The 144,179-nt window shown below is 39.0% G+C and overlaps 5 protein-coding genes across 5 annotated transcripts; 4 read left to right on the top strand and 1 right to left on the bottom strand.

The window, feature by feature from the left end:
• Positions 1–18,687: 18,687 nt before the first annotated feature.
• On the top strand, positions 18,688–23,924 carry TEX30 (testis expressed 30; the record flags this gene model as incomplete). The annotated part of the gene is made up of 5 exons (XM_079538909.1): positions 18,688–18,705; positions 19,459–19,689; positions 21,237–21,288; positions 22,802–23,010; positions 23,751–23,924. 5 exons carry the CDS (start codon positions 18,688–18,690, stop codon positions 23,922–23,924), a joined length of 684 nt encoding a protein of 227 aa, XP_079395035.1.
• Positions 23,925–25,884: 1,960 nt separating this feature from the next.
• On the bottom strand, positions 25,885–34,531 carry POGLUT2 (protein O-glucosyltransferase 2; the record flags this gene model as incomplete). Its single annotated transcript, XM_079549418.1, has 10 exons — positions 25,885–25,902; positions 26,115–26,219; positions 26,759–26,848; positions 27,301–27,510; positions 28,092–28,329; positions 29,199–29,371; positions 30,915–30,992; positions 31,733–31,938; positions 32,385–32,590; positions 34,353–34,531. 10 exons carry the CDS (start codon positions 34,529–34,531, stop codon positions 25,885–25,887), a joined length of 1,503 nt encoding a protein of 500 aa, XP_079405544.1.
• A 5,802-nt stretch (positions 34,532–40,333) lies between these two features.
• BIVM (basic, immunoglobulin-like variable motif containing) lies at positions 40,334–53,547 on the top strand (the record flags this gene model as incomplete). The annotated part of the gene is made up of 9 exons (XM_079539814.1): positions 40,334–40,823; positions 42,251–42,377; positions 43,233–43,328; positions 43,435–43,539; positions 45,334–45,428; positions 46,136–46,268; positions 50,177–50,260; positions 52,084–52,180; positions 53,257–53,547. 9 exons carry the CDS (start codon positions 40,334–40,336, stop codon positions 53,545–53,547), a joined length of 1,518 nt encoding a protein of 505 aa, XP_079395940.1.
• A 2,213-nt stretch (positions 53,548–55,760) lies between these two features.
• LOC306949779 (DNA excision repair protein ERCC-5-like) lies at positions 55,761–68,957 on the top strand (the record flags this gene model as incomplete). The annotated part of the gene is made up of 15 exons (XM_079539796.1): positions 55,761–55,848; positions 56,858–57,033; positions 57,537–57,652; positions 57,740–57,832; positions 58,980–59,040; positions 59,922–60,065; positions 60,970–61,177; positions 61,438–62,379; positions 62,827–63,059; positions 63,398–63,517; positions 63,794–64,007; positions 64,833–64,977; positions 66,027–66,229; positions 67,013–67,107; positions 68,424–68,957. The coding sequence occupies 15 exons, from the start codon at positions 55,761–55,763 to the stop codon at positions 68,955–68,957; spliced, it is 3,372 nt and encodes a 1,123-aa protein (XP_079395922.1).
• Positions 68,958–72,757: 3,800 nt separating this feature from the next.
• LOC306952547 (protein-lysine methyltransferase METTL21E-like) lies at positions 72,758–88,418 on the top strand (the record flags this gene model as incomplete). The annotated part of the gene is made up of 4 exons (XM_079543262.1): positions 72,758–72,827; positions 83,042–83,199; positions 86,963–87,080; positions 87,994–88,418. The coding sequence occupies 4 exons, from the start codon at positions 72,758–72,760 to the stop codon at positions 88,416–88,418; spliced, it is 771 nt and encodes a 256-aa protein (XP_079399388.1).
• Between the last annotated feature and the right edge of the window lie 55,761 nt (positions 88,419–144,179).

Below are 144,179 nucleotides of genomic sequence, written 5' to 3' on the forward strand. Positions count from 1 at the left end.
CCTTGAAACAGGTTCTTTGATTTGCTGGTTTTAAATCACCACTAACAAAACATCCAAATTCTTATTTGCTTCTAAGTAATAATTAATAAACAAAGGAAAAACACACATACAGTGAAGTTTGTTGCTTGTAATATCTTTTCATTCAAGCTCACCAAAACTAACATTATTTAGGAGGATGCCTTGCTGATATTTGCTAATCACTCCTCTTTGCCGTAACAGATATCCTGGGTGGCCCAACAAGTTGTAAGCTAATCTTCAGGTTGAGTGCAAAGCAATATCCTGAAAGAAAAATGACTTGGACACATTGTGATCAGCAACTTGAATTACAGCCCTGATACTCCGAGCATCACACAGTTTCATTTAAAAAGCATGACCACATGTTTGCAAACTGATGACTGGTTTTTGATTTCATTGCAGAAGCCAAGTTGGAAATTGTAAAGATAGCACGATAGCAACAGCTTGCCACATCCAGAAGAAGAAAAATCAAAACCAATCTTTTGCGTATGAAAGGGAAACACCGATGTTTGTGTAATGAAATATAATAATGATACCCAATGTTTATGTTTTTAATAATTTTTCTACTGTAATATATAGTACACATTATAAGGTACTTTATATGTCATGTATATAATACTAATTATAACACTGGTCTGATGGGCTGCTTAAGAAAACAGTTTTGTGCTCATTCCATTGCTCTGATCTCTGAATACGAATGTGGTATTAAGTATTTCCATTAAAAGAACAAATTCTTATATATTTACAGGATGCATTTAAATGATTGGTGACACCTATCTCCTGCTAGGTCCCTTCATTTCAACTTGAGCTCTGTAGAACTGATCAAGACCAAGAAACAAAGACAGGGCCAGGGGCTGCCCCACCTCATCAGCTCCTGCTGGTCGTAGGAAGGATGATGCTAACACAGCCTGGCCTTACTTCCACAGCTAAATTTAGCTCAGAACATGGAATTAAACCATGTCAAACGTATGTTTCTGTGATTCCTTTGCAGATAAGCCAGGCTCAGGAAGGGAGAAACCCAGATGAGTTTTGAGCAAATTAGCACAAATTTAGCAGCTTTTGCTTGGAGCAGCAGATTCAGTTCAGTTCTCTCATTTCTAGATCTGGCCTGCTAAATCCATCATGGAGCATGAGAAAAGAACGTCCACAGATGACTGAGCTTGTTACCAGTGGCTCGGCACTGGAGGTTGAGGGTATGTCAGAAGGTCAGGGCTCATAGCACCAGTCACTACCCCATCCAGAACCTTCTCGTGGAGGAGGTCAGGCTCCCCACATCTAGGCCTGCCTCCCCAGTCAGCTCCTGCCCAGCATGTGGTTGCCTGTGATATCACCCAGCTTTCTAACCTTCTCTCCACAGGAACAGGTTCACATGTGCCACAGCGGTCAGTGGCCGCTTGAGCATGGGCAAGCAAAAAGCAGGACTGTGTGGTGGGAAACAGAGTGAAGAGGAGCAGAAGTAAAGGAGGAAGAAAAGCCACATCTTCCCTCTTTTGTTTTCCGCAACCGCCTGTTGCTTCCATTCACCATCCTGTGCTGGCATACAGGTCTTGCCAAGAGCCCTGCAGCTGACTCATTTAAATCAATTAAATGGGACACTCATGCACTGGAAATGAACTCTGTGTTTTGAAGACCTTATTTGTGTTTTGCAGAAAGGCTTCAGCAGGCCTTTCTCCAAACAGATTCAGGAGTACATGGATCCAACACATTAATGTACATGGAAAGCAATAAGGATATTAGGGAGTCATCTCCTTCACCCATTTTTCCCCATCATCCCCCTCACTCGGTTGTGTTTTCGGAACACACTCCTGGCTTCTTGGCTAAAAAAGTTCACTGGCATAATTCTGCATTTTTAAACACTTACTCCACAGAAACATATTACCTAATCTTGTCCTCTCCCTGCTTTAGAGACTTGCACCTATACCTCTGACTATGTGCCAAGTCAGTTATGGCTGCTACTGCATTTCTAGGGCAGCAAATAACTCACACTACCTTTTCTTCTGGACTGCAGGACCAAAACTTCTCATATAATCCATTAGAGATGCAGACACAACACCCGAACTTGGTGCCATGTTTTGACCATGTCAAAAAATTGGAGAATGCAGCCACTACAATCATTTTTCCCTATTTTGAACAAGGAGTCAGTGCTGGAAAGCCCCAGCCAAGAACTAATCAAAATTTAACATAAGCTGCCCAACTGCTCTTCTCACTGCACATAACATGCAGCATGGCCTCAGCAGATGAGGGCAGACTTTGGTCCTTGTAAGCTTGCTGAATTGGTACCTATCATTAGTGATAGGACCAGAGGGAATGGTTTCAAGCTACGGCAGGGGAGATTCAAGCTGGACATGAGGAAGTATTACTTTTCAGAAAGGGTGGTCAGGCACTGGAATGGACTGCCCAGGGAGGTGGTGGAGTCACCGAGCCTGGGGGTGTTCAAGGAAAGACTGGATGTTGTGTTGAGGGACATGGTTTAGTGGGAGCTATTGGGAATAGGTGAAAGGTTGGACTGAATGATCTTTCAGGTCTTTTCCAACCTTGGTGATTCTATGATTCTAAGCAATTGCTTTATTTATGTTCATCTTTCTACTGTCAGTTACTTTCTCTTATTGACTCAAATCTACTGTTGATTTTCCCAGTGTGGGACCATATCTGTTTGCCTGCTAACACTTAGTACAGTGATCTTTCCATGGTTGACAATATCAGTAATACTCCACATACTCCACTCCCCATTTGGCTCTGGTTTTAAGTTGTTTTCCATTTTTGTCCCCACAAGCAACATCAGAAGGCATTGTGGACATCAGACTGGATGTGAACCAAGAGCTGGAGATGACCACCACATCATGTATACTTGTGAAGAAACCACTCCAATGGAACTCAATAAAACAACTCACTATGCATCATCTACAAGCAAAAAGCAGTAAACAGACAAATATGCAATTGTGCTAAGGCACTGGATGGGAAAAATAAATCCATTTATGCTATTATAGCATAATAGCTATTCCTGCAGTAATTCACAGATGTAGCTGCTACCTCAAGGAAGATTTACAGGCTTCCTGGCCTCTACCTGCACAGGAGCTTGTGCTTAGACAGCATAAGAAATCTACCTAACTCCACTTTGTGCAGCTGCTTAGAAAAAAACTAGGATTACTTCCACCTCATCCCCTCAGACAAGGTAGTGAGCTCCAGTTTCACTTCTGATAATTGGTAGCCAGAAACAAACATACAGAAACTTAACTAAGCATGTTCATGGAGCTGTTATTTACCAACATGCTCTATTGTATAGTAGTTTATAATAGGTTTTGTTGTTTGTTTGTTTTTTCAATCCCTCAAATCTTTTCTGAAAAGAGTCCTGGAAACATAAAACAAGGGCTAAAGGCACCTTCATCTATGATTTTAAGGGAGCAGATTCAGATGTTACAAATCATGGATTTTATGCATGGAAATCTTTATTCAACACAAGATATCACTGTGTAACACTTTCATCTAAGCACATGTATTGCTCTTTGAAAAGCTTTTGTGTTTGCAGTCACTTATTGAGCCCAACCCTTGTGCATTAGTTTACAAGAGACCTTTTCAATCCTAGAGTGAAAACAAAACAAAAAACAGCAGATGAGTACGCTCAGACCGCAGTGCATATTGCTATCATAATACCACAGATATGCATCCCTGTGTATCTCAGCTCATCTTGCTTTCTAGCCACTGTAGGCATCTGAAATAGAAAAGTGATTTCCCCTTAATCCGGAAAACATTAGGAGAAGTGTCACCATGATGAAGAGGGGCCTTCATGAACAGTTATACTTCCCAATTGTGTCAGGAAGGCTGGCAAGGTGTCTTTTCATCTCATGCAGTTGCAGACTTCCATCAGGATGGGGATTTCCTCTCCTCCTTCAGACCCGGGGAAGGAGGATAGGGAGGTGATAAACCCTCTGAATGCCAGAATTCAATATACAGGCAGCATCATCTTTCTGATTCAAAGTAGCCCAGTGTAATGGGACCCATTCATCTTGGAACGGAAACACAATCCTGCTAGAATAAAGTTTACTACAAAAACTGAGCCTACAAAGTCAATGGTTTCATTTCACTAAACCTGGACCCCAAATTTTAACTCAGCAAAATTCATGGTGACACAGGTATGACTTATCACTTGGGCATGTATAGTAGCAAGAATCAAGCAACACGTGGTATGCTGAAGTGATGCAAGAGCTTAAAAGCTTGTGTTTGACCTTAATCCCTAGAAGCAAACTCCCTGAGTTCTGAAGTGGATATGATCTAGTTGTATGAAATCCCTTCTTCAGTTCAGTATCATCTGGAAAACAGCTGTTTACTACCTGCAAATTCTGTTAGGGAAGGTCTCTACATTACTTCTCATTTTATAAGAATGTGGGAATACTTATTTGTATCAGAGTGCAGCATTTCAGAAGTTTTCATCTGATTATTTTGTCTTCTTGAACAGCTTTTCCTAAAATCCTTTGACTTCATTGTATATAAGGGTCTTGAAAGCATTGGGATTAATCTTCTTCCTTATGTTGATGCACTTAAGATGTATCATACTCCTGGAATAACCATGACATCATAGTTAACCTTTCTGTCTCTACATATGCTTAAAAGAAGTTTAGGTTGAAATATGTGTATGCTTATTTGTACTTGGAGTCTACGCACATATATGCAAGCACAAACAGTATTTATATATATATAAAACACTTTGAAAAGCATTTGAAATATATCTATTTAAAAATTTGCAGTGATTTTTGAATGCAGGTGAATATTCAGGCTCAGCTCAGGCAGCCCCAAAACTGATCTAGATTTTTAACTTTGCAGCAGAGACCCCACAGCAGCAGGAAGCACACAGAATTTAGCTACCTGACCTGGCCAGAGACCATCAGGCCAACTCTCATCTGATTTTTCTCCCCACACCTTAGTTCAAAGAGGAAATACACTGGCATGGTCCTTCCTCAGGAAACTGACACCTGAAGTTAGAAGCACGAGTTAAAGCGTTGCCATAGGCTGTACTGGAGATCAGTCAGAATGGTGCCAGGATGTCATCTGTGATATCTGTCACAGTGTCAGAGAACCTAACATCTGATTACAGGAAAAAATGAGGTTTGCAACCAAGGAAAAAGTGAAGGCTGCCTTTCCATTATTAGGAGAGATATTTGCTCTTGGGGGAAAGGCGGTTTTGTTAACTATACTATAAATAAAATTACTGAGAGACGTAGTGTGTTTTCCATTTAATTAAAAACTGCTTGGTTTTTGGTGGTTTTTTTTTTTTGTTTGTTTGTTTGTTTTTTTCCATTGTGCAGATATTCTTCCAAAGAACAAGGGATAATGTGGATAGGAACGTTTTGCTATTGAATGAGAATGAGGAAATTAGACTGTTTGGTACTTATGAAAAAAGCTAAAATGATCTTAATATCTGGGACTCACTAAGGTTTGACAACAAAATTTCTCTTTCTCCATTTTTTACTGTGTTCATTTGACATATTTTTAGCAAGTGTTTTTTCTACTTGCAGTTTTCAGGATTCATGGTGAACTACGTTACGTGAGCTAAAATGGCTGAGTAAAGAATGGCATCAGATTTGCAGACTGGTATTTAGGATCTCCCTGCCTCTGTGGTGATTAAGTTACTGGTGAGTTAGAAAGCCTTCATGGTCAAAAATATCCTGGGGACAGTCCACTTCCCAACTTTCCAAAATAAGCAGCAATGAAACAAAATCTGCTATGGGCACATGCAAACATAGCTGCTTTCTTCACTGTCTAATAGAAGTCTGGGGTCTCTGCCTTGCTGAGAAGTCAGCTGAGCTGCAGTTCCTTCCTTTACCCTGGGAGAAAGTGGGAGATGTTGTGCCTTGTGTTGTGTTCACATGTGCAACCTAAGGTAGATGGAAGCTGTGCTGTCCATTTGGGAACTGTCACCTGTGAGGCTAGGCTGCTCCCACTGCTCCCATCTGCTTCTGTGGCACCACAATGAGATGATGTAGAAAACAGACTGGGCAGAAAACTAGTCCCATGGGGCAGAAAAAGTCACATTCTTCTCTAGCTTTTTGCCCATTTGGTTCCCTGAATTCAGCAAGACTTCCTACAGGAACACCTCAAAGCAACACATTTTAGAAATACAGAAGAAAGCAGGAAGAGGCTCAAATAGGCATTCACAGAGGGAGGCAAACGGAAGGGATGATAACCTTACATTTCCACCTTACAGTATGATACAGGCATCTTGTCTCATCATGGGCCAAAAAGTCAGAAGAAAATGGAAACTGAAATTTCAAAGACTTATTCCATCCACAACAGTCGAGTCTTGTTCTGTCAGACCTCCACATAAGCACAAACTCTCACTTAAGTCTTATTGTGATTAGGAAAAATCTTGATAGCTGGGGCCACCTGGAAGCCCTCTGAACCAATTTATATTCAACATACAGAAGAGAAGTAAACACAGAAGAAAGGATAAAGAAAGAATGGGCAGCTGCTGGATTAAACCTTAAAATTACCTGACGAGGGAAAAGTGCCTGGCTATGGTCCTGACCTACTGGTAGCAACACTTAAGGCTGATGTGCACGTGACAATACATGCTCATTCACCAAGGAAAGAAGGATCCAGCCAGGGAACCAGAGATATGGGACACAATCCAGCTGGGCTTCTATGGATAACTCAGCTGCCTGGGGGACACTTAGGCATAGCTATGATAGAGGTCATCTTGTGCTCTTGACTTTCTCTTCTGCAGTTGTACTCAGCAATGCTTTGCTTGCCCTTCCTGCAATTTCTTGATCATACTCTGGAATCATTTCAAAATTCACTATTCTACTGGGTCAGGTAACATCAAACTATGATTTGGGATATTGACGTGACAGTTTGGGAGGCCCCTCCACATCTAGACATTACAAGCAATTAGGGAAGTGGGCCTTGAGGGCACAGAAGAGAGTTGTGCTACATCTACACTGCTGTTATCTCAACTATAGCCTCAGATATTATTTGACATCAACAGTGCAAATTCTTTGGTCTGCCCACCTTGTGCTCACAAGGCTGCCTACCAGTGCTATCTATATTAAGAGTGATCTGAGGAGTATATCTAAAAAAGCATATTCCCCAGTGAACACACAACTTTCAGCTTCTGAATGCTCAAACCTACTACTACTGCTACAACTACTACTACTACTACTACTACAACTACTGCCACATGTGCAGCCCTGCCAAGATGCAGGCATTTTCTGAGGTTACTTGGAAAACTTGCAGTGCATGAGAGGACGTGCCGTGGATGCATTCTCGGGATTTGGAATACACATTTTTACTAAGTCACACACTTAGATGCCTTTTGTAAAACTGGTGTCCCTTGCACAAAGACATCTATTTATATATTAGTGACCGATGGATCCCAAAGGCGGGAATACCAGGGAGATATTGGATCTGTGTTTCTGTCCTGTGAACACAGATTCAAGCTCATTACACTAAGCACTGTTGGCTAGGCTACCCATGGCATCACGAGTTCAACTTGGGCTTTAAAACCTACCCCACAAATGAACAAAACAACTCAAGCTGAGCTCCATGTCCCATGAAGCATATTGCTGTTTTTATGCTATTAACCTGGAAGTGCTTCTCATGGGTTGATCTGAAATGAGGATGCTACAGACACACCTCCGTCTGTTTTTGCAGCACCTTCTGCTCCTTCACTTCTAAATGCTATTTTAATGGAGTTTTCTGCCTTCCAGGAAGTACCTGAAGAATAATTTTCTAAAATGAGCAGCTGACCAGCAAGAGATATAGCAATCCTCAAAGCCGTCATGTGAGATTTTTCAAAGCATTCCAGAGAGGGCACCGAAATCAGCAAGATCACACACTTCCAGACGTGGATTCCTGGTCACTCCACCTGTAACTATTAACACCAGCATTACTTCACAGTGAATAAACTCTAACCCCCCCCCCCCCCCCCCCCCCCCCCTTGCAACTTCTAGTACTATTTAAACTCTCAAAATAGGGCATTAATTGTACTTAAATTCTATTCTTAAATAAGGGGAAGTTAATATCTTTCTACAGGCTTAACATCATGAATTTAAAAGCAACAGTTGTATAAGTTTTTTTTATTTGTTTTTCAAAAATATCCTTAAAACCCTAAAAATTTATTTTTATATGCATGTAAGCATATGTGCATATATCTGTGGATGTCCCCATGTCCTGATATTTGAAAATGTACCCCATAAATAATTTGGCCAAAAAAAGATGGTAGAAATATAAGCATGAAAGGAGGTGTTTGTTTTGTTGTTGTTGTTGTTTTCCTTTTCTTTTTCTGCTATGTTTTATTGTCTCCAATAAATATGATATTAGCACTGCAAATGAAGAACAAGAAGCTCCCTGAATGCAAACATCACCCGTCAATGGGTGTGCATTGCTAGTCTCCATCTGTACTCACACACTGGGCAGTGTAGAAAACATTTCCAATGATGCCTGTGGTGCTGTGATGCTCAAGTTGTTCTAACAAATCCTTGCATCTTGGAAAATCCTTCTATCATTCGCTGAGAGATCTGCTGATATATAAATGTATGTTTCTTCCAAACATGTGGTCTTATTTTTACAGCTCCGTTGAAACTGGGAAAAGTAAACTGGTAAAGGGAAAACCTTTTTATTAACATTTCAGTCATTTTGTTCCTTTGCTTTTATCAGCAGTTTCTCCCTCTCTCTAAGATGCAGACTACAGATATTACACTCCTGCAATTCTGGCTAAGACAGTAACTCCATAGGATCTAGGAAGTCCATGTGCTCCCGTGCCCAGATCCAGCAATAGGCTTTCTATATGAACACAAAACTTGTATCCTCTATTTGCTTTAGTAGCATGGCTGCCACTTTGGTGGCACACTTGAAGTATTATTATAAAAGGTGGCCAGAACAAAGGAGCCATAAGCACAAGAACTTGAAGGAGTAAATCTCCATAAAACTGCGAAACCTTCACCTTCCCGGAGTCTTGAGGTGTTTGACCAAAGGGCTAGAGAAACCTCTTGGCAAGACCTGCAAGTCATTGCTGGTTCCACACAGTTGTCAGTGTACCCAATGAAGAGGGCTGCCAGATAGTTTGGTTGCTGACTCCATGCAATTAATTTCCTTGGGACATTTCCCAAACTCACAATGGAACTACAATATAAGCCAGTATTAAACTTTATTAGACACTATTCAGTACTATGCAGACAAGCCCTGTGACTGGAACTTGGCCAATAAATACTTCAGCATACAAACACAAAAAAAAAATATGTAATAAACTGCGCTGCATGTGCAACTGAAAAACGACCAATTTCAAAAGAAGACACAAAGTTGCACACTTCCCCTTGGTAAGGGGAAACAAATATTGTATTAATGATGCTCTTCAAGCTTACGGGGAGGGAGAGGGCTGAAAGGATTTAACAGATTACATAGTTTGAACTGGCACAATCTCTTCCTTCCCCTGTTTGGAGCTGTGTTTCTGCAAGCATGACTACTGCTGTCATAATGAACTGCTCCACAGATACTAGAGTGCATGTCAGACATCAACAGAACAGAAATGACAAACTACCTCATCAGTGATTATGTCCAATCTGGTAAATAAAAGGCTTGGGCTTTGGTTCAAAAGATAGATGAAATTATATGGAAAACAACTATGACATTCATCTCTTTCTCTGCAAAAAGCAAGATAACCTCATCCTCATGCTATGTCCCAAGTTATGACTGGAAGAAGGCTAGCTGGCATTAGCCAGAACTGTGCCAAGGCTCATACCAACAGTTAAATAGTGAGAATGATTGTCAGCTTGAGGGTAAACACTGGTATTGCCTCATTCCCTGATACAGATATAGCTCAGGATATAAGGAATTATTTTAATAGACCTATTGTGTGAGTTTCTAAGATTCTCTGTATTACCATGATACAATGTGTTGAGGTCAAAGTATTTAAATAGTCACCAATTTTATTTCAAAAGAGATGTAATTCTTTGATGACTTTGTTTGAGAAAGACAACACTTTAGTTTACAGCCCTTGTTCTTCCATATTTTTACATGAAATATGTAAAACAACAAGCTGACTTGATCAGTGCAAGAGTGAACAAGCATGCTGTGGTACAGCGTGGTTTGAAGTTAGTGCAGAGCACCAAACTTTTCTTCAGTTGAGATATGTGCCATGACAGCAGCAGGGGCCCTCTCCACATTCTTGTTGGCATTGTATAAAGGTGATTCTCCACTCCCATTTCTTCCTAGTGCCATGCATCTCATAGATCTCAACACATCTGGTACAAAGAGGGGCATGCAAATACTTTCCAGAGAGAAGTCTGCTGTGCCCAGTTTGACTATGGAAACAGTAAATGGTAGAAAGGAAGCAGCCATGGAATGTGCCACATCTGATATGCTGTTATGTTTAGCAGTGGATGAGAAAAAGTCCTATTTAGGATTTAGATGATGTGTAGTCCACAAGATGTTCATAGCTATTAATGTCACAGCTCTCTGATGAGAGCTCTGGAGGTGTGAAAAGTGTGGTTTTAATCCTCTGAAATAACAGAGATGCCAGCAGAGCATTGCAGCAAAGAATAATTATCAAGGTACCTGATTATCACACACAAAATCTGGTATTATGCTGTAGAAATGGCATCATCACAGAATCACAGAGTGGCCAGGGTTGGAAGGGACCTCAAGGGTCATGAATCTACAACCTCCTGCCACATGCAAGGCCACCAACCTCCACATTTAATACTAAACCAGGCTGCCCAGGGCCCCATCCAACCTGGCCTTGAACACCTCCAGGTATAGGGCATCCACAACCTCTCTGGGCAGCCTGTTCCAGCACCACACCACTCTCTCTGTAAAGAATTTCCCCCTGACATCCAAACTAAATCTCCCCTCCCTCAACTTAAAACTATTGATTCCCCTCATCCTGTTTGTAGGCTCTTTTTAGGTACTAAAAGGCTGCAATGAGGTCACTCCGCAGCCTTCTTTTCTCCAGGCTGAACAAGCCCTGCTCCCTCAGCCTCTCTTCATAGGGGTGGTGCTCCAGTCCCCTGATCATCTTCATGGCTCTCCTCTGGACCCTCTCCAACAGTTCCCTGCATTTCTTGTACTGGGGGCTCCAGACCTGAACCAGTACTCCCAATAGGGCCTCAGAAGAGCAGAGTAGAGAGGGAAAATCTCTCTGTCCCTGATGGCCACCCCTCTTCTGATGGAGCCCAAGATACCATTTGCTTTCTGAGCTGCAAGAGGACACTGCTGGTTCATGTTAAGTTTTTCATCCATCAAGACCCCCAGGTCCTTCTCTGCAGGGCTGCTCTCAAGGACTGCTCCTTCCAGCCTGTATGGATGCCTGGGATTCCTCCGGCCCAAGTGCAAAACCTTGCACTTTGCTGTGTTGAACCTCATCAGGTTCTCCTGGGCCCACCTTTCTAGCCTATTGATGCCCCTCAGAATGGCATCCCTTCCTTCCACCATGTTTTGAATATTTCCAGAAGAGACTCCACAACATCCCTGGGCAGCTTGTTCCAGGGCTCTGTAACCTTCAAAGTAAAGAAGCTTTGCCTCACGTTTAGACGAAACTTCCTAGTTCTAGTTTGTGTTCACTGCCCACTTGACTCTCACCCATTAGATATTTATAAGCACTGATAAGATCCCCTCTCAGTCTTCTCCAGGCTGAACAGACCTAGTTCTCTGAGTTTTTCTCCATAAGGAATATGCTCTCCAGGCCCCTCTCTAGAAGTTCCCTATCTTTCTTGAACTGGACACAGTATTCCAGATGAGACCTCACCAGGACAGGGAGAGGGTGATGATTACCTCCCTCAATCTGCTGCTGCCCACGCTCATTTTAATGCACTCCAAGATGCCAGTGGCCTTCTTGGCAAAAAGAACAAACTGCTGGCTCGTGGCCAACCTACTGCCCACTGGAATATTCAGGTCCTTCTCTGCAGAGCTTCTCTCCAGCACATCAGCCCCCAACCTGTACTGCTGCATGCGGTTATTCCTCCCCAGGTGCAGAACTTAACATATTCTTTTCTTAAACCTCATAGAGTTCATCTCTGTCCATCTCTCTAGTCCAGATCTTGCTGAATGACAGCACAGCCTTTTGGTGTGTCAAAGCATCTACTGAGATAAAGCTATGCTGCATCTCCTTGCATGGCTCCCATTAAAGTAAACCGAAATAAAAATTGTAAAAGTTTTAACAGAATGATGCATTGGTGGAAAAGTGACAGAAAAGCATTCATTTTTTTCAACTCTTCTTTGACAACATAGCTTTGACAGATCTCACCAGTTCACTAATCTGATCTCATTCTGTGCTGATAAAAACTGTTATATGACTTATGGTTTGGATTGAGTACAATCCATATGAGGGCCCATAATCTCAACCCAGAATTTAGATGGGGTCAAGAGTTCAAAGCGAATCTAGCATACAAAAGAATAAAAAGTTTACAAGCACAATCTGACACCACTGGATCCTAAGGCCAATTTTGAAATAGTACAACACTGGTCTACCTCACCTCAGCCCAAACTGAGGTCTGATAAGTCTCCCTTAATCCGGAAGTGACTTGCTATCTTAAGGTGCAAAATTCTAAACTCACTGCCTAGAAACTTTCCACTTATTCACTTTGGAAAATGAGCAAAATAAAAATAAAAATAAGAAATAAAAACATGGGGAGAAAATACTTCCTTTGGAGTATATAAAAATGGAATGACTGAAAGCAGCAATTAAACTACAAAATAAATAGCACTATAAATTCCAACCTGTATACGATCTTTTTCTAGGTCCCCTTTTCACCACCCCTTTCATCAGTTCTGCTCCTGTCCATCATGCTATAAAGCAGAAGGCCAAAGCCTTGCTGCGTGCACCAGACCAAGTTGGCACAGGCATGATGCAGTTTGCCAAGCCTGCCTCCTTCTGATTTTATCAAGCTTGCCTCTTGACTTCAGGGTCATTGTGCCTGATGTCACTGCTCAGGCATCCTCTGATTTGTTGCCATTGGCAAAGACATACAGATTTCCTATGGCAATATGTTCTCTTAACTTCGAAGTGTAATGTTACTATCCTTAGCATTTTCACAAAAGGCTAAAGTGCAATGAACTTTTTTTGAGTTGTTTTTCATCTAATGAGATTAATTGCAGAACAGACGTGAGGGACCTGTGATCTTTTATACAGTCTCCAGAGATTGGGCTTAGCTAAAGTAACAAGGTGAACAAGGTAAGGCTGCTTGTCCACTTAAAAGTAGGACGACTGGTCCCTCATATATAAAACCTGTGTGATACTTCTTGGATCTTTGAAGTATTCACTGTGGATGAAGTCCTGTTTCGTCTTTCTTCTAAGCATTCATGTCATATAATCTATTGATTTATAAGTACTGGGGAAAAGAAGCACCAAACATTTCTGAAGCTGAAAATTGTCATGTGGATTCTGCCCCTGCAGAATTTCATGGAAGCGATTAATACCACTTGGCACTAAGCCTTGTACAAGGAAGGCAGATTTTTTGACATGCATCCTATTACTTAAAGTAGAAGTCAGAATACCTGACATGATTAATTTCACAGAGCAATAAGCTTAAAACATAAATAGGTCAGGACACATTCAGTGTTGTATCAGAGAAACTGTTATCAGGCTTAGCTTTATGTAGAATCTTTCCTTACTTGAGAGATGAGATAATATACACTGTGTATTATATCTCTGGTTTGCTGAGATGGAGAATATGGAGAAAAAAAAGAATGCACAGTAGGAAATGATAAGGAGGATTTAGAAGGGGTAGTAAAGTAGTCTAAAAGCAACAAAATTATATTCGTGTTGAAAAATAGATCCCGAAAGTATATCCATGGGAATAAGGATATTGGAAAATGCCAGTAATGAGATGGGAGTGGTCACTGGGCAGTTTTCTGAGAGCCAAAGATGGTCTTTTTTTTTGCTATTCTGAACTTTGTAGGCGGACAAATAGCATCTGCGAATAGCACTCCAGAATATGATGACACATTTTTGCAAGATGTATTTTTGTTGCAGTTCTGTGTGATCACTTCAGCAGCAAAGAGGCCTGCAAAAGTAACTTGATACAATAGAGATATAAAACATTTATTGCTATGAGATAGTGCCCCAACCTGCACTTGTGCCAGCAAACAGAGGTATACAAATCCTAAAAAGAGGCAATGTTTGTTTATTAAGTGAAAGCATATGCTCAGTCAAGAGTGATATCATGAGAGGTCACTATCACAAATCATTCAGAGTGTTGTTGATGCCTCCTTTCTCACTTTGGGATCCACTCAAAGTTATTTTTATAGGTTTGCTAACACACTGTACACTCTCTTCATAAGGCCCAGTACACCTACATTTACCACATATGGTGTGTTTTATCTATGCCTTTGTTGCCTTTGATATCTCCAAGTTTGATATAACTGCATTTCTCTGATGCCCAGTAATTGCCATCTGTGAGTTGTTTATAGCCCTGGCGCCTCCAGCATTCTCCTGTCTGTGTTCTGAAGGCCCCTGCTGTCAGTTCTGCACTCCCATACTTTAATAAAATCATAGCTGAACCTATGCAAAACAATTGCTTATCATTGCTATATTAGCACAAAGCTATGTGGCAACAAATTTACACAACACAAATTTACAAAGCTTATAAAAAGCTAAAACAAGGTAGGTTAGTGATCACTTATTTGCTTTATGCTTGCTGCTACAAGCTAAAACGAATGTCTAGGAAGGTGAAGAGAAGTCTGGACAAAGCCCTGACAAGCCTTGAGTCCTGTGGCAGTAAATTAACACACAGCCTGTGGCCTGAGACAAAACACAGTGCAATTTCAGGGTTATAAGACAGCAGATATATGGGGAGGTAATTTCACAGGGAGAATAATTAAGTGTTGGAAAGGTTTGGTCAGAGAGGTTGTGCAAGTTCCATCCCTGGGGGTTTTCAAAACCTGGCTGGACAAAGCAAAGCCTTGAGCAACCTGGCCTAATCTTGCAGCTGGCCCTGCTCTGAGCAGGAGGTTGGACCTCCTGGGGTCCCTTTCAGCCTCAGTGATCCTGTGGTTCATGACACTACAAGAATACTGTTGGAAAAGGTAGTCATATTCTACTTTCTCTTCTGCTCTCTGCCCTCTCCTCTTCAAACTTGTTGATTATAAATGATCCATACCTACAATGTATTGCTATCTGCAGCATTCCCAAATATCCTCTTCCAGACCACCAAAGACTTTGAAGTTGCTTTAAAAGCCATATCTGTACAATTTTATATCTGCTTTGACCCATTAATCCCAGCTGAGTTCTAGCTGATTGACGCCAGTACAAGATAGAAACAGCACTGTCAGATGACGCATTTCAGCCTTACCTAAAGAGCATCTTGGACAGGTTACCATATATTATTCAAATTTCTACTCACCTCTTTCATGAATTTTTCAACTAAAACTACAGAACACAAAGAAGTGGAGCAGTGATCATTGATGCCATACTATTGCTTTGCAAGTAGCTGTTGAAAAATGTGAAGCACGCTTGTAAGAACCAAGCTGATGGTAGAGTTGACAGGTGACATGATACTGAGAGGGTTGATAGAGTACTTTGGATAACAGGGTTGGAATTCAATGGTTTTCATAAATGAAATAAATGATCTGGAGAAATGGTAACTGTAGAAGATATGATAGACATCTGTTCAGGATTACACAGCCATTGCCTATGCTGTGACAATTGAGGAATAAATAAAAGGCTTTATTTTCTAATCTAAGTGATTTTGTGTGAGTTAAAGGTAGAGAGTCATACTGTCATTTTCTGTATCTTAGAATGAATCAGTTTATTAATGGAAATGAAAATGGCCCAGGAACATACAGTGGGGAAAAAATGTACTGAGTTCTCATGTTTAGGGTCTGTAACACTGCTAAAAATTATAAATAAAAATAACATCTAAATAGGTAACTCATTTAGATTGCTGGTGGCAAGACTGCAGGGGGTATTAGATTTTTTTTTTTAGTGAAAATTAAATGTTAAAGGGTCTTATATATTGATGTTCTTATAATGTTCAAATAAAGACAATCCTAGTAGTGACAATAGTGCTTGTTACCATTCCTAAATGTGCTTATTTATCTGATTAAGAGCAATAGATAGAAACGGAGTGAAATTTCAGAATGAAAACACGTATGGAACAGAGTTTAGCATTTGCAGATCACATGAGCATGCCAAAAGTATTAATTCTTCTGATGCAGCAGTGGGAGCAGATAAGTTTGTTCCACTGTTTCCTAGCCAGGTCAGTTTACTGACAGCCAAGGAAAGAATAGCCAGGACTACCTCATGCCAGCAATCCCCAGCTCAGTGTACCAATGAATTGTAGTAGCTGCTACTTGAAAACGAAGTGGTTGCATTTATCAAAAAATAATGAAAGAACACAAAATCCCTCAAAAAGACCAAGAGAAAGGTATAGGGTCCAAAATTTGTGATTCCAGAAGCACATATTTTGATGGCACATCTCTACTCAAAGCATAGACCCTCTGTTTAGCATTACACTTACAAAGCCAAAAGTCTTCCCCAAGAGTTTGGTGTGGCTAATTAATGATTAATTAATTAATGATGGATGCAATGAGTAAGCTGAGATCGCAATAAAAACAAAAACAATAAAACAGTGATATATCAGTGTTTAATGAACAAATCATCCAATAAGCACAACAGCTTCTTTATTACTTACAAAATTACCACTAGTAGAAAAGATTTAAGTTCAGCTTGAGTAATTCATCTTCAGATTAGTCTCAAATGAAGCTCTAAACAAGAAGCTTACTGACTTTGTTGGCAGATGACATTACTAACTGCAGAAGATGAGCATCTGTGTGATGCAGTCACAAAATTTAACAAGTCCCAGGTTTAGATTCTGGATAATATCATTCTTTGATAAACAGCCACTGTTTCTTCAAACCCAGCTGTCCTTGGCATATCAAACCTGTCACAGGTTCCTACAGCTGTGTATATGTTATTATAACACACAACATACATTCTCAGTGACACATGTCAAACCACGTATCTGAAATAATTTTCATATTTGATGATAAACTTATATTATTGTGCATCATACGTTGTTTTGAGAATAAACTTCTATTTCCAGAAATGGTGTAAGGTTAAAGTTATGAAATGAAATTCATATTTAAGCATGTAAAGAAAAATAGTCTAATTTTAAAGACCCCTGGTTGTGAACACTTAGATTTCAGAGGAATTACTCTGCATACTTGAAAATCAATCAGAATCTGCTAACATGTTCCTCTAAAAACACTGGAACCTAATCTGGAGTAGCTAGATGAGGAAGAGTTGCCTTATGGCACAAAATGTAATTTAAAACAAAACAAAACCCTTAAAATTCTTACATGTGAATGTAAATCTAATCAACATATTCATTAAATATCCAGAAATTCACAAAAACAGAAAGCACCCATTATAAATACATATTCGCAAGTATGAATCCAATATACATAGTTCTGACTCAAGTTCCTAGCCTCTGAAATATTATCAACCCTTGTGTCATAGTGAAGGATCCTTATCTTTCAGAAGGAAAGCAATTACAGAAAAAAGTGCAGCAAAACCAGCTCAGGATGACCGTACTCCCAAGGACCAGAGGCTACAGAATAGCAGCAGCCCTCCTTCCTCAGCTCGAGTCTGTACTGGATAATAAGCTAGCCTACCTTGAACATTGTGTGTACATGCAGAGAAGAGTTTTAAGTACTGTAATGAAGATGGGGTTAAGAAAATGATGGAGAAAATAGGAAGTAATCAGATACCAGATATGGAAAGCATAAGAAAACATTTTTCCAGTGGGAAGGAGTTAAACGTGGAGAGACTTAACACGATTAGTGTTGCACGAGGACTGCTCTAAAAACAGAAAGTTGAATTATCAAAAGCAGGGTTAAATAAGGTAGGTGGACTGAGAAGCTTAGACCAGTCAGGCTTCCTGCCTGCAGTTACAGGTGGACTTCTCATGAGGCCTAAATACCTGGATCAACGTTTAGTAACACCCAGCTGGCAGCACGGCAGCGGTGTAGAATCACAGAAGTGTTAAGGCTGGAAAAGCCCTCTAAGATCATGAAATCCAACCATCAGCCCATGCCCACTGGCCGTGTCCATCAGTGCCACACACGCACATTCTTGAGCTCCTGCAAGGGACGGTGACTGCACCACCTTCCTGGACAGCCCATGCCACTCCCTCACAGCTCCTTCTGAGAAGAAATACTCAGCACACAAGGCACACCACGTTTGCTTTCTAACAGGTGAACGTGGACCCAGTTGGGATGGCAGCTGAACAGTGCATGAACAGCTGAGGTGTCCTAGCCCACATGCATCTTGTACACTGCTAATGAAAGCAAACTGACCAATGATCTCTAACTTGCCAGGCAATTTTAGAACACTGGTTTGAACATATCCGTGAAATACTTAATACCTAAAATACCACAAACGTTACGTTGAAAGTATTGGCGCTTTCTTTCAACACGAAAAAAAACTACGGGGGGCCGTTCCTGCCCGCGGGCCAATCAAACACCACAGAACCACCGGTGGGGACGGTGATGGGGGAGGCGAGCTGTCACTCAACGTGGGGCGGGATCACCTCAGGGACTGCTGCGCGCGCGCATGCGCTCTTCCCGCTTCAGACGTGCGGCCGTTGGCGCGTGCTGTTGCCGCGCAGTGCCGTTGTGCTGCTGTCTTCGGATTCGTGTCTGTGCTGTAGGTTGGACCCTCCTCCTTTCCCCCATCGGAGAGGAATGAGCGGGCACGCAGAGGTATGGCCGGCCCTCCTCCCTTTCCTCTCCAGCGCCTAAGGCCCGGAGTTGTGGCTCTTGCCTTGACCCTTTGAAATTGGTGGAAAAAATTGAAAGGAGCGATGTCAGGCTCGCGTGTGCAGGAGCTTTGGGAGCAACGTCCCAGCAGAAGCGCTGGGCGTTCAGACCTCTGTCGCTGTCTGTGTATACAAACGTGACCACTGACAACCATGCGGTTCATGCGGCCTGCCCTCCACTGGCATGCTGTGTATGCGTTCAGGTGATGAGGAAGCCACGTGGGTCACAGCGCTGTGAAGCAGCAGGTGGTCGCCTTCAGTTGTGGTCCCTCTGTCGCTCTTTGCCAAGGAGCAGTGGGCAGTGGTGATATTATGGCATGCTGTGGTGCAGGACAGGCTTTTCATCCCAGCTGCAGTTTGCTTTCCTTTATTTTTGAGAGTGTTAGTGTATATGGTGACATGCATGCTCTCCAGTCCCCTTTTTATCAGATGGCCTTCCGTATCACAGAATCAGAAAATGGCCTGGGTTGAAAAGGACCACAGTGATCATCTAGTTTTAACCTCCCTGCTATATGCAGGGTCGCCAGCCACCAGACCAGGCTGCCCAGAGCCACATCCAGCCTGGCCTCTAATGCCTCCGGAGATGGGGCATCCACAGCCTCCTTGGACAACCTGTTCCAGTGCATCATCACAATGTGCAGACTGGAAACACAATTTTTACTTCTTATTGAACTTTTTTTTTCTGTTTCATTTGTAGGTTAAAGTGAAAATACCTTTTGGAAACAAACAACTTGATGCTATCTTTAATGTCCCAGAGAAGAAATTAAGATATGGAGTGATTCTTACCCATGGTGCTGGAGGAGATATGAATTTCCCTCAGTTAGTCTCTTTGGCAGCCTACCTTGCATCACAGGGAATTCTCTGCCTGCGGTTTACTTGTAAAGGCCTTAACATTGCTTATAGGACTAAAGCTTACAAAACAGTTGTGGTAAGAAATGACCAAATTCTGCCAAAGATCCGTGGATGTAAAGAGTTTACACATATATTTAAATATATAAATATATTTACATTCTTTCTGATTCTGAGTTTCTTAAGTTACCAGGAGAAATTAGTCAAGTAACAATGAGAAGATGAGAAGTGATAGTTAGCTGGTACAGTTAGCTAAATGGAGCAGTGACAATGTGCAAAAAGAGCAGGGACAATTCTCATATGAGCTCAAAGAGAAAGACGAGCTTGAGAAAAGTATTTGAAGAGAGCGAAGATGTTCTGTGGGAAAAATGAAAAAAAATTGATTAGGGTGGAAATGGGAGGTAGATATTACAGAAAGGTTTGGTTGAGGAGGAGAGTAAATGAAAATATATGGCTTTAGGAGAGGCTTTTCAGAGGAAGGAAGCTGAGCTGAGTATTCTGGATCTCTGAAGGTTTGGGAATGAGAGAAGAAGACTTCAAGGAGACAGATGCAGGAGGATGGATGTGTAGGGAAAAGATGCAGGAGAATTTGAGGCAAGAGATTGGGTGTAGTTGAGCAGCATAGCATATGAAATCCCTAAAATTTAAGTAGTCTTTGATTTCCAAATCAATTTAAATTATTACATGGCCATATTCATCTATTTCTGCTGCTACTACATTATTTAAAATGTTTTTCTATACCTAGATTTTGTTAAAATGAACAGTGGTTTGCTGTATTTATATCAGCCTAGAGTCTCTTGTTCTGGAGCGTGGAGGAGGGAGTGGAAATGCTCCCCTGATTATCTAGCTACTTTTGCTAGGGCGTAAGAAGGTAGCTTGGGCACTTTGTATCTGGCATCAGACACTTCCATTGTAGAACTAAGTTCAATTAAGGAATTAGTTTGCATGATGTCATTGTAATTATATTACACAGTTATATGTTACCTTGAAGTTGGACTTTGCTAGCTTTAATGTGGGTCTGTTTTCTATTTTTTTTTTTTGTCTGTGTGTGTATAAACAAGATGTTGTTGTTGAGTTTAATGCTGATGTGTAAAGGTAATTAAAGGACCTCTATTAAGATAACATCCAATTAGTTATCACTTGAAAACAGAAAAAAATTGTCGCTTAATTTTTTCTGTTCTGACTGTATCTTAAATGTTTTTTTTTTTGTTGGAAATATGTTAACTTAAGCCTCAGGGTTGGATATTTGTATTACCTCATTTTTTTTGCATTTTGCTGGACTAAGAGTATGTAGGTAGGTAAGCTGATATACCTAATACTTGAATCACTTAACATTTTGGTAACTTGATGATGTGTCTGAAATTTTGCTGAGAGCTGTTTGAAATCTTTTGCTGAGAGCTCGTGTGAAATTGCTTGTTATATTTTTACTGCAAAATATAATGAGGTGATTTTTATGGGGAAAAGAAAAAAACAAGTAACTTCTAGTAACTGTTCCTTGCTTAATCTGCAGTGCTGAAAGTGCTTGCCATTTTTGTGTTTTAGTGTCTGCAAACAAACAAAAATGCTCAACCTCTTAGCTGTCTTAATTTTTACTGTAATATTTCTTTCCTGTTGCATTTTTTTTAGGAATACTTAAAGCTTTCTGATGATTATAAGCTTTCAGGTGTCTTCCTTGCAGGTATGGTTTTTGTTATCCGTAGTTTTCTTGTATACTGACTGTAATGAAAATGATCTGTAATTCCTCCATTCTTGGAGTCTGTCCTGCTTTGGTAAGAAGTGAAAGAACAGAAGTGGGTGACGGTTTTCAGTTTTCAGGAGGCACTGAGAGCTCGGTGTCTAACATAGGCGCAAGCTGAAAAAACTGCCTGGTCAGTATTGCTTAGGCAGAGCAGTTCAGCTAGGAGCATCTTCACAGAGAATTGAATGCTCTGCAATCTTTGTAAATTGACTACAAGTCCACTGATTGCAGTGGGGATATATATGCCAAGATCATTTAGAGATCTGGATTTTGGTGTCCTACAAGCTCTTTAATTGATGGATGAGCCCAGTGGGTGTACAGCTTAGCTTGTCTCACGGCTGGTTTGAACACTGCTTCTTGGATCACAGGTGGGAATATCTAGCCTTATCCTTTTAAAGAATTTTTTTTTTTAAGTGTGATCATCTGGATCTATTCACTGTCCTCATGATACTGGAGATTTCTTAGAAGGATAAGGAAAAATTCAGAAGAGTATGTTTTGCAGATAGTTTGGGAGAAAACTTGCTTATCTCTTGTAACTTGCAAGGCTGTTCTCTGATAGAGCTCTGAGTTCTCTGATGATCCCCATGGACTTTCCTAATTAAACTTCTTGAAGAATCCTAGTTAACTGGTAAACAGCTGTTTTCCCAAAGCAGATTTTGATGTATAATTCTCGTGGCAGGTAGAATATCAACTACATTGTGTGAAAAAGGGAAATAGATGGGGGTAACTAGGAATAACTTGATACTGGAAACTTAGAATGTTGTCCGACTAAGCGAAACCAAATCTGCCCTGATGCAAGTTAATCCCACTGGAATCAACCACTTCTGACACTCAATTATAGAGCATTGTCAGCTCGTATGCTGCTGCTTTGAGGAGATATTTTGATATCCACTCAATGTTATTAACTGAACTTTACAAGTGAACTTGAACTAACTTTACAAGTTCATTCTTTATTTTTATTTTTTAATCCTTTTTGCATTTAAGTTGAAATTTGTTGTGTGCATAGACAGTTGTTGGACTAGTTTTGGTAATAAGGAGAATAAAACTTTGTTTTGTTCTATGGCTGTTTGAAAAAAATCAATGGAAGGTAATTGCATTGTTGCTTGAAATTCCAGGGGTCTGTAGCGTAGGACCTCTTTCTCTCCCTCTCCTCCACCAATAGGAAGGGTTGCTGTTCTTCTCAGTATTACAAAGGATCCCTGTCCATTTATCTTTTTTTTTTAATTTCTTTTTAAAATGAAATCATACTACAACCAGACAATTGTCTTCAGCAGAAGTATGTTAAATTTATAATTTGTACTTTTCATAGAGTAGATAAGTATACCTAGCATTTTGTACTACCAGTTCACTGAAATACATTCATTTTGATTGGTTTTATAAGTTGTTAACGCTGAGAATGCAGATGAGGTGATGGTGAATATACTTTTTTCCTTTATTTTAACATGGGAGAAAGGTCGTTCCATGGGTTCACGAGCTGCTGCCTCTGTGATACATCAGCTTAGCCAGGATGGTAATAATGATGACTTCATTCAGGGTCTGGTTTGCTTATCGTACCCTTTGCATCGACCAAAACTGCAGTCCAAGCTCCGGGATGAAGATTTATTATTTATCAGGTGCCCGGTGCTGTTTGTCTCAGGATCAGCAGATGAGATGTGTGAAAAAGTGAGTATCCTTGTAAATCTCTCCGTGACAGCATAGTGTGGAAGAACAGGAATGAATCTGAGTGATGTTTGTAGTGATATCCACAGCTGTAACTTTGATTTGCAATCTTCTCTAAATATACATCTCTGATGGAAGATTTAGGTAGAAAACTTCATCGGATTTTGAGAAACCTGAGCTGATTTCTTTTAACTTTAGCATGTCTGGATCATGCTTGATCACCTGCTTTAGGAAACTTACCGTTTTGTAAATAAATAATTCTGATTTTAATGTTTTGTCCTTTTTTAGTATGATAGATTTTACAAATTAAGCTGCACGTGGAAGGGACAAGTAGTTTGCTGTTCTATTTCCACCATTTCAAGTCACTACAACTGAGTGCTGCTATTGTACTAATCTGCCTTAGTCACATTTTCATGACATTCTTCTAGCAAAGCAGTTCTACCCACAAGTCAGCCATTTATGATAGTAAATTTATGTAAATTTAATTTATGATAGTTTTTGTTGAGAACAGGCGTGTAGTGATCAGAATGCAGCGTTTTTCTGTCTTGATTTCTTGCAAGGTAAATATCTCTTGTTCTTGAATACTTCAGCTTGAATTTGGGACAGTGTGTAATGTACATGCAAAACCATCTTGTTTTTAAAAGCTGCCTACTATGTTTTGCATAGTCTAAGTGAGGGATGAGTGCATTCTACAATTAATAGCAGCTAATTTTCTAAATTTCTCATTCTTATTTGCCCTGTAGCAATTGTTAGAAAGTGTGGCAAGCAAAATGAAAGCCCCTAAAAAAATCCATTGGATTGATAAGGCAAACCATGGGATGGCAGTTAAAGGCCGAACAGAAGATGATGTCATGGAAGAAATAAATGTACAAGTTTTTTCTTGGCTTAGAGAGAATATTGGACTGGAACACAAATGACTTGCAGTGGTTGAGTAATATCTTCAGTTGGCTTTTCCAAAATGCAACACATAAGCTGGAGATGTGTTTTTGAAAGCAAATGTTTTCCAAGGACTAAAAGGTAAATATTTTTTTAAGAATGTAAAAAATATACAAGACAGTAAGGAACATTTTAAAGGAAAAATGGAAAATCTATCTGGACAGTACTGTTTTTAGTAACTCCATTTGAAAAGTATTTAATATTTAATGTTCTGCATTACCAAGTAAATATTGTTGGTGTCTTTTATATATTCAAATATTTTGATACCAAATCTTTCGATGCCTTTATCAGCTGAACTAGTACCTGTGAGATGAAATGGCTGGTTGGTCCTGAGAAAAGCATCTTGATGCTGTGGTTGTCTCAACCCCATTGCTAAGAGTTCCCCAAAACTCCTCTGGTTGTGCAGCATTCTTATGGCTTTCAGCTTGCTGCTGTAGTGTGACTGGCTGTGAACTGTGTGAACTGGCAGTTCTAACCTGGAGGTTCTTACAGGCAGATGAAAGTTAAGCGTGTGAATCAGCTATAATAGACTTCTATCACAAAATGCCTCAAGAATGCTGATATCCCAACAATAACATGCAGTAAGATGGTGCATATCTGAATGTTTACAGCCGATTTCTAAAGGAACATAAAATAGCCTTACAGGTTTGAAGGTGGCAATGTTACAGAGAAAATAAATCCTCACTTTTGATGGGGAAGTTGTGTTCAAACTTGAGAACTGGATGAATTTAAACTCGATTTTACGTCTGTCAGAACAGAATTTGGTGATGAGGTTGGTATGTTCGTAAGTTGAGCTCCTTAATGTCTGTGGAAAAACAGCTCCCTTGGCCATTTTCTGTAAGAGGGGTGCTCCAGCCCTCTGATCATCTTTGTGGTCCTCCAGCACTTGCTCCTTGTCCTTATGTTGGGGACCCCAAAGCTGAATCTAAGTATCTATCTCCCATTCACCCCCTTCTATATCCTCTTCCAAGTGATGCAGGAGAGCATGTTATGGAGACTCATTAGACCCTAACGTTTTGTCCCTTTGGCTTTACCACAGTCTCTCTCTGCCCTTGCTCCATGTAGGGTCCCTCCCATGGGATGCCATACTTCCCAAACTGATCCTGAGTGGGTTTCCCACAGGCTGCAGCTCTCCAGGCACTATTCCAACACAGCTCCATAGCATGGGGCCCACCCTGCAGGCGTGGTCTGTGTCAGCGTGTGTCCCCACAGATGGCAGCTCCTGCCCCACTGAAGGTTTCTCTCCATGGGCTGCAGTCTGAGGCTGCTCCTGTGGGGACTCTGGTTTATTTTTGCTAGTCAGTACTCTATATTACTACTTTTTTTTTACATTGTGGAAGCATCTTTGAAAAATCATGGAACTTAATTTTTGGATCTAATATGCATGTAGTGTTATAAAGGGCTGTATTTTTCCTTCAGATTAAAAAATACATTACAAACCCCACAATCATTGTCTTTGGGAATATTGCCTCTCAGAAGGAACAAAATGGTAGACTGAGAAAGACCACTTTGGATACATACAGTGGGGAGTAGATTTGCAGGTTTCATCTGGATGTTTTTGCAGAACATATTTGTAACTAGCCTCACTATACTGAATATTCTGTCTCAGTTTATTGAGAGTGTCTACTTGAAAAGTATTTCAGAAGTGTAACAAATGGCTGTTATAAACATGGCTTTTATTTAAAAAAAATATAAAAATTATAGTGTTTTTTGAACAAGGCTCCATCACTATTGCATGATAAAAAGGAAATAGGTGGTGACTGGTTTTCTTCCATATGTAGATCATGACAGAGTAAACTTCATAATATCCACTGAGGTTTTAATTAAATTTTTCCTTCTTTCCTTAAGAAGTGATTTTGAATGTAGGTAAATACTCAAAAAAAAAAAAACAAAAAACAAAAAAAAAAAAAAAAACAAAAAAAAAACCCACAAAACTTTCTGTCAGAGTTCGTCTTTGGTCTGTAATCAAAAAAGAATAAACATTTTTCAGTTAATTGGAAACTCAAATTTCAATTGCCTAGTCCTGAAAATGCAGTAATAAATGTTTCTAACACATTAACAGCCTGGAAACTGATAGATACTATGTGATATTGAGCAATGATTGTTCCAGTCTGGTTGAATCTGAACTAAATACATTCAACGCTGTATATTTAACAATTTATGTGTTGTACCTTTTTTCTGTGGCAAGTGCAAGGAAAAAGGTCATCCTCAGGCTGCTGCACTTTCTCCATGCCGTCTCTGATTTTTGGCTCGCTCACTTGCAAACTGGAGTATTCCTAAGTTTTAGAAAGAAAAGTGACATCAATTCATAAACTTACTACATTATATACTCAGTTGTAAATAATGCAACAGCTCGGCTGAATAATTCCACAAAAATTCCAGACCTCCACAGTCTGTTACTCCATCCACAGTGTGACACAGAAAGAGTAAGCAGATACTTAACTGTTGACAGGAACCCCTTCGGGTGCCTCACTGCAGTTTCAATATCTTGGTGCTAATGCACAGATATTTTCAGCTGTGGCTCATGGAGTGTGCGTCTGATGTGGAATTCTTTGATCATTGTGAGCAACATATTATTGCAGATTACATGAAGATTTATAGGATCTGATTGCTTCTCTCACACCATGCCAAAGCTTAAGGAGCTTCGTAGGAAACAACTGCAAACAATGTTTATACACCAACTGAAGTTCTTAATTGTTGCTGCGTGCCTTATGGCTTCAAGTACTGCATTGGCCAATTTCCAGCAGCTGTGTTGTGTGAATTCTCTTTCTGGGATTTCTATTTTTGTAGTGGTAGCAGTTAAAAATATACTTACCTGGAAAAGTTTGAAATAGTAGCAAAAGATGTGATCTCCCATGAGATTGTTTCTTGCAAATTCTTGTCCAGATTTTGCAATCTTTTTTGCCTGTCAAAGATAACAAAGCTTTTTCTTTTTTTGTTTTTGTTTTTAAACAATTCTGTAAAAATAGTTCTTTCGGGGCTCTTGCATTGATTCCAGAGTCATGTATAGCGTTGGCAGTTTAGAGTAACTTATCATTGGTATTTATCTAATGTTTAAAAGTCCCTGCTCTGAATTGTCCATGAAATTATAAATGTAAATCTCTTACTGATGAATGGAAAGCATCAGAAATTTATGCATTCTTAACTTCATAAGTAAGGAAGTCTCCAAAATACAGTATAGTTTCCAAACTAAGTGCAGTATTATGTACCTTTAAAAAGTACTTTTGTGCAGTTGATGACACTTATTCTGATGTCGTTTCAGAAGGAAACAATAGGGCTTCTAAAAAAATAAATGCACTTTTACTTCCTTTATTTTGTCAACAAACATTGCTGAGTACTTCTAAACGTGTATTTTACCTCTTCATCATGCTCTTTCGCCCACTGTAGTTTTTCTAGTAGATCGCTCAGGTCACTTTTAAATGGAATGTAGTGTTTCCATGGCTGCAGCTCATTATAAAAATGCTCATAGTAGATGGAGTCTTGCTTTAGCACTACACTGTTTCCTGCTAGTAGGTAAGGCAATCTATATGCTGCCACTGTGCCATCAATATTAATTTGGTATTTGTACTGGAAAAAAAATGACCATATGTTACTAACAGACAAGACTCAAGTAGCTTGGTTAGAGTGTATTAATCTGAGGGCACTGGTATTACTGACTTGCCGAGATTGAGAAATGTAGGATTGGCTAGGCAAGCACCAGTTTTTAAGTAGCTTTTGTTATTTAGTTTGGAATTCATCACAGTGCGGGGTACACAGAGATGCCCTCTTCATCAGTTAAGTTCTCCAGAATTCTTGGATGCTCATCCTTGGATGTGAGGGTAGATGTGCCACTTCATCCACTGATTTTCCCACTATGTTAGTTATGTTAGTAGTCCTGATCGCTGAATCAGGAAAAAGAAATAAAAAGGAACTTGGAGTTATTAGATTACAAAAGGTTCTACAGAACCTTCAGATGTAAATCAAATATAATTATTCGCAATCTTAAGAGCTACACATCAGTTAATCCCAGTGGAGGGATGCCTATTCATGCTTGTCATTGGTGTTGTGCTGAAAAAATAAAATCATTTTATTATAACTAATATTTACAAAGTTATTTGATAATGGGAAACACTGAGAACCTAATTCAACAAAAATGATTAGTGGCTTACCTTAAAAAAATCAAAAAATGAAATGTGCTTGACAATGGGGCCATAAAGGTTCTCATCGTGTTTAAAAAAAAAGAAGTTTGTGAAAGCAGCATCTATAATCTCTGGATATTTTCTACTGAGCTTTACAAGTTCAAGCCTCTCTTTGCGGCTGTCACGTCCCCTCCAGAATGCTGTGGTATTCTTGTCTTCCCATGATGGGCCAGTATTTGCTTGAACTGACATCATATCCAGACTGACTCTGAAGGAGAAATAAATGATTTAATGGTGATGCCTCTGGAATTATTTTACATGTGATTTTAATTTATTTAAGTGCAGTTACTTGAAATAACTTAGGAGTACTAATAGGTAAATACCAAACATTTAAATAAGTCATAAGTACACCCATACGTGTATAGTATCAGTAATTCTTACAGTGATAAAAAAGGTAAGGAATGTAAAGTTCATAGAATCGTCATAGAATGGCCTGGGTTGAAAAGGATCACAATGATCATGTAGTTTCAACCCCCCTGCTATGTGCAGTGCTGCCAACCACCAAACCAGGCTGCCCAGAGCCACATCCAGCCTGTATCTTGTCTTCAATATCTTAGAAGCTAACTTTGTAGTGTTCCAAGATAACAACAGGCTTGTTATTATGGCCAGTTACCATCAGTAATCAGAGCAGAAGATAGCAGATCACTTGCTGAGAATTCTGGCTACAAAGAACTATAAAAGACACAGTGTTCTAGAAAAATCAGGGAGAAAGAGTCCTGGCCACTGGTCAGCATGTTCACTGGGGTGAAACAAAGGAAGCAAACAAAATATCTACCCTTAAAAATACACTCTAAGTGCTGTCTACAGTGACTTGAACACATCTAGACAAATGGTTATTTTTGAAATAAAAGTGTAATAATAACATTTTTTGAGTAAAAGAGAATGGTTTCATCCATGTAATTTATATGTTATATAATTCATAAATTGATTAATGCTAAGATAACTGACTACATAGCTACTGCCTAACTGCAGTGTGCCAATGTCTCAATGAATAAATAAAACAGTTAATTTACTGAAAAGATCTTTTTGGAAGATCATTCACTATGAGCTTTGTGAACAACTTAAAAGATTTCTTACCGTCCCATAGTCTCCAAAACCGAATCTGTTAAGTCATATGTTGGCATGACAATGTCTTTTGATTCACTTGACCCACACCATGAGAATATAGGGTGCAGGTTCTGTGGGGGTTTCTTTTTCTCCAGAGGCCAATCCCCTAAGTTAACAAAAAACTCCACATCTGGCATTTTCACCTAGACAAAAGTAAAGGGGGTACAAATTATCAAAATACACATACACATGTAAAAATAGAATTAACACCTACTGCTGGCTCCCCACCACATATAAATATCTCAAAGCATTTCTTCTCAAAAAACACCCATGTTCTTCAATGCACAATGGCTGGTTACAGTCTAACATTTCAAAATTCTTCTTTGACTAGAATAAGTTTCATTAATTTTCTTATTAAGTTTACAGAGAAATTAATCGTGTGTTGAATATAAAAACCCTCAAAATGATTGATATTTTTCTCTAATGACTTAGCAGAGACATCCAGAAATTCTAAAGACAAAAAAACAAAACAATACTTCTTGTCTTCAGTACACATCCTGACAGAAAAGGTTTTGCATGCCTTCATTTCAAACGGGGTTGGCTATACCTTCTAATCCTCAGCTCTTAACTTCATTAGTACAGTGCCATCTAATGTTTATAACGGCTATAGAAAAGCGATGTGTTACATTTCATCTACATCATAGAGTCACTGAATCTTTCATCAACTGACACCCCCAAGTCCTTCTCTTCAGAGCAGCAATGGCTGCTCTCAAGCCATTCTCCTCCCAACTTGTATCTGCGCTTGGGATTGCCCTGACTCAAATGCACAACCTTGCACTTGGCCTTGTTGAACTTCATGAGGTTCAGGTCGCTCTGGATAGCATCCCTTCCCTCTAGAGTGTCAACTGCACCACTCAGCTTGGTGTCATCTGCAAAACTGCTGAGGGTGCACTCAATCCCACTGTCCATGTTGCCTACAAAGATGTTCAGTAGCACTGGTCCCAGCACCGATCCCTGAGGAATGGTCAGTGACAGAACCATTCAACAGGCTAAATCTTTAGCACAATAGATTTAACTGCCTTTCAGTGGCACTAATAGAATACTAGTTCTGAGCATATAGAAAAAATTACATTTCTTTCATTTATTTAGTCTGCTAATGTGCATATTTGCCATAAAAGAAAATTACACAACTTGAAAGAAACATACTTGATTTTTGGATGATAAACCCAAGTTGTTCCATACCAATTGTCTTATCTTTCAAGATGCTTTTAAAAATGTTTATTACTTCTGAATATACTTGTAATGATTAATTTTAGGTGAACAACTCTGTATTTCAGTAGCTCCTGCCTATTTCTTTCCGTTTAAAGACAAGTGCTTTGTCTTTTTACAGTCAAAAATAATAGATACTGCTCAACTCTGATATCTTGACATTGCTGTTGCTACCCACATTTCTGTGTGCTGAAACTTCAGCTCTACCATATTTTGCTAGTATGTACTCAATTTTTTTTTTCCAGATATTTCCTAGAAAAGAGTCTGTGCAGTGCTTTTTGCTTGAGTTTCTCCACATGCCACTAATGGGATTTTAGTGCTTTCCAACTTAAAGGAAAATTAATCTGATCTTTCCATTATCAAGAAAATAAGAGCTTTTTAAGGGAAACAGCAACAAATTATATTGAAGTATATTTGTTGAGCAAAAGTCTAATAAACTAGAACATACAGAATAAAGGACTATATCAATATACTCACTTTTCTTGTCAAAGAAAGAAGTATAGCATCCATGAAAATTCTGAAGCCAACATGTTCCCCATATGTCTTTATATAAACCTGAAAATAACCCAAATATTTTACTGATCTGATGTTTTCAACATCAGAGAATGGCTGACACAACTTATAGCTCTTTTAGTAACTTAGTTAACTAGTCAGACTGTACAGCTGATAGATTTATTAATCAGCTGGGACACTTTACAAATCTCTCTCTAATTCATGATGGGAAAGGAGTGGGGTGGAATGTTTTGCTTGTTTTTCTTGTTTTTGTAGACATTTTAGATCTGTCTCATGGGAACAGAAACTGGTTGCTGGTTTCAATTGTATTCTGTTGTTCTCACATCCATAACAAACTACTGAAGTAAGTACAGTTTTATTACAGAGAATTGTAGCTCCAATCTCAGTTGAGCTAGGTGGTATTTCTTCACCTCAGAGTTATTCACAATGTAGTCCACTGATGGATGATCAGGACACTCCACGTTAATTACAGAGAACAGAAAACGGAACTACTGTTTAAGAGACTTAAAGTTCTGTTCCCACTACTCATCCTGATTGCTCAGAAAGTAATCTGCCTTCACTGTGCTTCTATTGCTTTAGTTGTAACATGGACAAAAAGCATTTTACAAAGCAGAACATATATTAATAACTTATATACAAACTGCAAGGACAGAGGAGCCATCAAAATAAGTTTCTTAAAGAACAGATAACAAGAGGCCTTTCAGCTGGAAACAACCAAAACGCCTGATTGTATCACTTGCCACCAAATCCTCACAAGTACCTCAGATCAACCCATACTGTACCTCATTGTCTTTGATGGTGTAATGACACAAGCTCTGTCTTTGTCCAAACCTCTGTGGGATTTCTATTGCAATCTTATCTGGATCAACAACAGGAAAATTTGCTAGGTCTCTTTGAATCTGTGGAAAGACCTGGGGACAGTTCATCTCTTCCAGCCATACACTGCTCTCTTCCTGAGGACAGTCACAGTTTTCGTGGTAAACCGGTCCTGTTAGGAACACATTTCACAGTTTTTTTTTCAGCAAGTCACAGTATAAAGCCACTGAGATCAGAAAAGATAGTCAGGCACTGGATGCTAGTACTTTAGGGCCAAATCTTCAGCAACTCTAAATAGACATAGGTTGTTGGCTTTTTTTTTTTTTTTTTTTTTTGCTACTACAATGGAGTCATGCCTATCTACATCAGCTTCTATATGAACCCCCCACATATACTTGCTTGGAATTAGATTCACAGCATTTGTTCCTTTTTACTATAGTGAATAGTACACATAGGACACTTACAAATAGTCCATAATTCCAATGGGATTTGATAGTCCTCAACATTTCCAGAGAAGTGCTGAGGCCCTGCACAATTCTATGTCCTTGAAAACACTCGAGGAGATAGTTTCTGAGAAAAAGCCACAATATGAAATCTAAGCAGTATGCTGCTTCTTACCTTTTAAAATATATGGAGACTTTGCAACATGTTTATCTTTGGTTTTGACTTCTATCTTCAGGCTTTTGTAGCTTGCATACATCCTATATCTCACAATGAAGGAACCATCTTTCCTGTCCAAAACTTGAACACCAACCCGAGTGAACTGTTCATCAGGAGCAGTGATCTTCACCTGGAATGCATTTTCACCTGGTGATGAAGTGAACCTACCAAGAGAATAAGCAAGAGCTTAAATAAGAAGCAAACACACAACAGTTTTCTTATTTTTCTCCATTATTTTTAAAGTTGACGGGTTTCCAGTGACTTCACTGAGCACTAGTAAGTCTTTATCAGCACATCCTAATGTTTGCAAAGCAGGCATGATTTTCCTGAAGATAATTTTTGTCAGGTTACCTCAAATGAGTCATGCTTTTTAGAAACAACAGGTATCAAAGCATTTCCACTCAGATATTCATGAACATATCTTGAAAACTACTTGGTGCTCTACATACTGAACAGTGTTGGAAATACCGGTCTTTGCTTTGAATACTTGGGAACAGAGTACCTTTAAAAATCCAGTGGAGAGTGGAGCTCTTGGTTAGTAATAGCTCAAATGTAAAATAAGAAGGTAGAGAGCACAGAAATAAATGGATCTTGGTGGATATAATAATATATATATATATAATATATATATCAGAACAAGTTTCAACCAGCAGTACTGGTTTTGTTGTTGTTGTTGTTTTTTTTTTTTTTTCCCCATACTTGGAAGCAAAATAATTCCAGTTTATTCCTTTTCCAGATATTACTTAGAGAAGTAAAGAATGAAGTTAAACATCTAATAAAATTTGCAATCCTTCATCTTTATGGAAGGTTGTGAGGGGAAAAAAGGGGTATCACAAATGCTGGTATTTTGGTAAGGAAAAAAATACTGTAGCAGGACCACATCATTCAATTATGTACTTGTCCAGACCTACAAGAGAGCTGCCAATTCAACTGGAAATATTTGCTGTCCAAGATAAGTTGAATTGACAGCTGCCAGGCTTGTGAGGTCAGGACTTATCTCCTGCTGGAAGCTGCAGAAGAGGTATGGAGAACCTTGTCACATCCCAATACTGGGCTGAGATGTGGCTGAGGCATCTCTCTAGACCTAGGAATTGAGAAGTCTTGGAGCAATCACTATGAAATCAGAGTAATGTGGAGTCCATTCCTGTAAGGATACCTGGATAAAGCCACGCAGCCCTGCTTAGGAAGAAAATGAGAAGGTACACCAATGAAATGGAAAGCCACATGTTTCTTCTGAACACTAAGTTTACCTACTTAATTCCTATGAATCATAGAATTGTTCGAGTTGGAGGGAGTCTTAAAGTCCATTTAGTCCAACTCGCTTGCAATGCACAGGGATACCTTCAGCTTGATCAGGTTGCTCAGAGCCCTGTCCAGCCTGACCTTGAATGTCTCCAAGGACGGAGCATCCACCACCATGAAGTCAACTAATAATCTACAGCATACACCCTAAATGACTCTACTGATCTGGAGCCACCCTGTGTGAGAGAAATCGTCATATTTATCACAGTGGACATAGGCAGGACGCTCACATAGCTAAATTGTAAATTAAACACCCCAGTTACTGCTATGTGTTTGATAAAGCTGATTAAATCATAAACTGTTGCCTGGACCAAGGATACACTGTTTAGCATTTTAGGTTTTTTCATCTCATCCCATTGCTAGTATACATGCAAACACATCAGAAGCCGCTTAGCTTGGGGAAGGTCACACCGCCACATGCCTGGTGTGGGGAGGTAAACGCTGGAGGAGGGCAAACAGAAAAACCCAGTTTTTCCCTCCTCGTAATTTATTTCATCATCTTGACCGGCAGCGGGAAGGCGGACGACTCCTCCGAGGTAACAAAGTAACTTTTCGACACATCTCTCGCGCTTTTCCTCCCATCAGCGAAGAGCAAAGTCTGCGGGGAACAACTGCCGCACTTACCTCCGCCCCTCGGTGTCCACGGCCTGCAGGTAGAAGTAGCGCGCGGGTAGCACGGCCTCGGCTCGCAGCCCGGGCCCCCATACGGCGCTGCGCTCGGCGCTCAGCCGGCCCCCGCCGCCCCCGGCAGCGCCCAGCGCGAGGACCCCCAGCGCCACGCACCACCGCCAAATGCTACACATTTACAGGTCTACCCCCGACCGAGCCGCACCGCCGAGGAGCCGGGGGAGCGCAGCGACGAGGGGAAGCAGCCGGGAAGGCCGGGACCCTCGTCCTTCCCTCACCGCCGCACCGGGGAGTTCCGCATGGGGGCGGGGAGGGAGCGGGACGCGCGGCGCCTGGTCCCCGCGCGAGTGGCTGCGAGAGCGGCCGGCCGGCTCTGCTCAGCGCAGCATCCCGCAGTGAGCGAAGGAGAGAGGGAGGGGGGCGGACTCCCGCCTCCTCCGGCGGCCACCCGAGCAGCGGGCGGGCAGCACTTCCCTGAGCGGCGCTGCTGGGAGATGTAGTCCTGCGGGGCGGCGGCGGACCGAGCCGGGATAACCCGGAGGTCCCGCAGACCCGCAGCGCCCCGAGCGGCTGAGCAGCTCTGCTGTGTCCCCAAGGGTCGTCTCAGCGGAACGAGCCGGCTTTGTCTCTGCTTTTTGCGCTAGGTTCTCGGCATGACACATCGAAGTCGCCCAGAGTTTGTGCTGGCTATCTGACTGCGATGTGAGAAGTGAAAGAGTTTAGCGTCCTATAACCGGGCACAGCTAAGGACCGTATGGTTATGGAGTCACAGATTCGCACAGGATTGTAGGGATTGGAGGCCACTCTGGAGATCATCGAATCTGACTTAACCTGGGCAACGAAGACTGAGCTACAGAGGAAAAAGTCGAAATTTCTCCAAATGGATGAGCTGGTGGATCAGACAAGCATTGGTAAGATGGTAGTACAAAGGTGTAAGCACTGCTAAGGCACCAGGCACTGTGTATGTCCACTGTGCATAAGGACAGCTGTGCCAGAGAAAGTCACAGAATCATAGAATGGCACGAGTTGGAAGGGACCTCAAGGATCATGAATCTCCAGCCCTCCCACCACAGGCAGGGCCACCAACCTCCACATTTAATATTAGACCCTACCCCATACTTCATAACACAGTAATGAGCCACAAGTAGGACTAGAACGAATGAGATCCCGGTGGATCCCATGTTTGGGTTTCATAGGAATTGTGGATGTGGCATGTACTGCTTACCTGACTGCTGACTGTGTCCTCCATGATCTGGATCCACAAGTTTATCAGTACGAACAGCTAAACAAAGAGGATTTATCACATTCTCCATGTCTGAACAGTACCTTGTCCATTTTTGCCTCTGGAGGTGTTCAAGGCCTGGCTGGCTGGGATCATAGTCATCCTGATCCAGTTGGTGGTAACCCTGACCTCAAGAGGACGATGGAACTGCATGTTCTTTAAAATCCCTTCCAATCCAAGTCATTCTGTGATCCTATGATTCTTTAGAATATTTCTAAACAAATATTGAGTAAGGAAAACCTGGATTTCCAAATTAAGAAGACACCATGGAAAAGGTTAACAGGGTATTTAGCCTATCAGAGAAGTTTTTTTTTAGGGCTTGAAATGAGGCTCGAGAGGTTTTAAAAATAATCCTGTTTCTTGAAAACGCTCATAGCTAATACCAGACTGAATGCAGAGCAGCTCCATTTGCACAGAAGAGCCAGAAAGAAAGCACGAGACACTGTCATTTTATATATACATATATAACTGCATATGTATACACATATACTAAAATGCTTTTTTTCTTTTGTCATCTAACCACGGTAATATTCTCAGAATGAAAGCTTTGTGGAAGAGCTTCAGTCACAAGAGATACTTACAATTTATCTTCATAGTTTTTCTTGTCTTAAGGCAAGCAATACAGAACACTGAACCTCATCATCAAAGAGTTTTGAAGAAATTTTACATTTTGAAATACTCCAAATATGTTTGTATGTAAAAAAACCCACACATAATAAATCAGTTGCTTTGAGGAAATCACAGACCATGATTTTAATAATTTTTAATGAGCATCTTCATCAAAAGATGCCTTAGAAAAATTGTCAAGCTTTAAAAATATAATTTTTTACTTCCTGTTGTTCCTATTGGCATGACTTCTCAGGATTGCATTCCATCAGCAGCCAAAGACTTCCAACCCCTAATCTAAAAATTGATGCAGGTTGCATTTTATGCCTGCAGCCATTCAGCTCCTCTCTCTTACCTATCTTTACCTTCCTGATGTATTTTGCAGACAGAAATCACACTCCTCCTCAGCTTATGCTCTGCTGTGTGAAAGAAGCTAATAGCCTTATATTTATTTTAAAATACATTTCATAACTGTAAAAATCAATGTACTGCCTCTTCTTGTAAGGAGGTACTGGCACAATAAGGAAAGCACAGCAGCAATGTAGTAAAGGTGACACACTTTATCTCTTCCCTCCCTGCCCCCTCCCCTCCCCCTCCATCTTTCTCTCCTCCAGTTTTTCTTCCTCCATACAAATACAGCTCAGGGAGTCTGTGTGCAGATCTGACACTATTTGTCAGCACCCAAACAAGCTGTAAAATAAATCACACAAGCTAATTTTAGTTCTGGCTGGCAAAGCCAACACTGCTGCTATCCATATACTAATGCCTGTAATTTGGCTCAGAGAAAAATGTTTTGGAGGCAGAATTGTTTAACTCCTTCAAAAGCAGTTGGCCAACTGGGGCTCAACAGGCTTCCAGCTGGCAAGGACACAAGGGATTCTGTTCTCCAGTCGAGGTACGTTGCTTCTGGATGGAGCCACATAAAATCCTGAATTTGATACGGGTTTTGTTGCAAACTTGGATCTGCCAGCAAACATTATAAGACTTCTGCCACTTTGCTCTAATTAATAACTGAAAACCACCAATTAACTCTAGCGCTGGAGATTTGATTCTTAGTTCAGTTATTTGCAGCATTGCTCACAGAAGCTACTGCATGCGTTAGGGCTCTGTGGTTTGGGGGCACTATGTTGTAGTAGCACTGAATCTTGTCTCAGCAAAATGCTGTAACTTATGATCTTTCTGGGTTTTGGTTTTTTTTTTTGGTTATTGTTTTGTTTTTTGTTTTTTAATTATTCTAGTACATAGTAAGCCATGTAAGTGATCATTTAATGGTACAAATATTATTGTAGTATAGATAATTTTAAAGTAGTTGTGGCAGTGCCCCATTTTCTGCTTCCCTCCCCCTGAATTCACATCTTCAGAGTCACTGTATGTTGAAAATACAGTAACTGCCAAGAAGACCAGAGGTATCCTGGGTTGCATGAAAAAAAGGAATTAAATTAAGGGAGGTGATTCTCCCCCTCTACCCTGCACTGGTGAGTCAACATCCAGAGTGCTGTATCCAGTTCCAGGCTCCTCAGTGAAAGAAAGATAAGGAACTTCTGGAGAGAGTCCAGTGGAGGGCCACAAAGATGGTTAGGGGCCTTCAGTATCTCTCTTATGAGGAAAGGCTGAGAGATCTGGGACTGCTCAGCCTGTAGAAGACAGAGAAGGGATCTTATCACTGTTGATAAATATCTGAAGAGCAGCAGTCAAGTGGACAGGACTGGACTCTTTTCAGTAGTGTGCAGCAACAGAACAAGGGGCAATAGGCACAAACTGAAATACAGGAATTTCCGTAAGAATACGGGGAAAAACTTTACTGTGAGGATGACAGAGCACTGGAACAGAGTGGTGGTGGAGTGTCCTTCTCTGGAGATAATTCAAGACCCACCCGGATGCTTTCCTGTGTGACCTGCTGTAGGGAACTGCTTTAGCACTGTGTTGGACTTGATGATCTCCATATGTCACAGAATCACAGAATCACAGGGTTGAAGGGAACCTCAAGGATGATGAGTCTCCAACCCCCCTGCCACAGGCAGGGCCACCAACCTCCCCATTTAAAACTAGACCAGGTTGCCCACGGCCTTATCCAACCTGGCCTTGAACACCTCCAGGGACGGGGCATCCACAGCCTCTCTGGGCAGCCTGTTCCAGCACCTCACCACTCTCTCTGTAAAGAATTTCCCCCTGACATCCAACCTAAATCTTCCCTCCCTCAACTTAAAAACATTTCCCCTTCTTCTGCAGTTATCAACCCTTTCAAAGAGTTGATTGCCCTCCTCTTAGTAGGGTCCTGTCCATTCCACCCCTACAATTCTGTTATGTGAAATATTTCCAGCACCTCCAGACACCGCTTTCTGAAAATCTTTTGTACAGTTTTCTCGAGGCACTGCAGACACATTTGTGCTGCACTAATCTCACTGCAGCCAGAGAGAACTAGCAGGAGCTTGGAACAAAAGGACAGACTTGGATGTCTGCACCTGGTTCACAGCAGGAACCCACGGCTGGTTTATGCTCCTACACTTTGAGATGTGAAGATTTGGCTGCTTTGTAAGACTGAGACAAGGGCTCGCCATCAGCACGTTGCACTTCAAACCGATGCTGGCTAAGGGCAGCAGGAGGCCGCGAGGCCGCAACCCAACTTCTGAGCTCAAGCACAGGCGAGCGGCCTCCACCGGACGAGACCACGAGGGCGCAAACCCGGGGGACGGCGGGGGGACACCGGAGCAGCGGAGGCGCTTCTCTCCGGCACCGAGGCTCTGCCGATGCCCCTCCGGGAAACACGCGGGCGGCTCCGCCGTGCTAGCCTCAAGAGCTCGCGGCATCAGCAGCGAGGACGCCGCAATCCGCCCCCCCGGCGTGATGCGGCAGGTGGTGCCGCCCGATGGTGGCGGCGGCGGTGCGAGGAGGCGAGGGGCGGCGGGGGCGCAGGTGAGCGCTCGCCGTGGTTTCTCCCCCCCTCCTCCGCGTCGCGCATTGCGTTTGTTTCCGGCGGGCGCCGCGCAGGTAACGGGCCGGGGCCGCACTGCCGCAGCCGCACGGCCTTTCCCCTCTTTGGCCCTCTGTCCTCTGTGCAGCGGGCGTTTCCGGCGAGCCCCGGCCCCGCGGTGGGCCCGTCCTTTTCCGCTCGCGGCTGTTAGCTCTGGAGCCGAGTGGAGGCGGCGCGGCCTCGCTGCGGTTGTGTCGCTGCCTTCTGCAGGGCAGCGCCGGCGGTTGTTTGCGGGCGCGTTTTGTGGCACGGGAGGGCTCGAATGCTGTCGGCTGCGCTCCGTGACCAGACGTGGGGGTGCGGAGCGGAGCTCCTGCCTGGTGCAGGGTTTCCGTCTGTGGAGCGTGTTTGTGCTCACGCGTGCGAGTTGCTGACATGATGCATAGCAAATACAACCGACTTGCTTGTTAAAGACTGATAATCAAAAGCCTGATAAATTAGGTTTTGAGAATTCTTAGCTATCAACAAAACCTGGCACTTTTCTTCTGCACTTTTTGAAGAATGAGAGGCACGCTGAAAATAAAAGGGAGCCTTTCGTAGTTGTATAAGAAAAGCAGTGAACAGGCTGGTTCCGGTGCTGGCAGTTTGTAATAAGCAGAGGCAATCGGCCATGTAAGCTTAAGCTTTGCTTGCCTGAGAACTATGCAGAATTCTTCCAAATTCAGTGACCTTATGTTTGTTTGTGATTTGTCCATTTGTTTAAGTTGTTTTACGCTATATCCATGAGAGATATTGTGCCCTTAAAGGAGCAGAAATGATCAGGCACAATTATATGTGTGTTTACTCATGATGTTGTCATCATAGCGTCACTATAGCATGTGCAGTTGATGCTTCAGCAATAATATTAAATAAAAAAAAAAAGTACAATTTCTAGAATTCTGGAGATGTTTAGGAGAAGACACGATGTGTGTTTGGGTGTATCTTGAAAGATGTTTCAGGTTTGTTGGGATATGTGTTTAGAAATAAGCCTGGTGTGCATTTTTAAGTTGGCTGAGACCTGTTGTTTTCTTTCAGATACCTCAGCTTGCAGTAGCAATGGAGGCAGCGTTGCAAACTATGTGGTAATTAAAAATAGACAAAACCATTCCTTGCAGTACAAGACACTTCCAATATTATTCAATGCCTCACATCTCAGAAGATGAAAAGGAGAATGGTTCTGGAAACAATGGAAACACTGAAAAGAAACCTGGGAAAGAATCCTCAGAAGCTTCTCTTCGTGATCCTATAAAGTCGTACTGCATCTCAGATGCCTCAACTGTTTCTTTGGTGTCCAGGGGAGATGGACATTACCCATGGGGATGTCCTGTGACTCATACACGAGAGAAATTTTATACCATTTGCTCAGACTATGCTTTTTTAAACAGAGTAACATCTATTTGTAAAAGCCCAAGTGCTTCAGTTAGTGCCTGCCTGTCAGGCAGTGCTGCCTTAAATGTTGGAAATAACACACCTAGCTTGCTGGGCATTCAAACTGGTGCTTCAGAGATAATCTACAGTGAAGATGCTAACTTGGAAACCTTGTCTGGCAGCCTTGGAAAGCTTCCGCTGGCATGGGAAATTGACAAATCAGAATTCAACAGCGTGACTGCGAATCATAAAAACAAAGCAGGTGAGATGGTGATGTGTGAGTGGTAGAGGAAGAGTTGCTTTTCAGAACTTGCTTGTGAAGGGGCATGGTTGAAACATGTATTTCTTGATGGAGTGCTACAGAGAGCCTGTACGTCATTTCAAACAACTTGCTCATCAGCAAAAGAGAGAGTGAGGTAGGAGGAGTGAAAGCCAAATGTAAGTGGCCATCAAACAAGACTGGTTTGTTCTTAACTGTGTGTGGTGGCTTTGGTGTCTCTGGTTAGTAGAATCTGATGAATTTTGCAGTGTTTATTTTTGCCTGTTAAATACAGTTTTGTCACTTGAATTGTTGCCAGGTACTGCAGAGGTATGCTTGGAAATTAAAGGTGTGCTTTATTCATTATAAGAAGTAAATGAGATCATTATAGGTATCTAGGAGAGCAGTTTGTTTCTGTAACAAAATTGTATATGTTTTGATTCTCTGTATGTATATGGTGTTAAGGAGCCAGTTCCATTACAACTGGCTTTACTGCCACCTGTGTTCTTTCTCTCAGATTGCAGCTGTGAATCAAGCACCCATATCTGCATGGTTTTCTTTGTTTTGTAATCCCTCTGCTTACTTACAGCTGCCTGTAGCTTCTTTTTTTTCCTTCTGTTTTTGTTCTGATGACTAGCTAGTTAAATAGCTGTGTTATCCACCTCATTGTGGATATCCACAGTTTAGCAAAACGTGAACATTTTTAGCAAATTTCTGTTGTATTTTAATGTGTACAAGTAGTATCATCAAATAAAATTAAGAAGCAATGATTACATCTTGCCAGATGGTTAATTTAGCCAAAAATAAAATACTTGTAGTGTGCTTTATTTGGATATGGTGGCTTCAGAATAAATTAAATACTTAAACTATTTTTTGCTGTTCCACTAACTTAGTGGCTTGAACAGGATGTATTATTCTTTCTGACTTTGCCCATAAGCTTTCATCAGAAAGAGTAGCTGGTTGTGAAAAGTAAAGTAAAAAAATATATATACTTTGGCTGTGAAAAGCAAATGTTTAATTATATTTTCCTATACATTTAATGTTATGTGATGGGAAGTTTGTGTTAGGCTGTCTGTTAGTCTGGCAACATATTTTCAGTTTTCAGAGAATGTGTTTCTGGGACAGCTGATGTAACTCAGAGAGTAATCAGATTGACTGCTTTCTCAGATTAGTTGAGCAGATCATTTTTAATTCTCTTAAAAAAAAAAAAAAAAAAAGTTTGTTATGTAGCAAATGGGTTCTTCAGTATTTACAGGCCCTTTGAAAGTCTTGATTGGCTATTTGACCCTTCATCAAAGTGTTTAGTCCCAGTTTGCAATTACACAGCCAGCATCTGTTGTTTGAGGTGCGTGCTATTTCTAACAGTACTTAAGGAATAGGGTATAAAAGGTAAGCAAGGTATTAATTTGTTTCTGAAATCTTCTTCACAGGCAACATGAAGAAACAAGTGGCAAAGAAAAAGTCCTCGGACAAAAAAAGCAAACAGTACAAGGAGTGCCCTCAGCTCTCTGCTCTTGAAGATGTGAAGGAAAGGAAAGTGTTGGACCTTCGAAGATGGTAGTATTTATGACATATATTTGAGATTATCCTCATGCAGTTTGTTGGTAAACACTGTTGCTTATTATCTAAAACATCTTAAAAATCTCTTAATTTTATTTTACTAGAAAGACTGCATAGACTGTGTGCGCTAAGCATGTGTACTCTAAATCTCATACTTTCTGAAAGAAGAAAAGAATGAGAGCTTCTCATCTGCAGAAATCCTAAAGCTTTTCTCATTTCTGTAAACAACTTTTTGTTTTAATATGGAATCAATTTATGTGGAAGTTAAGTGCTTAAAGCAATGCAGGTTTACTGGCAAGGTCAGGCAAAAACTAACTTTAAGTATAGTACTTTTTTTTCTTTTAAGTTTGAAATGCTAGGTAAAAATCTGTCAATTCTATACAGTCTTTGTATATTGTGTGAACACAGTTAATTTAATGAATTCATCTGGTTCTTACCATATGTCTCTTACATCAGGGAGTTGGAATTAGACTAGAGAATCTGCAACCCGGAATGTCATTTACTGGCAAATGGTTGGAAATGCAGTTTATTAAAAATTTGTATCTTTAGAAAACATATGTATAGAACCTGTTGTATATTCTTACAGGATCATTTGTACAGAACTTCTGTAGGGCTGTTAGAAATTTAGCTGCTTTTTATGAGATGGAGTAGTAATATTTGACAAGCATTAGTGAATTTATTAGTTGTTTGTTTTTTCCTGAAAGGATGTGCTTTTCTGTAGAAGTGAAGTAAAAGATTTAGTATAGCCTGGTCCCTCAATGGTATGGCACAAAGCAAAGAAGTTCACGTTGCTCATGTGTGTAACTGGATCAAGAATGTTTACTGATGCATTTGTTGTTGCTGTTGATTTAGGTATTGTATTAGTCGACCTCAGTACAAGACTTCTTGTGGAATTTCTTCATTAGTGTCTTGCTGGAATTTCTTGTATAGTACACTGGGGGCTGGCAGGTGAGTCACACATGGACACCCATTTTCCTCTAGGGAATCTAAAATGTGGTGTCAATTACTTTATTAAATAAAACTTTTTTTTTTTTTTTTTTTTTTTTCCCCTCAGCTTACCACCTATTACTCAAGAAGAAGCTTTGCATATATTGGGTTTTCAACCCCCATTTGAGGAGATTAGGTTTGGTCCCTTTACTGGAAATACAACTTTAATGAGGTATGCTCAGTTCTTCTGATGCAGCCAAATAGTTATTACATGGAAAACTAGCATGGTATAAACTAAATCATAAAACACCTAAAGATATAGAAGCAATTCATTTATTAAGAAAGGAAAGAAGTTGTGACTGGCGTATGTTAGATCGTAGAGCAGCAGAGCATACATGGGTGCTCTGAGAATGTGTGAAGAGTTTTTATAATAGCTGTTATCTATGATGTGATGTTACACAGATATGAGAACATAAATTAAAATGTTTAATTTTTTTTAATTCAGTTTGATTAGTGGATGTGCTTCAGTGAATACAATTCCCTGGTTAGGAAATTTATTGGCTCTCATTTTCCTGTTTTTGAAAATGCTTGTTAAGTGCTTATTGGTATCATTAAAACAGCCTGAAATGACACTTGTTTTAATAGTAGCTTTATGTAAAAAATAAAACTGAGACTTCAAAATGAGCTGAGTTAATTTGTTCCTTTGCTGCAGCAGAACTCTTCAGGATGAGTTTGAGGGGGAAAGATAGGGCTGAAGTCACAGAAGTCCTGGACTTTTAAGTTCTCTTATTTCTGCTCTGCTGCTTTCTGATCTTGAGGAATAAGGTCTAAAATCTATGCCCTTTCTTTGTTTTATGGAACTCAGAAAATCTTTTACAATTAAATAAGACTATGAGATTTGAACGTCTTGAAAAGGCCTTGGTGTGTTACCCACATGCCAAAGACTGAAAATTTTTTGTGTAAGATTGAAAAATTTTGCAGTTTTCTTAATAGGTCTGTGAATCATATTTCATCTAGTTGATATTCTTTAAAGGCAGTGTGTATGATTTGTCACAGAATGTGGGTGCTGGATTTGAAAACGTGGCAGCAGTCTGTTCTTAAATAGTGGCATACTGTCTAGATTATTGAAGTGTCGTGAGAACTTCCTTCTCTGACTGAGAAGACTCAGACCCAGTTTTTTTTTTTGTTTTTTTTTTTTTAATCTCTTAGGAATATGTCAATCCTTACAGAACAAGCTTATAGTACATTCTGTCACTTTATGTTAACAGTCTGTACAGCAGAAAGTGTAACTTGGTGTTCTTCTTTCTTTTTGCCTTTGAGTGCCCTAAATGCTACAGAAAAGCACTTTTTTAGTGTTTTTTCCCAGACAAATAATTTTTAAACATATGGCTGACTGGAAAACAGGAGGGCTGAGAGACAAACCCATCCTAACATAATTTTATGATTGAGATATTATCTTGAGGGAATATAAATTTGAATCCTCTAGCGTTGCAAGATGAAGTGAATATCTGAGACAGACCTGCTGTCGCTTGCTGTTGTGAGGAGTTCTGGCACTGGACTCATGTAATGCTTTGGGAACATGACAGAAGCCCAGTGTGATATGCAGGAAGTCCTACTGAAGTCTCTTGTCTTCTAATGTTTTAGAAGATTCCCACTGTGTGCCTTACAAATCATGGCTGGAACTTGGCAATACAGAGGTTGGGCCTTTCTGAAGGCTGAATAACTGAAAATTAGGTGCAACTGGCACGAACAGAATAGGGCTAACATTTCTAAATCCAATGCTTTGCTAATTATGCGTTCCATAAAGGGTCTGAAAAAGCAAAGGAGAAAGCTCTCAGTATTTATTTACCTTCCTAGAATGATTTGTTTGTGTTGTGGTAATTTGCAGTCCATACACTAGTGTTACAGGTACTTAGTAGCACCCTGTAACTTCTTTTCTAAACTGTCAAGCAGGGAAGTGAGGAAAAGATAAAATTTGCATTTAACAACTCTTGAGTTACTGCAATCTTTAAACTTATTGTTTCAGATGGTTTAGGCAAATAAATGATCACTTCCATATCAAGGGTTGCTCATATGTTCTTTATAAACCTCATGGAAAGAACAAGACAGCTGGAGAAACTGGTAAGTAGCTAATCCTAAAGCATTCACCTTACTGTATCTAAATTGAAAAAAAATCTGCAATGTACTGCATTTGGCAGGGCAAATTATTTAGTGCTTCTGTTTCAGGTAAGCTATCAAATATCCTGTCTGTAGAATTTTAAAGTAGCCAGGTTTCCTGGCTGTGTTTTCTGTAATACTGGAGAAGCAGCAATTTTTTAATTATTATTTCAACATTTTAGAAATCTCTGTATAAAAATTTAGAATGTACAGCATCAGAGTATTAATATAATAACTAAATTAAACGTTTTGTACTTCTAAAAATAATTTCCTGAAGTTGTATTCATTGATAGTGATGGTTGTATACCATGATAATGATAGGACAAGGGCGAATTGTTTTAAACTAAGACATTGGAAATTTAGGTTAGATATTCTGAAGAGATTTTTCACTCTGAGAGGTGGTATGATTTTGGTGTATTTACAGACTATATATTCCATTTCCTTAGCACAGTCTGTGGCAGATGTTAACTTTTTTGTGCCAAGACAGAAATAAAACACTAGGTCAGAAGTTTTGAATCAACGTTATTTTGCATGTCCCTGTCAGAGCACATACTCTAATTTAAAATAAGTGATGTAACTATTTTGTAGTAGGAAGTACAACTTTGTTGTTGCTGAATATGCTATGCTGGATCGAAAGCACTCTGAGCTGTAACATCAACTTTCTTTTGTAGCTGTGGGGGCCCTTGCAAAGCTAACGCGTGGACTGAAAGATGAATCAATGGCCTACATCTACCATTGCCAAAACCACTATTTTTGTCCAATTGGATTTGAAGCAACCCCAGTAAAAGCTAGTAAAGCATATAGGTAAGATTGGATGCTTATACTTATTTTAGTGGAGAAATGTACAGAAAAACTTACTGCAAGTTGATACCAGTTTTCTCTTTTAATGGTATTGTGTATGTTGTGAAAACATTTGTGTCCGAACTAGCAAAACACTGTATTCTTAAATAAATGATTTAAAGCTAAAAACAACTGAGCAAGCTAGACTGAGAAAACTTAAACAAAAACCATCAGTGGTAGTTAGAAGCCACTTAAAGATGTCTATATGTATGGAATAGTTATTTACAGGAAGGACAATTAGCAAGTCTGAAAAAAAAAAACCCAAAAACAACAGACTTAAAAGCAAGGTGAAAGTGCATATATGACTTAGGGACTAGAAGTAAAAAGCTTTGAAGTGGTACTAATCCATTGTGGAGCAGACATGATGAAATCTGCAAGTGCTGAAACAAATATTTGTTTATTTTGAGAACAGGGGATCTTGTAGTACTGCACTATTGTGCTTATGTATGTTTGCAGTGTTGACTAAGAACGGTGACAAAATTAGAGTGTAAAACTTAGAAAAATAAGTAAAACTTCCTGAATAATTTGTTACCAAGAATCTTGAAAAGAGGGATGATGAGAAGCTTGAAGAAATTTCTGTCATAGTATGTTTGGCTTTTATAAATGACTACTGTAGTGCTGAAACACTTCTTGAAGAGAAGGGAAAATGTAATATGACAATTGTTTTAGAATAAAAATATGATTTTAATTTCAGATTTGTCAGTAATTTGACATTGCTCAGGATAAAATAGTGGAACAATCAGTATGAGTTTAAGTTATATATAGGTTTAAATGGAAAATGATGGCACTGAAATTCATACTTACATTAGGTTAAATTCTGTGTAAAACCACAAATTTCCTCAAGATTGACATTTTTCAGCCCTAGTGAACTTCATCTGAGACTCTGTAATGTTATTAACTTGCTACTTTATGGTATACTGAGAGTAGTTTTTCTTCTTTGTGCATCATTTACAGAATCATATTCAAATTGCTATTCCTGTCTCTAAGTTGTGGTTGTCTCTGGTTGTGAACAGTATGTGTCAGAGGTTTTCTTGATGCACTTTATCAAGGTTCATCTGCTGATCAGTATTTAGTAATGGTATCAATGGGCATAAGAAAACAATCTCTGAGAAAATTAGCAGATCCCAATAGCAGGAAATAAGATGTAATGAAGAGTGTAAGTCACTGGTGTGAGGTGAGCCTCAGTCTTGTACTTTGCTTACCAGCCAGTCTGTGATTTGGCTGTGTTGAAATATGTAGTGTCATGTCAGGAAATGAAGAAATGTTAACTCTGCTTTTAGAATTTAGAGTGGTAGCTGTATGGGTGCAATAAAGCATAATCACCTGAATCTACTCTGTTCCCAATGTAAGGCTGTAACCAAGGGATTAATGAAAATTTCTATAGTCATAGAGCTGAAAAAGACCACTGAGATCATCTAGTTCAACTGGTGACCCATCATCATCACGTCCTCTAAACCATGTGCCTCAGGGATGGTGATTCCACCACTACCCAGGGCAGCCTGTTCCAATGGCTCACTACTTCTTTGGAGAATAAATTTCTCCCAGTATCCAACCTGAAACTTCCTTGGTGTAACTTGAGGCCATTACTTCTCATTCTATCACTGTTACCTAGGAGAAGAGGCCGATCCCCATCTTGCTACACCCTCCTTTCAGGTAACTTTATAGAGTGATGGTGCCTCCCCTGAGCCTCCTCCAGACTAAACAATCCCAATTCCCACACATGTTCCTTTCGAGTCTTGATCTCTGTACCCTTCACAGCTTCATTGCCCTTCTCTGGTCGTACTCTGGGGTAGATGTCTTCCTTGTAGTGAGGGACCCAAAACTGAACGTAGCACTCGAGGTGTAGCTTCAGTAATGCTGAGTAGAGAGGGACAGCCACCTCCCTAGTCTTGCTGGCTTATCTATTTCTGATGCAAGCCAGGATGCTGTAGGCCTTCTTGGCCACCTGGGAACACTTCTGGCTCATGTTCATCTGGCTATCAACACCCCCAGGTCCATTTCTTCCACACAGCCTTCCAGCCGCTCTGCCCCAAGCCCAGAGCATTGCAGGGGGTTGCTGTGACCAAAGTGCAGGACCCAGCACACGGTCATGTTGAAGCTCATACAATTAGCCTCAGCCTGTTGATCCTGTATTTCTAGATTCATCTGTAGGGCCTTCCTATTCTTGGGTAGATCAACACTTCTTCCCAACTTGCTGCCATTTGCAGGCTTTCTAAGACTGCATTCAATTCCCTCATCAGTATATGAACAAAAGAGTATATAAGGTGGTTGTGGGCTTTTTTCCATGCTTTTATTTTTACTTTTTTTTTAATTGAGGTTTCATACACTGACATGCTATGTGGTGACAAGGGTGGCCCAGTTTGAAGTTCAGCACGTTAATCTACTTAAGATTACTAAACAGTTAATGACTTGCTTACTCCATCACTTACTAAGAGTATGCACTGGAAGAACAAAGGAGTTAAAGTAATAAATAAAATGTGCAAATTAGATTGAAAGTGCAGTTAAAAAAAAAAAAGTGGTGTGATCCAGTGAGTGGAAATTTCTGATGCCTTGTAAATCTAGTTTGAATTTATGTTGCTTAGTAGTGAACAAAAGCAGTATAGTATTTTACCCATGATTGAAATGGATTCTCAGTCACTACTGTTATTATTTTTAAGTCAGTATTGGATTTCTTTTTCTTAACAACAGATCTCTCCTAAAGGTGTAATATGAAGTAATGAATTCAAGGAGCTTTTACAGTCTTATTTTAGGCTGGGGCTCAAACCATAGGAGCATCCTGTTTTCTTTCTGTCTTCTAACATCTTGCTCTGAAAAATCTTGTTAGTACCCCAGAGGTGCTGGCATTAGATTTGGTAGTAATTCTTGTATACTTTTTGCTAGTTATATAACTAGAAAAGGTTTTTCTAGTTATAGAAAAACTTTTGATTAACTGTAATACTAAGAGACCTTTAAGCTTAAAGTGAAATGGGTAGATAGATTTCTAGGCTGAGCTTAGAAGACAGTTCTTAGGTCAACCATAGACTTCCTATGATCTTAGGTTGCTGGATTTGGACTCAGGAGACCTGGGTTCGGTTCCCAGTTCAACCACAGACTTCCGTTGTGATTTTAGGTAAGTCAATCTATCCTGTGTCTCAGTTTACCAGGTGTGGGATGATGGAGTACATTGTTACTTTACAGGGAATGTTAGGAATAAGTAAGCAAATAGTTGCAAGCAGTAAGGCCATATACTGTTTATTACCTAGGCAGGAAAAATGTCAGCTTTTGTTACTGTTGAAACTGAAGTACCTTTTCATTGGATAATTACACACAGGAAGTCACAGGGCTATGTATGTGACCTGTCTGCCCTAATGCCTGTCACGAACTTTTCCCGAAACAGTTACTACAGGCCATGAATTTCTGGAAAGTTGCTTGCAAATGTGAATTAGTATCAGTTGAGGGCTTGGTTTGCTTTGTTTTTATACATTAGGCGTTCAGGATAAAGTGACTAACATTAGGAGTTATTTTCCTGTATGTTGCCCTATTTCTTTTAATAATAACTGTTAGAGGGGCTGTAGTTTAAAAATGGTGGAAGGAGCTAATTGATGGCTCTGTCAAAACTGGGGGGTAAAGTGTTTGTTCCCCTCTCACATGGCTTTTCACAACTCTTACTTGTATTCTTGTACGTATGTTTATATTTAGATCTTACCCTAGATTGCCTTTCAACTAAGTAAAGCAATTTTGAAGATCTGTCTTTTCTCTGAATAGTAAGCAGTAGTATTTCTGTCTTGCTTAGATATATATAACATCTTTGTAATTTATATGGATATTTTAATCTTTCTTCCTTTTTAGTATGCACAGTAAGTCTTACTAGCATTATATGTTCTATTGAACAGAGGTCGTGTTTTGCAGCAAGAAGTAGAATACTGGATCTTAATTGGAGAGCCGAGCAGAAAACATCCAACAATACACTGTAAAAGGTATGTTATTTCATAAGAATTTTTAAGTTAGGCATTTTTAAAGAGCAAGGAATTTGTATGTATCTCCTAAGGGCCACTAACAGACTTTTCTGCTGAGTTCATTTCTACTGAATGAATATACTGTAGTTTTAAGAGAAGCGGTTGCTTTAATGGGAAGCTTCATCTTGACTTCAGGGCTAGCTTTGCAATTTTAGATGTGGCAGGACAGAGGAAAACCAAAGTTTGTTTCTCTTAGATGTGACAGCATATTAGTCAGGCAGAGAAGACACATAATGTGCCTGCAATCATATCAGATGTGATTTATAAGCCGTGTGAACCTTGACTGAGCACTGGATGTCTCAAGATCTAGTTTAGATGTAGGTACAGCCTGTAATCTGCTGCATCATTAGTTTATACATACATAAAACCAATATATTCATGGTGAGGTCTCGTTCGTAAGAAGTTGGTGAGTAAACTAGTTGCACAGACTAGGACAGCTAGAGGGTTCTGTATTGAAGTTTCCTTGATTTAATTTATCATGGCAAATGTAACTGTTAAACAGTTTTCTCAGCTTTATTTGATGTTCTGTTTTGTAGAGCTTAGTATTAATATCTGGAAGGGTAGAACAGTGCAAAAGAATAGTATTTCTCAGGAAAGAAGTTCCTTAGCCAAAACAAAAATTTTAACAAAAATGCTCTGCCATGCAGGCCAGTTTATTATGCAGTAGGGTTTTTTTTTTAATAAATTAGGAAAAGAATTGCTGGGAGGGCAAGGAAGTCACAGAACTACTTTTTCTTTTCTTCATTCTCTCAATTATTTTGAAAGATTATTTGAAAGAGCTTATCTGATATAGACAGACAGATCAATCTGAGTACCTAAAACTCAGTTTGTCTTTTTCTTGGTTTGTGATGTGACTGTCCACAATTGTGAATAGTTGTATGTTTTGGACTGCTGAGATTAAGTGCAACAAAACAAAAAATCACACTATGTATGTGTTTCCTTTATTGAGAAGCATAATCCTATGCATCCTGCTGACAAACATTGTCCTGTGGTGTATGAACTACAAATGGGAAATGCAAACTCATGTAATACAATAGATGTCACCATGGTAAAAACCAGTAATTCCTCAGTCCCACCAAGAGCTAGCAAAAAGTTCTGTGTATTAGGTAGGATGGGGAAAAAGGTTGGGACAGAAATCTGTTTTCTGAACTTGGAAGGTGATATAAAAGAGAAATGTGTAATTTGATGTTTGAAGAACTGAAAAAGTGATATATAGACATAAAGATGTGTAAAATACAGGGATATTTATTTGCGCTGGTCTAGAAAGAGCTATGAAATTGTGAAGAGCTGAGTAGATGGGGAATGATTGAATTAGAGGTGGGACTTGAACAGAATGGAAGTGTGGGTAACGGGTAAAACTGTCTAGTAGAAACATTTGATGGATGAGGAAAACAAGGATTTGACTGAAATGCAATGCAACAGCAAAAGGTATGGTACAGTAAAAGGAACTTTTCTCTTTGCCAAAAGTACATTTAGCTTCTTCCTTTCAAAAGTTGATGAGTTGGCAAGCAACACAACAAATGACTTTTGATGCAATTATTCGTTTTGGAAGCTATTAACTAAGAGCAATACAATATCTGTGAATGCTTCAATTTAAAAAAATTAAGTTTTTATATCTAACTTGATGTCTCCAATACAGAGGTGTTTATATTTTACACATTTGTTTATCTTTAAATTCCTTGTGAGACTGTTTAAAACCTCAGATTTCTATTCTTCTGTGTGTAAAGGAGGTGCATGGTTTTGAGGCTTCAAATTCTCAGCAGAGTAGTAATCTTATTTTGTAGGTGGGCAGATATTGTCACTGACCTAAACACCCAAAATCCGGAGTACCTAGATATTCGACACCTAGAGAGAGGACTGCAGCATCGGAAAACAAAGAAGGTAAGGTAAATGCTATTTAGAAGGAAGAAAATTTGTGATAAATTTTGGCAAACCTGTTCATACTTGAGCAGTTAAAAACTTTTTATGAAGTGATTGCAGAAGGAAAAAGTCAAGTGTGTGTACTCACATGCAGTCATGAATGTTTACTTGCAGAACAAGACATGATTTAACAGTAACCTGGCATATGCTAGGCTGTCTGCCTATACCATATATTTGGTAAAAATATTTAACCTTTGTTGGCTTAAAATTAAGCTGCAGCAAGTATGGAAATATTCTACAGATAAATTATAGACTGATCCTCTGAATCCTCTTGATGCTACATGTAGTCTGGAAAGAAAATACGGTAGAGTATCAGACAGAAGAATGCACGTGCATCTGTTAACTTTATTTATTGTTATGTATTATTTATGTATCATAACTATATATATTACTGTATTTCTTTCTATAGATAAGCTTCTATCTTGTATGTGGGAGAGGGGACTCTATTCTTAATTTGCAGGTTGAAAGTCTGACATAATATGCTGGAGAGATTACTTGAAATGTGGTGATATGGAAGATGGTGTCAGCATGATGACAAGAGAACAGAACAGACAATTTGTGTGAAGATGGCTGGAAAATAAAAACACTAACAGAACATAGGTTGTGTTAGCGATAGTTTGTACTAAACCATGAAGAATAAAATGGATTATTTAAAAAGATAATAAAGAAAACAGATGAATCAAAGACTGACCAAGGCTGGAATACGCCTCCAGGATCATCTAGTCCAACTGTCCACCTACCACCAATATTTTGGCACTAAAACAGTAATACGTCTAAACATTTCTTGAACACTTCCAGGGATGGTGACTCAACTGCCCATTCCAGCACCTCTGGGAAATTATCAGAATTGATTGAGCAAAGTTTTTTGTTTTGTGGGTATGCTTTTGTGTTGCTATAGTTGTTGGTTTGTTTGTTGCTAATTGATTGATTGATTTTTAAAGAATTCTGTTACCTGAGAAGATCTTTATTTCAAATATCTACTTAAGCACGAAAGCACATTTGTAATTTATAACAAAGAACTTTTTAAATTTTGTTAGGTTGGAGGAAATCTTCATTGCATCATCGCCTTTCAGAGACTTAACTGGCAAAGATTTGGTCCTTGGAATATTCCATTTGGAAGTGTCAGACAGGATAAGCAATCCCTAACACAAGGACAAGGTATTGCCAAATCTGAAAGTGAAGACAATATCTCTAAAAAACAACATGGACGACTGGGTCGATCTTTCAGTGCTGGTTTCCATCCAGAGTCTACGTGGAAAAAATCTAGTCTTCGTGAGAGAAGGAACAGCGGGTATCAGAGCTATAATGATTATGATGGAGATGATTAGAATGAACTTCAGGTAATAGAGTTTATACATCGAGGTCAGTTTTAATCAACACAGAGTAGGGGTTTATTAGTCCTAGGATACATATGAATAGAAAATATGGTATAAAATACAGCTTTGTAATCCTTAGATCAGTTATGAATTATATGGTTGCAGTGGATGGCATCTGATACATGAACTGACAGATAAGCACAGATTATTGTACTTTTGTAATCAAAAGCAGATATGACAGCTAAATCAATCACTTACTTTGAAATGACTATATTATATCCTGATCTGTGAGAATAAAACAGCAGATTGAAATTAGCCAGTGCAACAGATTTCATTGAAAATACTTGATATTCAGAAGCATGAAAATGTACTATATGACTTTATAAAAAGGCTTATACTGCATATGGTATAAGGATAAAAGTAAACATTTGCCTTCCTTTTTAGCATTCCATTTTGTTAAGGCTGCTGATACCCAGTGAAAAGAAAGAAATTACATAGGTTAGAAAACCTTGTCAGATTAACAAAATGAATGTATATTCTCAATCTAGTTGTCAGTAGAATTCTCTGAGTCAGATAGTAGTGTTTTGTAGGTAGATCCCAGTTACTTTTCCCATAGTGAGATACCTGTTTTAGACTGAGAAGAATTGCTGGTGGCAAGGAAGGTTCGAAGAGGGTCATTTACTGCTTTTGCTCTGTGGATACAGTAGCAGGTTTCCTATCCTGTGAGCTCTGGTGAGCAGTGACTGTGTAACGCAAACTTGTGAAAATCAGTTTTATAAAGCTGCATTTAACCTGAGCCCAATGAGCTGGCTGAACAGAGTGTTCTGCTGGCAATTCTTTTCCTTGTTCAGTCTTAAAACTGCTGCTGTTTTTGTGCTGCTCTCTTAATTTTGTATGAAGGTGATGCAAGTGCCCAAAACTGCTGGCAGCCCTTATGATATACCTCTATGCCAGCAAACAATCCATGTCTTTTCGGGTGTCCACGTGCAGTCTTTTTTTTTTCTTTTTTTTTTTTTTCCTTTCTGGTTTATTCAATTGTTTGCCCAAATGCATCTCGATGGTTGTAACTTTGTGTGCAGACATTCATACCTGCTCAAGGATTTTTATTTTTTACATAAAATGATTTGTCATGTAATGCAGGGTTTTTGTAGGTTGATGCTATTGTTAACCAAAAATGGGAGGGAGACTTTTGGACTTCTGTTCATTCAATAAAATTTGTTTTCTATTTTGTCTTGTTTCTTTTATCTTGGTAAGATACGTTGATGGAAGACTTTCAGGAAAATAGGTAAATGAAGGACTGGATTAGCATACAGAATCATTAAGGTTGGAAAGGACTTGCAAGATCATGAAATCCAACCACCAGTCTGCATGCTGGTGGGAGACGCACAGTTCTTGAGTGCCTTCAGGGACGGTGACTCCACCACCTCCCAGGGCAGCCTCTGCCTGCACCTCACCACTCTTCCTAAGAATTTATTCCTTCTTTCCAGCCTGTTTAGCTGACTAACCCTGGGGTCAGGACCGCTTTGCATGCTCAGAAGGCTGCATACCCTTCTGCTACTTAGCATCCTACAGCTTTCAAGCTGACGGTTGAACAAAGCTCTTGAAAACGTAGGCGCTTTCCAGGTGAAAACTTCTGCAAGCTGAATTTGGATGGGGAATTTAACGCTTTAAAAGGTTGAGCTCCCTCCCCTAGCGAGAGCCGTATAGGGCGGTGCTGCCCCGCCCATCGCAGCGCCCGGCTCCACCCCGCCGGCTGCCCTTCCCGGCGGGCAGCGCGGCAGGGCGGTGAGCACGCATGCGCACTCCGCAGAGGGAGGCCGGGAGACCGTGGGGGGTTTCTCGGCTTGGTTCGTGTTCCCCTCTCGCGTCGGACTCCGCCCCCAGACTCTTCCTGCGCCGCCAGGTGAGCGGTGCTGCGCGCCCTGAAGATCGTCCGTAGGGCGGCTTGGTCTCTCGCTGGGGTCAGGCCGGTTGGGCGGTACCGGGCGGCCGCGGGGAGCGCAAACCCGTGTCGCGCTTGACCGACATTTGGGGGTTCTCTGATGTTAAACCCTGAGGGAGCCATCCGAAGCGACGGGACGGCGTTAGCGGCTTTGGGTTATTTGTGGTAACAATGTTCTTGAGTTTTCGGTGGTAAAACTCCAGCGGTTCATACGGTTCTTGGGTTTTGTACTTTGAATTGTGCCTCATGGACTCTTCTCTCTCAAGATAGCTAAGAGAGGACAATGGGAGTTCAAGGGCTTTGGAAACTGCTGGAGTGCACTGGAAGACCTATAAACCCACAAATACTGGAAGGAAAAATTCTTGCTGTTGGTATCCTTTAAGGCTGAGGAGCCGAATTTGTAAGAGAATTTATTCAAACCACTTCACTTAATTCTATACAAACAAGTTTGTTTTGTTTTGTTTTAAATTATTTTAAATTGTGACAATACTTTGATATTTTGCCCTTCTACTATGTACTGTTGAGACCTCACCTGGAGTACTCTGTCCAAATGTGGAGTCCTCAGTACAGGAGAGATGTGGACCTGCTCGAGTACATCCAGAGGAGCACCATGAAAATGAACCAAGGGGTGGAACGCCTCTCCTACAAGGACAGGCTGAGAGAGCTGGAGCTGTTCATGTTCGTGAAAAGAAGGCTCCAGGGAGATGTGAAAGCAGCTCTTTAGGGAGGCTATAAGAAGGAAAGAGATAGACTTTAGCAGTGTCTCCTGTGACAGGACAAGGGGAAATGGTTTCAAACTAAAACCATTTTCAGTGGGATTTAGATTGGAAGTAAAGAAAAAAGTTTTTATGATAAGGGTAGTGAGTGAAGCAGTGGAATAGGTTGCCCAGAGAGGTGGTGGATGCCTCATCCCTGGAGACATTCAAGATCAGTCTGGAAAGGGCTCTGAGCAGCCTGACCTACTGTAAGTGTCCCTGTTCCTTGCAAGGAGTTGGACTAGGTGACCTTTAAAGGTTCCTTCCAACTCAAATTACTCTTTGCTAATTGTTTGTAACTTCTGTATGAGCTTTCCTATCATATAAACTTGGTTAAATACTGGAAAAATGTTAGAAAGATGTGGAAATAAGTTATCCTTCTTTTATTTATAAACATTACTGAGGAAATAATGCTTGCTGCACAGCAGTTTCAATTTTGCTTTTTGTCCAGGGCAAGAAAAGCAGGATTTATTCCCTGAAGTTCACTGAAATATATGGATAACAGTGGGTTCAGTAGGCCAAGCATGGAACAGCAAGCCACTCGGTCAAATTTGCACTTTATAGAAACTGTTAACATGCAATCTTGTGTCTATATCATATTATCTCCTCTTAACCATTATTTAAGATATCAGTATTTGGTTGAACCAGGCAATAAAGGGAGTCAGAGATCGTCATGGTAATACTATACAAAATGCTCATCTCCTCACTCTTTTTAATCGACTCTGCAAGTTGCTGTTCTTTCGAATTCGGCCTGTCTTTGTTTTTGATGGGGAGGCACCACTTCTGAAGAGACAGACCTTGGTATGTACCTTTTCTGAGTCACTGCAATATAAAATATGGTGCATGTCTGTTGATACTGAGTAGCCATTTTAAAATTCCTTGGATTCTGTTTATACTTCTCAGCCATGAGGGTGGAGGGCTTGAAGCACGCTGTTGTCCAGATGTTCTTCATAATCCCAGTCTTTGTCAGCTCTTGGAGCATGCAGCTTCTCCCTTTTGATTGATATATTTTCAGGTTTGATTTTCACACCTACCAGACTGTAGAGAGGTGGATGATGGCAAAAGACTGACTTCTACTTCAGAATGGATCTGAACATGACTCTTGCAAGCATTTGTACCCAGAAGCTGAAAAACACTGCAGTCCCACAGAGGCCACTGACCCAGACTTAGAGGATTTGAAGGCTATGTCTATGTAGAGTGAGTTAGGAGTTGCTCATAGGCTCAGCATGCAGAGTTATAAGAGTTGTTCGCTCGATGCGTATCTTCAGCATCCAGCAAAATTAACTGGTGTTTTTTGTTCACAGGCAAAGCGAAGGCACAGAAAAGAATTGGCCGTCAGTGATTCCAGGAAAACTGCAGAGAAACTCTTGAAAACATTTCTGAAGAGACAAGCTATCAAAGCTGCTCTTTCTGGCAAAAGGCAGGAATAAAAATTATTTTGCCTTTGTTTATATCTGCTAAGTTTTATGTAGCTAAAAATCATTGTTATCCTCTTTTTTTCCCTAAGCAATGAACTTTATCCCAGTATTTCACAAGTTCGAAGAGAAGAAATTGATGATATTTATGTACTGCCCTCTTTAGAGGATGAAGAGAAAAACAGGTAGGTAGAGTTAAGAAAAATAGCTGAAATGATTGTAGTAAACTCAGATAAGAATTTAAGATATTGTTTTTGAAGTTGTTGGAAGATTTTTGACCCATATGATTCCTTAATATGTAACATATCTTCAGTTTGTGTTTCATTTCAATTTCTTTTTGGACAGATTGGATCGTAGCGTGGATCCAGAGGCCTTCTAGTTATTTATTTTAGGGTAACTAATAGAACAAGCTTTCAGCCTGTAGATTAGATTTCTACCCTGAATTCTTGTTGAGGGCTGAAAGTGCTCCCTCGCTTTCTATGTCTACATCTATGAGAGTAAATGAACCTGACTGTTCAAGTGGGTAGCTGGTGTGTGACAGCTGGATGCTGGTTATTGTCCCCTCATCCAGTGGTGTAGATGCACCAAGCAGAAGTAGACGTATTTGTCAAATATGTGACATCTTAAGTATGGGCAAGAGAGATGATTGACCACCACTGCTTTGCCTGTGTGAAGCCCCATCTGGAGTACTGTGTCCAGGCCTGGGGTCCCCAGTACAGGAGGGATGTGGAGCTGTTGGAGTGGATCTGGAGGAGGGCCACAAAGATGATCAGAGTGCTGGAGCACCTATCCTGTGAAGAAGGTTTGAAGGAACTGGGCTTCTTTAGCTTGGAGAAGGCTCTGGAGGGACCTAATTGTGGCCTTCCAGTACTTGAAGAGAGCTTGTAAGCACGAGGGGACTGACTTTTTAAAATGATTTGATAGTAACAGGATAAGAGGCATGGCTTTAAATCCAAAGGGGACCTAGGTTAGATGTTAAGAAGAAATTTTTTATGCAGAGGATGGTGATGTACAGGAACAGGATGCCTGGGCAGGTTGTCTTATCTGAGGAGGTGTTCGAGACCAGTTTGGATAGGATCCTGGGCAGCCTGATCTAGTGGGTGGCAACGCTGCCCACAGCTGTGGGATTGTAACTAGATGATCTCTGAAGTCCTCTTCAGTCTAAGCTATTTTATTTGTGTGTGTGTACTTTGCTGTTGTGTGTGGGTTTTTTTTGTTTTGGTTTTTTTTTTTTTTTTCCAAGTGTCAGGGAGGGAAGGCTAATATCCTTTTGCTTAAAATACACGTTTCATTTACCTGAGGAAATGTCTTTTTCCTTGCTGTGATTTTTAGCTCAGAGGAGGAAGAAGAAAAAGAATGGGAAGTAAGAATGACCCAGAAAAAGCTACTGCAGGTAAATACATCCTAATTCCCTTGTTATTGTGAACTATCCTGTCATTTAAATGCTATACTTCTTTAAATAAAAAAAAAAGTTTGAGTTTGATGGTATAGGTGTTACTATAGCATAACTGACCAAGTAAGCAAGGTGATTTTAAGAATGCCATGATTTCCTACAAATCTAAAAACATAAAAGGAATTTTCTTCACTTGAACACAGCAGAATAGGAATTTTTATGTCTTCATTTTAAACTACTTTCTCTGGAATAAGAGTGTGTCTTCTGTAATATCAAAAAATGAAATGTGTGCATTTTTTCACATGTATGTGCAGATAAGCAGCATATTGAACAGAATTTGCATACTTACCTGAGTACAGAGTGACGTTGAAATGCATTGGTCCTTGAGTTTTCACAGACAAACTCTGTATTCCTTTCTGATGCGCTGATCTTAGAGGAAGAGGAGAAAAGAAACACGTCAGCTAAGCAGAATGTGTAATGAATTGTAAAATTATTTTTTCTTTCAAAAACAAACGAACAAAACCAACATTAAATAAACTCTCTTGGAAACACTGTCAGTGTTGGAAGTAGTTTGCAAAAAAAAAGCCAAAACAACCAAACCTCTTTGGAAGGATAAAACCAGGCTTGCTGAGGCTCTAAAACTGTCTTCTGTGATTCATGCTGAATATATTTTTATGGAAAGAATGAAACCAAGTTTTAAAGTTGTAGTTTATATGGAGTGCATCAAACAGTATAGGAAATGGTAACAAAGATTTTATAGTTGTTTTTTATTTTTTTTATTTTTTTTTTAATTTGAAAGGATGATGAAAATATTTCACTGTTTTTAGGCTGTCATATAAAATTAATGTATATATTTTTCCTGTTTTTTTTTTTTTTAATAGGAACAATTATTTGAAAACCCTCATGCTATAGATATAGATTCAGAAGACTTTAACAAGCTGCCTCCAGAAGTAAAGCATGAGATCTTGTCTGATATGAAGGAACTTACTAAACGAAACAGAACATTATTTGAAGCAATGCCAGAGGTAGTATTTAAAATAGTGTCAAGCCATTGTGGTGGTTCTATTACAGATGAATCACATCTGGAGAGCTTTACTCACATACTCTATTTAATGAGAAATGTTATGATAAGGGAGGAAGGAAAAGCAAGCAAGTAATGACTCCTAACAGATCCTTCCCATGTGTGCATTCAGTGTCCTATCTCTTGGTTTCTACTAAAATTGCTAATTTGGTTTGGCAAGAATGAAAAAAGCATGCTGTGTGTCATCCCTCAGCAGCATTATGCCCAATGTTTCAGTTACAAGGAACCTGCTGCTAATGCAGATAAGTCAGGCAGAATGAGTGCAGCTCGGATTACAAACCCCCAGATTGTTAGGGGAGCTCACAACTGCAAAAAGACCTGCATGTTTGTAACTTAGATGTGATACCAAAGCCATTCTGAGATGAGTGGGGAATCCTGCAGTGCTACTTGTAGAATAGCTTTCTGGAGCACAAATATTTTTAAATTACAGTATCAGATGAAATGATAGCTTGTGCCTCAGTGCAAGCTAAGCACCATTTTGTGGTGGACAGCATCTTAAAAACCACCCACATGTGGATTCTATTATAATTGCATTGTTGTTAAGATGGGGACTAGTTCTGTTAGCCAGCTCGCTTTTGTTGATCACATCATTTAGATCTCATTGTGTTTAACCAGCATTCAGAACTCCTTAATGGTATCTTTTAGAATTCTGTTGTGTATTGCAGCAGTAATAGCACTGTCACTTGTGAATGCAGCAGTCAATAAATGCCAAATGTTGCCTACTTAAAGGAAATAAGAAAATACTTCTATTAAAAGGCTTTCCAGAGCATGGTAATTGCGCTTGCTTTAAAGGTGCAGTTAGTGTCATTTTTTGAAAAATTGACTTGGATTCTTTTTTTTTTATTAAGGACTCCAGTGACTTTTCCCAGTACCAGCTTAGGGGCTTGCTTAAGAAGAGTCACCTCAGTCGGTGCATAGAAAATGTACAAAAAGAGTTGAATCAGCAGCACTCGGGTCAAATCCAAACACAATATGACAATGAAGGTGGTTTTGTGAAAGAAATGGAATCTAGGAGGATAATCTCTGAAGACTCTTCTCACTATATCTTAATAAAAGGTATGTCAGGTCTTCACTTTATAAAACCTTTTATTCACTGTGTGCAGTCTGCAGCTTTTAATTTTAAGAAAAGACCTGCATATTGTTTACAGGTGTATGTAGTGAAATTTACTGTACTGTTAGACATAATTGACTATGATTGGCAAATGTAGAAAACTGGCTTATTAATCTTCAAATGATGGGTTTTGTTTTTTTTCTTATGTAGTGTGGAATGCTAGTATAAAACAGCATTTTATCTTAAAAAAAACTGTTTTTTTCAGGTTTTCAAGCTAAAGAAGATGCTAGTAAAGACTTGGAAGCTACTGCAGGACCCTCATCAGAAAGGTCTGAATTGAATAAAATAAATGAATCTCCAGCTAATGCAGAGTTAATTGCATCTGACAAGTTGCAGACAGACAAAGATAACAGTGTAGTCACAGCACCACCCTCTCCCCAAACATTGCTTGCTATCCAGGCAGCAATGGTGGAAAGCAGCTCAGAAGAAGAACTGGGAAATGAAGATAAAGAACGACTAAACCTGACTCGGTCTGTAATGGAAGAAGGCAGTGTGTCTCCAAGAACACTGCGGGCAATTCAGCAAGCTCTGAATGATGATGATGAAAAGGAGGAAGTTGTTACTGTTAGAGCTGATAGAGTGCAAACAGAAAGGTCAAAAGCGAAGGATTTTCTTCTTAGTAGCTCAGATGAGGAAGATCAGATTCCTGAAGTTAAAGAGGATAAAGAAATACTTATATCTACAATTCATTCATCAAACCAAGCAATTGTGCAGGATATTGAATTTGGACAAAAGAGTCAGGAGTTGGGAAAAAATTGTATTACACCCAAGGGCACCAGTATGTCCACAGATAAAAATTACTCTTGTGTTGATGATACTGAAAAAGGGAAAGAAGTTGTAGACACAGAATTAAATGGTTCAAAAATAGACTCAACTTATTTGGAAGACAAGGATGTGAACTTGTGCATTCAGAAGCCAAGCTGTTCCTCTTCACAAGCTAGTATAGGGCCTTTGGTTCACAGTGAAACAGCAGGATTTTCTAAAACCGAGGAAAACTTGAAAATTTGTGAAATTACAGAGGAAGTTCATTCACAGACAGAAGAGAGTATATCTGAGGTACAAAAGGAAACTGAAATTCTTCCACCAACACAAGGTCCTAAGGAGGGAAGAGAAGGGACATTACAGTCTGAAGACAGTGATTCTGATGGTATGTGCATTTTAATTGAGCAAAAAGATAAAAAGATAAAGCCTTACTGTATTTGAAATCAATTGAATTTAACCTTAACCTTGTAAGAAATGCTTTTAAACAGATCTATTCCTACATACACTGGAATTGGGAAGAAAATCTGAGCTATATTTTCCCTATAGTGCCGTGCCTGGGTACACAATATGGAAAAGCAGGAAAGATTGTTTTTCTATACCTTGAGCTTGATTAACTTAGATGTGGATGGTTAACTACTTTGTTTGTTTGTTTCACAGTTCTTTTATCTGTTTATTTCATATAGCAAAAGCAAAATAACAACCAAGCCAGCAAACCCAACCTCAAAACAAAACAAAAAACAAACCAACCCACTGCCCCACTAAAAAATAAGTTGAAACACGTCTTTTTTTAAACAGACAGCAAGAAGCTGAGCTCTTTGTTCTCCCCTTGTAGGAAGCTTCATTGAAGTGGACAATGTGATTAGTAACGAGGATGAATTTTCTACTGAATGTGATGAGAGACTGGGTGATAAAACAGCACTTTCGGAAAGGGAGGAAGATGGACATGATATAGTCACACAGAACTTGCTGAATGATTCTGATGAAGTGCAACTGGCAAGCAGTCAGAATGCTGAAAAAGAAGATAATATTAGAGATGCAGGAGATGAGTGGCAAGACATCAGTTTGGTAACTTTGATACTTGTCTTAAGCTGATAGTTAAGTGCTATGTCGTGAAATACTTTTGCAGAAAAGCCATCAGGGGACTTTTTCATAACTGTAATATATTTATTTAAATTCTGTAGGGGCATTTTTTTAAAGATGACAATTAAACAATATCTGAAATCAGGAGAAGTGTCCTCCTGATGAGGAGACTTAGGTATGATCTTATAATTTACTGCATAAGAGAAGCTATGACAGTTTCCTGACATGAATTAATGGAGCTTATACTACTAGTTGTGGACATAGGTATTATTAGATAAAGTATAAAATGGTTGAAATGACCAAAAACTTGTTTTATTTTTCAGGAAGATCTAGAAGAATTAGAAAATGACCTTTCTGCTGAACAGGAAATGCTTCAGTCTCAAAAACAACAGCAGGAGCGTGTTGCTTCTTCTGTAACGGGGCAAATGTTCTTGGAAAGCCAGGTAATTCACTGAATCATTTCAATTTGATTCAATATAAGACATGCCCTCCCACCCCTACAGTCAAATGTTTTCCTTTTCTTCCTACTTAATTTTTTTGTATAATTAAAATAGGAGATTCTCAGTCTCTGTGCCTAGTACTTTTTAGTGGAAATTAAGATTTGCTCTGAAATATTAAATACCTCCTAACTGTGAAATTGACTTTTTTTGAGTCACGTATTAGTATATTACAATCCATTTTTCAGATGAAGTATTAACTGTTTTGTCTTCATCCTACAGGAGCTTCTCCGCCTATTCGGCATTCCGTACATTGAAGCTCCTATGGAAGCAGAGGCACAGTGTGCTGTATTGGACCTCACTGATCAGACCTCTGGAACAATCACTGATGATAGTGATGTTTGGTTATTTGGTGCACGGCATGTTTATAAAAATTTCTTCAGTCAAAACAAATATGTGGAATATTACCAGTATGTTGATTTTCAAAACCAGCTGGGTAAGGGCCAGTGACTGTAGATACAAGTGTCTTTGATAAGACACTTTTTTTTGCCATGTATCTTTCTGAAGTTGGATTTCCTACAGAAACAGATAACACATGCATAAAATGCAGCGTTCTTTGGAAAGTCTCTAAAGACATTCAGATGGATTGCTGTTTCTATTGCCAGATGGAAATTTATTTTGGATATGTTGACACATAATGATTGAAAAGGGATCCTATGTCCTATGTAAGAAGGTTTTTCAGTTAATATTGACAGCTTTTTCTTCTTATTGTTCTTGAACTTCCTAATCAGATTCTTGCTAATTATGATGAACTGTTGAGCTTTAATGTTATGTAGTATATTGAAGAAAATATGAACTAGTTCTGCATAAACTAGACAATAATAATAATAAAAAAACAACCTATAAATCTTTTTAAAGTCACTCTGATCTTTGAAAGATCACTCTATGATCTTTGAAGTCATATTTTAATATCTTCAGTATGGGAAATACAGCGTGCAGTGGAAAATGTATCTCTGTTTTCTTTTCTCAACAAAGAGAAAGCTATTATTTTACTTATTGTTACTTATCTTAGATATGCCACTGTAGTTTACTTGAGAAGAGTAAAATAGCAAACTGTGCTTAATTAGGAAATGCAGCTATGGTGCTTGAGGTAGCAGTAGTTTATTAACACTGCTCTAGAATATAATTTAGCAAATCTGGATGTTAATGCATGTATATTTCTTTTGTTGTTTGTCTTTCAGAAAATACAGTGTTTTTAATTTGTAAGGGAACATATGAGGAATGCGGTGGCTGTATTTGGTTTACACTCTTTCTTTTACAGGGTTAGATCGAAACAAGTTAATTAATTTGGCATATTTGCTTGGAAGTGACTACACTGAGGGAATCCCAAATGTTGGCTTTGTAACAGCGATGGAGATCTTAAATGAATTTCCTGGACATGGATTGGAACCTCTTCTAAAATTCGCGTATGCTTTGCTGGATTTTATTGTTTTTCTTTCATATTTTTCTGTAATGTCAGTGTTGGTCAATATACTTTCTGCTCTTACGTATACAACAAAATGTGTGAGGCTAACTTAACTATCAAGGAGGCTAACTTAACTATAAAATATGTAATGCGTTGTATCGGTACTTGAAATGGCAGGTAATCAAAACGATGTGTTGATGCAGCAATTACAGCAAGACTAGTGAAGACAATAGAACAGCTTTAAAACTGTGCAACTGCCTCCAAGTTCATTGCAGAGCTGGATCCCTAGTGGAGTCAAGGTTGTTTCTCCCTGAGCATGTGAGAAGGTGCTGTAGCTTGCCCATAGAGAAAAGAGACTTGATGACCTGGAAAGAGACAGACAGGTAGGCTGTGGGGAAGCACAAAGTTTGAATTGTGCCAAGCCAATTGTATTGGCAGTTGTGAGAATCACAGACTCATAGAATCTTTTTGTTGGAAGGGACCTTAAAGATAATCCAGATCCAACTCCTCTGCTGTACACAGAAGCACCTTTCATCCCTGGAGACATTCAGGGCCAAGCTGGATGTGACTCTGCGCAGCCTGGTCTAGTCGTTGGTGGCCCTGCACATAGCAGGGGGGTTGAAACTAAATGATCTTTGAGGTCCTTTTCAACCCAGGCCATTCTATGAATCTGTGATGCCACTAAACCAGGTTGCTCAGACTGGTTAGAAGTTTGTATGTTTGTTTTTTTGATCTCTGGTTTTTATACCAAAAAAAACTCCAAAGAATGATTGTTACATGTGGGGTGTCCTTCCCTTTGGCTTCTAAAGTGGAATCCAGGTAATGTTTGCTACCTTGGCTAACAATGGCTGTGTTTACTGTATGTTTTGTCCTTTTTACTTTCAGATTCTTATGCCCTTTAAGCCATTATCCTTTGAAAATCTCCTATCTCATATCTTGCAGTAGCTGAAGTAGGGAGACTGATTAAAGCCATTTAAGATAGCAAAGTGGCTGTTGGCAATTCAAGTTACATTTTATGGGAACAAGTGAATACTTTTTTCTGTTTTTCAGTGAGTGGTGGAACGAGGCTCAGAAGAATAAGAAAATCAGACCTAATCCACGTGATACCAAAGTCAAGAAGAAATTGCGGGAGCTGCAGCTTTCTTCAGGTTTCCCAAATCCGGCAGTGGCAGAAGCATACCTGAAGCCTGTGGTGGATGAGACAAGGGGCTCATTCACGTGGGGAAAGCCTGATGTAGAGCAGATTAGAGAATATCCTTTTACTATAAGACAGGAATTGCTAGCTAAAAGTACTCAGCTTAAAGTTCGTATGGCTAGCTAGTGCCTCAGTAACAGAGTGTCAAATTCTTAGCATCTCACTGGTGTGACGGACCTCCTTACCCCCATCTAAATGTACTTTCCTACACTGATACTAACTCTGGAATTGAAAAAAAATGTAGATATATGTACATGGCATTTGAGGCTGTGCTGCCCTTCTGCTTCACTCTGAATGCAGGGTCTTACTGCTGAACTGACTAACTTGTGATGTTATAATTCTGTAACTGTACTGTCACAAGTAGATTTCAAAACCTGTTTATTCACCACATTCTTTGCAATAATGCCATTTCTTGCAACAGTTGTAGCTTGAGCTGCAGTGAATTGTTGAAAAGTGATGGCAACGCATACAGAGTTAATAGTGTTTTAAACAGTAAACCAAAATTCCAGTGTTTGTAAGTGTAAAAATAAGGTTTATTTATAGATGTTGTGTTTTATGACAATGCTGCATATCCAAAATGCACTTTTTCTTTATGAAGACATGCTTTTGGAAATGCTGATGTTAGAGTTCTGTACCTAACAGAGATGTAATGTCATGATGGAAATACATAGCATAACATTAGAATCATCCACATAACTTGGCTTTAATAACTTAAGATATTTTCTGTTTTTGTAGTAGTAACATCTCTGAAGAAACTTTCCTCTAGGCATTGGTTATTTGCAGAATTTCTATTTTTGTGTTTACAAAATAGTAGCAATAGCCATTTTGTAATGTTCCTTAGCTTTCTGCATATTCTGTAAAGATCACTTTGGCTGGACTAGGGCAAAGACAGATGACATCCTTTTGCCTGTGATAAAACAGCTGAACTTGCAACAGGTATGGTACAGAGCAATGTATACCTTAAGGCTAGCTGGAAAAATGTAAGAATCATTTTGAAATGAACAGCAAGGCTATATGTTTCCCAGAAACTGGGATTTGGACATTTTTTATCTTAATGTATATTTATATTTTAAAATCTTTAAATGATTCTCTAGATTTTATTTCTTTATGATCGGGTTTATTGTGAGGCATTCTACTTAATTTCAGTGGTTGCAATTTTCATAGTTGATATAAAGCTTTATCATGTACCTACCTCAAATCCAGGTTGCAGGACATAAATAGAACTACAAGTACCTCCAGTACATTTAGTGCTTTTAAAAGACACTACATTGAATCTTAAAATGATTCGTAAGAATGACCCTAAGATTATAGTGAAGATTTTAAGTGAAATGGACCATTGAATACCACACTCATTGTGTAAGGAGAAGTGCGGAATGAAGCATTTATCAAGAGCCCCTTTATAACATTATTGTTCTTCACCAATAAATGTGCTGTGAACTTTCATACAACTTAAAAGTGAATAGTGATACATGCTGTGATACTCTGAAAGTCAGTGGTAAAATGGTTTACTCATATTCTTATCTTCTGCTATCAATGAGATGTAGTCCACACCAATCTTCTAGGCTCTCTCTGTCAGTCAAAGGAGTGAAAAGTACCACAAAACAGGTTAAATCCATATACTTTCAGGCTGACTAGAGCAACCTCTGGAAGCATCTGTCTCTTAGCCGATTTTATGGATAATATAGAGGACTAGCATAGTTTGTACAGCAAGCCTAGTTGTAGTTAACAGATTCATTGTGTTTGACTACTTCTAGTTCTACTCTCAAATCTGTAGCAGCACGTGATACAATTCCATTCAAATGACAGCATTTTGTTGCAGTAGCGTATGCAGATACAAAGTGCACTAACAGTATCCCCTTAATAAACATTCTGTTGTTTTAACAGCTTGCAGTTTAGCACTTTTTTGCAAGGATATACTGAAGAACACTACAGAGATTCTGTGTATCAGGTTTTAAAATAGAACTGTGTTTCTACGTAAAATCACACGCGCAATGTTAATAAAAAAGTTCACTCATTTTGCCCATTATTTAGTTTCTATCAAAGTTCTCATTGCATAATTTATAATAAAGTGCAGTTATTACTGGAATCATGCATCTTATTATCTGTGTGCATTCTGATTTCGTTAGTTTTTATCCTGCTTTAATTTATAATGCTTTGTACTATAACTTAGGTAACAACTAACTTTCTGTCACAAAAGCATCCAAAGCTGTTTCACTGTTTTTTTTTGTTGTTGTTGTTTTGTTTTTTAATAGACTCAGCTTCGAATTGATTCGTTCTTCAGATTAGAACAACATGAAAAACAAGCTATTAAAAGTCAGAGACTACGCAGAGCTGTGAGCTGTCTGAAGAGAAAGGAAAATGATGAAGTTTCAGAGGCTACTGCTGCTATGGAGGAAGAACTTAGTCAGCACAAGGAAAAGAAAGGGGAAAGTGCTTCAGGCTGCACAGATCATCAAGGCATAGTGACAGAAATTCAAAGTGGAAAGAAAAGAAGGCATTCAGATTCCAGGAAAGTGCATTTATTTGGAGGTGGTTTTGTTGGGAGTTTGCATCTTTCAGAAACTTCTAGTGACTCCTCAGCAGAAGAATCAGAAAACAGAGATTTAGACAAAAGAAGGAAAATTGCCTCTGAAACAGAGACAGCAGACCACAAAAAGAGCTACAGTAGCTCAAGTGGTGAGGATGAAGAACTGGGAAACATGATTTTGGTGACTGCCAAACCTGTATTTAAGGGCAGAAAACAAAAATCACGAAGTAAGGGAGGAAGAAAGAAGAGGAGGTCTTAAAGGAAAGAAGTCATAAAAAAGCAGACTATGTAAATGGGCTTTATTACTTAAACTCTGTAAGTATTCTAATGATTTTTTTGGTGTAAAAACAATAAATTATCCTTATTAATCATGCATTCGTCATGAATTGTCTTTGTGTCCAGAATTTAAATAGGGATTTTAAACAAGAAAAAAAAATACTTTCATCACAATTGCTCATAAAAGCTGTATGCTGGACTTAATGTAACTATAAGTTTAGGCCCAAAATTGTATCTATTCATTTGCTTTTTATCACTGCTGATTTGCATTATTATCACTGCGATAAAATAGCTATTAAAATCACATGCAACCTGTTGCACCCTGAACTTCACACTTATATAAAACCTTAATGACTTAATTTATTTCTAGGTATTGAGAGAAAGAAAAGAAGTTCTATTAGTCTCGGTTCCCTTATTCTCTGCATCATGCCTGCTCAAAGTATAATGTTGATTATTGAATCATTTATGGTACAACATTAACCATCATAATATGTCATGGAAAATAGTACAGTAGAGTAAATTTGATAAGCCATTATAGATTGTATGTTCTGAATGTAAATTACATGTTAGACGTGGAATTATTTGAGCATAGCCACAGACAGCATTTGTTTCCAAAAGTGATGCTCAGAAGTAGTATGGAGTTTTTCTTACAAGTCCCTTAGATTTCGCCTTAGAGCATTTATGTGGGCATGTGTGAAATATTTCCATTTGCTTTCCTGCCCAAACCCTTTGGCATATCAGTTGCTCTTTCTGAAACTGTCTTAATTCAAGCCAGATTTTTTTCTTTATCCTTATATCTCCACACAGCAGGATTCTGTCAGCCTGCACCCCACCCCCTACCCAGCACTTCCCTGCCCACCCTTGCTTTAGTTTCATCCTTGGGGAGGATTTTATTAAAAGTGCAGGGGATTCTTCCTGGAAAACTACTTTCTTGCTAGTGCTTCAACAACCCGGCATACAGATCCACTGGTTGCAACACTCTTGTCAGGTTATTTTATGAGATAAATAATTTGCTAGATCCAGACTTTCTTCTCTCACCTCTCTCTCTGATTATAGAACTTATTTATAGCTCCTGTGGGTTAAGATGGAAAAACAGCGATTGCTGCCAATCACACACATGTTCTTACATTACATTTTAGTCCTTTTTGCTTTTTGATCTCTCAGTTATTATTTTTTTTTGTAATTCCTCACTGTTTCATTGCCTGAAAGTCAAAGTCCATGCAGCTAAGTTGTGAAACATCAGCCTTTCCTGGAAGGATGAAGGGTTGAGGTTCACTAGGTAGGATTTGGTCCTTCTAGCTGCAAAGAGTCTAATGTATAATGGAGTGTTTTCTGGGTGAAAAATATCCCTTTTTCTGGGTGAAAAATAGTACTTTCGTAAAAGATTGTCACATTATAAGTATATTCTCAGTCTGGACAGCCAGTTTACAGCTTTATTTTGCAGATTACTTGAGTGTTGCTGTTTTAACTTTAAAGGGTAGATTAGGCCTTGTTTTGTTTAATAGCTTCTAGATGTAGGAATATGATAAGATACATCTTTGATTTCTGTAAGGCGCAGTATTCTTGTATAATAAATTATTATTCTGTGTCACCTAGAAACATCAGCTGAGGTTAAAATTTGGCTGAAAAGTGGTGAAGTAAAGAGGTAGTTTCTATCCTGAATATATTGTATTGTAAACAAAGAGAGGTCTTAAAGTTACCTCCATTTGTTCCAGTGGCACTAAGTGATTGCAGTCTGTTGAGGAAATCTACATCTTGTTTATGTGAAAAGAGGAGTGATGCATTTATGTATTTATGTATTTATATTTATGTACATTGACAGCTGTCTGAGTTGAATATTCAACTGTAGGTTTTGTACCTTGCTGCTGCTCTGCATTTTTTTATGAGTATGTGTTTGCATATGCATTTGCACAAAATGCACTCCTGTTTTGTAAATTGGCCCTTTGTGCTTGGAAGAAGCCTTTGTCTGAAGAATTACTTTTTGTTCTTCAGTTACTTTTTAGTGACAGTGAGAACTTACTAAAACAACCTTGCTACTGTCTTGTTACTGCCAAAACTGTTTGGAAATTGGTTACTTTTTTGGTTGGAGCTCCCCTAACTGCTGTTATGAGATCTTCTGTACCCTTACATAAAATAGCCATGGTGCCTTGTGCCTACTTTGGGTTCCTGCTGCAGCTGTCAGGATTTATTACTGCTGCTGGTGTGGGGATGTTGGCAATATGTAATGCACACTTCAGAACTTTTCTATCTGGAACTGTCTGGCAGCTAACTGCGAAGCAGACAATTTGACAATCAAGGATTTTTGAGTGTGGTCATCGGGAAGATAGAAGCAGAGATTTAGGTAATGTTAACTGCAACACAGTCAATGTGGCTTGCTGTGTGTTTTACTCCAATTATTTTCTATCATTTGCCTTTCACTCTGTAAGTCAGTAACTGAACTGTTCTGCACCTGTGTGTTTTTAGCTGCTGGTAGTACTACTGAATTAATATGCTGAAGTCAGACGGGTTGTGTAGTTCTGTATAACTTAGAGTATTTTTAGAAGGGGAAAAGAGTGCACAGAACTAAAATAAATAAGTACATAAAATAAAAAAATAAAAAAGACTGATTGATCTTACAGTGCAGCATTGCTTGTACTTCAGAATACTGAAGGACTGATAATCAATCCATTACTTTCATCTTCTAATAGGAAGAAAAGTTGTCTTTTTTGTACTTCTGAAGTAGATGATAAGCTGATGAATGTCTGTAACACTGCTTCACACTCGTTTCTAATGCTCCTTGGTGTTCTGAATATGGACTCAATGATTTTCAGTTCTACTCAGCCTACCTTCTCTGTTTCCCACATAATGTTGTTACTATTGCAAAGTTCATAGATAAACATAAATGTAGTAGCAGTATTTTTGTTGAATGTGCTGCAGTACTGTATAAAAGCCAGCTAATTTACTTTTCACTTTGAAATAGGTTAATGCCTGCTGGCATTGCTGTGAAAAGTTTTAACCCCTCTGCCTTTTGTAGAGTAACATTAGCAGTGTATCATGTATGCTCTCTAACAAGACAGGGTTGTTCTGTGCTATTCACTCATCCTATGAGTGAATCCCTTTTTGATAATAAAGCACCAAGAATTTGAGAACACTGGTTGTCTGATTTTCTGCAGATGCTGAACATTGAGTTGTTCTTTTTCTTTTTATATCACACTATGCTGCAGCTTCTTGTTTAAATTTTGCCCAGTCATGCTTTCCCTATTACATTTTTCTGTGTATGTTCTGTATCTGTACATTTGCACATATGTGTTTTGTTTGGTGTATTGTTGATAGGCCCTGCTTCCTACTTGTGTACCACTTTTGCTAATTGGTTATTCCCTTCCTTTTCAGGCTAAATCAAACTACATGAGCTGGTACAATTTTTCTTTTCCTTCAGAAATTAGCTGCTACCTTCCCATTCAAATAATCGTAAACCTTCTAATCTTGATTTGAATTGATTCTAATTTTTAACCACTCAAAAATAATTTTAAACATTTATCAAAGCATTCTTTTTCTTTTTTTTTTTCTCCAATATATGTTTTTCCCTCTTTGAGAGTAGAACAGCTAAACTTGCTTGCTACTTCTGACTCTTAAATGCTCTGATATTCATATTTGTACATCTTAAAACAAGTAACATAGCATAACAAATGCAAACTCTGCATGTTGTTTAGATGTTGCATTGGGAAAGAGGATGTAAAGCAATTTTATCCATTTTTAGCAGGTAGGCAGGCTTGTGGTTATCTGTCGGTGGTCTTCTGGCTTAGTATGGATTTGACATCGTCACAACATAATCATCTGCATAATGAACAGAGAAGAAAATTAGAAAGACAAGCAGGTAAAGTGTTGATTATTCTTTTCTTGTTATGCTCAGGAATTCTGTTAAGTAGAAGGAACAAGGCACCTTGCTGACAGTGAGCTATCTTACTTATTTCTCCTGAAGAATTGTGTTTATGGCACTTGTAGAGAAAATGCAATAGATAGCGCTGTTGTAATATTCTAGCTATGTAGTAAATAACTGCTATGCCAGCAGTCTTTGGTATGGTGATTTCCTACCAGTGTCTGCCAACTTGCTGCAGCTATTTGCCTGTGACTTATTCCAGGGAATGAAGCTGTGGCTATGATTGAGCTATTCAGAATAAGTTTGTTTGTGGAGTGACAGGCAGGATCAGTTATTACAAGCCCAGTTTCTGTATAGATAGCCTCACAGCTGATCTTAACAAGGACTGTTAGCAACTTTAGTTTTTTTTTTTTTTTCCTAAGTAGATCTTAAGCTGCTCATTTTCAAGATCCAGAAACATCAGGAATAGAAGAGATTTGATTGAACTGAGATTTAAAGCAAAAATGCCCCCAAAACATTAGTGTTGCCAGAACAACTATGCATGCACGTTGCTTTTAAATTTCTTGTAATAAGTCTGAAAAGACTGGGAAGGGCAGAGGAGCAAGAGGGGAATCCCTTTCTTTCAGAAGCTTTCTGTTAGTGTCTGGAGGGGCTTTTTGTTTCCCTTTTTCTAAGTCATCATATACGTTACAACTGAAGGGCTAAGAAAATTAAGCACCTAAAATCATAATCTTCTCTAGAAAGCTGATATCACACAAGAAAACAGCTGATAGAGTTTGGTATCGATTGCAGTTACAAAGTCCCTGTTTTGCATGCCCTAATCTGGAGAATTTCTTTAATACATTTCCCTTTCCTATTATGTAATCCTGACTTCAATGAAAAGCTCAAGTTGATCCCACGTGTGATGAGGCATGATTGGGGTAAGAAATATTTAGAAGTATTAATATTAAATACCAAGCCATTAAAGACTGAAATATTGATGACTCTTATTACATTGTACACAAGAAGGCTGAGTTCCAGTTGCACAGGTATTGCTATGCTTCTGCAAGTTTGGCTTTCTAATACTGATACTTTCTTCATGCAGGATTTAGGGCAGGGAGCAGTGAGTCTGCATGTAATTACTTAAGCTTTTGAATTTTTAAAATAAATTGAATTCTGGGACATAAGATTGATTTATGCAAAATTAGTAGGTAGTACAGGATCCTTAAATACAGAAATGTATTCCTTTTAGCCAACAAACTTGATAGCAGGTTGCTCACTTCTTTCTAGTAACTCTACTTAAAGAGGACGAAGAGACACCAATAGAAAATGGCACATCTTTGGAGTTTCACAGTTTATCAGCATCAGGCTTTAGCATATCAAGTTCCATTTCATATTTTGGAGGCAAGTGTGTTGAACCTGCTGCATGGAGAATTACTGCTTCAGTGCCCTCAGCCTGTACCTTCCTTGTCCTCATTTTCCTCTGCCACATTCTCCATTCCCATTTTATTCACTTCGTCCATCCAGACTCAATCTCTGTTTCTTAGGATTCTTGCTCCGTTTCAGCGTCAGAGCTCTTTGTATTTGCTGTTCCACCACCCTGTTCTCCTTTTATTCACTGTCATTCCCTCACAAGGTTCTGTTATCTCCACTGGCTTGTCACAAGTTCTCTAGATTAGAACTCCTTATCATAGCTCATGGTTACCATTACTACCAGGTTCCAATTTACAGGTAGATCCTCACCTGGTCTGATCTTTCCTAGTCACTTTATACAATCAGTTCTCCAGCACACCTGCATCATTAATATCTCTTTTCTTTCCTCTCATGACTTCTCTTTTTCACTAGCTTTTACTCTCCTTTGCTGAACTTTTTCTGAGATCAGACTGTACCACTGCTGCCTTTGTTTCTTAGGACCTGAAATTACTTTGCAAGTTTTATATTATTTACATTCACCCCAAAATAATTTTATCTCTGAGACAAAAGGAGAAGAGCAAGTTTGCAACTTGTCCTTGACACTCCATCGTCTCACTTTACTTGGCTGGGGCCCAGTTTTTAATCCAGAAATATCTGAGAAAATGCTGACCTGGTAACCTTCACATATCTTCCAGAGCTTTATAACAGTCATGCTCCTTCTCTTCCCCTGCTCAACAGATGTCCTCATTGATGGTGATTCCTGTCATCATTTCAAGTCTGGGTGAAGTCCAGAAAGATACCTTAAATGGGACATGGTTGGAATTGAGGCAAGTGAGAAGCAGCCTAACCCTGTAACTTAGAAGTTAAGAAGTTAAGCTGGGATGAGGGAGTGACTTAGTGTCTTATTTCCATTTCCTGGGTTACTTCTAAGGACGCTTCTTACCTTCATCTTCTCCTTTTGCTGCAGACCCTTTTCCCCTGACTTCAAAGGCTTTTCTAGGAAAGGAAAAAAATCCTTGGACTGGACGATAGAGCCCAAGTCGGACTATTCACAACTGAGTGTCCAGTTTCTAGGTTGGCTTTTCCTTGCTTGTTATTCTTCTGGACACAAATCTCATAATTCTTATTTCCTTATGACCCATCTTCAATGGTGGTGGAAAGGAGGGGATCCACTTAATTCTGTAGAATTGATAGATGTGTGCAAGAAGTGAATTTGACTTTCTCTAAAGAAGGCCCAAAACTTGATTTCTCTGCTGAGTGCTTAAAATGCTAAAAGATTCTTTATAGTGGACGTTGTAATTAGCAGAGCTGGTTAAAAAGCCAACTTACTTCTACTACTGCCACCTGTGTTCCCTTCTCTCATCTTTGACCTGGGCAGGCTGGGAAGTTGTGTAGAGTGGAACCTTATGAAGGCAAGTGTAAAATCCTACACCTGGGGAGGAAATACTACACACATCAGTACAGAGGATGGAGATGGAGAGGATAAAGAGGAACTCTGTAGAGAAGGGCCTGGGTGTTCAGATGGGCTACACATTGGCCATGAGCCAGCAGTAGGGGCTGGTGACCAAGAACATCAGTGGTCAAAGCAGGTCAAAGGAGGTGATCCTCCCACTCTGCTCTACCCTGGTGAAGCCACATCTGGAGTACTTTGTTCAGTTCTGGGCTTCTCTGTTCAAGAAAGACAGGGAACTTCTGAACAAGGGGGAGCAGACAAACTGGAACACTGTTAAGGACCAGATGGGATGTGACAAACATAGAAAGCATGAGGAAAGGCTTCTTTACTTTGAGCCTTACAAAACACTAAAAAAAAGCTACCCAGAGACTCTGTGTAATCTCTGGAGATATTCAAGACTCACCTGAAATCTTTCCTATGCAACCTACTGTAGGGAACCTGCTTTAGTAGAAGGGTTGATGATCCCCAGAGATTCTTTCTAACCCCTTCAATTCTGTGATTCTGTGATATTTTTTTCCCCCTTAGTTTGAGTTATGTTTCTATCTTAAAGAAATCAAAACAAAAAACAAACCCCTAACACAACAACAATTAAAAAAATACAAAACACAAACAGAAACAAAAAAACTTTTCCATTAACTGTTACCTCAAAAATATTTTAAAAAGATATAAAAGCAGTACGTTTGGAAGTCATGTCATTAGTTAACAATATTCTTCGGCTTTGCTGCAGGATCAACCCAAAATATCAGAACTCAAATTTTATTCCTCATAGCTGACATAGCTAAATTTCAACAATTAATGAACTATTTCTCTGTGACCTCACGGAAAGCTCAAATATTGTCATGGATTGATGTTTTTGGGTAACTTTCAGGTCCTTTCTTCAAAGAAATATTTTAGAAACTTGAAAATATTGATAGGGAAAATTGGCAGACATTATGTTGGAGTCACTTCTGTTGCACTGTTACATGGATTCTTCTGGCATACTGTTAGAAGAAAATATGAACTTCCAATGACACAAGGCCTTTTTGACCAGGCAAGATAAGAAATGTGAAAGATGATGTTAGTCAGTAGTGTCTAAGTTACTCATCCAGATTACTCCTAATCTATCAGAAAATTTTCAGCCACCCTTTTATAATGAAGAGCAGAGCACATAACATAGAAAAAAGCCTACTTTTGCAGTCAAAAGGAAATCATTTAGTTATTATTAGCAATTATTATAGGTGCTGAGCACAGGCCTGCAGATATTTTCAATGACAGACAAACATGGTTATGTAATAAGTAATGGGTACATTTGAATTTATTATATGTTCATGAGGTAGTCTGACCACAGTACTTCTATTTTCAGCTTTCTAATGGTTTTAGATGACCCGTGACTTATATGAGGCTGCAATATCAGTGACATGAGTTTCATGTTGAGAATGCACCTCTAAAACCTGGATAAATCCATTACTGGAGAGCATAGCCTGTTCTCATCTCCTCGCACTCTGTACTAAGGGCATTTTGCCTCTTGGCTGAAATTAGGCTGCTCGTGGGTTACAGTTTTGTATTTCTACATTTCCAAGTATGAAGTTTCAAGCGTTATATTACGCTGATGTAATAAATCAGATTAATCTATACAATATAACTTGTCCTTGCCATCACTTCAGCGGGTACAGCCTGGAGTGAATGGTCATCACCACCCTCATATGTAGGCATGCAGACAGGAAAAATTAACTGGGTGGTTTCGATTAGTGATTTTTCTTGATTGATATTTTGATTTATGTTCTTAGAGAGGTGCAGGTTTGGAAGGTCAAGGGGATGGTTAAATTTCCCTCCTGTTCCCTTCCTTTCAGTCTTCAGTCCTTAGGCTGCAGTGGATTGGAATGAAATAGAAATAGATGGATGGAAATGAAATACTGAAGTGATGTCACCTGGAATTTGGGGACTGTTCTGTGATTCAAGATTGAATATGTTTCCATGGAGCTATCTGTAATGTTTACAAGACGAGGACTCTGACTACGAGACATCAGTAACTCGATAGAAATTATGAGGCTTCAGTGTCCCTTAGAAGTACAGGCTAATGTAGTTCTGGGATGAAGTTCTTTTGGGTCCTTAGAAATACCCAGATGAATTTGCAGGGCTACATTTTGAGGTTTTCCATCAGTATAGTAATGTAGCTTTTATCCAGTAAGCTTTTACAGTTACAGAACAAGTTGCAAATCTGCTCCCTTACAGATCTTTCTGTGGGTTTCTTGTCAGCATTGGTATGCATGGATATACATTGCTATTACATCTATAATATCTATCATGTGTAGTTGTAAAAATATTTCTAAGTACAGATCAAAATGGTAAGTCTTCTGTGATTCTTTACTGTGAGGTTTACAGAGCACTGGAACAAGCTGCCCAAAGAGGTTGTGGAGTCTCCTTTTATGGAGATATTTTGAACTTGCCTGGAGACTTTCCTTTGTAACCTACTTTAAAGCAGAGAACCTGCTTTAGAAGGGGGTTTGGACTAGATGATCTCCTGAGGTCTCTGCCACCCCCTGTGTATGTCTTATAACTAAACTCTTCAGGTGAGAGTATGTTGCTTCTGAAGAAGAGAGAATGTGTTTGCTGTAGGTCTGAACTTTGTCAGGTCAAGTTCCAAGCTGAAGGCTTGGATTTCATTCTTTTTGCCAATTGGAGAAAATCCATGAATGCAGGAGAGACACAGAAGATGGTTGGGTCTTATTTCTTTTGCATGCTCCCTTATCACCTTGTTCTGTTACACTATTTAACCTTAGAAAATAAATAGAGTTAGCCCAGCACTTGAAAGAGACTAATCTATGATTCCCCTTGTCCCCCTTCTCCTGCTCCCCATAAATCACTGGGTAAAACTACATTTTTATGTATTAATCATAGAATCATAGAATTGCTCAGATTGGAGAAGACCTTAAAGATCACCAAGTTCAACCGCAAATGCATTAACAAAATACTTGAAGGATGTTTTGTTACTCAATCTGCTGACTGTGGGTGAGTCAGAAAATGTAGATATTGACTACAGGTATATTCTTCATAGATTCCATGTATAGTGGTTGTTTTCTTCCTTTATCTTAGTCACATCATAATTCTGTTATCAGGATACATTATCAATATATTTTAATTTTAATTCACAATTCTTGTCTTTGTCACTTTTCCTGCATTTTAAGTGCTGTTTAGCAGTGCTTGTTCTTTATCAGTTTGGTGAAAAATGCATTAACATAGGAAGTATCACTAGGTGTGTGTTCAGATATTTGGCATGCTAATTATTGATGCACAGTACCCAAGTGAATTTTAAGATTACTGTTTCCTGGTGGAGCTGTGTACTACCCAAGTACAATTTTTATGTAACTCCTGGTGCAAACAGAATAAACAATAATGTAGAATGTTTCAAAACATACTATTCTATTTCTTTCCTAGCAAAAAAAAAAAAAACCACCAGCATGCAGATAATGTTAGCCTAAGGCCCATTTTTGTAATTTCCCTTATTGTTAAAGATGTTGTAATTTGTAGCTTGTTTTATCCCAACGTATTCTACGTATTATCTTGCTCTGCCTTCCCCTCCTCACCTCCCTAGCTCTGCCTCAGTATCACTCAGGTTTCTTTCTTAAGGTTTTGTTCTCGTATAAAACATTCTGCTTGATGTTTAAATGCATCAGCAAAAACCTCTAGTTCTCTAAAGGAGATTCTGCAGCTTGTCATACATTTCCGTAATCAGCTTGCCACTAACTTCAGGACACCAGTCTTCCACATCATTTATTATCTCTCTTTGGAAAACTATGTTCAAATTCTATTTCAGGAAGGATTTATGACATCTATAGGCAGAAATTTGTTTGTGATCAAGATCAACAATTCAAGGCCAGAGGAGTGCCGTTTTATTAACAAAAATTATCTGAGTCTCTATATGCTAAGTGGATAGGGTCAAACTATCCCTTCCTGATGTAAATATGTTTTAGCACATGAAATTCCAGTAGTTTCTGTGTTTGCATGCAAATGCAAAGAGATTAATAAACTATACGTACATTTCTATGTATATAATGTCTATGTATGTAGATATACTTCTATGTCTCTCCAAAACATGAAGGAAGAGAAAGTGATAATTAAACTCTTATTAAAGGTAAATGAAGAAGGGAGGAACCAGTTCTAGCAGACCTTTATGTTCTGATGGTTTGTTGTGTGTGCTTGAGTAATATTGCTGGAAATACCCAATATGAAATTCCATTCTTGCAAGAACTGATTCAGGTCAGTGAAGCTTCCTCTTCCATTGTCTGACCCTTTATTAGTGATGGGTCTTTCTATCTTTAAATATCACTGAAATTCTTTCACTGAGTTGTAACTCAACATTGCAACTTGAATAAGGACTAACACAGAGTTGAACACTTATAGGAGAATAACTTCCTATCAGCTTTTTATATCTGGTATCAAGAAACTAGATTTTGATCAAAGCATAACTAGCAGAACTTTAATACTTTAGCAGGTATTTGAAGACTTTATTTCACTTGGGCTTTGCTTACACAGATAACAATATTCTTCTTGCATTATAGATTTTCTACTTGTTTGTTATTTTTCTGTTCTGACTGCTCTGAAGACTGTAGCAGAAAAAAAAATTTTTTTGCTTTATTTTTGTTTTTGTGCGTATCTCAGTCACACACGGAGTTTAGTTATTCTGAACAATATAAAGTAGAAAATAGAAGAGTGCTTTTTGGATTGTAAGGAAAGATTTATGTGGAAGTAAGTATGTCTGGCTAAAGGTTTGTGGTCTTTACTTTGTCATTAGTTTCTTGGTCCTGATTAAATTTCTCACTAAGGTGAGTTTTGAAGCCTGTCTTTCATAGACACATAGTGAAACAAAGAGAAGATTGTGTTATGTCAGCTTCTTCATGTATCCCACCTATGGGATTACTGAAGGAGTAAGAGGGCCAGTGATTTAAGTGGTATTAACTAGTAGATCTAGATCTCCTCTTTCAGGAGTATGGATAATTTATCCTTGGCAGGGAGCAGTGGCCTACAAACTTTAATAGTGCAGGTACAACACAAGCCTTGAGTAGAAAGATTACTGACAATATAAAAAAGTAAGTGGGAAATGTTTATTGAACACAAGAGGGGTAGCTGTAATACTTCTGGAGTTTTATAGATCGTTTGGCTGAAGCTTTGTAAGTTAAGACTTTATAAGTTAGGGCTTTTCATCAAAATTGGATCCAAAGCAGTTATCAAAAGAAGAGGAAGAGAAAAATGGCTGTAATTGAGAAGTAATAGAAGGAATAGCTTTTTATTTTGACAGCTAGTGCTAATCACAGAATGAGATCAGACTGCTGTAAGCGGTCTGAGAAGATTAAAAGCAGTCTAGATCTAGTACACTTAGACACAGGATGATAAATTAAATACACTTTACAATATCTGTGATAAGAAATCCTCATATTATTTTTTCATAGGAAAAAATTACTATGGCCTCAAAGCAGCATTTCTATCATACGTAACTCCTGTTTGTTTAGAGTTTCCTGCTCATGGGCTCAGTGACATATGTGCCTTCTCTCAACTTTACAACTCCTGCAAGCCTCTAGTGTTATGTGCTGATTGTACGCTATGACTTAGTATCTGATATTTTAAAATATCATCATTTTAACGTTAAGATTATTCTATTTATGTTACCTTTAATAAATTATACTATTTAACTTTCTTTCTAGTGGTGTATATATATTATTTTATTTTTAATTTAGTTGTGTCATATAATCATAGAATCATAGAATGACTTGGATTGGAAAGGACCTCAAGGATCATGAAGCTCCAACCCCCCTGCCTAAGACAGGTCTGCCAACCTCCATATCTAATTCTAGACCAAGTTGCCTAGGATCCCATCCAATCTGGCCTTGAACACCTCCAAGGATGGAGCATCCACAACCTCTCTGGGCAGCCTGTTCCAGCACCTCACCACTTTCATAGTAAAGAACTTCCCCCTCACATCCAGCCTGAATCTGCCCTCCCTCAACTTAAAACCATTTCCCCTTTTCCCCTTTGCTTTCTGAGCTGCACGGGCACACTGCTGGCTCACGACTAGTATTTTATTTTTTTTCCAATCGATTTGTGAGATACCATCCTTATTTTTAATTATTATTATTATTTTGTTCGTTTGTTTGTAGTTCCAGGAAAGGAGAGAGAGTTGCCTCTCTTGATAGGTTATGCCAACAAAAATACCAATGCATACAGAAGAGCAGTGGCTTGGAGGGGAAGAAAATGTAGACTCTTCTATAATGCCAACACTGCTGTTCTCTTTATATAGATTTACTGAAGGATGGTAGTCAAGTATATTCATTTCTAATGACCACTGCAGTTTCTGTGCTGTGTCATCCAGTTGTGTGTCATTCTGTGCCATCTTGATGTTTCTGCCTGTGATTTGGATGGCAACTGCAGGCCTGATAGAGGAATTCTGCTTTGGAAAAGATGGTAACCCAGTTACCACAACTTTAACATGCTTTTCAGGAGGTATAGCTTGTAAACATGTTTTGCTTTAGCTAATTTGCCAAGAGATTGTGTCTGGCTGTGAAAGCAAATTTACCATGCAGACTCGGAATGATTCTTGATTTTGCAAAGAAAATGCTCTGGAAAGCTTCATTTACATGTTATCTGCAACACTGTGGTGCGGCTTTGTGTGATGATTGCAAAAGTGACACTGGCTTGGTATTCAGCTAAACGAATGAATCCTTTCTTGTAGAAGGGTTGCCCTGGATTATGTTAGCTATCATAAATATCCTTCACATAGCAGCAAGGATGGCATTCAGGATGTCAAACCAGCTGGAAAGAATCCCTTTTACAAGGCTCTGTTGGTGTGGGTGGATAAGCTTTCTTGACAACAGTAGTGCTTTCTCTCCTGTCTGTCATAATTTGCGTTGCTAGGATCTGTTTCACAAGTTTTGTGACAGACTTATATATGATATTGTGATTCCTTTTATTTACATGGGGAAAGTGAACATTAAAAGAACATGGAAAACAATAAAAAGTCGAGGCGCAAAAGACCATGAGAATAAATATGAGAGCAGCTGTTCTTGAAGTGAAAAATAATTTTCTGTTGGTTTGATGAAATGAAAAGTAATATATGGTAACATTCCACTTTTTCTGAACTTCATTTTTCCAGTAAAGTGGAAAAAATTACTTTATATAGTCATAAAGTGAAAACTTCTATTAGAATTCAGGAGACTTTCTATATATCATGCCATTATATATTATATATTTTATTTATTTTACCATTAATGGCAAAATGCATTTTAGGTCACAAACATCATTCCAATTCCTGCTTCAAATCAGCATTTCAACATAAATTGGTGATTTCATTGTCTGCCCTCTCGGCTTATTTAACTTTTTATATTCTTACTTCCAGGGGAAAAAGAAGAAGAACAAATAGTTACTGAAATCATGAGAAGACGTTTTTTTCCTGATGTTATAACTTATAAGGCTTGGGAAGGCTTTCACTTTGCTGGCCATGAGATAAGGATTACAGAAGCCACTGATTGTTATGGGGCAGTTGTCTGGCCATCGGTACAATATTTACATAATATTGTTACTTTCAGTTTTGGAGTCTTTTAACACATTTAGTTGGTTTTTTAGTGATAAATATTTTTTATTGTGTGTTGTGAAGTTAAGGATAATATTCTATACTTTCTCCATTCTACAGTTCCCAAACCTGAATTTAGCCTAGTTTTCCTATGGCTTCCTGGTTCTCAAAGCTTAAATGATATGCAGGTCACTCCAAAGATATTGCCTCTTATTTATTTCTATGCAATCCACAACAGATACAAAGAGTACAGTGGCACTGTTTGATAGAGCACATTCTCAGTTAAAAAGACTTTTTCAATATAGTCACCACTGTTAGCTATGCATTTTTGCCAGTGATGAACAAGAGCCTGTATGATGAGCTCAGAAAAATCTCCAGCAGCAGAGGTGACCCATTGTTTCACAACTGCCATGACAATGTCAGTGTTAGGAAAACATTGCCTGTGCAGTCCATCTTTCATCAGCACAAAAAAATGGAATTCAGAAGGCACTAAATCCAGCACTATGTGGTAGAGCAGACCATCCAAGATTGGCAGTGTGCTCCACAGTCTTCAAACTGGTATGGGACCTGGTGCTATTGTGTAGCAAGAAAAAGGCTGTCGTCTTCTCTGCTGTTTATTTGGAAGTTTGAACCTTCAGCTCAGTCAGTGTCATGATGTAGCAGTCAGATTTAATGGTTTTTCAGGTTTCCAGGAAATCCTGAAAGATCACCACTTATGCCAAAAGACTGCATATCACTTTATCTGCTGAGGGCTACATCCTGAACTTTTTTGTTTGATGGAGAATTCATATGTCACCACTGCTGTTTAACTTTGGCTTATAGTGATGACACCACATCTTGTCACTGCTAATGATGTGATCCAGAATACTGTCACCTTTAGCCTCATACAAACTTGACGAAGTTGCGTATGGTGCTCTTTCTGTTCATGTGTGAGAATTTGTGAGGACCACCTGCCATAAACCTTGTGATGTTCCAGCGTTGCTACCGTTTTCAACACACTGAAGCTGATATCCAGCTCCATACACAGTTCTGTAGTTATTATCTGCTGATTCGTGTGGATGAGCCGATTGAGACTCTCTATTTTGAGGTGTGGCAGTTGTGCATGGCTGTCTGGAATTCAGCTTGTCTTTCATGTTGTCATTGCCACTATTGCAACACACTTCCTACCACCTCACTGTGCTCCCATCCACTGGTTGGTCCCTATAAATGTTCAGGAAGCATCAATGAATATCAAGGGATGCAATTTTTTGTTCATTGAGAAATTAAACTCATCATTTCTTCATATGCACTTCCATGTCAGAAGTCATTTTGTCTAACTGTCCCTCTGCTGCCAATCATCACACAGCAACAAAATGTAACAGAGTATTGGCGAAATGTTCAACCTCTACTGCCATACCACCAAAATCCATCTCTGATGTCCTAGGCCAACATAATAAAACAGAAGGCATTACTTTTGGAGCAGCTCTTGTATTTCTTGTTTGTGCCCCTTCACACAGCACGTATGATGTGATGCCTTCTCCTCTCCTGTTGAAACTTTCTGGTCCTATTGGCCAATTAGAAGCAAATTTTAAAGGAAATGTGGGTCTTATATGAAAATTACGTTACTGTACGTGTTATAAATAAATAACCCTAAAAAAAAAGAGAAAGCAGATTCAGAAAGAACTCAATAAGGTGCTGACACTCATAGATGCTACTTAAGCTACTGAAGAGAAAAATTTAGCATGTAAATATGCAGTCACGGGAGAAGATTCACATAGGACTTCCAGTTTCTTAAAAAGACAGAAATGTATGTGGAAGTGAATCCATGCTCTCAGGAACCATCATTCTTGGCTCTTGATATTACAGAATCACAGGATGGTTCAGATTGGGAAGGATCTCAAAAATATAAGAACTAGCAACGTATCCACCATACAAAGAACTTTCTTCAGTCTTTTGAGTTTGTGCAATGCAGCTAATGGACTGTTTTGAAATAATTAAGAGTGAAAAAACACTGCTGCGGGTGGACAGGTGCCACAATGAACCACTGACACTTGCATTGCTCAAAGAATCTCTCTAAAATAGATGGATTTCCAAAACCTCCTATAGAATCAAGAGGACTAAAAGCCAAGAGGCTCCATTGTTGTCCCAATATCAGCTTCCTGTGCTGTTTTTAAGAAGCATGACCATAATCCATCTGAGGAAGGTTAGTGTACTCTCCTGCTTTGGATGCCAAACACTTTTCCTTAGCAGAACTGGAGAAGTTGTTTACACTGTATCTCTTAGCAGCCTCAGTGAATGTCTTCAAGGCAAGGTTGGCTGGCTGTTAATTATTCTCACAAATCAAGGGCTACACTGAAATGCACATTTTTTTCTGTGGAGGTTTAGTCAATTTTTCTGTGAAAGGAAGGAAACCTTCACTGTGTCTCTATATTCTCCCTTCTGTTCCAACCTGCAATACTTGAAATCTTCTGAAAAATATCAGTCACATTTGTCAAGAATGCTGAAAATTTAAGAGAAGTTAAGCTTCTGCATGGAAAGGAAGCGGAGTTTCAAAGGTTCCCTAATTTAAGTCACAGAACTTTTGAGCCTGCCAGCTGGTTTCAACAGCAGAACATGTCAAGACACCAAGGGACGAAATGATGGGAATGAATGGAGCTAAAAGGAAAACTTGATAGGATTTGTTTTAGAAAGTCAGTTCAATATCACGCGCAGTCTCAAAGGACCTGGCTTTTATTAATACAGTGTGCACAAACTTTCTATTTTTAAGTTTTGTTGACTGAGATATCTGTGTGTTCATATGAAAAATCTTGTTCTTTTTGCTCTGATTTAAGAGGTTGAAAGCAAAAACACTGACTTTCTATCTCTTACAAAGTCAACAGTCCTCCTCCGTTCCTTCTATATTTTAATCTATTGAAGTAAAACCAAGAATAAAATTTTGCAGAGCCAAACTGAATCATTTCTAATTATTTTCCCAAATGGTAATCTGTACTGCAAGATAATGTAGCAACCGATATACGTATTTGTCAGTGTAGACTATATGATTTTCTAAGTGTGGGAAATAATACACGAGACAGGCTGGAAACCGTCTTTGTGTGAGAGGAGTAAAAATAGCCATTTGTGTTTCTAGAGTGATCTAAAGAACAACGGTCAGTGTGAGATAGGACAGAAAAGCTGGAAAAGTTTCTTAAGTCATAGTTTATAAATGTATACATAAGGAGTCAATTGTAGAGGGCTATGTAACAAGGTATGGACATTAAAACTAGAAAGAAACTGAACTAAAAGTAAAGGGGTGAATTTATTGGCCCTTTTTGAATCATTATGATCATTAATTATTATTTTAAATAATTACTGCAAGAAACTAGCAGGAGTTGTGGATTTTCTCTCACATGCAGTCCGTATATCAAGATGTCTTTGTGACAGACATGTTTTAACTCAACCAGAAATAAGTGTGGGAATTGCTGACTGGAATTTTACAGCTCATGTTATGCAGTGTGACAGATTAGATAATTGCAGTCATTCCTTCTGGCTGCAATGCTTTGCAAGCCCATATCGAAGCATGTGGTGGCATTTGTTTTGTCAGCCTGTAGAGCTCAAAGATAGTGAGTCATGTTCCTTTCAGGACAGTGTTTGAATAGATATTGCTCATTTAAACAGACATGAAATTATAAAACATTTTTTTTTGCATGCTTGTAAATGACAATGTGTATTGAGTGAAGGTTTTTATTTAATTTATTTAATCAGTATATTCATGGATTCCCTCTCCTGCAGGCTCTCGTTTTGTGTTATTTTTTGGAAACCAATTCTAAACAGTACAATTTGGTCGACAAAAATGTGATTGAAATTGGAGCTGGAACTGGATTGGTCTCTATAGTAGCCAGTTTACTGGGTGAGTACATATCACTGCTCTTATACTTTTGGAAAAGTATACTGGAAAGCAAAGGAAGTATGTTGGTACTTCTAAAATACAGTTATTTGACATTTTCTAAGAGAAAGAAGAAGTGAGTTCCAACAGGGTTTCTTAGAAATTTGTGTAGTTTTTTTTCTCTCTCTCAAACTGTAAACACAAAGGTGTAGATGCAATAAAGAAGGTCCCTGTGGATGTTGTTACCATTAGCAGTGTTAAACAGGGGACCAACAAATAAGAAATTAGTGTCTAAGAGGATGTCAGTGGCAATAGGGTAAAGTCAGACGCAGACATGACCAACACATCATCTTCCATTGATCAAATAAATACCTCTTGGATGCCAGGTCACTTCCTTCAAACTTGAGTTCAGCCTTTTCTTTCAGCAACTGATCCTTGACTTTTCTGCTACAGAAACTTGTTTTCTCTCATGGCAGCCTGCTCTTCCTCAAGAGTAATTCAAATCAGTAACCCTTGTATTTGAACAGAATTTAGCTTTCTGCAGTCTGAGAAAGCTTGTTGATATCTTAAAAGGAAAGAACCTGAGGCCACGCCTAAATCTAGTGTTGATTTTCTGCAATTAGTAACTGTTACTCTTCAATTCCCAATCTCTCACTGTGCTTTCATTAAAAATGACATCAAGATATGGTATTTGATTTATCCCCACCCAAGCTCAGCTGTCTTTAGATTGCAGTCTGTGCAGCAGAACTGCTGCCAGTTACCAAATATTTATTTTAAGTACAATGAGTAATAACTATTGGGAGCAATAACAGTGTTCTATTCCCCTAGACAGAAAATTTGCTAAAATCGGTTCCTTGTGCAGTGGCTTTTGCAAGTGGGCTTTTACTCAAGTCTTGAAGTATATTGAAAGATTGTTTTTGTTTTCTTCCTGTCACAGGTGCACTTGTGACTGCCACTGATTTGCCAGAACTGCTGGGAAACCTTCAGCACAATGTTCTCCAAAATACAAAACTGAAATGCAAGCACCAGCCCTGTGTCAAGGAGTTGTCCTGGGGAATTGATCTGGAAAAAAACTTTCCCAAAGCTTCATGTCACTTTGACTACATTATGGCTGCTGATGTAGTTTACCACCATCCCTTCCTGGATGAGCTCCTACTAACTTTTGACCACTTGTGCAAGAATGATACTGTCATTATGTGGGCTATGAAGTTTAGGCTGGACAATGAGAACCAATTTGTGGACAGATTTCAGACACTCTTTGATTTAGAGATGATTTCTAATTTCCCTAGTTTGAACATAACCCTGTATAAGGCAATGAGGAAAGGCAGGATGAAAGTCAGACCTTCCAAATTGTCTGTCTGAAAAAGAGATATATGGGGGTGATCATCTCAGATGCTTTGTAGCTAGTTCTCTTTTTAATAATTTCTACATAAGTAGTTGCCTGCATCTTTACGAATGACATTTTTGAAGCAAGTTAGAACAAAACATTGGTTTTCCGGTGCATCCCTATGGAATTCCTGAGTTCAATTTGCTGAAAGTTTTATACATGGAAGAAATGTATTTCTGATGTTTTCTTGACTTTTATGTGCTAAATTGACAAAACTAATAACTTTCATAATTCTCAACATTACTTTTATGGGATGTGCAATGAATATTTCCTTTCAAATGCAGTTTTAAACAGTGTCTTATGAGATTAACCAATCTTTCAAAGATTTACTACAGTCTTACATTTTGTATTTAACAGGTGTGATGTTAAATCTATTTTTCTTCATTCCCACCATAGCGTTCAAATCCTTCCTTCAAATGGCCCTTTACATGACATTAACTGAAAGGAAAAACGGGAGATATAGTATCATAATAAAGGGAGAGAGACTATTAGTTACTCCTTGATTTAATGACTGTGTTTTCATAGAATCATAGAATGGTTTATGTGGGAAGGGATCTTTATGATCAACTAGTTCCAACCCCCCTGCAATAGGCAGGGACACTTCCCTCCAGACCAGGTTGCTCAAAGCCCCATCCAGCCCGGCCTTGAATGCCTCCAGCATGGGAGCATCCACACCCTCTCTGGGCAACCTGTTCCAGTGTCTCACCACCCTCACAGTAGTGAATTTCTTCCTAATATATAGTCTAAATCTACCCTCTTCCTGTTTAAAGCCATTTCTTTCCCTTCCACTTTTTATTTAGATTCAGGGATTCTTCAACAGACAGCTGCACATGTGAGGCAACAGGGAGTTAAATATTTTGTTACTTGAGCAAAGGTCTGGAATAAGAATAGTACATCACATTCACAGGTCCCCATTGCAAAGACCTTAAATTTTTGGCTATGTGCCCATTCAGAAATAGACTGGTATTTGCACCTCAGGGAACAATGGAAAAACAACAGTGGCATCAGGATAAGTATTCTGCAGCGTCAGCTGGTGGCAGCTGGAGGTAGAAAATGAAACCTGCTTGTCACAGTGTGGCTGAGACATGGACAGACTAGACTTTTTGCAAGGGCAAATGGAGCATTTTTCTCCTAGCCTCTCCTAGTTAACATGTGTTCCCAGTTTTAGTGATCAGATTAGTGTACTTAAGCACATAATTTTTTCCTTTGTTCTTACTCCCAGCATAAAATTTGGTTTTCTGAGATAAAACTTTCTACCGTTAGACATGAAGTGGTGCAGGCAGGAGAATCCAAGCTGCCAAGATTTTCCAGTGGGATTTGGGGACCCTAAAGCTGAAAGGAAGTAGTGGGAGGATAGGTGAGTATTTGGCAGGAGGGATCTGGATGTAGGAGGGTTGTGGAAAAAAGGTGGATGTAGTGAAAAGGTGAGATGAAGAAAGAGAAGAGGTTGCAACAGTGACACTAACTTCAAAATGTTGGATCCACTGATTGAAAGGGGACATTCTCTGTAACAGCAATTACTTGCAACCATCCAATCCACTGCAATTGAAACTAAAATCCTTTCATCCTAAAAAGCATCTCTGTTTACAAATATTTCACAGATAAATGGATTGGCACTGGATAATGAGCAAGACAGCTCTGCTTGCACCAAAATCCTCCAGTGAAAATATCCTGTGAACTACAAAGCAATGCAGGCTAAGGATGAAAAGAGAGAATCCAGCAAAGTAGTAAAGTGGGATCACTTTTAATACCAATGAGCCCTTCTATTTTGTCTGAGGCTGTCCCCTACTGAGCTCCTGCTGAAGTCAACAGGAGCTGTGTTTGTAGAGCAGATTCAGAATTGGGCTCTTCAGGCCTGACAGCATGGTAATGTCTAGTGTAATCTAAAACTGCTCCCCTTTCTCACAAGTTGGTCTAAGCAACACTGTGTGAAGTTTCCTGGGAAAGCTCCAGAGCCTAGCTGCTCTATTGTATGAAGGCCTTTTGTCCTCTGTTATGATAGGCAGGTTATTAGCCATGACCAACGGGTGGTGGAGGTTATATGTGGCATTTGCCTGTGGAGTTTATTTCTGCTCTTTGAGAACAGGTCTCTCAGATGACTGTCAGATATTGCATTTTCCTAAAGTCGGTTATAGTTTTAGTAATCACTTACCCTTTGGTCTAAAACTTCAAACAAAACTCAAGTTGTATGCAGAGCACATGGCATTGGCATAAAACTATGCGTGAAAGAATTCCACCTATATGAACGCTAGAGAGACTGTGTAGGCTTACAGGCTTTTACATTATATTATGGAATGTTATGCTAATGATATTAATTGAAGATATAAGTCATGTATTACTTAGGTTCAGTCAGTTCCTTGGTTTTCCATACTCTCCTCTATCAGTAACTTATTGAACAACAATACCAACAACATGCATAAGCAACTGGACAGCATTTTCTAGGTTTTCCACCAATGTTTTACTAACCACACAACTTTCATATGCTAATATTTATTATTACCATTATTATTATTATTATTATTATTACCTGTGTACATATAAAAAGATTAAATAAATTTCTTTCGCTGTTAATCATATAATATCTCAATCAAAGTCTTTATAAATCATACTTTTTGCTTCTAAACATTGAAGTAGCAAAAATTTTCAGCATTGTATTTTTTCTAAATAACCATACTGAATTTTTGTTTCTGTCTCGTTGAATTGTGATATTGCAGCTCTGGGTGACTGGATTGCATTTTCGTTATTAAATTCACTGATTTGTGCTTTTGCCTCTTATAATAGCTGTAAGAAAAAGCTATAGCCATTGAAAAATCATTCATGTGACAGTACAGATTGTTTGAGCAAATCTCATTTTCATTTAGAAGTAGTAAAAATGGCCCAGACTATGAAATACAACAGCCAGGGAATATCCAAATAAGTATCCATGGCATAAATGGCAGTTGATTAATTGCACAATCACTTGTCAGTATTAGGTGAGCAACAAAGACTCTAGCTGCCATGGGTGTCTTTAATCGTGATTGATACTGAAGATCTATTGAGTGCGTTGATAGATGTGACTATCACCTGAAAAAATACTGCATTTTATAAGCAAAGAATAGAGGATCCTGAGAACAGGATGGGGGTAGAAACACTGAACTGAACCCTTCAAATTTTGGAGATCTGAAAGGTATAAGATACTTTTCTGTTCATAATTTCTGATACTACACTAGTAACTATGAGGTGACCTGAAATAAATTCAGTGAGAGGAAAATAGTGGCTGTTGAGATGTCATTGCTCCAATGATGTACTTCAGAAATCGATACGTTCATGCTCATAATAGCTCTGTGACGTAAGGGAAATATGGTGACACAGTTATAGAGCAAAGAGGGAACTGAGCTAAATGTCAAGTGGTGTAACCATGGTCACAGTACGAAGTACAGTAAAAAGTTATTTCACAGTAAAAACAATATTTCCTGTGGTTTTTTTTTTCTTGTTAGAATTTGCTCACATGGCAGCAATGGAAAATTTAAACTAAATTAATTATTTCCTAAAATAAGACCCCATGCATCTCTGTAAATAAATAAGAAAAACATAGGGAATGTAAGCACTCAGATTTCATGTAGTTATTCCAGCCAACCATGTAATAATACATGGAATGCTGCAGCTACAACAAAATGCTGGAATCGTCCAGGTAGGAACTCACCTCGTAGTTTGCAGACATACGTACCTGGAAATGTTTTCCAGGTGGGTTCATTGCAGTCTTTCCAGGAACTGAGATGAAGCAGACTGGACTGTAGTCCTCAGCTAATGTTTTTATCCCACTATATGCCTTCCTCACTCTTCTCAGGATTTTCAAACCCCATTCCAGGTGCACTGTCACACAGAGTTAGAATTTAATCCCTCATCCTCCCTTCCTGTCCTTTAAGATCTATTAGCCAAAGCATTGCATTTATGCTGTTCAACTGGGAGAAAAGGCTCTACAATATACCTGTATGACTCTTTTTCTATCTCGGGGAAGATTATTAGTTGGAAATTGAGAGACAAGTAAATCAAGGCATGAGATTCCAGAGAGTTTCTATTGCTACCCAGACATAAGGTTTGGATGCTCTGAAATCCTGAGCTCTCATGTCCCAAGAGGTCTGTAGTTACAGAACTTTTCTACAGAACATTACTCACTGACTATTACAGATGATTAATCTCCACTGTCAGATTATTGCATTATTGGATTATCCGGATTATATGTTATCGGATTGTTGTTATTAGCCATAGGTCATCTGTCCTCTATGCTACTGAATCCACTCACATTCCTTTCAGGCTTGAAGACAGTTCATGAAATCAGAAGAGGCTGTTGCTCTCATGATGGCTGTGATTATTACACACCTGTGTGAGAGACAATGTCTGCTTCTTTCAGCCTTGGCAGCAGAGTTGAAGTATCATTAGATATTGGCTGTGTTCCTGCTAGAAGTTCATCAGATTATAGTAGCATTAGAAGTGCATGGACACTCAGGGTAACAAAATGGATTTTTTTGACAGTGGATGATACCATTTTTATTAGGAACACATGGTTTCTCATGATTTATTCTACTGATCTATCAAAATAAAAATGTTAGCAATATCCTCCAACTGGAGAACAATTGTGAGCAATCACAGAAGTTGCTCTTGGTGCCCTGAAAATGAAATCCCAGAAGACTCTGCAGTCATGCTGCTGTAAAAACTAAGAAAATCACACATCTCCCTTCCAGTTTATTGAACTTTGAACAGCACTGCTTTGATTTACAATGTGAGAAAACAGATAGAGGTAGATGGTAAATCTGATTTAGAAGATCACAGCAACTGTAATCTGACAGAGCACTTTCTTGTCTATTTCTACCTGATATGGATGGCTTCAAAATATTTCAAAGTGCACACCTTCAAGACAGTCTGCTCCCTTCCAGACTGAAGTGCTTCATCAAAGAAAGGTAACTTCTGGGAAGCGTTTTAATCTGAAGTAAGATGAAAAGTCTTCCAGGTTCACCCAAATCATTTGGAGTCTGGGTGATGATAGTGAATGCCTGAGGAGCCCTGTACCCAGTGCTGTAGCACAGGTGCTTGAAAAACTTTATACACACTGGATGGGGAATTGTTAACTTTTGAAATCTGGTTTTTCTTGCAGCACAATAGGTAAATAAATAATTTCGTAGTACACTCATTGTAACTGAGATATCCTATAGAAGCTGTGTTTTGTACTGCAAAATAGGTTTGTCAGATGATTCCTCGCTAATTCTAGTTTGGAAATTTCAATGGGAAGGCACCTGTTGAACAAGTTGTGCAAGAGACTGGAGAGATAAGAAATCACATGGAAATTATTGCTAAGCCATGTAAAATAACACAACAGTATTCACTGCTTTTTTTCAAACTACTGCCCAGTTTTCAGTAAGCTCCCAGTAGGTAGTCTTTATACCAGGCCATAAACAACTGAATAATACAGGCAGGATAAAGATCATATAAGAAAAACTGTCTGATACATCCTGTGAAGAGAAATCTGCCTTTTAATAAGTATGTAAGAATCCCCATTTGTAATTTCAATGCTACTTGTATGGAAAAGGTATAGGCTATCCACAGTGTCACTATGATCTAGTCATGGAAAACAAAAATATCTACTGTGTGTCTTTCATCATTGTTCTCACATCAAGAACAGAAATTCTGCTTCTATCCTTTCTCACAAATGCATTTGGTCCCCAAATTTTATTTTTCTCACATACTGTAACGGTTGTGGCAAACATGGTTGACAGAGTTTAGGAAAGGGGGAACTAATAGGTCTGGGATTCTTTGTCATGCATGTGGCATTGTCCATTTTCCTCCATTTCAAAATAGTTTGATGTAAAATGTATATGCACTTGAAGAGTGATCTGGAGCCCCTTTTATATTAATCCATTCAAGGTTAAGCTTACTCTTGGGTCTGTGGGATCACTGATCCTGTGACTCCTGTATTCCCGAACCTGGAGCAGTACAAACTCAGAAAGAAAGTGGAGATTGTTCCCACTAACTAGCTCCAGGATGAGAAGAAAACTTGATCTTCCATCCTTTATCTTCTCGAGGAAGCACTGCAACCTCTAGACCAGTTTGCCACAGGAGATGCAGATTCCTTATGCAGACAAGCATCATCTCTTGAAGCTGTGTCTATCCTAGAAAGATAGAGATACCAACAACTCTGCTGTTAAATCATGCTTGAAACCTGATTTACATTTGGCAGCTAATGCTCCTCATATTAACACAGTTCTTTTTTTTTTTTCTTAGCATAGAGACAATTGTTTTGACTACTAAACAGTGTTTGTCAGTCTTTCACTGCATAGCATATAGGCTTTGTATGTTTGTCAACTGCTGATTAACTAGTATCACATACAGTGTTACAAGCTCCATAAATGCAGCCAACACCTTCAGTACACATATTTTCTCTTACTGTGATAGTTAAGAAATTTCTTATCTGGGTACTTCATGTCTTCCAAGGGAAAGTGTGAAGATAAGCACTCCTTTTTCATTGAATTTTCACATAAAGAAGGCTTGTGCTGCACAGAAAACTTCCACTCAATGTCTGTATCTCCAGTTATTCTTATTTCATTCCAGCTGACCTGATTCCTTGACGACCTTTTTTCTTTACACTTCCTAATGTTTGTCTTCCTCAAACTATAAAGTTCCCACAGAAATTCAAACTGGTGTGTTGCCTGAGCAACAAGTAATCTGAATCAAATCAAACACTTCAACATATCATGAGCTGTGAATATTATCTTCTCACCTCCTTCCTGACAACAGAAACCTCTATGATACATTTTTTCAATGCGCAAATGTCTATGTTTTCCTTTGCCTGAAAGTTATTTATCATAGACAAAAGGCACAGTTGGTACTATCAACTGGTAGTATCTCAGTGTTGCACAGCACTATTTATTTGTGTCTCTGCTGAACCCCAAACCTTCTTCCTCACTGTCTTTTTGCAGGGATTCTTCTGAGAGTTCTCTCCAACAAAAGGGCAATGTGTCTCTTGGTGTGCAAAAACCTCATGCAATCTTGTCTCAGTATTTGGACTTCATGCCACTCTTCTGCTATTCCTTGCTATTTAGGCTGACAGTGGTAGATGACTCTTTCTTCAGCCAGAAAGTTGCTTCCAGACAGCTAATGGCTTCTACTTTCCCATGAAGTATGATCCCCACATAAATGTGCTGAAACACTGGGAAGTAAAAGATGGGAGCAGGGTCATCTTTATAAAGGTTCAGGACCAATTTGTGTCAACAGAGATACACAGCACCACTATGCTGTGAGCTATACAAACTGAGAGAAGAACTCCCAGTGAACAGCCCAGCAGGGAAGAATTTGGGAGTTCTCTTGGACAAAAAGCTGAACATGAGACATCAGTGTGCACTTGCAGTCACAGAATTATAGAATCACAGTATCCTTAGAGTTGGAAGGGACTTGTTAAGGCCATCTAGTCCCAGTCGCCTGCAATTAACAGGGAAATCCACAGCTGGATCAGTTTGCCCAGGGCCTGATCCAGCCTCACTTTGAAAATCTCCAGGGAAGAGGCACCCACAATTCTGGGCAATCTGTTCCAGCACCTCACCTCCCTCGATGTAGAAGATTTTTCCTTATATCTAACCTAAATCTACTCTCTTTAAGCTTGAAACTGTTGTCTGGAAGGCCAACAGTGTCCTGGACTGCATCGAAAGGGGGATTGCCAGCAGGGAGAAGGAGGTGACTGTCCCCTTCTACCCTACCCTTGTGAAGCCCCATCTGGAGTAGTGTGTCCAGACATCTGACACCCAATACAGGAGGGATGTGAAGCTGTTGGAGCAGGTCCAGAGTAGAGCCATGAAGATGATCAGAAGTCTGGAGCACCTCTCCTATGAAGAAATGTTGAGGGAGTTGGGCTTATTGATCTTGGAGAAGAGAAGGCTCTGGGGAGACTTCATGTATTGAAGTATTTGCCTGCCAGTATTTGAAGAGAGTTCCTAAGCACCAACTTTTTACATGGTCTGATAGTGATAGGATGAGGGGGAATGGTTTTAAACTAAAAGAAGAGAGATTTATTTTAGGTATTAGGTGGAAATTTTTTATTCAAAGGGTGATGAAGCACTGGCACAAGCAGTGCAGAGAAGCTGTGGATGCTCCATCCCTGGAGGTCTTCAAGGCCAGTTTGGATGGTGCCCTGGGCAGCCAGGTCTAATGGGTGGCAATCCTGACCACTGCAGCATTTGGGACTGGATGATCTTTAAGTTCTCTTCCATTCTATGACTCCTTCCTGTCTGAGGCTGGTAAAGAGTGTCTCAAATTAACATGAGGCAATTGACTTATCTTTGTGGATAATTTTAAATTTGGATGCATCTTTTTGGAGTTGTTTGCCTTCAAAAGGGAAGGCTCAGGAATGTTTACTGGCTGAAGAATTGGCCTGGGAGTAAATGAAACCAGATTGGTACAGAAGACTTGGAGATGATACTGCTGTATCCTTTGAAAGCAAGATGCAAGTTGGCGTCTCCCTTCTTCCTTTTATCTACTAACTTAGATTTGCAAGGCCTGGAAGAAGTTCCTGCTGAGATCCCAAAGCCAGAAGCTGACACTCCAAATGAGCTGGCTAGGCTACTTCAGACTATAAGTAATAGTGCTGTCATCATTAGTTGTTTTCAACTGAACAATACAAGCTAAGATGATCCACCACTGCTAAAGATCAGCACCTGATACCAAGACGTCACTGGATCAGGGAATGTTGAACCACTTTGCTTTGCTGTGTTTGTGTCTGTCTGTCTGTCTCTCTTTGCCCATTTTCTATCCTTTCTCTTTATCTTCTTCTATTCTTTTACTCTTTGTAGTAGCTGGTGCCTAAAGTTGTCTTACCTGTAATGCTTATTAATTGTAATTAGCTGATTATCCAATTTTACCTCCAAGTAGTAGTTGTCGTTGTTAAGAAAGCTCTCAATAAATTGCTGTGTAGTATTCCCCTGAGTCTTGGATGAGTTCCTCATGGTAGCCTCCGCTTGCTGACTAGGAGAGGCACATCTCAGGATACAAAAAATTCACCTTCCTTGAAATCTAGGACAAGACACTTCTCTCAAAGAAGTCAGATATCAGTGTATATATCTGTCCTCAGTACACTTTCCCAAAGCTGCTAGGCACAATACTGACTGGTGAAAATTACTTCAGTGATGAATCATAGAATCATAGAACGATGTGGGTTGGAAGGGACCCCATGAAGGCAAAGAGTGTCAGAGCATCTAATATATATTGAATGTAACATGGGTGTTTAGTAATGATAGGACAAGACTGTCCAGGAAGACTCTGACTGTACTACTCTACAGCTAAATGGTCTAGAGGATTTATCATTTTGGGACAAAGGTTGGATAAAATCCTTTGGAAACTATAAAGAACAGAATCAGCTGTGAGATTTAGAGGTGGATTCTGTCACAATCTGAACAACTTTGCTGCTTACATTTTGGGGATTTACAAACTATTACTTGGAGCTTTATGGCAACATCAAAATTTCTGTTTGATGCTGTCTCTCTTTTATTTGTCCTTTAGTGCTTTATTCATTCAGGATCTTTTTCATTTCTCAGGTGTGTGTGCTGCTGGGAGTCACCTGCACAATGGATGCACCTGTTGGCAAGCAGAAAGAAACAATATTTATCCCTTTTAAAGATTCTGTGTTTTCTCTGTAGGTGCTTTGCAGCTTCTCCTATCTGTCTTACTGAGGCCTAGTAAGATATCCTGGAAATATGAGATTGAGATGGAGGGACATGAAATAACACTCTCCTGACTGCATGTAATTTTGTGAAGTTAGAGCCTTTGTATGCCCCTGTATGTATTGCAAAAGAGAAACATTCCTGTCACTTCTTGTGATCATGCTTGTGAACTCCATAGCACATACATAAATAAAAATCAGGTAGAACTGCTTATGTATGGTTTGATATCTTCTTAAAACTACCTTTTATTTTTCATTAATGCCTGTCATCAATTAGTTTACTATCTGTATCAATAAATCTCCTTGGAAACCACTAGCCTGACAGTAACATTTGAGTGATGTGGAAACCATGATGAGAGCTACCTAGAAAAATGGATGTTGAGTTAGATGATAGCTCTCATCTCAGGCCAAATTTGACGAGGTTGAACCTGCTGCCTTGGCAATGTGTGTTCAGCTTTGTGACTCTAAATGGCAGAGGCTATTAGCAGAATGGAATTTGTCATACAGTGGTCTTTATAATGGGCTGTGTTTTTCCTGTTGTCCCACATGGGAAAGTTTCTGCATCTGAGTAAAGCTGCTGCACTCATCAGAAGTTGAAATACAAAATACTTTTCAAAATACTTTCTAAATCTAAAGATATTGAATATGTACTAACATAGACTTGTCTGCATTATTCTTTTGGCATGTATTAGCTGAGCATTCTTTTAACTTGAACTATTCTTCTCCCTGGTTTATAGTTTCAAGATTTATTTGATAACTTTTGATGTTTTTCATCTTTGATAAGGAAATATGAAATTTGTCTCACAAAACTCCATGAGATGCTTCTAGGGAGATTTATAGATTATAGTTAAATAAACTTTGTCAGATTAAAGGCTTACCTGCTAAAGAAGTGGCAACATTATGACTTCATTACTTCTTTCTTGCTTCTTAATTCGAGATGACATAGTTAATCTTCAGTTTTTATCCAAGATTACATGGATCTGTCTCCATTTCCAGACCCACCTGCCACATGTGGACTGTACTCAGGGAGTTACTGCATTCCTACAAGTTTAGAAAAGTAAAAATCTCATACTGGCCTCTGGAGGTCACTGTAGCTCTACAAAAAGCAGAGAACCACTAATTAACGACTGACTAGGAAAGGATTTGGAGACAGAGTGTTCTGGAATATGTATGTTTACGGTGTGAAAATCGTGTGATAAAAACAATAAAATCCTTTTGCAGAATGTGACTTTTTTTTTTTTTTCCTTCCCAAATTGTGCATATTTAAGGTTTATTTTGAGCAAATAGTGTAGGAGTCCACTTCCCACATGTTCCTTTCCTATGTGCTATGGAAATTTCAAGTGCTTGGTGTGCAGGAGGTGGTCTGTGCTAGAGCCCGTTTTCTCGTCTTTGCTTAAAGAAGGAAATTTCCTATGAAGGAATATTTGTTACTGCTTTGCTTCTCTTAGCTGACCATCTCTCTGGGAGATCCCACAGCTGAGGATGTAGGAAAATAGATTACTGTACTGGGGGGATTTTCTGAAATTTTGCATTTTTCCTTCTCTACAGTGAAGTGCACCATCTGCCCTTCAGAAGACATATGATGTGCTCAGCTCACAGCTGAACACTCCCTTGGGCACCCACCCTTCTGGAGCAAGACCAAAGAGCAGCTTTTGCTACTTTTGGTCACTGACACATAAACAAGAGACTAAACTGGCTATAGCTATTCCGTCACTAAACCTTCTTGACTTAAATTTGTTACCTGCGTGTATAACAGGGGCACCAGGTAAGGCTGCAAAAACCTGCCTGAATAGATGGTTAGACTGTCTGGCCTTCACACTGTTCTGACACCCAATGCAGTGGCTGCTGCTGCAGTGGCAGTGCTGTCAGCAGTTGAGCTGCCAGCTTGAAGCCAGCTCAGGAATGCTGAAGTGTTGGTGGTAATACATAAAGTGCTTTTCTGCTGCAGAACACTTTAGCATATGCTCATGCTCAGACTTAGCTATGTGTCCCTGACATCAAATGGAGCATAAGCATTGGAGGACATAAAAACTTTTTAAAAGATGTAGAATCTTTTGAGTTCTTATACCGGAGTGCTTACGAAATATCTCATCTCTTGTACTCTAATAGCTGTTCCTTAGAGCTGTTTTACAGTAAGGCACAGATCTTGCCTCCAAAAAGCCTTCAGCTAAAGATAAACAGCATGTGAAAAGTACAAGTGAGGAAAAATGCAGAGAGACTGACATACATCTCTATCTACCGATACACTTCTATGGAAAGCACTGAGGTTTGGGCTCACCCTACCTAAGCTACAAGCCTGGTTGCTTTAATTTTCTTTCATAATGTGGCAAAAAATGGCAGGAAAGGTCACAAATGTGGTGTGTCTCAGAGAGAAGCCAGGGTCCCTCAATTACCTTCTTCCAAGGGAGGTCATAACAAGCCAGTTTAATAGAGAAAAAATCCATCTGAGCTTTAAGATCTGCTGTTTATACATACCTTGACATCTGTTTGATAATCTATACAAATAACCCTCATGTCCATCTCTGGACACTGTTAATACAAGTTGTAGCTTATATGTTTTGAAGATGAGTGTGCTGTGAGTTAAGATAAAAGGCAGTCAAATCCTAGAGTGAAAGTCTGTAAGTTCATCCGTCTGCATAGATATTTAGTCTTCATGCAGTTAGTAAAAATTGGAGTTGTAATGGACTGGTGCAAAGCACAGCAACCCTTCAAGGTATCTAGTGTAGGTGTGGACTCTGTTTCTATGCTGCAGCTGCTGGTTTTATGTCTGCAACACAGTATATCTCAAAAAGAGGCAAAGAACTTGAGCTTGAGATTTTGACATTTCCTTTTAAAACATGCATTGTCTGATTTTTCCTGATGAAAGAATGTCCACAAAGTGATTAAGCCTCTTTATTTAGAAACACTCGGAATGATTATTAATGGGGATTTCACGAGTGTTTCATTGACCATTCCCTTAAGAGTATTGCCCTGTAGACTACACATTTTTAAGGCTGAAGTTATCTGTTAGAGTTTTTCGGTGTCTTTGGGGAACTCATAAGAATCTGTTGCAACATTAAAATTGACATACTTGACTTCACTATGTGCGTAAATATGATCGATACATCATTAGAATTGAGTCCTGAGCTAGAGCTTGAAGGAAGATAGACAGTTCATTGCATGTGTCCCCTGCACAAAAGGTAGTGTAAAAATTCTTTAGAAGGCATCAGGTGAAAATGGAAAAATAGAGGGATGAGTGTAAGGTTGGTATCATTGCTGGGCGATGGTACCACAAGCCATAAGGATCCTTTGGCGCAAAGGAGGAAGCACAAATTTCTCCCTGTTGCAAGTCTTGTCTCAACAGGATTATAGACAGAAGGGAGAGGCTGGTGCAAAGGACACCATGTGAGGGTCAAACAAGCTCTGCTGCTTCCAGCTGGAAATAACTGGCAAGGCTTAAATGCTGACTTTGAAGGTTGATTTGATTTTCTAGCTTTCTGAGCTTGTCTCTTTGAAAATCAAACGTGGGAACTTATTTGAGGCTGCAATTCCCTTACCTACATTTGAATCCTATAAAAGTCAAGCAGAGGGGCAGTGACACCAGGTTTTCAGGAAGAAGAGTCTGAGCTGAATATGGAGTAAGCTCGGATGCTGTACTTGGGTTTCTAGATCAGACCTGGAGAAGAAGGGACAAAGAAGCCATGAGGCAGCACCAGGCAGCAGAAAGGCAGCACCAGGCATTTAAGAAAGTCCTGAGGAAAGGTGACTGCCGGTGTGCTTTCTCAGTACTGAGGAACCACATTCATTCTTCTTCAGAGACAATATGGGATTCATGCACTTAACAACTCAGCAGCCAAATTGGCTGTTTTCAGAATGTTTTGTGCATGCAATCTTTTCCTACAAATCAATTTGCATATCAGGAAAAAAAAAAAGATTTTGGAGGAACAGAGGATAGTTTTCAAGGGATTCACTAAAAAGATTTCACTGTAGAACAATGTGTTAAGGGAAATTTTTTTATAATGGCTAACATTTGATCTTGACCTCAATATAATTTGGAAAATCAGCTCTCTATCTGCTGATTAGGAAGTGTGGCTGACTCCTGTATAAAGAGCAGCCTTGCTTTAAACAGAAGCTCTAATACCTTAAAGACATTATCAGTCAGTGTCTTTAACACCACGAGACTCTCCAGGAGAAGCAGGGCCAAATGCAGAGTGTCATACCTTGAGCTTGACTTTGCTTATTATTTGTAACTGATTGATTGATTCTGAGCAAACGTCTTCATTCCTGCATCTGTTTTCTGATCCAATATTGTTTTCCTGCTGAGTGCTAAATTTTCTAAGGCATTCCAGTATTTCCAGTCTTTTTTTAACAGTTCTTTCCCTTTTTTTTTTTTTTTTTTTTTTCAAAGAACTGTTGCTTGAGCTGTTACCATGTGTTTGGGTTATCTGACAGCCATGGCATAAGCTGCCTTCCCCTTGTATACTATCCTAAGGAATCTATTACGAGTCTCATTCTATGCACCTCCTGTTTTACATGGCCCTATGTTCACCATGGTGGCACATCTGAGAGCAAAACCCAAACTTCCTGATCTGTATTTTCAAGCTGTTCATGTTCTTCTGCACTTTCTGTCAATACAAATCCTATTGAAATAGTAGCTGTAACCTCTACCTAACCTTTAGCTGATGGAGACGAGCAGATTAAAGCAAGCAATCTTTGCATACACTCATGAGCCCTGCTCAGCAAAAACCTTGAGCTTTTATGGACCATGAGACATAAGAGACAGGGTTATGGTGCAAGCTGGATGTGTCAACTCATGTCTTCAGTGTCACTATGTTCTGTCTTAGTTCCTTAATATGAGGTTGCTTTCAGAGGAAAAAACCGGTCTCAGGCTTTCTCAGGCTTTCCCCTTTAGTAGGTTCAGTCCTTATTTTGTTATTACCTTTTATTCCTTTCTAACCTTATGAGGGCTTGCTGTCTCCAACAAGGACAACCCTGAAATACAAGCAGGTTGAGGAGGGTTTCTCTTTTCTGTAGGAGAGGTGATGGTCAGATCCCAGCTTTGCTCCAGATGTCAGACTTCTCTGCCACACAAGGCTGTGTGATGTTCTCTTCTTGTGTGACCTGATGGCTGCTGCAGATGCCCAAAACATTGCCAGCAACTGCAGGAACATCGTAATACTCTTTACCAGGATGCTTCTGTGAGGAGTGGAGTTGTTTCCATGCTTCATGCAAAGGTGGAAGGATTGTCCTGGCTTTCTGTTAGAATATCCGTGTACCAGATAGAGAAAGAAAAAACGTGCCTCCAAGCCTGGCTCCCTTACTGCTGGGATAGATTCTCAGACTTCTTTCCTAGCTGCTAGGGCTGTCCTGAATGGCTGGGATTTCTTTCAGCCAGCAAATGCTCTTTTGTACTTGGACATTGCTCTGCTGGTTACTTTTTTCTGTCATAATTTTGAAGATGTGGCAATTTTCCATTGCAAGTTGAACTTTCTTATCTTTAACGTTATCAAACTACAGCAAAACAAAACCATCTCCAAATGGACAATTTTTACTTTTGATCTTGCCATCAGTTGGGACATTTGATCTCCACTCCCTCAATTTAACAGGATTCGATCACAAGTGTTACAAAGGCTTGGAAAGAAGGTAAAAACTGAAAAATACTTTCAGTGATCCATATACCTATGCTGTGCACAGCTCATTGATAACAAACTGACTTCTCTGGTTTGCACATCTTCTGAGAGCAGTGGAGATACTCTCTGGTGGCTTATAGTGTGTATGGTCAAGGCACAGAGGGTGGGCAATTAGCAGGGCTTAATTCTAGTGGTTGGAATTCCGGTTGCAGCATGAATGATTTTGGATGTGCTTCCAAAATACTCTCTCTTGGCATTAAAAGACCCTACTAGAATTACATCTTCTGTACTGATTTTTCTCAAAAAAGAAACAAATCTTTCTGTTTGGTTAAAAAAGATTGCTGAGGGCTGTATTCTGGACTGCTATGCTCATTTGTCCACAGCAGATACTACAGAAACACATGCTTATACATATCCAGCCCATCTTTTAATACACACTGTACACGGTGAACAATATTGTCTGACCCTGGATCACAGTTTAGAAAACATACAGTTGGGCAATTTGCAGTAAAATTTGGATTTAGACACATTACTGCTAGACTCCATCATTCCCAGTATAACAGACAAAGGAAAAAGGCATTCAAATAATGAATTGTCCACTGAAAAAGCTGTAAATCCAGACTCTGCTCTGAATTTAACACCATAGAACTGCCTTAATGAGCCATAGGCTGCCAGCTACTGACATGATGTTCGGCAGGAGACTGAGGGCAAGAAGGCTGTAATGTAAGAAACATTACAGGATTCACTGGAAAGCTGCAGATGTATGAAGAAATAGGTAAGGAGAAAAATCATTACTTGCTGTTCAGAGCAAGGAATAACAGCTGCAGCTGAGGGAGGTGGTGTTGTCACTCTGCAACTGCTTAAATATCATATAACTCTGTGATTAGATTTTCCTTTAGGATTTATTCACCACTGCTCTTCACCTTGCAAAATGGGCATGACATTTGGTTGGTGCAGTTGCACTGGGAGATAGGGTACTGCAAGGACATCAGGATTAGTTTGGCTCAGTGCAGCTCAAACAGCTCAAATCTGAGTCGATATACTCAAAAACAGGAAACAAGAAGAGCCACTGTTCTTGTTTATCAGACAAGTCTTAAGATTCTGAGGACTTGATTTAGCACTGCAGAAATCCTCAAATTATCCATACTGTAACTGTTCAAACAATGGAGGTGCAAGCAGAATAGCTTAAGAATTTGTACTCCGAGCAGGAAATCAGAAATGCATGTGTTACTAAGAGAGTTGTTATTATTCAACATTACATGTGATCTTAATATAGGAATAAATCTTTTACAGTATGCAATATCATTTAGATATTAAGCAACACTTGGATTTTCATATGTAAGTATTAAAAGAAATGCAAAATTCTTGTGTTGAATTACATGTAAAGAATTACATTGATTGTATCATCAGGGAAATTCACCTTCTTCATGAAAGAAACAAGGTTTTAAGCAGCACAACAAATGGATTTAAAACAAAAACAAGGGTAAATTACCTTTCACTTCCATTTAATGTCTGCCATTATGGAATGCTCTGCAGGAAGGGATTAGATTACTACCTGTGGACCTGGACTGGGATTTATCTTGCTGAGTTTCACACTTTTACATTATCATTTTCTACATTTTCTGCTAGGGAGCAGACTTCCCAAGTCCTTAAAATAGATGCTTGGAAACATAGTTCAACGATCTTGCTTTAACTGCCCACCTGTGAATGATGGGAACCATGTTCCAGAGGTGTCTGCTTCTTTCTCGTGACTGCAGAGGGAACGACACAGCAAGCTCAGGAAAACCCACTCTTTCTATCTTCTGAGTGCCCACACAGCAGATATAGTTGAAAATGACAGCACAACATTTCCCAAAGTACCCTACCATTTTCTCTTGCCCTTTGTTTCTAAAAGCTGTGCAGAAGGAAAGAAGAGGGAAGTTAATTTTTCAGGAAGCACTCCTGTGCAGTTCAGGTGCTGGAGCACTGGCACAGGCTGTCCAGAGGCTGTGGGGTCTCCTCCCTGCAGCTCTCCAGAAGCCGCCTGGCCGTGGACCTGGGCACCCTGCTCTGGGTGGTGCTGCTGGAGCAGGGGCTGGGACACACGGACACAGAGGGCCCTGCACAGCTCAGTCAGACTGGAGTTGTGGGGTAATTTCTCCAGCCATGTTTGCACAGTCTTTGACAAGGGGCTCTGAGAGCATTTGCTAACACAATATGGGCCTTGGCCCTGCAATTGGCTTTCTGGCTCACAGGCTGCAGACTCCGTGTGGTTGGGTCCTGGTGCTGAGCTGCCCTCAGATGGGTCTGCTCTGCTCACTGGGGTGCCCTTCACTTGTCCCTAGGCAGCTTCTGCCTGCAGGGACTTTGGCTCTTGGTTTCACATGGCTGTAAGCCAGCTCACAAAAACAGTGCGGGAATATTTCTTGTTCTTTCAATTCTTGGCTTTTCTGTTGTCAAGGGAATCCAAAAAGAACAACCAGGGTGATTGTTCTTGTGAGGACACACAGTCCTGAGAACTTAAAACAAATAATCATTTCCCAGGTGAGAACATTTCAATGACAAGCTGTGTTAGAATTAGAGAATGACAGGGGCAGAACAGGGGACATTGTCCATCTAGATAAGAACATGCTTAGGAAACATTCAGATTTCAGTGAAAAACAGAATAAAATGTAACCTTATTTTTTCTTTCCTACAGTCACCCGCCTCCCCTCACATCTCACAGCTGATCAATAATTTGCTTTGACATCTGAGCTGTGAAAAGAAGAGGGGAAAAAAAGGGAGCTCATGGCAATATGCCACCTAATTATATCTACAACACAAAATCACTGCTTCAGCTGTATCTGACAAACATCAGGGAAGCCTTAAAGCTAACTATGCATGAAATTTCGAACAGACATACTACATGTGTGAAAATTGCCTGCAAAACATAAAAAAGGATAAATTCTATACTTCATTGTGTTCTAATTAAATAGACAATAAGGTACCGTATCTGTTTTTTTGTATTTTTTTTTTAAGCCTTAGATTCTTGCATACCTTATTATAATAATTAACAATACCACTGCATGTGAAAATCAGTTTTGAGGGAGCTGATGCCCAAGTTGTCATGAAAGAGAATGGTGAGGAGAATTGCTTTATACTTGGAGAAAAGGAAGCTGTGAGATTTCAAAAATAATTATCATGACTGTGAAAAATTTGCTTGGCAGTTCATTTCACTTGTGTCTCAGGGCTGCCATTCTTTCTTTTAAGTGATTTCTTGCTAGGTCTAAATACAGGCCTCCAGTCTGAAGCTAATTCCCTACTTCAACTTTTAAACTCGCTTTTGAAGAGAACTGGGAAAGAATTATGTTTGGTGACTTCCATGATACTCAGAGTCTGACTGCACTTCATTTTCACTCTTGGATCGAGACTTCAAAGTGCCACAGAACTATTAATCCATCCTCCAATGTTAGCCATTTATTATTACTATAAGTTCTTATTTTGCTGTGGTTGGCATCAGAAAATGCAGGCTAGCTTTAGTGGAGGGAATCACGAGCAGCTTGGTTGTCAGTAATATTTGACTTTTCAGAGCTCAGCATGTGTCCAAGGACTTCACAGTCTAAGGTCTTGCTTTTTTGGCTGTTAGTGCAAATGCTTAATTTCACTTACCTTAGCAGTTCCCAATCAATACATTAATTTATATTATTTTTAATAAAAAGGGAAAAATGAGAAATGCTAGTAAACAGTCTCAAATATTGAGCCTGGTTATAAAGAATTCCTTGGTGTCCAATAATGTAGAAACAGTACTCTGTTGATGACATACATACTGTTTACAGTTTGTTTTTAATGCAGTTCTATAGGATGTGTCAAGAGCATTCCTATAAGGGGAAATGGAACAAGAAGTGCTTGTTATGGGCTCCTGTTAGCAGTACACACTGCAAATAAAACTAAGCTATGCTCTATTACATTTTGTCTTGGCTCTGTCTCCAAGGAAAAAAAGAACTAAACCAAAACACACAGACACACACACACATACACGAAAACCACAGGTTAGAATCTCTTAAAAAGAATGGCCTTGAATGGAAAAATTGCCTGTATTTCTCTAAGCTCATTGAAAATGTATCATTCTGTGACAGACATGACATCACTTATTTTTTTCCTCCCATGCTGTCTCTTTTGAATGTTACCTTTTAATTCTTGATGCCAAATCTCTTCTGAGAACATGCTTACAAGTATGTTCATGGCTAGGAGCATGGCAAAGAGCCCTCGTAAGGAACCACAAGCAAATGTGAAAGAAGGTCTCTTTTCCCTGAGAGAAGATGTAGGGAGGAAGTACACCTGGGAGGATGTGGTTTTAAAGCAAAAATGGTTACTCTAAGGCTCTGGGTGCAGAACTTTATACTCATCGAAAGAGGGCCTCTTGCTTTTGTTGCATTTCTCAGTCCCTGCTATTTGCTGCCTACATTTTTCTTTCACTACCTTGATGATGAGCTCCTAGCGACAATGGCCGACTTCTTGTGCAGATGTGTTTCTTATCACATAAGCAGAGAGGGGTGTGATGTTTTCTGTGTTAGCATAACAGTAATTAATATTGAGATGACTGGCACTTGTGGCAGCAGGGATTCTACTTTAATTTGAAAATGCACAGTGAAATTTTGCATGTATATCTGGATATATTGTAAAATAAATTTGAGAGTAAAAGTCTTTGATTTATTTGATGATAATACATCTGCAAACCTGTCCATGAGTACATTTTATATTTCTATATTTTTTACTTGTAGAAATGTGCACTGCTTCAGGGGAGGTTTTTTTTTTTTTTTTTTTTTTTTTTTTAAGAGATGTGTTACTTATGCTCTTTCTCCCCTTTTGGCTAAAGTTCTGTTTCCATAAGCACAGATAAGGGATTGTGTTCAGTTTTTCCCCTTCTAGGTAGAAGAGCAGAGAAGATACAGATTTGAACTTTCTGGCCTAAAGACCAAATATCCCAGATCATGGGCACTTGGTGAGACCACTAAGAAGCACTACAGTGTGAGAGCAACAGCCCTTCCCCCTTGCGCTGTTGCACTGTGGGCAAGGAATGTGCAGTCTAAGGTTTACTGTCCTCTGCCATGGGATTTGAACTCCTCCTTGTCCTCCTTGGACTGTCCTGCACCAGGTTATGTGGAAGATGACACGACAGCTGCCGTTTTGACAAAAAGCAAATTAAATGTCATAGAGAGCAAAAGTCTCCTTGGAGAACTCTTTTTCTCCCGATGAACATATTCTAATTGCTTGCCATTGGCCATGAATGTACTGAAAAGAGACCTCACTTATAACATAGGAAGAATAAAAATCCTCCTTGGTCCTCACAGCACTGAAATACTGTTTTCCTTGCCTACAGCTCTGAACTGCTCTCTTCTCCTGTTACTGCATTTATTGTTTAACTGAAACGAGCCCATTATTTAGCAAAGCAACGTGGGAGACAGTTTTTAATAAAAGATATTAAACAAAGTAAAGTTTATTGTATTATAAAGCTTTATGTTGCAACCAAAATGTTACCACTAGGAAACCAACCACAAAACTCAAGCAATGATTTTTACGTTCTGCTATTCCCATAAGAATGTGAATTTTGCTCTTTAGATGTTTCATACTAAATTTCCCCCTCATTTCATGCTAATCAGGAGCAACAATTCCAAGTTGAAGGAGGGAAGATTTAGGTTGGATGTTAGGGGGAAGTTCTTTACGAGGAGAGTGGTTAGGCCCTGGAACGGGCTGCCCAGGGAGGTTGTGGATGCCCCGTCCTTGGACGTGTTCAAGGCCAGGTTGGACGGGGTCCTGGGCAACCTGATCTAAATGTGTATGTTTGGTGGCCCTGCTAGGCAGGGGGGTTGGAACTACATGATCCTTGAGGTCCCTTCCAACCCGGGTGATTCTGTGATTCTGTGATTCTGTGATTCTGTGAACAAGAAAGGCATTGCCATTACTTTTCCAGGGCATTTGACAAGTCTCTGTGTATCTACATACCTATGTGCAAAGCATATACTGAGGCCTTGATGCCCACTGCACATAATTAACAGATCCCTAGTGACTGAATCTCTCCATTTATGGAAAGCAGAACTGTGTCTATCCCTGTGTCTCCTGTAGCTCTGACTCACCTCTGAGACTTTTTTCACCCCGTGGCAATAACTCTTTTTGTCATATGAGTCTGTCCCTTTGGTAAGCACAGGAATACTCTGAAATGATGGAAAATCTCCCAAAATGATGTGTACAGAAATCACCTTTTTGTTTTCCAGCTATTTTGAATATATCCTGCATCAATAAAAGTAGAATGATCTGTCTATAGCTGATTGCAATAATAGTTCTTAAACAAAAATGTTCCCAGCACTGTAAACACTTGAAACATGTATGTATTTGTTACATGTACTTTTCTGAAAAAATAAAAATTAAAAGTCTGTGTTTGCTATTTTTAATCTAAGGATTTTACTTTCCTTACAAGCATAGAAACATTGTGAGGCCATCAAGTGCCTGCTTATTGTCTTTATCTCCCATATTTTGCTGCAGCTGGGTGGATCCTGCTGTCCCTACCTTTGCGACCTCCTCTCCCTCTCCAGTAGCCTGAGATTCCTGGAGCTCAGCCCATGGCCAGATCTCAGCACAGGCGGCTGCGTTTGTTTTGTGCAGACAGCATGGCTCCCTAAAGATTTCCTCAGCTCTTTTGGCTGTGCTGCTCTCCTCCTGGCTTCTGGAATTTAAGTATTTGTCTTTAAAATGCGCTGTCTTCCAATCCCTACAGAAACTGGGACAAACAGATGCACAGTTTGGTCCTCGGTTTGACTCTGAAATGATTTTAGAAGTCGAGGCTATAAATCCTTGGGCTGGATGAAGGGAGAGTTTATCAGGGAAAAGATTAAGTTTAAATCCAGCATTTCCACATTGATAGCAGCATTATTATTGCCACCAAGTGCACGCACTGCATATCTCACTAGTAAGTAGCTCCAGCATATCACTCTGCTTCAAGGTCTAGTCAAAGGATTTTTTTTTTCCTGATCTTGTTAGCTTTGGATTGACCTTGCTTTATTTCTGTTCAGTTTCTGTTTGTTTAAGGGACAAGCTTCAGAATAAATTTATGAGCATTTAAAAAGAAAATCTGTTCAGACTATCTCATATGCACAAATATTCAGTGGAATTAAGGTACATTAGACAGTTTTATATATATATATATATACACATACATATGTATATATGTATAAATATTTATCAGAATGCTATTTCTTAGTAGCTATTTTGTTTTATTCAGGTGTGGCTGCTACAAGAGGAAGAGTATCAGTTTTCCCATTAGCTGAAACTTCTTTGTCAGGAAATACTTATGCATTCTTTCATACTTTCTCTTGGTCTCAGCAGTTAACCTTAGCAGTTGCCCACAGCACTTCTTGGTGGCCAGCCAAAGTCTTGGGGTGTGAAGCTGGGCTTCTGTCCAATGTGTCTCTATGGTTTTTGATGCAAATACAGAGAATATTTGTGAATACTCTTCTTTTTTTTTTTTTCAGATTATACAGTCTGATGTCTTTGGACATTTACATCATGTCCTCTTTTTTGGCCTCCAACTGCGCTGCTCATTCTGAGACTTCTGAGCAATTTCTCACTCTCATCTTCATAAAGGGCAAAGCTTTTTCTTAGCCCCATCTATGACGTCTTTTTTTAAGACCAGTCATGCACCGCAGCTGTTTCTTGTACCACATGCTGAAGGTTGGAGTGACCGGACCTCTACAGACCCATTGTACTTTGGCTGATTCCATAGATTGCGTCTGGTCAATGCACAAACGATCTTCTTTCCACTTGTTCAATATCATGCACAAATGATCTTCTGTGCAGCTTGTAAACAAAGCACATTCACCTTCACCAGCTTCATAATGATTGTAGCAACTAAAACATGCTGGAGCATACGCCGATTAATTGAGCCGATTTAAACACACTACACGTGGGTGATATTTTGGTATTGCTGAACACAGAGGAAACAATAGTATGTTTGCATCAGGTATACTAATTAAATAAATTAAACTTCTATTGTCTGGATTCCTAATCAGATTGGTCTCAAAAAAGGGTTTGAAGGTTATCAGCACAGATCTCTGCATCTTGAGATTTTATTATCTGGTATCCTGAGGTATCGTGACACAGTACATGCTTTCAAATTATTTATATCCTTGCTTGCTTACAGCTACCCAGCCATTTCCTACAGGTCTTTCAATATTAACACTTCCATCCAGTCTTAATCAGCCTCCCAGTTCCACAGGACAAGGGGCTAACCCGAGATCTAACTTTAGCTATTTAACGTAGGTGACTAAGTTACTGCCTGTAAAGGTAAGAGGCAGCTTACCTGTGCAGATGTACCTGGTTTCCAGCTCAGGAATCTGCCCTCAGTTCCTTAAAGTGTACTGTGTTGCAGCAGGATGGAGCAGCTGACTGTATGCTTTGAAATTATTCAGTTGTTAAACGTGCTTAAAGATATGTTATTATCTACTGAGTGTAAATCAGATGAACAGTTGTCAGTCATGAAAATAATCTGTCTAATCTCACACATTCGTTTAAATGAAAACCTGCAATTGTAGTGACAGACCGTTGCATTTTTCTTGGCAAAGTCTTGCTGATAAACTTTGGTTACAAATGTCACTGCAGTCATATAGAATCGTAAATTGCTACTTGAGTCGAAACTGTATTTGCTGAATGATTTTTCTTCAATACATGAGACTTTGGGTGGCTTGAAAAATGGACAGAAATTGCTCTTTTTTGTACAATGACATTGATTCTTGTAAGATGAAAAACCTCTCATATCTCCTTTTAAAAGCCTTGTATGTCGCCATGAAATGAATTATTTCATGTGAATGTCTTATTTCTATGATTAATGATAAAAATGAAGAATTTTTTATGCTACAGGAAAACATTTAGCTTTATTCAAAAGAAAACTCCAGAAGTGCAAGGGAGAAGTTCAGCAAATGGGTAGAAAAATTTGAGAGAGAAGAATTTTGTGGTGACCAAAAATGATAGTTTTGCAAATACTGCATTTTTGTTTTGGTTACCTGTCTCTCATTAAGTGCAAACTGTATAACTACCAATGTCAATAGGTATAGAAAGAAAAATGCTGCAGACAAGGGATTTTGTGCACAAGTGCAATGCTTTATGACTTCATATATGTTAGGAACGATTTCACGCAAATAATTTGAAATACAGGCTTTGTAGCTCCTATGTCTGAACAATTACTTGCTAGCATTACAAGTGTCTCATTTAAGATCAACCTGAGCTCCATACTTACAGTTCACTCAGTGATACCTGAGTGTTTGACCCTCTTTCATGGCTTTAGCATTTGCCACTTCTGTTATCCCTCACTCATGGCTACAGCAGTGCTTCAGAGACCCAGACTTGTCTTTTACAGTTTCAGTTCCTATCTGAAGCACACAAAACTTGTTCAGGTGCAGCCCATACATGTCTGAAGCCTTCTGGGATTCTACAGGACACTTGAGACACCTGGCAGATATGGCACAGGACATATGATAGATCAGTGCTCTTCCAAAGAGGCAGGTGGAGGCCAGGTGGGTACTCTGGGGCACCCAAAATAGCCCCGGCTACCAATGCTCAGGCAGCTAAATCACACTCTCAGACTCCTCAATAGTCAAGGGGGACCAATAATGACTATTATAGGATGGTTCAGATTTTGAGTAAGTTGAATCACACTGCTATTTCTTTTTCTGTCAACTGTAGAAGACTCTTCAGTTGATAATGCTCCTAATGCTAAGCATTTCAGTTTGATTAGGTCTGGTTTTGTATATCTAGCTGCTGCAGATGACACAGTAACTGCAGAAAAGCATATGCTGATTTTAATTAGTTTCTGATTAGACCGAGGCAAAGTGTTTCTCTCTGAATAACGTATTTACAAAAAGAAAAAAAAAAAACACCAAAAAAACAACCTAGAGATTCAAGCTGGCTGAAAATAATTCATGGCATTTGTCTCAGTTTTGCTGAGAGACTAGCTTACATAAAAATGACAACAAGCTGTAGAGGAAAGGCAGAGTTTAGTCAGACTTATTTTTAAAATGGTTGTTTCTCACATTTGTTGACTGTGTGAGGTTCCCATATTGATCAGAGCAAAAAAAGGACAACCACCAGATTTCCAGAAGAGATGTGCTGCCTCTTCTTCCTCATACCTCTTCAGCTTGCTATCTCCTAATCATTTAACGTCTTATTCTCTTTATTCTCTTTATTCTCCTTCAAATCCTGATGTGAAGCTTCCTACTCCTACACAGTGGTGAGTTACCAAAGCTGCAACTTAACACTGTTTCTACTGCTGGTTTGTTTTTATTCTTGCTGCCTTGGAGCAGATATCGCTCACTGGAGGTGGGGCTGGTCTCTGAGCCGGGTCTGTATCTCTGCTTCTTGCAGGATATTGCCAACAAAGGTACACCTTCTTTCCCTGACTAAAGATTGTTACTCTTCTTCCTGGGGTTCTGCAGTATACACAAAGATCATCTGACTGCATTTCCCCAGCCTCCTCTGCTGAAGCTGCCGCCTTTGTGCATTTCAGCCAAGGAGGACTTGCTAAATTGAGGTTGGAACTTTTCTCTTACTGAGCCTTAAAGTCATTCTAGTTCAACTTTTAGTATTAGAATATTACGAAAAGCAAATGGAGATCAGCAGGAATGGTTGTAGCCTTCCGAGAGCAGTCAATAGCCCACTTACTAGGAAGCTCTCCTGTCAATCCCTCCTGGGTGAAACATGTAGCCCTTGTGTGGGTTGTGTGCCTGTCACACTGAAGGCCTGCTCTCTCCTTCAGCAGGCTTGCAAGCCTGACCACTTGTTTTCATTTCCTTTTCCTGTTTTCCTCTGGAAAGCAAATGTCAGGGTGACAGCACATTTTTTCAGGAGTATTTTTTTGCTGGTTTGTTTTGACAAGGATTGGCTCATTGCATGGCTCCATCCCCAGCAGTGTCACTGTGTGTGTGAAATAATGAGTAGCACTCATTGCAAAGCTTTCAAGCCACACTCACAGAAGGCAGAGGTAACCCAAGGTATCTCAGCCTAAGCAGCCAGTGCTGCTGGAGCTTTCATAGCACCTAGTGATCTCCATTAACTACTCAGGGAATAAAGAGTTTCTCTGGGGGAGAAGGACTGCTTCCATCAGTGCTGATCCTGTCTACATACAAGGTTAACATCTGGGGACGGAGGGCCAAATACTCTTCCCGCACCTTTAGTATACACAGAAGCAAATGCTAGCAAAAGGCAGATAGTGACATTAAAATACAGAAATAAAATATTAGTAAGAGACCTTAGGGAATCAGTTCACTGGGGAATGTGACTAAACTGCCTTTTACAGATTTTCTGTGTGTCATCTGGGATTGCTGTAGAGGGGATGTTTAATTTATTTACTTGCCATATTAAATTAGATAATTTACACAAATTACCAGCCATAAATTTGCCATGGAGTAAATCAACCTGATCTCTATGAATTAGTTTATCTGTGACCTGTTTTAAGCTACCTGATAGGATTTTGAAGCACAATTAATTAATTAAACAAGACAAACGTTGTCACTCTGAATGAAGTTCTATCTTATTCATTTCAGGAATCACAGCTGTAGGTGTTCATCTCATTGGCCATGCATTGCTCCGCAATATACTTCTCATCTGAAAGACTGCTGGCTCTCTTCAAAAATCTATAAAATATTCTGTTTGATACCCATCGACCCAGTTGCTTGTTTCTATAGTGCTGAACTCATTTCCTTGGAGGTAATTGAGGCAATCAGTTTCTCATTATTTAGCTGATCCAGCTTTGGCATTTTAATTTTAGATGTTCAATAATTTCTAGTCTATTAGCTACTAACTTTGATGTACACATCTGTTTATAACTATATATTAACAATTTCCTCATTAATTTTGATGTGAATTATATATTATCACTAAGAAACACCTTACCAGTACCTGTGAAATTTTTCTGCTTTGAATTATGTTTGTGCTAGTTTCATTATTAATGGATAAAAATAACTTGAATTATAAAATGCAGACATTTATATTCAAAGTTGTGGATACTATATTTCACTTTGGTGGAAAGTTAAAATAGCTATCTGAAGGTTGTTCTAATTAAAGAATAACCAGATATTTAAATATCAATATTTCAATAAAAAGAAAACACAAGAAATTTGTTCATTAACTCATTATCAGTTACATAGCATTATTAGCAACTACTGACACTTGAGTTCAGAGTGACAGGTACTTAAAAATATGGAAAGTTATGATATGCACCATTTACTATATAACTTTAGACATAAATTGATAAGCATGTGTGAGAAATTGGTGTGAAAGAGGGAATGGAGTGTGAAGAGAAAAACATCCCTACCATGCACTGCTGTCATTTTTTAAATAAAGTTTCTTTTTTGCCAAGGAACTTCTGCCTCTTTTTTTTTTTTTTCCCCCCCATCTACTGAACTGTTAAAAATTTAGATATGGATTCACAGAAAAATCCCTTGCAAAACTGTATAAAGATCCCTTTATATGGAGCAGGTCTAGATTGCCACCTTCTGAATATCCTAGCTTTTGAAAATTTTACATCCTTGTCTTTTAGGATATGCCTGGGATAAATTACCACCAGAACAACAGCCTTTCTAGTGAACCTTGAGCTAGTGCAAGCTCGCTTAGTGAAGCCCTGAAGCTATGTGTTGCCACAGATATGCAGAGTTGATGTATTCCAGTTATAAGCTGTTTCCTTGTGACTCATGATATAAACATACTTTTATTTCACAGCACCCCAATCTGGTTGAGGCAAGCAGGGCCCTCTGTGTCCCTGCATCCCAGCCCCTGCTCCAGCAGCACCACCCAGAGCAGGGTGCCCAGGTCCACAGCCAGGCGGCTTCTGGAGAGCTGCAGGGAGGAGACCCCACAGCCTCTGGGCAGCCTGTGCCAGTGCTGCCAGTGCTCCGGCACCCTCAGTGCACACAGTGCAGCACAGCTCCTGGTGTTCAGAGAGAACCTTCTAGGTTGCAGTTTGTGTCCGCTGCCTCTTGTCCTGGCACTGGGCACCTCTGAGAAGAGCCTGATGCCATTCTCTTTGCATTCTCCCTTCAGGACTTTGAGCACTTTTGTAATGTTTCTGTCTCTAAGTTGAAAGTATCTTTAACTACAGTGCCATTGGCCATCATGAAACCACAATTCTAACATGTCTGCGTAATAATCAAGAGACACATGTAAATTAATGCTCCTTTATCACTGTCTCCTGAGAAAGGAAACCCCTTGCTGTGCTCTAGCAAGCAGGTTCCTTGTGACTGCAGCGTTCAGGGGTCAAAGCCTTGCCCTCACCTGACATGATCTCAAAATAAAGAGCAATAGGCCTTACCTGCTACCCACACATCTGGCCTCTGCTGCAGAACTGCAAGCAGTTATCATCTTGACTTGACAACCCAGTGTTCATACTTTACCCTTCTGTGCTAAGACACTGCTTGTGAGTTTAATGCAGGAGGTGAGTCTGCTTTTAGAATAAGAAACACAGAGAAAAATACAGCTGCAGCATGAAAATCCAGAAAATCCAGGAGTTAGTGACAGGAGGCCAGGTGGGCATTAAGCCAGCTCCAGGAAATGTCAGTAGTCCATAAAAGAGAGGAAGAAACCTTGGGCCAATGAACTCCCATAAATTAACTTTTGGCATTCTATTCCCTCTTGGGACTTTAGACACTGTAACTTATGCAAAATACAGAGAGCTTCTTCTGATCATAAGTCTCTTCATTAAAAAAATAAACACAGGTGAACTGAGGAAAAGGCCACCTGGGCCACCGGAGTGCATAAAAAGGAAGAGATAATGACTGATGATCAAAGTAAATCATGAGTTTTGGGTCTACAAACCAACTTTCAGTCAGAGCCTAGAGGTTTGGAGATTTTGGCACTGATTCTAGAGACTGAAGGATTTCTCATTCGTATGCACTCTTGTTTTTGTCAGTGAACATAAAATACATCGATTAGCAAGCACTTTCAGAGTTCTGCTCTCCTACCTGTTAAGGAACAAAGCAAATTAAAAGTCAAATTAGGCTTCATGGATTGTGTATTAATAAATCAATTCTCACCTAGTAGACATGAAACAGAGACAGCATTCAGATTGTTTGCTAATGTGTTACTAATATGAGACAGCCCTTGAAATGGAACATCTTATTTAAAAGTTACCTAAAAGCCATTTAGAGAAAATTTCAATTGGATAAAAATGCTGATGAAGTATGTATAAATATTTACATGTTTGCGAAGAAAACAAATCTCAGCACTAATTTCAGCTCTGTGGTAATACCTAAGAGGGATGGACAGTTTTATGGTTATTCTAAACTTTACAGTGAATGAACATATGGTAAGAGTCATTGAGCTCTGGATCGCTCACCGTCCTTAGAGAGCAGTATATATAAAGATAAGATCTACGATCCTGTGAAACATGCTGCACTGTCAGAATGACAGAATCACTGGCAAATTACTATCCATGCTCCAAAATAAAATGCCCTCCCAAATTATTGTAGTGGTAGTAATGGTGATGAGAGGATGGTTGGACTAGATGATCTTGTAAGTCCTTTCCAACCTTGTGATTCTATGATTTTATGATTTCAAGAATGCTGTCTGTAAGAAGGCAAGAATTACAAACCAAAATGTATAGGCTGTCTTAAACTCTCTACCAAGAGAGAATGAAGTATACATGTGGACTGTGAAGACTTCTGAGTCTTGAGTCAAATTCCTTATCCAGCCAAGGGGAAGGTACAAGCATGGCCAGGCTGCAAGTCGACTCATCCTAACTTAGGTGTCAAACACAAGCCAAGCAAACTATGCCTGAAAATGCATCCACTAACTAGGCACTTGAAATGATCAGCTTAGTTGTAAATAGCAGATGCTGGAAAATCTGGGAAGGCTGTAGCTCAGGTGTCTCTGTAGATGAATTCTCATTTTTCAGAGTATGTACCTTACAGCAATTCTTGTTGCACTAGGCATTTTAATCAGTCCTCAAAGTTATTTGCATCTGGCCCTTTACTTTCTGCAGAGGTAAGAAGGCATGTAGCTTTCCTGCTCTGAATCTGCTTCAACTAAACAAATGTACAGCTCCACTGCTGTCCCTTAATGCATTCAAAGAAGTGACTAACATTTGTCACTTTTCTTGAGGAGAGAACTGAACATACAGTACAGAATTTCATTTCATTATGTTTCCAGAAGTGTTTATCAGCAAAAGCTTGCTTTATAGAGCATACTTTATGCAAAACTGAGGGTCATGATATATGAGAGGGTTTAGCATTTCACTGAAAAACATGTACCAAAATCACTATGCTAAAGGAGAATAAGATAAATTTGTTCGTCTTTTTCTTGTTTATCAGGTACATAAATGCTGAGCTGTGATGCTTTTCTGAATTAGGTGTATGTTTTCACATCCTTAGAGGAAAGGAAGAGTTGAATCTTGTGAAACATTGTTGTTAGGTCAGGTGAAAAGTGAGCTTACAGCAAGCTACAAAAATATAATTAGATGAGGCAATACACTACCCCACTAGGAAGTTTGAATACTTCTGCTACAAAGAAATGCCACTCTGCTGGAGTTCACCAATGTCTTTGTTACAAAAAGCAGAAGAATATGAAAGCAATTCAGATGAATTTATGTAGCAGTGAGAGAAAAATTATGTGGCCCAGCCAGCTTTTGTCACATACAAGATATTGGTACGGTTTCACCCAATAAGAAAAAAATGTTGATTCATCTACACCATGCAATCTATAGATTTCCTCATCTCATATTTTCCATCACCTGTTATGTCAGGACTCCGAAGCTCAAGTCTAGAGCATTTCTTGCCAAGAAGCTTGAGGAGGAAATAAAGAGATCCATTGTGAGCCTATGCAGCTTGCTTCAATTCCTGCTTTATTCTGCACTTAAACAAGAACCTTGAACTCCTAACAGCATTATGACACAGTGCTCATCAGGCCTTTTCTCTGAACAGTGCTTGTTTCACTAACTTGAATCACCTCAGAGTTAAATGCCTGGACTCCCTTTCCTGTTGATGAAGAGAAATAGCAACCTTCACAATGTGATTCGTCTCTCAGCTGCTTTAAACATCTTGTGTGGGACGAATACTTCACCTGCCTGTTCCCTATGGGATTTGTGATTAAATAAAACATATTGGTGCACATGTGTGTATGGGGTGACTCTTCCGTAGACTTTCATGTAGAATAAATTGTCACAAGAAAAAGAAAAAAAAAAAGAAGAAATGGAGGATAATTTTGGTTGAGTGGTAGAAAAAGCACATCCTTTTTAAAACAAAGAAGAAAAAAGCATGAGAAATCTCTCATACTGATACATAAGAGAGAGAGAAAAAAACAGTGACAGTGTGGAAGAAGTGAATATTGCCTAGTATCCAAAAGCACGATCTCTGTCTCGATCTGCTTTCATTTAATTTAATGGTATAATTCCTGCCCACTTCATGGGATAGGGCAAAGCCAAAGACAACACTGCAAATGAATACATATCCATTAGGGAATTAACAGTCACTGTGGCAGGAGTGTTTAGAAACATCAGATTTTAACTTTAAAATGTAACCTTACTAAACTCATTCATTAACAGCACGCTTTTTGACATTGGCCAAGACTTACACAGTATTAATCATCACCACTGCATATACAAACCTGTTAGTCTTTAACACGTATTCTTAATTAGCTGTGAGTATGCAGTACCATGGAGCTGATGCCAGATAGCACAGATTGCTACAGTTGCTGATGGTCCTCTGTCAAAAAGGCTGAAGTGCTTTGAAAACTCATCCATGAGAGATGTTGTGACTGTTGAGGGCTTTTTATTTCTTTTTATTTTACCTTGCTTCTTCTTCTTCTGCTTTCTCTTTTCTTTATTTCTTTATTTCTTTTTTTTTTCTTCTGCTATTACCCCTCTTCCTCTCTCCATGAAATGGCCTCCTCTGCTCTTTATTCTGTTCATCCGGGTTTTGATTTTGCCAGTTGTCCTTCTTGTGCATTTGCCAGCTGTGATCCCTTGGGTTTTTCTTGTCCTTTGTCTACCAGCCTTTTGTCACTAACATCCATCCTACATAGAGCAAGAATCATCTTTCCTTGTCTCTGCGGTGATCTCATTGCTTATATATTTAAAGTTAGATGGTTGCTCATTGTGTCTGACTGCCTTCATCATGTTACAAAGCGTTTAAGTTCTGTTGTCCATTACATTTACATAACATAGAATAGAATCATAGAAGAGTTTAGGTTGAAAAAGTGTTCTGAGTTCATCAAGTCCAACCAGTAACTGCTAATTCTAGCACTAAGCCATGTCCCTAAGCACCATATCAAGCAATCTTTTAAACATTTCTGGAGAAGAAGACAGGGCCATTTTCCTAGGCTTCCCATTCCAATGTTTCGCATGATAAAAGCAAATAAATATTCATAATACCCAGATGAGTATATGTATAATTTGTAGGGACCACAGGTCTCTGTACTGGCTAACAAGGAGTATCCAATAGGCATTCATTACAGTTGGAGATCCTTACTATGCTTTTAAAAGTTTTCAAAGAGATTTAAAGGAGATTCAGAGCTGAAGTACAGAGAAATACGTCTTATTGCTTAAAACTACTGCGTGAGCATCTGGGTTCAAAGTAAATGTCAAGAGAACTACAGGAAGACAGCACATATATTAAGACCCTCTAAGGAAGAGAGATGTTTCTGAAATACATGGAAGCTGTTGTTCACACTAGCGCAAAGGAAAACTCAAAGTCCTGTCTCATAAGCAAATCAGAATGAATTGGACACTCTGTAATGTAGAGATCTCTCTGAAATCTGAAATGTAATCCAAAGTCTGATTTTTCATTTTGAAGGTGTTTTGAAACTTACTTCTATACCTACCAGCTTCTCAGCTAAGGACCAGAGCCAATAGGCAATGACTCTAGAACTGTCATATCATTTTATATGACCCTTACATGGTATTGACCTTCTCACTCATTTTTTAGTACTGTATTTAGCTGTTCTTTCTATATACCATCGTGCCTGCAATTAGATGAACTGTGGTTACCCTAGAATCCACAGTCCATCTCCTTTTTCCTTGCCATGAACCAAGCTGACCTAGGTGTCACATGGAACAAAGCTAATTCATATAACAAACTGATAGTTCTTGTCCCTGGGAATGATTAGTCAAGCTCTAGATCCCATACGAGTGAAAGCCATGCACTGACAACAAATAAGGAGGAACTGCTTGTGTTTCTGCATCTTGTTTAAAGCATTTTGTGAGGAAACCAGTTGGGTTGTGGTGCTCGTAACAATATGATGTGCATTAAAGTTCAAATAATATTCATATATGTTCTTTAAGTACTCAAAACTGTGAGTGGTATGAACTGATACAGTCCTTAGGATGTTATTTGGCTCAAAATTTGGGAGTTGCCAATGTGACTCCCATTTATAAGAAAGGTCGTAAGGAGGATCCAGGGAACTACAGGCCTGTCAGCCTGACCTCGGTGCCAGGGAAGGTTATGGAGCAGATCGTCTTGAGGGAGATCATGCGGCATGTGCAGGGTGACCGGGGGATCAGGCCTAGCCAGCATGGGTTCATGAAGGGCAGGTCCTGTTTGACCAACCTGATCTCCTTCTATGATCTAGTGACCCATCTGGTGGATGAAGGAAAGGCTGTTGATGTGGTCTACCTAGACTTCAGCAAAGCCTTTGACACTGTCTCCCACAGCATTCTCCTGCAGAAGCTGGCAGTCAGAGGCTTGGATGGGTACACTCTTGGCTGGGTAAGGAGCTGGCTGGAGGGCCGGGCGCAGAGAGTGGTGGTGAATGGAGTCAAATCCAGCTGGCGACCGGTCGTGAGTGGTGTTCCGCAGGGGTCGGTGCTGGGGCCTGTCCTCTTCAATATCTTTATAGATGACCTCGATGAGGGCATCGAGTGCACCCTCAGTAAATTCGCAGATGACACCAAATTGGCTGGAAGCGTGGATCTGCCTGGGGGTAGCGACGCCCTACAGAGGGATCTGGACAGGCTGGAGAGCTGGGCTGGAGCCAATGGGATGAGTTTCAACAAGGCCAAATGCCGGGTCCTGCACTTCGGCCACAACAACCCCAGGCGACGCTACAGGCTTGGGGCGGTGTGGCTGGAGGACTGCGTAGAGGAAATGGACCTGGGGGTATTGATTGATGCTCGGCTGAACATGAGCCGACAGTGTGCCCAGGTGGCCAAGAAGGCCAATGGCATCCTGGCTTGCATCAGAAACAGTGTTGCAAGCAGGAGCAGAGAGGTGATTGTTCCCCTATATTCAGCACTCGTCAGGCCGCACCTCGAGTACTGTGTCCAGTTTTGGGCCCCTCACTGCAAGAAAGATATTGAGGCCCTGGAACGTGTTCAAAGAAGGGCAACGAAGCTGGTGAGGGGTCTGGAACACAGGCCATATGAGGAGAGGCTGAAGGAGCTGGGAATGTTCAGCCTGGAGAAGAGGAGGCTCAGGGGAGACCTCATTGCTCTCTATAACTTCCTGAAGGGAGGTTGTAGTGAGCTGGGGGTCGGCCTCTTCTCTCGTGTCATTAGTGATAGGACCAGGGGGAATGGTTTCAAGCTACGCCAGGGGAAATTCAGGCTGGACATGAGGAAGTATTACTTTTCAGAAAGGGTGGTCAGGCACTGGAATGGACTGCCCAGGAAGGTGGTGGAATCACCGACCCTGGGGGTGTTCAAGGAAAGACTGGATGTTGCGTTGAGGGACATGGTTTAGTAAGAGCTATTGGGAATAGGTGAACGGTTGGACTGGGTGATCTTTTAGGTCTTTTCCAACCTTAGTGATTCTATGATTCTATGAAAAAGGCAATGCCTATAACGTATCTGAGAATGTAAACCTTGGGCAGTTCTGACTTGCAAATTCTCTAAAATCCAATGAACAGTAGCTACAGGACTATTTTATTTCATGATGCAGTACTCATTTATCTGTGGTTATCTTGAACTTTATCCCTTCTAGATTTTATAGAGTTAACAGTTGATGAAATCAGGATTGTACAGTGTAGGCAGTATTGCTGGAACTCATGTAATGATTAGCTTAACACCATACCCTTAAAGTGAACAGCAGAAATCTGTTACAAAATCTATTCCTTATTTTCATGCATTTGTGAAAGGAACAAGTAAGAAGAAGTACAGAATAATTTTGTTAAATGAAGTTTAAAATTTATGCTGTACTTTCTCAGTGTAATTTCTGAGAAGGCAACATGAAAACATCTCTTGAAACTGAAAGGTGGATTCATGCTTTCTAACTGGATACTGAAGCTTCAGCCTAAGTGAGCAGGCAGCCTCTCCTCTCAGACTAAATATAGACTCCATTTAGAGAGAGACAGGATGCTGTGGAGGTAATTTAAAGCAGAAATACAATTTTCAGTGCTCGGAGGTCACATACTAGAGTTTGATTCTCTCATGGTGTTACTCCTGCATATCTGGGCTCTGGAGTGAAACTGGCAGAGCTTTAGTGTGGCAATATCACTCCTCCCCATTGTGTGCACAGGGAGCTTAGGAAAACCGAGGTTGGATGTAAACTCCAAGTGAGTGCCTGAAAGTAGGTGGTGGGAAATCTTTCCATCATTTTCATTTTGAAAGTGATTTTCCAGAATGAGGAGGAGTTTGTACCATGTCCATTTTTCTCCTGTCTAATGTTTCATGCACCCCTATGCAAGTTTTAAAACAAGTGACAAAATCTGCAGAATAAATCTGCAGATGTTTAGTCACGTGGCTCTCTTTTTTGCTGAAAACTAGATGGCTACATAAGAAGATCCATCTCTGTCACATATGGTATTTTTGTGTGTGATGTAGAGACTACAGGGAGGCAGAAGCATAAACTGATGCAGCAGATGGAGGTTTGCATCTGAACACAGTCACATTGATTTCTTCTTCATAACAGTGGAAAATTTAGGTTGAATCTGGCATATTTTCTCTTTTTTAATACTATTTTTTTTATGTATCAAGGTGTGTACTAGTTATACATTAAATGTTAGACTTCATCTTTTGTGCATTTTATTTGAATATTCTTTCTCAAAAAGTATTATCAAGTTAAAAACTATTTACTACTATAACCTCTTTAAAGTACTAGAATTAATTACTTGAATGGCTGTCGGACACTTGCTTACTTAAAAATGATCTTTGTATTCAGTTTTGGGGAAAAGTGTGGAGGAAGAGTATTTATGGGAAAGCCAGCAGGTTGCACTGAGTCACATGCGAACATCTTTCGATCACACCTGATGTGACGTAAGCAAATTTTAAGGCGTGAGTGACAGAACACTCTTCTATTATCTGGAGATAATGGAAAGATTATGTAAGACCAGGAATCAAAGTGAGATAAAATGCTGGCAATTAGTGGGGTACGTGTGTTTTAATTCATACATATGCAATTTCATCCTCTTGTCATGAGGTAGGAACCTGTGATGACAGATACCTTTGCTTCTTTCAAAAACAGGTTGCATATATCATCACTGTACCATGAAAAAACAATCCTTTTCTTTCCTGACAAGAATCTTAAAAGGTGCTGTGTGCAAGATTCACTTAGAAATATCAAATGATTTCTTTTGAGACAGCAAGAGGCAGAGTGGCACAGGCATCCCATTGCTCTGCAATGCTGGAGCAAGATCCTAATGCTAAGTCCCCCGGGGCTCCTCTTATCCTGTTCCAAATTGTTGAGCGATGCTTTAATACAGAAGTCCTGCATGAATGCCTGGTGGGGATACATCCAGATGGGATCCAGGAGGGCATGGAGTCTCTGGGAGCCACAGGGCCATCAGCTCTGCCTGGAGCAGGTGCACAGCCTTACCCACTCCTTGCAGGGAAGTAATTATGGCCTTTACTTAAGGTAAGAAGTTTCACTCTGAGAGTAGCAACTGGAGGAGTTTTCCTTGTAAGGTTTTTCCTTTTTTTTTTTTTTTTTCCTTTTTTTTTTTTCTTTCTTTTTTTTTCCTTCCTCCTCCTCTTATCTCAGCATAATTTTTTAGAATTTTGGCCAGGAATTTGTTATCTAAATCACATGAATGAACGCTTTAATTGTTGCTGTTTGAACATCCATGTTGCATTTACATGTGTAAATGTCTTGCTTTTGTGATCAGCATATTTTTAAAATTTGCTAGTGATTTTCAAAGCAACAACATGCCATATCAGTGCCAGCAGTGGAGTGGTAAATATTTTTAGCAACAGAAGAATTGTGGAATTAGACTTGAATAATTATTGGGAATTGTTTTGATACTTGTTTTCACTTTTACAGTTTTTATCATGAGTTAGCTTTTTAAACTAGTCACAGGTGAGAAGTGAAGAAGGATCTAGAGCAGAAAAAGAGCACAGTTTCTCACAATTCACACTACTCCAAACTATCTTCAAGCCTTCTACACTTCAGCAACTGTTTCTTCATTAAATTAGAAATAAAAGTCAGTGTCTTCTTGCAGTGGACCCAATCTTTTAAAAATATGTGCTAATAGTGAAATTCAGTAGCTATAGAAAAAAGATTTGAAGAAAGTAAGACACAAGTAATATTAATTCCTAGAAAAGATTTTCAAAGTTTTAAGCTGAAGGTGGAGAATGATCTCATTGTGTTAATGCTTAGGAGAGTTATTCCAAATGAATGACCAGCAAACAAGTCTCAAATGTTTTACAGTTTACAGATTGTACAGATGTTGTACAGATTTTTTGGACTACACAGGTAAAATGAGGAGAAGATTCTTTGGAAAGCGTTGAGTATATGGTCACAAAATATGAGCATATCTTCTATTTTTCACCGGAAGATAAAAGGAAAGATGTTTCATTCAAGTTGTATATAAAGATAGAAATCAGCTGAAACTGATTTTTTAATAAACAAAATAACAGAAAATAAAATGGTGAATTTAATAATTTGGGAAATCTGTTTTTTCTTCATTCAAGACTGGTACAGATCTTCCAGAACTAAAGAATGATCACCTGCAGTATCATATAGAATTACATGTTTTCCAGTGCACTGAGGAATATATGTTTGCTGACTATACATTGCACTGTGCCTGGTAGAAAATATCTGGTGATTTTGTAATATCTGTGTAACTCATTTGGGAAAAATATTTTAAAATATAATTTAGGCTCATTATTTCAAGGGTACAGTGTGAACAATCAGAATGGCTATTAAACAATTCAGTACAATGCGCTTGACTTAAAAATTGTCCTGGAAGATTTAAAAGACCTATTTGTAGCACTGTGAGAGCACTGTAGCACGATTCAGGATGATTTATTAGGATCACAGGTTCTAAGGCTTATGTGCAGAATGATAAAAACTGCAGAACTGACACAATGAAAGCCTTCTGAGAGAGACACAATTAGCTGTGTAGAAATTGAAAAAAAGAAAAGAGAAGAAAAGAAAATAGGTCAGAAATGGCAAGAATGCTACACAGTCATCTTCTTTTGGAGAGAGAGAATGTGGTCTCTGAAAATGAATGGGCTGACATCTCCTAAGAAAAACTATTATTTCCTCTGCCTTAGGGTTATATGCTATAGCTGTGCTAAAGGACACCATAGCACAACGTTGGGGAAACAGCGGAACTTATCCAGGAATAACTGCCTGTTTTTCCCTTGAGGTCAATGGGAAAACTTTTGGCAAAGGTAACAAGTTATCCTTTTGGCTACTGGGAATACATGATCCAGAAATCACTTGCAAAGCTTTATTTGGGAATTTTACAGTTAGGAGGAAGAATTCAGTAAGGAAGCAAGGAGAGAAGTAAGAAAACCATAGTTCTTCAGTGACAGGTGAATTTTCATAAAAATCAATAGAAGAGGAAACCAAACCTATTGGAGTTTTTTACCCGGATATCCCACAATTATTTATGTGTTCTTTTATTGCTGTGTTCATTTTTACATCTCCTCTATCTCAGTTACTGATAGAATTAATTTCCACTTAAAAGGTAAATAAAACCCCAAACACAATAGGTATCATATCCAAAGAATGACAATGTCTTCTGTACAAGACATATATTTGCACTAGGTCCAGTGGGAAACAATAACAACAACCACAGCAACAACAAAGAACAACAAAAAAGAGGATTAGTTTTGTGAACTGCTGATAGGACAAGATTTGGAGGAATAAAATAGGAATAATTCATCCACAGGCTGGGGCTTGTAATGGTTGGACTTGGTGACCATAGAGGCCTTTTCCAATCTAAATGATTCTATCAATATTCATGCCTGCAGACTCCTAAGAATGCGGTAGAAATGATACTGTCTACCTGTGAATGAATGTTATCTCAGGGCAACAATTTATGCATAAAAGGTCTGATTTTCAGATATGTTTAACAGAAGCACCTTGCACCACAATCAGTGATAAATGCCAAACTTCTGTTCAGAGAAACCAATGGAAGCTGTAGGTACTCAGTGTCAATTAAAAACTACGTCACTTTTCCAAGGGTGCTTATGTATTGATGTGAATCCTTGACTTCAGATATATAGATTTAAAAATTTTGAGCTTAATAAGATTTACAATGCAAAGCAGCCAGGAAGGAATTTCTCTCTACTCCTCGCTGCCTTTCATTGCTGTTGCTAAAGGAAAGCAGTGCCAGCTATCTCTCTAAGCAGTTAAGATTATGATGAGCTGCAGCAGTTTAGTAAATTTTTTCTCACTCATTTTACAACATACAATAAAGTATGTCTAGCAAAGTTTTACTGCTTTGTTCTCGGGAATATACTTACATAATTTGTATGATAATTTCATTAGGAATGCTACAGGTCAAGGATCATGGTTAAAACTGGCAGAAGTCAATGGACCAAGTTCTTCTGTAAATTGCATGTATGAAAACTTATTAGGTACAGTGATATTGCAAGGATGTGGCTGAGATAAAAAAATATATCTATTTATCTGTCTAACAAATGCTTTTTTTTAAGAGCAAAAAATTTTTATCTTGTATGCAATCAGTTGCAGGTGATTTTGAAAAAGCTCAGAGCTCTTGGTGTTTCTACTGAGAGGCCATTGGTCCTAGACCTACTATAATTTATATTATTATTTTTCCATGCATGCATAGACTATGTCTGCAGATAGAGAAAAAAGTTAAATCAGATGTATATCAAGAAAAGGTGTCTTGTTATTTAAACAGCTTCAGCTTAGAACAACTGTTCTGAACCTAAACAAAGTCCCTTTTCTTAGAAGATGTTCACTAAGATGTCTCCAGTTCCATAGTTAAACTGGTGTTTGGGAGCCAGTATCAATATGTAAGCCCTCAGCCTCCCATTTCCCAAGCTTTGCACCTGTAAGGTTGCAGCAGTATCAGTTGCACACAGTTATAGCTGAACACAGGCTCTGTCTGAGCACTAAGAAGAAGGACATAAATATTTCTGACAAGTGAGGAATGATGAGACAAAATCCACTGTAAGTGCCTATATGAAACAGCCAGCATCTTCTGGGAGCTCCAGATAGAGTCCTGACACTTGTTGTCCTATTGAGTTAGCCATGTATAAAATATCTTGATACATAGCTATTTTAGAGACTGGTGATTCAAGGAGACTAAGGAAATAATATAGGCTTATAGAACTCACAGGCAGTGCAAAGCCTCACTGTGTTTCACCACAAAAATACAGAAAAACCTAGGTGCTAGTTGACAAGTCCTCATGTCTGATCTGTCCAATACAGAACTAAATCTGCAAAATTTTAGGGGATTTTGGAGCTCATACTTGCATATGTTAATCCCATACTGCTCAAAAAAATTGTAATTGTGGTGAACAGCATCCATTAAAATATTAACATAAAATAGAATACAGTATTAATAAAAATATCATATTGTCATATTGACATACTGACTATGGTAATATCTCTTGTTACAACTTTCCTGCCCAGACAACACCAGACTCACTATAGTATGTTTGTCCCACTCTTTCTTGCAATAGGGATCCTCAGATTGAGCACTATTTTCCTACTGTTGTCAAGTGTCAAAAAGCCCTTTCTTGCACAACTGCTTCCTAATGGTTGTCTTCTTGCAACCACTGTATTGTTGCATGGAGTTGTCCCATATGAGATTCAGGACTTCATAAGGTTCCTGTTAGCCTGTTTCTCCAGCTTGTCCGGGTCCTTCTGGATTGCCACATTAACTGTCCCTGCCAATTTGGCTTCATGTGCAAAGCTGCAGAGCCTACACTGCTATCCTGGTTGTTAATGAAGGCATTAAGCAGGTTTTGCCCCTGAGTGATGCCACTTTTTAGTCTGCCAGCTGAACTTTGCGCAACTGATCACAACTGAGCCCAGAAGTTCAGCCAACTTCCCGCCCACTTTATTGTTCATTTATCCAGCTCATATCTTCACACAATCACAGAATGGCCTGGGTTGGAAGGGATTCAAGGATCACGAGTCTCCAACCCCCCTGCCACAGGCAGGGCTACCAATCTCCACATTTAATATTAGACCAGGTTGCCCAGGGCCCCATGCAACCTGGCCTTGAACTCCTCAAGTGACGGGGCATCCACAACCTCTCTGGGCAGCCTGTTCCAGCACTTCACCATTCTCATAGTAAAGAACTTCCCACTGACATCCAACCTAAATCTTCCCTCCCTCAACTTAAAATCATATCCCCTCATCCTGCTGTTATCTACCCTTTCAAAGAGTTGATCCATATAATCAAATCTGCTGATTTGATGATATGGATAATATGAAGCATGCATACAAGGCCTTGCTAAAGTCAAAATATGTAGCATTCCTGACCCACCTTTTTCCATAGATACAGCCACTTATCACAGAATACAATCAGACTGATCAGATGTGACTTTTCCTTGGTACATTCATGTTGGCTGCTTGCAGTCACTTTACCCTTTGTATGACTGCAAGTTTTTTCTAAGAGGAATTGGTCCATTCCCATTGCAGGAGCTGAGGTGAAGCTGACTGCCCTCTAATTTCTGGATCCTGTTTCTTGCCCTAAATGTGAGCCACTTGGCTGTTTGCACTTACTGGGAACAGAACGGCTTGATTGCTGGAGCTTCATGAAGTCATTAGAGAGATGTCAATTGGATGATTCCCATCTGGTCCCACTGACTTGTGAACATCTAAGTGAGATAAGTACTCCCTGCCTCTTTTTCTCCCTACTGCTTCATTGCCATGGGCTCTTAGGAGTCTTAAGGAACTGTGAGGCCAGCAGACAAGCCTTGGCAGTGAAAACTGAGATAAGGGGTTTGAGGAAGTCATGCTTTTCCCTGTCACTTGTTACTGGGAACTCTGTCCCACTGAGCAAAGGTTAGGATCACAGTCTCCCTGGATTTCTTTTGTTTCTATTGTCCTTACAGAATACTATTTTTTTTTTCTTTCCTCCTTTTTCACACCGTATTTTCTACCTAGATTTTCCATTTAATGACCACATACTGAATCTCTTCTGTCCCGTGCACTACCCTAATGTAAAAAAGGATGTTTAGTTCTTTAGTAGAATTAAGTTCATAGAGTAGAAACATGAAGACTAATTGTAACTATGTATCTGATTTTCTACAGGATATAGCAAGTAGCAAATCCCATCTAAGGATGTGTGGGATTTTCTCAGCCGAGAGAGCTCTTCAGGTAGTGAGCAATTATCACATCTGTATTTCTGCAACTTACCTGACTTAATTCCTGACTTTAACATCACATAACGTAACACGAGAAGCATAAACTGTGAGTAATGGCCATCAGTGCAATGAACTAGCTGCAAAAAAAAACCAAAACAGGAGTGGGAGTTCATGCCAGATGTGGTAGTTTTTTATGGAACTGATTATTTTTATGTTATGAGTTGTGCTGAGAACATTCACTTACTTCATATAATCCTGTAACATCAACAAGACTAAACTTCTGTACATAAAAGTTACAACTTCTATATCAGATGCAAGTATTCCTTCTACAATATTGCCCTTCAAATAGTAACCTTTTGTTCTGAGTTTATTGGGTAATAAATTCCAAGTATTATGTTTACAGAATTAAATAGACAGCCAACGTTTTGCTTTGCAGTTTCTGTAGATACATCTGCATCAACCCTGTAGAGTGATACAGGCTCCATGCTGTATGCTACAAAATGACTCATGTGCCTCAAGGCTGGCCCAACCCAAGATTTCTGTCTTACATTTTTCACTGCTTGAACTTAACCCTGGGTATCCAACAGGCTTTATGGTCTTATGCTATTATCATCATCATCTTTGTTTGAATTTTCATTTCAGTGTGTCTGAAATAATGCAAGTGGCTGCATTTCTACATTAAGGTAGTAATATCATAACATGAAATGAAATATGTACGCTTTACGAGCATACAGGACTTCACAGGTGAAAATAACTCTAAAATTTCCATGACAGTGAGTGACCAGGTTTGAAAGTAGTGTGGAAATGTAGTTCCTTAGTGTTAAATACGTTTTTCTTTTGATATCAGAATTTTATTTTATTTGTGATAATTACAGGATCCTGCTATGTTGCACTTGATACTATTTCCCTTTCAAATGTAGTTTTATGGAATACTTTTACAGCTCTTACTAGTGATGATAGTTTTCAAATGCCATCAGCTGCTTAATATTTAACATGCCTTCTGATGTCTTTAACCTTAGAGGTTATCAGATTATATACTTATTTCCTGCAAAGTGGAGAGAGAAATGGAAAATTGGTTTGGCTGATATTAAGAATGCATTCTGAGTTTTCATTAAGGCATTATCTTTAATTACTTGGGAAATTCGAAAGATACTATTAACAGTTACTTGCACATTATTACCAAGGTAAGAATATTTGCAAAATATTTTTTTTTTTCAGAAATGAATACTGCCTTATCTACTGCATACTGCATAGACATGGCCAGCAAAATTTCTGCCAGTGCAAGACTTTGGGAAAAATGTCTGTATTAAAATATATAGCTACTCATTTTATGTTAACTTGGTTCTTCATAGCTAAGAATTAATCAAAGCTGCAAAGCTATGTGAGAGCAATAATTTCTTTCCATTTGGAATTTGAGTAAGGCCTTACGTGTAGTTATATACAGATATATCTGATTGGAGAATTAATGCTCCTGAATATCTGCTTACTTTTTTTTTAATCTTTAATTTCCTTTGTGAGCATTTCATTGTAATATATTTATAAAGAAATTATTTCTACTGAAGCAAGAAACCAGCAGTGCTGACTCTGTGTCTTTCTGTCAGGAAACCAGAATGGCGTATAGCAAACATTTATTTAAGATCTGCATGCATCACCCATGAGGACTTTGCCAAGCAATGGGAACAGATAATTTAGGTCTGCTTTATTTTTAATTTCTTCACAGAAGTCTGAAGCTATCTAAGTGCATTGTTGACAGAAGTGGATTTCCAGAAGATGCTTGCCTTTGATCTCCTGCCACACAGTGCAGTGGAAGTTATCAAGTGTTCTCAGGGCTGATTGAACAAAATTTGCCCTCTGAATGCTCTTATCCATCAGACCATGTCCCATATCTGTAATAGCTGTCACAGTTTTCTCACCAAGTTATCTCCATTTGAAGGAGAGCAGGTGTTATTTCTAGCACTCCTTCATGGCCTGGCATCAGCAGTCTCTCACTGTCACCGCAGGATTGTGGCAGTGGTCCAATCTGCACATTTCCCACAAACACCGGATGGCAGGGATCTAGGGATTAACAAAAGAGCCCACACCTACTTTGCTGAAACAAAACTATGGCACTCAGGCACTTAGTTTCACCTACCTATATTCTTTTAAATCTGTTTCTATTAAAGAAATGTTAGAGTTCAAACGAACACAAACTTTGAGCTTAGTTTTCCCTTGCTTTGGACATAGTGTGGTTGCATGAAAATCCTGTCCATAGCAAAATGAAAAAATGCTCCCTTTTCAATGCTTCTTTCAAAACACTGACAACAGATGGCTCTCTCCATGCTTGAAGATGTGTTTTTTAATCTTTGGATCTTCTTAATGGATGTAGACCATTGACTGAGAGATCTTGAGCAGTGCAAATAATGCTTAGTGCATCTAATTGTTTTCAGCAATTAAGTTTGTTTTTTTCTACAGAGTGGAATTTAAAAAAATGAAAAATGCCTAGTAGCATTTCTTCTTTTAAATTAATATAATGGTGAAAAATTTTCCCAGCATTTTATGAAGAAATCTATGTTACTGACTCTTCATCCTGAATAAGTTATTGTCTTGACACAACTTAAATGGAAATATTCAGCAAAAGTAAGAAAGAAAATTATTATGGAAGTGATTTGTAATTGCAATGCAAATTTGAGGTTTCCAGCAACAATATACTGTTGTACATCAAAACTCAGAAAGAAATGCAGAATCATTATGAGTCACCATTATGGTTTTGAGATGCAAAAATTAGAAGCAATAAGTGGAGTGCTTTTTATTTATTTCTTTTTCCTTCAGAGTTTTCTTCGTCCATTTACTTCATGGGCAATTGAACAAAATGCTGAAGGAAAAAATTATTTCAGCTACTGTGCAAAAGACAAATAGCAGCAGTATTACCATCACCTTCTTGAGCTATGTTTTAAAAATACAGAGAAGTAAATTAATAGAAAAATAAATAACTTTGAAGTCTAACTGTAGGCTGTTTTTTGTATCTGGGAATCATATTTCCACAGAGCAGTAATATTAGGTATACTCCTTTCTGCCCTGACTTACAGTTGGTTAGCTAATTTTAACTTGCCACTTCCTTCTACAGTCCAGAAGATTATTGCCAGGAATCCCATGCTCTGTTGCCTTGCTCTTCCTCTCTGTCACATGTGGAGCTCAGATAGTGACCTTGGCATGCTCATCTTCCTGAGCCATCTCTAGTTTGTTTGTGGGTGTAGCCCTAAAGGATTCGTCATGTAGACAAAGGAAACATTTGACTAAATGGTAGATTAAGCCAGTTTCTAAACCAGCTGCCAAAGTATTTTTCTAATGTTTTCTTGCTGTTGCATAAAATGTCTAAGCAGATCACCTTGCCATATCTTTTTTTTTTTTTGCAAGGAAGTAATGAGTGTCACTAGGATAGGGGTGGTGACACATGAATTAACTCAATATATCACATGATCTTCTTTGAAATATATATTTCTATCTGAAGGACTGTGCATTAGAATGAGGGACATCATGGCCTCATATGCCCACATAAACAAATAATTGATATCTCAAGCTTCCTGCAATTGAGCATTCTACTGATAGTAAGGATTATGAGTGATGATACAAGCAATGCAATAAAACATGATGAAAGGTAGTGAAACCCTGCACTTTGTCTTACTAGATTTACTTGCTCACTTTCTTGGGATGTCTTCAGCAAGACTGGAAGCATAAGCTGCCCAGTCTGATATTTGTAAATTGTGGTATTACTCAAATACGTGGCATCTTAAAACCAGTCAGAAAAGTACCAATCCGGTTTTAAAGAATCCTGTTGATGCTGTATGGTGGGGGAAAAGTTTTCTTGATGATGCTTTCATTGCAGTAAGGAAGTTCATTTCAAAGTAGTTCCTTTTACAGAAATAGAATCCTGCAGTAATAGAGGACTGCAGTAGAGTTATCAACCGGTAATCCCCATTTCTAACTGAAATGTTTTAGTTGGGAGAAGATGAGGAGTTTAAATTTAGCTTTCTAAACTGATAAAAAAATAAAGGAACAGACTATATTGGGACTGAACACTTTCCAGATAAGAAGTGTACAAGCAGATTTTTTTCTTCAAGAAAATACATTTCTTTTTCTGCCCTTTCATCCATTTCTGCTTTCCTGTATCTCCTTCATTTAAAACAATGCAGACCAACAACAAAAAAGTATATCTCTTGTCTACGGTTTTTTTTTTTTGTTTTTTTTTTTTTTCATCCTGAAAAGGATGGCTATTAAGAGAAAAGTGATTCTTTTGAAATCAGATGGTTGAAGTGCTTTAATTTAAACTCAAAATAAGGATGCACAATTTAAAATTTGAGGGTAAATGAGGCTGGCATTCAAGAAAAACTCAATGCAGATAATTTCAGGTTCAATTATTTTCTTATTGTCATCCTAGAGAAGAACATCTGGGTTACCAAAATAACAAATAGCAGAGGAAGTTTGTTGCATACCGTAGGAAAAATTAAAAGATAAGTGAAAGAAAAGATAGCCTCTAGTCTCAGTCATGTCAGTTCTAAAAAAGGATTTACTAAGAAAGATTTAACCCCCCTACCTTTTTTTTCTTTAACCATTTTTGTTGTCATTCCTCTGATGGGGAACAGCTGTATAATGACCAATTTAGCCCCAGAATATGACCTCATCTAATTCTTAATACAGACTCCCATCTATCTGTGAGCAAGGTATCAGGCAGTAGAATATCACTGGAAACCCGTGTTCTTATTATTTGATGAGCCATTTGATCCTTAAGTGGACAAAATTTAGAAGAATTACCATTTAACAAAAGCCATAAATCAAAAACATTTACTTTACAACTAACTAGACAATATCTTTTTCTAGAAGCTTTCATCGCACCCTTTTCTCCCTCTCTGAACTACCTGTGGCATGAGGGCCTTTCCTTAAGAACACTAGTTCCTTCAGGACTAAAAATCTGAGTATACATTACATGTCTGAAGCAGGCAAATTTTACTTAGCTAATGTGAATTTTCAGTGACATCTAGCTTAGGCATATATTTTATGTGAGTGCCTGTATGTCTATATATCTTAATATTATGTACACACATACGGTAATATCTAATTAACATGAAGAACTCTTTAGTAAAGATGTTAAGTCTTATAAAGGTGCAACATATATATCAAGAGCCAAATTAGAAAAGGTTTTTGCCGTTTAAATTGCCAAGGTAAATAGAGCACAACTGAAGCAAAACTGTCCCTCTAGGCATTCACGAGCCCATGCCTGGGAGCTCTTAGAAGTGAACTTAGCACCAGTTGTATCTTATTTAACTTGGCCATTTAAAAGACTAACCCCTTAACAACTTGGCTCACATTGACCTTATCACACCTTTAAATGACTGACCTTCCCCTCTCAACTTTCCCTCATTTAGTGCACACTGAATGTTTTTGATCAGATTTGATTTACGTTATTTTGGCCAATTAGTATAAAAGACAAAAACAAGATCTCTGAAGAACATGTCTGAACATAAAATATAATTAGATTGAAGTGGACCCGTTCACATTCCTTTTGCCTTAGTTCAGAATGTGAGCATTAAGTTCTAGACGTCTTTTTTTGCCTGCTCGCTTTGCCACCCCAAAGAGCCTCAAAGCCTGACAGCTCTCTTATGCAGGGCTTGTACTCTGCTATAAAAGGAGAATCCTCCCTCTGCTTTGGGAGAGGATGTGTGGTCTGTGCAGAGGGAGCAGGCAGCCAGTGTATTACTGAAGATTTCTGCTGTCATATGTCAAGACATGCATGTGGTACAGGCATATGATACTGTTGAAGAAGTGATGAGATTCAGGCTCTTTTCTCTCTGGTAAATCCATGCCTCAATGAGACTAAAATAGAGCATGTGTATCCCATGGATGCTGCTGCTAATTTGAAGAAAGAAGATTTTTGAAAATGATTTTTTTTTAACATCAAATTGCCGTTGCTGCACAAGACACAAGATTAACTCTTGTTAATTTACTTAATTAACTCCATGTTACACATGATCCTTCACAGATCATGCGTATTTAAAGATACTCCCACATAGAATCCCATTGTTTGAGTCAGCAAAATCAGAATCAATGACAATGGAATTAGATAGAAATTTTGTGTTGCAATCTTTGTAGATTATTACCTATGAGAATTAAATGCTCAGGACTCATAGTAATGACAGCAGTATAAAGTTTTGGACAGATTAGATAGAAAGAATATAAAATTAGTTCCCTAAGGTGCTTATGTCATCATACACATGGACTCATGCCAACTACTGACTTAGTGTGAGATTCTAACCTATGCAATAAAATCTCTAAAAGAGACTCCATTTAAGATGAAGTGGGGATAGAGCTGCCTAAGGAGCAAAGGAAAAGTAGGAAAATAGGCCCCCAAAAGCACAGTGGTGGATAAAGGAAGATTTTTGTGTGAGTGTGGGAGGAGAAGGGAGCAAGTGTCTCATCCACTTCTTGGCTATCCAACACAATCAGTGTGCAGAATGTCCTTATGCCTATATTGCAGCACCTCTTCCTGTAATAGGATGGCTGGGAAAACAAACATGGAATAAGGTCAGCCAGCAAGGACATGTAACTTACAATACATGCAAATAAATTCTGCCTTCTCCAAGCCTCTTGTGTCAATTTAGGCTTTGTTGATGACTTGCTCCACTGCGCAGCTACCAATTGTCCTGAGGCTTTGAGGGTTATCTCTGTTTCTTAAATATGCTGGGTGTAATTTGTGTTAAAATCTCATTCCCTTTCACAATTGCAAGGTTGTTAATAACTGGGTACAGTTAAAAAATTCATTAGAAATGTGAGGACTATAATAGGAAAAAGCAACTAGTACTGTTCACCTCTTTCTCCTCTTACCCTCTTCTGTTTTCTTCCCTGTAATAAAACAATTTTTTTACTGATAATAAGTTGTAAGAGCATACGGTGAGAATAGACTATCCTTTTATTGATATCTCTTGTGTTCTAAAAAGGGGTGCTTTGTGAAGCACTTGAAGAATATCAGCTTGACTTGTCAGAATGTTTTATTGCACATATAATAAATACATCACAGCAGCAAGCAGAAGAGATGAGAGTACTACTAGTGCTGTAAGTCCCTGTTATAGAGGAAAATCAGCTAATCAAAATTCCAGAAGTACTAAGCAGATACTCTGAGCACTTCAAGGTGAGACAAAAAGTCCAGCAACTCCTTCCAATCTTACCTGGGGTTGGGAGAGAAATAATCTTTCTGTCCTCAAACCTTTAGCTCTGAAAATGTGAAGATGTAGGGACTAACAGGTAAATGAGATCAATACCGCCAATTATTAAGAAGATTCAGTTCTACAATATCTTTTTAGCTACAATACATGAAAAAAAATGCAGAAGAAAAAATTCCTACAACAGTTATTAGTTCATTTGAAGCTGTACAGTCAAGAAGACACAGAACACATTGCACTACTTGATCTAAGTAGGATCTGAAAACGTGATCACTGATCAAATAAGGATGTCTACTGTTTAAAAGTACTACATCTGAGCTAAATAGCCTTGACTCCCTTCTGTGGTCAAGGGAGAGATACAGAGATCCCATTATTCTCTGCTTAAAGATGCTTATAATAAATCAGATGAACTATGTTTTAAAAGTTTTCATTTCTTTCCCTTGATAACAAAGGAGATTAGATCAAATACAGGTAGGAGTTTTCCTTGCATATATATTGTCCATAAGCTGGAAACCTGGGTTTCAGGTTTGAAATGGAAGTGTTTAAGTGGACAGACAGGTAATTATGATCTACACACTGCATTTCAGAGAAGAGAATATTAGTAGTGTGAGCATGAGCTGCTACGTGCTCTGTGTGAAGTCCAAAAATTGCCCCTTTACAGTCAGGTAATGATTTCGTTTCCAGCGGATCCCTAGAAAGTGTTGTCTGATGATGTCTCCTATAAGGAGGACAAGGAAGATCTTCCTTGATGCCAGGGATGTCACCACCCATCAGGACACCTTGCTGCACAGGGTGAGCAGCCTTGAGGCTGTGACTTCTTGCAAGGGCTGGGTGTTTTTGTTCAAAATAAACCAACGTGATGGATTGGCCAAGGACGTGTCCAGGAAACTAGTAACACTTTGAATGCTTGTATCCCCTTGGTTTTTGAGCTGGAGTTTTTTATTGGGGAAGGTAAATAAAGATCTTTTAATAGAAGCACATGCAGTCAGAAAATATGCCATCAGCATACCCCGTAGCTATGTTGTTGAGAGCTAAAAATTAAACCAATTAAATTCTGGTCTTAAACTCCACCTTCCTATCTCTGATGTCAGATTTTGAGAACAAGATACACAAAGAAGCAATAACTTTTTCACACATTCTTTGGTAGGTAATATTTCTGATTTTCTTTTTTTTTTTTTTTTTTTTTTTTTTGATTATGTGCTTGTATGTGCTGCTGTGCAATTAAATTCTGATCTCTGGGACAAATTATTAAAAATTAAATTTTGGAGCTCAGTTCTCCTTGTATGCTCTCATCATACATAAGGTTAAATGACAATATTTTCATGTTTCTTTGTAAATATTTCACATAATTTCAGAAGTTTAATTTCAGGATATAGAGCGAAAAATAGAAGCAATACAAAATAATTTGGGCTTCTCAGGAGGAAGAAAGAATAAATGCAGTAGGATGGGAAGCCCTCTCTCTTGGAAGAGTAAGCAAAGGTTTGATATCAGCTTAAGTCCACAGTTCTCTCTCCCTCTCTTTTTTTTTTTTTTTAAAGTTTTTCTAGATTTTTTTATTTTGGTAATAAGGGGTGGAATATGGAAATGCAAAAGCCAAAAAAATCCTGTCCTAAAAAGAAATTAAACTGTTATTACAACACTTCAAGCAACAGAGTACTTACTCCCACTGAGGCCAGTATTTCAAGATATTAGCTAGCTTTTAAGATCTAAAACTAGTCTAAAATATGAATTTACAAATTTCTGTATTCTAAGCAGAGCTTTCCCTACACCAAAATAATATCTGTGTAGGTTCAATACCATCATTAGGGATGAAAGAAAAAATCAATTTGTGCAGTCTACAACCTGTGAGAACACAGTAAGATGTTATTAAAATATTTTGTATTTGCTTAGGTTGCTTTATAAATGTTGCTCTACAAATACACTGATTACATTTGAAGCAACTGTATTACAGTGCTGCTTAATAACACAGTGACAATGGAGAACAAAATTATTCATCCTTTTTGACAAGTCTATTCCTGAGGAAGTTCAGTCTGCTGCATAAGTTCACTAAAACAGTGCATTAGTTCCAACTATTTAATGTATATCTCAATTCTTCCGACACAAATTAACCAATCAAACTAATGCCATCTGAGCACAGTACTGCAGTCAGTTAAAACATATTCTGCTTGAAAATAACAAACCTGATTGAAATGTTTGCTTGAAAGAACAAAATTAAACAAGTCTTAATATAGTTGAAGGGGTACAGAAAGTAAGGGAAAATAAATTATTTTCCTTTGTTTCTTTACAAGTTAGTACGTGCCCATTGCTCACTTGCTCATCCAAAGTGCATATCTTCTGGCTGAACTGCTGTTTCTTATCTCCTGAAATTAATCTGATAAGAAAACCCCCTTTTATCTTCAGAGCTGTAAAGACAAGACTCTTTGGTAAATGTATATGGAACACCCTATTTGATTTCAGTATGCACTTAAAGACAGAAGGAACATTAAGATCCAAGATGATCTCTACTTTTAAAGGGTACTCTTTCAAGAAAAAAAATCACGTGGAGGCAGACTAAAAAATATTTCTTCTACAGTTCTCGATATCAGTAAGAAAGAGCGCTACAAAACCTTTTCCTGCTACTAGATCTGATCTCTCAGTCATTTCAGACCTCTTCTTGGCCAGAATGCATTGTTTCAATTTACATTTCTTTTTTTTCTTTAGTGTTACATCCACTTTTTTTCTCTGTCTACTCGTGTTCCTGCTCCAGTGAACATTTACAGTAGTTTCTCAGCTGTTACCCACCCTTCTGTTATCTCTTTCTCATTTATTTTCTTTCTTTACAGTGTCCTGCGTGCAAGTATCTACTTATGCACTGAAATGTTTATTCCTGGAAGAGATAAAACCTTTTCATAACAGCACACTGGCAGTGATCTACCCAATCTACATGTACTCAGAACAGAAAAGTACTCCTGTGAGAAGCGTATACCTCTCTGCCCACATCTAGACTTATCATCTGTTGTTGCATGTCACATAATATGTGGTGTTATCTATCAAATGCTGATAAAGGGTTGGTATGTACAATGGTGCCTTTCTGGATGCAGTATGTTTTGTAGAAACCCAAGTAAACATTGTCTGTAATGGGACTAACAGATTTTCAGAAACATCTCAATCTGATAAAAAAAAAAAAGTATGTAATGACAAGGAAGATTCTCCCATTATATATATACTGCTAAATGAAAGAGGACTAGGTTCTGATTCTTGTCTATGTTACCAGGGACTGGGCTCTGCCATTATGGATGGGTATCAGAAAACTAGACAGCCATATGGATGACTTGCTTCCAGGCTACCTTTCCATTTAGCAGCATACTCTTATGTGATAGGTAACATCCACTGACAAAACTGAGCATTTAAGCAGTAGAAGTGTCAAGTCTGGGGTTGTTGTTGCTGCACATTGCTCTGGGATGAAGCTGTGTTTTGTGCTCATTGTCAGTGTGACTTTCTCCATCCATTTGCCAGTCGAGCTGTATTCATCATTACTTCTGCTTCTTCTGTGGCAGCCCTAGGAGTAGAAAATGGTGTCTTCTCTGTCTCTTGAGAATCTTGAAATCCTGCAGTACTGCACCACTAATACCAAAGTGCTCTTCTATGTGAATAAGACACATACTCCTATACTAAATTTTGTTATTAAAGTCAAAATCTACATGTTCTTCTGGCTAAGATCTTTGTTTTTTACTTTGTTTTGTTTTACTTTAGTTACTTTGGAGGTAGTCTGGAAGCAGTCTTCTGTACAGTGCTCTGTACACTCTGCCTGTGGTCTGCACAATATTTGCAGTGCTCTTGGATAACGTTCATTTCAGGCTTCAATTGAAAGGCAGAGATGTAAGAAGCCACACCAGCTAAAGGGAAATATATGCTATTTGGAGGGTTTTGAGACCAGCCATCAAAGATGTGACATGGGGAATCCAGTCGACAGTGGAGCTGTAAGGACCATTTGCGGCACAGTCTATGCGCTGTGAATGTTGAAATATACTGAGCACAAATGAAATGAAAAGAATGAAGAGCGTGAACTTCATATATGGAATTAAGAAATATGGCTTAAATCTCCTTAGACAGAAGGAAAAATGGAACTCTGCTCACTGTACAGCAAAGGTTGATTGGCTAATGTACACTGAAAAGGAGAGGACAAAGGAATAGAAAATAGGTCATCAACAAGAGCTGGAAAGAAAAAAGCAACAAGCAGCCAGAATCTACCTGTTCATCTAGAACTCTGCTAAATTTTCTGAGCAAATGACCATTAACAGAGGTCCTGAGGAAAAGCAGATGTCGGAACTCCTTATTTCTAGGATCTGAGTGGATGCTGGAGTTAACTTGTTTCCAATCCGAATGGCATTATAAAGGACATACTATAAGAGTCTGCATGTATCTGTTTCTTGAAATGCCTGATGAATTCTTTGGTAAAACTGTAAGTTGTTACTGGAGTTCAGATATTTTTGCTGAACAGTTTTGCATTAAGTACAAAGAGTACATAAAGTTCGGAACATTTGCAAAGAAGTTTATGGATCTGAGTAGCCTCACAGCATCAATATTCCTCCTTTCTTTGTGTAGTCAAGATGTCCTTTCTCATTATGTAGTGATGTGATTCCATATCATTTTGTATGTTTGAGCTACACATTTTTGAGAAGCATGCCTGAAGGCAGCACATTACCTCTAAACCCTTGTAGTCCTCTGTAGTTAATCCCAAATGAGTCATGCGATACAATTAGCCTTTATAACATAGTAAAAATGGGAAATCTGTCTTTGAAAACTTAATTCCAAGGATCACTTTCCTGTTCATAGCCATTAACTTATTTAAAAGTAAAAATATGTAACATTCAAACACAAACATAAATGGTACCAGGATAAAATAGATAAAAAAAGGAAGATTACATCAAAGATATAATTTACTCATTTTTTTAATAAATGGAGTCTGGGTTCCACAGAGAGAGAAACTGTTTAAACTATTCAGTTAAAAAGCTTAATTTGTCATTAACATCATGAGTCAGAGCAACTATAGACCTACAAGGAAATAATAGCAGAAAATTCATGGTCTTTACATAGAGTTCTTTGATCCCACTAAAGTGAGATGATTTTGGGTATTTAAAGAAAAAAAGAAATAATTTGAGCATGTACTGCTACATTTATAAGTAAATAAGATCAAGGCAAGTCTCGAGGACTGTCACAAGGCAGATCATATCTGACCAATCTGGTGGCCTTCTATTGTGGAATGATGACATTGTTGGACAAAGGAAGGGCAACTTATGTTGTCTACATGGACTTGTACAAGGTGTTTTCTATGATCCTGCAGTACTTCCTTCACTCAAAATTGGAGAAATATGGATTTGAAATCTGGACTATTCAGTACAGAAAGAATTGGTTGGATGGCAATAGCCAGAGGGTTGTTGTGAATGACTCTATGTCCAGATGAAATATGCTCAAGGGTGGTGTCCCCCAAGTGTCCATCTTGGAATCTGTACTCTTTAATATCTTTATCAACAACATAGATGATGGGATCAAGTGCACCCTAAGCAAGATTGCTGATGACACTAAACTGAGTGGTGCAGTTGACACGATAGAGGGAAGGGACACTATTTGCAGGGACCTAAATGGACTTGAAAAGTGGGCATACAAGAACCTACTGAGGTTTAACAAGGCCAAGTGCAAAGTGTTGCAGTTGGATTGAGGTGATCCCAGATATGACTACAGACTGGGAGAAAAACTCACTGAGAGCAGCCCTGTGGAGAAGAACTTGGAGGTCCTGATGGACAAAAACTGGACATGAGCCAGCAGTGTCCTCTTCCAGC

Source organism: Tetrao urogallus (genome assembly GCF_951394365.1).
Source record: "Tetrao urogallus genome assembly, chromosome: 1".
Taxonomy (NCBI): Eukaryota; Metazoa; Chordata; class Aves; order Galliformes; family Phasianidae; genus Tetrao; species Tetrao urogallus.